At 38.4% G+C, this 115,805-nt stretch overlaps 3 protein-coding genes across 10 annotated transcripts; 2 read left to right on the top strand and 1 right to left on the bottom strand.

Moving 5' to 3' along the window:
* Positions 1 to 31,846: 31,846 nt before the first annotated feature.
* RPL29 (ribosomal protein L29) lies at positions 31,847 to 36,133 on the top strand. Its single transcript, XM_070735792.1, has 4 exons — positions 31,847 to 31,928; positions 34,067 to 34,111; positions 35,058 to 35,122; positions 35,916 to 36,133. Exons 1-4 carry the CDS (start codon positions 31,862 to 31,864, stop codon positions 36,012 to 36,014), a joined length of 276 nt encoding a protein of 91 aa, XP_070591893.1. The 5' UTR covers positions 31,847 to 31,861; the 3' UTR covers positions 36,015 to 36,133.
* A 14,808-nt stretch (positions 36,134 to 50,941) lies between these two features.
* On the bottom strand, positions 50,942 to 70,361 carry TNNC1 (troponin C1, slow skeletal and cardiac type). Its single transcript, XM_070735791.1, has 6 exons — positions 70,140 to 70,361; positions 58,770 to 58,800; positions 57,218 to 57,364; positions 56,971 to 57,085; positions 53,218 to 53,354; positions 50,942 to 51,425 (listed from the first exon to the last, which is right to left on the bottom strand). Exons 1-6 carry the CDS (start codon positions 70,161 to 70,163, stop codon positions 51,394 to 51,396), a joined length of 486 nt encoding a protein of 161 aa, XP_070591892.1. The 5' UTR covers positions 70,164 to 70,361; the 3' UTR covers positions 50,942 to 51,393.
* A 3,267-nt stretch (positions 70,362 to 73,628) lies between these two features.
* Positions 73,629 to 114,740, top strand: NISCH (nischarin). Of its 8 annotated transcripts, none has more exons than XM_070738629.1 (21): positions 73,629 to 73,946; positions 81,505 to 81,588; positions 82,305 to 82,487; positions 83,367 to 83,415; positions 83,567 to 83,730; positions 86,714 to 86,809; positions 88,955 to 89,050; positions 89,331 to 89,480; positions 89,823 to 89,891; positions 92,151 to 92,336; positions 92,853 to 92,981; positions 94,154 to 94,267; positions 95,732 to 95,840; positions 99,226 to 99,344; positions 100,175 to 100,224; positions 100,578 to 101,891; positions 102,606 to 102,780; positions 104,678 to 104,831; positions 105,417 to 105,545; positions 107,955 to 108,116; positions 113,301 to 114,740. In XM_070738629.1, the coding sequence occupies exons 1-21, from the start codon at positions 73,860 to 73,862 to the stop codon at positions 113,927 to 113,929; spliced, it is 4,248 nt and encodes a 1,415-aa protein (XP_070594730.1). In that variant the 5' UTR covers positions 73,629 to 73,859; the 3' UTR covers positions 113,930 to 114,740. The 8 variants fall into 8 exon arrangements, 4 of the variants coding, with proteins under 4 accessions (XP_070594730.1, XP_070594729.1, XP_070594732.1 ...); XR_011557967.1 differs by having other exon boundaries at positions 73,655 to 73,946; positions 95,732 to 95,848; XR_011557965.1 differs by having other exon boundaries at positions 73,655 to 73,946; positions 104,733 to 104,831; positions 113,301 to 114,470.
* The last annotated feature ends 1,065 nt before the right edge of the window (positions 114,741 to 115,805 follow it).

Raw genomic sequence — 115,805 nt, 5'->3', positions numbered from 1 at the left:
TATTATTATTATTATTTTATTATTATTATTATTATTATTTATTAGATTTGTATGTTGAAGACACACACACTCTCTCTCTCTCTCTCACACACACACACACACACACACACAAACAAATATCCCTAAGCAAATAAGGAATTTCATCTTTATGACAGTTTATCACAATCGAGGTCTCACTTCTGCCGCAGCTTATTTATGTGCCTTTTTCTCTCACAGAGAGGAGCTTTTAGGTCATTAATAAAAAGCATACCTTGGTCCTATGATTTATAGACAGACAATCAAACAAATCAAAAGGTACGATAAACTATGCTGCTGTTTTTGCTAAAAAGGTATACTTGGCCGTGCAGCTTATTTTTCTTTTCATATTTTCTGGCAACCCTTTATCACCAGAAACAGACACGTAAAGGCAGAAGGAGAGGGTTAATTATTATTATTTTGCTTCCATCAAACCTTTTTTCTTTAAAATCCCCCTTCTACCTCTCTGCAATCTCACTAGCATGGGGTGGGAGCTCATATTAGTGCTAATACTGTAGCATCCAGGGGTGGGTTACTACCAGTGCGGTAGGTGACTGCGCACCAGTAGCAGCCGCCAGATTGCACAATTTGTGCGCGACAACTCCAATGCCAGTCCATTGGGCGCCACCATCTTTTTTCTATAATTTTTTGCAAGAAACAAAAAAATCACCGAAATCTCGCATGCGTGTGCTTCCCCTCATGAGATTTCGGCACGTTTTTGCTTCCTGCGCATGCACAGATGAAAAATCACACTGGGGATATGCGCATGCGCACGCAGCACACTGGTAGCAGGAGGTAGGAGCAATCCATCTCTGGTAGCATAAAAATATCCAGGTGACAATTTCTTTTCAGGATCTTGGGAAAGAGTCACTCATCCATCCCTACATGAAGAAGAACCTGAAAATTATTACAGGAAGGGAAGTGGAAGAACTTAGTTCCTTAAGACTTATCGGTCCTTGTATGTCTTCAGCCCTTGGTCTTCATCTCTAAGCATATAAATTGTTCCTTATTGTCTGACTTTGTTTTTCCTGATCTGCTGTTTATTGACGGCTACAGTAATGCAAATTTCTCTTCTCCCTCCCTCCCCTGCAAAACACTAAGTAGATAGTCCAAATCTTTTTCCAGCTGGTCAGTTGCTGCTTCATAAAAATATTCTCACAGTGAGAAGAAACCAACGAGGATGAAGGATACTAAATTTCTTCCTGATTCACCAGGCATTTGGGGTTAATCTATTAGCTGTAATGAGAGCCTGTTTTTTGCAGTGGTTAAGGCTTGGCATTTATTTATTTATTTATTTATTTATTTATTTATTTATTTATTTATGTTTGATTTTATAATAAGGGTTTTTTAGTTGTTTTAGTATTGGATTGTTACATGCTGTTTTTATTATTGTTGTTAGCCGCCCCGAGTCTGCGGAGAGGGGCGGCATACAAATCCAATAAATAAATAAATAAATAAATAAATAAATGAATGAATGAATGAATAAATAAATAAATAAATAAATTTACTTACTTATTTATTTATTTGCTTAATTGTTTACTTAATTAATTATTTAATTAATTAATTAATTAATTAATTTGACTTCTATGCCTCCCAATCCCAAAGGACTCAGGGCAGCTTACAGCAGTATAAAAATAACCATTAACAACAATAATAAAAAGAAGTCAAGGAAAAAAACTATTTTTTTAAATCATCATTAAAACTAAGACAATTTAATAGCATATGTACTAATCATTCAAACCAATTCAAACACGTGGACAAGCTAGTGGTTGTTTTAGGGGGCCCATGCCTGCTGGCATAGCCAAGTCTTCGTGGCCTTATGGAAAGCCAGTAGGGTGGGGGCCATACAGACCTCAGGGTAGAGTTGGTTCCATAAAGTTGGGGCAGCAACAGGGAAGGCCCTCCCCCGCGGCCCCACCAGCCTATATTGTTTATCAGGCTAGAAACCAGGAGACCTTGCGTTCCAGTCCTAACTTAGGCACAAACCAGATGGGTGACTTTGGGCCAATCACTTTCTTTCAGCCCGACAAATCTCAAACAATTTCTGGGGGGGGGGGGGAAAGGGACTCATCAAGGCAGCTTCCAGTTTTCAGACATGACTGAACAATTTTTTTGAAAAAATAGCTATAATGGTGGAGATGTATTTGGGCATAAGGAACACAGACAGTTAACAATGCATCATTTGCTTAATAGTTCTTGCTCAATGTACTAAGGATGTTTATGGCTTCATAAAGATGCTTCAAGAATTATAGAAAGTAGTTTAGAAATCCATAACACAAATAAAGAAGGAAAGCACTACTTTAAAAATGTTGTTGCTCCTTATTTCCAAATACTCAGAGGAAAGCAACCATCTGCCCATACAAATGAAAGTCGTCAAGAGCTGGTTAGCAAACACTGGGAAGTAACATGCATGTCAGATTCCTTTCCTCTTGCAACACAATTGGATGCAAATGCCAGCAGCTGCAAATCTAAAATAGCTGCTACTGTTCTTTAACCTGACTGATTTATCTTGTGGCTTTTCTAAGACCTTTAATCTTCAGTAAATAATTTCTCACTTCCTTGTGGTCATCCTAATTCTATGCTTTCAGATAGAACTTCCTGTAAACATCACTGGTGGATCAGAAGCACAATGTACCCTACACTAAATGAAGACCTTCCATTTTATGGGAGACATATTTTAGAAGATTTGTGCAAGCTAGATTATGGTGACTAAAAAACAAGAGTAAATAATGAAAATAAAGACAAACTTTTTTCTTTGTGTTGCCTCACAAGTCAGAAGGATTTTACATATTGCATGAAAATTAAGTGAATGAAAATAAAATGTGGGATTATTAATTTGGTAAGTGTGCCTAGAAAAAAATAAAATTGGGAAGTGCATTATAACTTAATGCTGGGTAGGAGGCATGGAGACCAGAGTTTTGCTCTTCAGAGGATTATTAAAAAATTATGTCACCACAAAACACAAAAATAATCAATTTGTTGACTTATAATAGAATAGAATAGAATTTTTATTGGCCAAGTGTGATTGGACACACAAGGAATTTGTCTTGGTGCATATGCTCTCAACGTACATAAAATAAAATAAAACATGTATAACCAAAATAAACAGGTATAAAATGTTTTATACAATAGAATCCTCAGTGCAGGTAAGAGTCATCATTTGTCAGCACCGGGCCAAAAGAAGATGGGCGTGTATGGACCCAGTGCCACAAGATTAGTGGTCCATGTGACAAAATTGTGGTTGTGGGACAGGAGAATGAACTGTAACCTGGAAATAGAAATCCTGGGGAAATCAAATCCCCATAGATGATTCTAAAGAATAAATTGGAACTTTGAAGAAGTCTTTGCCTTAGACTCTGATTTAAACTTAGATGTTAATTGGAATGCTGACAATAACTTTTTAACTTTATTTTCACAAATCCAATTTGTACCAATCTATAATATAATTATATTTTACTAAAAATATTACTCCATTATATAATTAATTACTTTTAAATACATATGTTAAATTTGATTCTTAGATAAGATTAATCAATATCAATGTCCATGTTAATTCTCATCATCAACTATTAGTCATTCAAAATCCCAAATTTCCCAAGGTTAAGTGATTTCATCTATTTCTGATTGTGATTCTTTCCCTCTCAGAATACCAATATATATTTAACAATTTTAAATTTAATCCATCAAATCAAAAGTATTAATTATAAACATCCAATATATTCATAGGAGGCATCCTTCCTGGCCGGCCGAAACGGGGACTCCAGGAAGGACGTCTCTGTGACATCAAAGCTCCACCCCTGGAATCCCCTATTGGGATTCCCCACCTCCTTTTGCGCCTATCGACCGTCCAACAGCTCCCCGGCTCTTCTGGGAAGGTGACAGCTGGGCAGCAGCGCTTCTCAGCATTCTCCCGAACCCAAACCCGAACCTGAATTTTTGCTGAACTTTTGGAAAAGTTCAGGCTCGGGTTTGGCATACCGAACTTCGCAAAGTATGAACCCGAATTTTGCTAGTTCAGTTCGCCCAACACTAGTCTTAATAGCAGCTGAACAAGGGCTGCTATAAAGAATCAGGTTTCTTCTCTTCTGTTTCATATTACAACTCTCCTCTCCTCATACTTCTCAGCTATTATCTGGAGTTTGGTATTTTTTTAATGCATGTAGAGTTCTTCTGGAACAGTGCTATACCCATGTCCAAAAAAGAATCCTGACTATCAGATAGATTAATACTTTTCCAAAGTGATATTGTTAGCTGGTATCCTATTATCTATAAATAAGGACATCTGCATTTCTCAGCATAGTGCCTGTGGCAAGGTAGGATCTAGTGGTGAAATCCAATTTTTTTTTACTACCGGTTCTGTGGATGTGGCTTGGAAGATGTGGTGTGGCTTGGTGGGAATGGCAGAGGAAAGATACTGCAAAATCTCCATTCCCACCCCACTCCTGGGGGAAGGATATTGCAAAATTTCCATCCCCACCCCACTCTGGGACCAGCCAGACGTGGTATTTGCTGGTTCTCTGAACTACTCAAAATTTCGGTTACCAGTTCTCCGAACTACTCAAGATTTCCGCTACCAATTCTCCAGAACCTGTCAGAATCTGCTGTATTTCACTCCTGATAGGAGCACAGCAGAAACTGTAATATTTATATGTGCATATTTTTTTGCTAGCTCATAGACTGGGGAATAGCAGTTGAATTCAGCAATAAGAAAAAGGCCAATTCTTATCAGCTCTTTTGCACTGGATTTCTGACACTGAAAACTTGTCTTGAGTAACTGCTGAGTTTTTAAAGACAGAAGGAAAATTTGATGCAAGGATGCTGATCTAATAGTAATAGTTCACTAGTATATTGTTGGAGCCGATAAATATTTTGTGAAAAGCCCTTCATTCAGATGCATTTGGGCTTTCAGCTAATGTACTGTCATCTAGAAAAAGAATAATGTAGCAATAGTAAAATAATATGAAATAATCTGTCACCTTTTTAATTTCCATTCTGTCTGCTGAATTTCTAGAGATTCAAAATGAGGACGATAGGGGGGGTTTTTGGTGACAACATTGGGCAACCTTGTTTTTTGTATACACTGGCACCCAGTGGAAGACTAGACTGGGGAGAAATCCAATGAAAATGCTAATTTGACTCAGCCTTCCATCCTTCCGAGGTGGGTAAAATGAGGACCCAGATTGTGGGGGCAATATACTGGCTCTGTTAAAAAGTGCTATTGCTAACATGTTGTAAGCCGCCCTGAGTCTAAGGAGACAGGCGGCATAAAAATTGAATATATATATATATATATATATATATATATATATATATATATATATATGAATGAATGAATGAATGAATGAATGAATGAATGAATGAATGAATGAATAATCTTTTGTTAATATAATACATTCTTAATTTAAGCATAGTGAAGGAAAGGATGTCTGTTAAAGCTGACTATTAAATTCAACTTACTTTTTCAGTTGCAAATCACATCCACATATAACATATTTTTTCCAAAACAGTACAGCTATGATTGATTTAAAATTAATTTAACTGACTTTTTAAATATAAACAAGATAGAGAAGAATAGTGCTGAGCTTCTTCAAAAATTTCTAATTGTGTGAAATGAAATGAACAAGGCTATAACTTTCCTTCTGCACTCTGACTATGAAGTCATATACACAGAAGTTGAGAATATTCTCAGTGATAATGCATGGAGAACATTTTAATTGCTGTATCTTAAAACGGAAAGGGATCGTCTGAATCACATGTGCACTGTAGACTAACAGCTGTATTTTAGACTCAGATCAGGGGTGGTGAGCTATTGCTGTCAATTCTGAACTTAGAAATAACAAAACTCTTCCATGGAGTTTTAGAAGAAATACGTACTCATGAATTTTAACTATTCTAAGTCTTTTAACTTTTCAAGTTCAGATTATTCCTTGCACTTTTTAAAAATAGCTAGCTAGAAACTATCATTGCATCTTGTGGGAATACATGCTAAAATGAATAAATGCTAAACGGAGATGTGTTAATTAGCTATCTCAATTAGGTTGACTTGACCTGGTCCAACTAACTGGCAGTTCCTGTGTCATAATGAGAAGGGTCAGTAAAAGTTTCAAAGCTGTGGCAATCTATTAGGCAATACATCCTATGTTTAGGAAATCCTTCTTCTCTAAATCCCAAACGTATTCTCTCAGTGTCATCAAATTGAGCCCACACAGCTATTGCTGTGGCAACGTTTAAGAGGAGAGTCACGAATAGCTGAAAATAGACAATTTCCCTCTCCCTCCACCCTCATTCCTCTCTTACTTTGTTCCCCTCAGTCAGACGTTTGAGGCAAGCGAAATCAGGAGCACAGAAGTTTCAGAGATGCTCTTTATTATGGTAAGACCTGTCAGATCTTATACCAAATAAAGTCAGGGCGTGATTATTTTGAGTTTTTTCATCACACTTTCTTCTTTCCCAGGACTAAGCAATATTTTCTGAGACATTCTTCTCCCTTAGCAATGCATTCCTCTTTTCCCCATTTCCAGGACCATGTTTAATTCCTTCACATTTACCTCCTGCACACATCAGCTTTCACCACAGTAACTCGTAGATGATACAATCTTCACACATCTATGTTGGACCTTAGAATTCTTGACTTATGTCAGTTCATTACATTGACTTTAATCAGGACACACCACAAAGACCACAAAGCTCTTCCCAGACTTCCAGCACCTGTTGCAAAAAATGTACTGAAAACAGAATTTAAAAGGGGGTCTTTGCTCTCTAAGGCCAGTGCCTGAAATGTGAGAAAGTCTAACTATTGTTAGATCAGCTCTAGTTGGAGCAGAAGGAAGGAAAACAATATTCTAGACATTCACTGCCTCATAATAACCAGCACTGAACCAAAAGCTCTTCTACTTCACTGGGCTATTTGTGGGGCAGTACCATCAGTCATAGTTCCCAAGGTTTGTTCTGTCTGGGTCACTCCGGAAGCTAAAACTAACCCAAAAAGATAAGCCAGACACACCGGTAAAAGGCAAAGGCAGTTTATAGAATTCAAAGAAAACACAGGTAACAGAAAATGTCCTTACAAACAGGAAAACGCTGGAACTGCAAAGATATACAGGATTCTTGCTGCCAAGACGAAGCTGTAGATAGCAAACATACGCCTCCCACCAGTCTTCCAAACTGCTAGGCCACAAGCCAAGATCCGAGACGCCGAGAATCAAAGCAGGTCACCGCAACTCCAATTGATAACACTCCACATGGCTTCAAGGGCTTGCCTGCCTTTAAAACCCTGCTGATGAGAACCACATCCAAACCCAGCTGTTTCTAATTCAATGGTGATAATATTTCTTTAACTGCTCCTTTTGTTGCTCTGAACGTCTCTATCTCATGTCAATGACAGCTTGTGCGTCATCACCTAATGACTCCAAGCTACTGGCTGGGGAGAGCCCCCCCCCCCCCCCCCGGGGCTCTCATGCTGTTCTCCTTCATCCCATTACTGACTCTCCTCTCCCCCGTCTGACTGTTCAGCCCCCTCCTCTGCGCTGTCATCCTCCTCCGGGCATGGAGCCAGCAGAGACGCAGCCGGTCCCTGAGCAGCCTCAGGCTGAACCACAACAAGGTTGAACAGGTTATTGTGACCTTTCAAACTGAAATTCCCACAAGTGAGTAGAGTAGAGTAGAATAGAATAGAATAGAATAGAATAGAATTGAATAGAATTGAATTGAATTGAATGAATAATTTATTGGTCGTGTGAATGGACACACAAGGAATTTGTCTTTGGTGCATATCATCTCTTCATTCAAAACAGAATGCAACAATAAATAGAATCAATAACCATTTGTATATTTTAGTGAGGCAGACAGTTATTGGAGAAGGCAGAGGTGCATTCCATTTAACTGTAGTCTCAGTTCACCTTAGTAAAAGTAAAAAGTAGCCAATTCTCCCTTTCATACCTTACGACTATGCTGCTAGAGCTAGGAGCTGCAGCTTGGCAGAACCCTATCACTTCAGGCAAAAGGTTATCAACCTAATTGCATCTGTTATCAACCTAATTCAGGCCTCCTATTATTATTTTTTTAAATACTCTGTGCATGAGGACAGGTATATTTTAAAAAATAGGTATTGTCATAAATCATTTTTTTAATCCCTTGAATCTCTACTGGGGATGGATGATACCCACCTCCAAATGCCCACCTCCAAAATAACATTTTTGAAGGTCCCTGGTTGGGGAGTAAGGAAGACCATATGTATGAACTGCTGGCCAGCTGCTTCTAAAGCATCTTTAGAATATATTCCTTGGGAGTTGAGGTCCACACATATTAAAGTTGCCAAATTTGAAAAACCTGGCTCTAAAGTAAAATCCTGTTAAGTAATAGAAAAACCACTCAGATATCTTTGAAATAATTATTGTAGAATATAATAATTTTTTAAAAAGTGCAGAAGTTCACATCTTCAGAAATGGCAATCAGACTTTCGGTTTCTCCTTTGGAGGCATCGGAAGCTGGACCACGAGCTCTCTGGCCGGCTCTGAACACTCCCATGCCCGAGGGTCCCAGATTGGGACCTAAGCCCCCCACCCAGAGAGGGACAAAGCGAATGGGAATGCCAGGAAGGAAGAGGGGAGCTGCATCTCCCCCTCCTGAACTGAAAAGCCCCTAGCCAACTACGTGGTGCAATCTGGGATTGTTGCCTTTTAAAAGAAAAAAAGTGACCCAATAAATAAGATGGGGAAAAATTTGGAAGCTAAATGTTAACAGCAAGACAGACATACTAAAATCTTGAAGCAAACATTTTGAGAACTCAAGAGGAAAAAAAGTTTGGTTGGTAGTTTTAAAGAAGATGTGGTTTTGGAAAGATACTTTGTTTTAAAGAAAAACAAATTGACATTTGAACTGGAAGTTGCCTTTACTTTATTAAAACCAAATTGATTATTAAATACTTACCTACATATTGGACTTAATAGAGTTGAAAGTGCAGAATAATAAATAATATTGATGTGAAGCACAAACACCATCTTAAAGAAAGAAAGAAAGAAAGAAAGAAAGAAAGAAAGAAAGAAAGAAAGATAGAAAGAAAGAAAGAAAGAAAGAAAGAAAGAAAGAAAGAAGGGTGCAGCACTTGGAATTTTTGTTCTTGCTGATTTTTTAAAAAGTGGAATAAACCAAAGGAAAGAAGAGAGGTGGTTGAACCCCCAACTTTTTCCTTTGAATTTTCATTGGATTGTAAAAATGATAGCAATGGGAAATAGAGACATGGAATGGATACATCAGGATATTAAAGACATTATAAATGAACAGCATATGGGAATGAAAGGAATACTTAAAAGTATGGATCGCATTGAACTAAAACTGGAAAATATAATACAAAGAATAACAAGTGCAGAACAGATATTTATTTATTTGAGGACACTGGAATAATGAAAAAAACAGAGGAACTGGGGGGGAAACAACAAGAAAGAAAATACAATAAAGGGATGATGGAAACACCAAGGGTGCAAAAGGAATTGCAACAGAAGGAGAAGATCATAAATTGTAGGGAAAAGAAAAGGGAGAGAAGAGATGAAAGCAAAATAAAACAACAAAGGGGGAAAAGAGAGGAGAGAAAGATAGAGTTCAGCCAAAAAATAAATGGAATTAAGAATAGAAATGAAAGAGTTGGAAGAATCCTGAGGGAGCCAACTCAAAAAGAGGGGGGGAGGATTAAAAATATGGAACAGGGTGAAAGATAAGGGATAAAAAAGAATAAGAAAGTATATGTTGAATTAATATAATAGAACTAAATAATTTTGAATAAACTGTTTTTGTGGTGATAAGAATAAAAAATAACATTTTTGAATATAGGATATGAATAGAGAAGAGACACGATATGGAAAAATAACCTGTGTTAAACACATGTATGAACTATTATGTAGAAATGAAACTATAAAATAACATTAGAAAATATAAAAATTGAAAATTGATAATTTTGAAGTGTGATTTATATAGGACATAAAAGATCAGAATTAATTTTGAACTGATAAAGTGATAGGTAATAAAGTGATAGAATTAATTGTTAAGAAGATAGAATTAGTTTGGGTTAAAGAGTAAGAATGATATGTAGAAGTGAAGTAAAATACAGTGATACCTCGTGATACGAACCCCTCGTGATACGAACCCGGGGTTCGGAAATCTTTTGCCTCTTCTTACGAACTTTTTTCGGCTTACGCAAAATGGAGCTCTGTTAGGCGCCGCTGCCTGGCTGTCACCTTTTAAAACAGCCGGGGGGCTTCTCGGCGTTCTCCCGAACCCGAACCCGAACTTTTCGGGTTCGGGAGGCTGCTGAGAAGCGCCGCCGCCCGGCTGTCACCTTCTGAAACAGCCGGGGGGCTTCTCAGCGTTCTCCCAAATGCCGAACCCGAAGGTTCGGGTTTGGGTTCCGGAGGCTGCTGAAGCGCCCAGCTGTTTCAGAAGGTTACAGCCGGGCAGCAGCGCCCGGCACAGTGCCGTTTTTACAATCGGCGGCAGCGTTTTTGACCGATCTGGAGGCTGGAAAGGAGGTGGAGAATCCCAATAGGGAATTCCATGGGCGGAGCTTTTACGTCACGAAGACGTCCTTCCTGGAAGACGAAACGTGGAACCAATTAAGTTTGTAAGATGAGGTATTACTGTATTTTATAGTTAGAAATGTATGTATGTACATTAGAAATTTACAAAACGGGAAAAGGCCACATCTTTGATTGTTAAAAAGGAAGAAGGGGAAAGAAATGAGAATTAAAATACAAATAAAATAAGAGGGGGAAAATTCTAAAGACAGATATTAAGACGAAAAGAAACATTAGAGATGTGTCAAAAATGAAATGATAATGAATTGTAACTATTTTTAAAAATTGTATATTGTTAAGTCTATTGCATGGATTTATGAAACTCATAAAGCAAATGACATGATATATTGAAAGACGAAAAATAAATAAAACATATTTGAAAAAAAGAGAGATGGCAATCAATGGGGCAGGATTTTTGAGATAAGGAGACAGATGGGCAACAAACTGTTGGGTTGCCCATGACAATATACTGCAAAAAAAAAAGTATGTGAACCAGCTGTCTGAGTCGTGCTACACAACTTGTTGAATTATAGAATTCTAGCAGCAAAGCGGAATGATTCGTGATCAGTCCCCTTCAGTACACCCATTTTGCAGAAATATTTCTTTTAGTTGTGATTGATTTCCATATTAATAAAATATGTTTGTCCCCATCTGGTTGGAAGAAACCACAGTTAATATCTCCACTGTAAACATTTTGAGACAGGTATGTCAACAGGTCCTGTGTTGCCATGACAGTAAGTTCCTGATCATCTCCAAGGTTACCTAACACAAGCCTGAGACTAATTTCATTCTTCCTGCACGATGAATAATGTTGTTTTGTATCTTTCCTTTCTGAGGTGTGCTTGTCATTTCAATGTTTTCGCCTTTTCCTTCCTCTCTCTTTGTGTTGATGCAGCTATTTCTGTAATTAGTTAACTCCCACAAATAACTGGTCTATTCACACTGGCAACATTACAGCAAAAAAACCCTAAAGTCATCCAAGGTTTCTTCTGACCATCAATAAACAGCAAAACTGAATGGAACAACAATTCTGGGTGAATTTGGTCTGCTGGCAAAACATCATTCAGGAATAAATCTATGTGCCCCAGCTGTGTGATTCATTGCATTATATACTCACAAAAATTAAATATATGGTCAGATATAAATAAAGCAAGCTGCCCTAATAATCACTATGGTAAGATCCCCAGTAATGCATTTTAGCATCTTCCAGCTTTAGCTACCCATCCCTGAGGCAACATAAAGCCTGACTTCATTATTGCTATTTGGCACAATGATAAATGGGTCATTTTTCAAAAGATACCATGAATCACTAGTGCAGTTCCTGCCTAAATCAGCTATATGCATTTAGACTACAGTGCTGTGGATGGAATCAAGTGCAGTAAAACGATGTGGTATTAAGGAGCAAGGAACCATTGTTTGAGCTGTATACTGTCACATCATATTCATTCATATCCTTGTGGGTATCCACAATGGAAGGATAGCTATGATAGTTATGAAACCCCAAGAAAATTTCCTTACATTTTAGACTTGAGCAGGATTGAATAGAGAAGGATGTAGAGGTGGGGACCTGGACTAAAGGGAATGTGGGAGATTTTATTTTGGATTGGACCAGGCAAAGACTTGGTTTGGGTTGACAGTTCTATATGAGAGTGGCAGCTCCAGTAGATTGGTCCACAAGCATACTTTAAGGAAATGTGAGTAAGACCTTCATTCATTAATTCGTTAATTCGTTAATTCGTTAATTCGTTAATTCGTTAATTCGTTAATTCGTTAATTCGTTAATTCGTTAATTCGTTAATTCGTTAATTCATTAATTCATTAATTCATTAATTCATTAATTCATTAATTCATTAATTCATTAATTCATTCATTATTACGATTTCTAGGCCGGCCCTTCTTTGGAGACTCAGAGCAGCTTACAACATAAGAATAAATACATAGACATAGCATATTAGAAATCGAAGTTAAAACTAGACCAATTCAAAACCTAAAACCCATTGAAATACTAAAATCCAATTTAAAAAGCTCTAAAAACCCATATTTTAAGTCACATTCATCCATATCTCAGTCATGTAGTGTAGGATGGAGCAGAATATCTATGTTCGACCTTAGGAGAGATGCTGCTTAAGGAACAATTATCTAAGAATGGGCATAGCCTACAGCTGGATAATGGACTAGGCAAGTTGTCTCAGAATGGGCCCTCCTTAATTTCTCAGACTGTAAAGGAGATAGGGGGTGGGGGGAGAGATTTGTAGTTTCAGACGTACCAGGTTGATCAGATGAAAATAGAATAGGATAGAATAGAATTTTATTGGCCAAGTGTGATTGGACACACAAGGAATTTGTCTTGGTGCATATGGTCTCAGCGTACATAGAAGAAAAAGATACATTTGTCAAGAATTATGTGGTACAACACTTAATTATTGTCATAGGGGTCAAATAAGCAATGAAGAAACAATCAATATTAATAAAAATCTTAGGATGCAAGCAACAAGTTACAGTCATACAGTCCTAAATGGGAGGAAAAGGATGATAGGAATGAGGAGAAAAACTAGTAGAATAGAAGTGCAGATTTAGTAAAAAGTCTGACAGTGTTGAGGGGATTATTTGTTTAGTAGAGTGATGGCGTTCGGGGAAAAACTGTTCTTGTGTCTAGTTGTCTTAATGTGCAGTGCTCTGTAGTGACGTTTTGAGGGTAGGAGTTGAAACAGTTTGTGTCCAGGATACAATGGGTCAGTAAATATTTTCCCCTCTTTTTGACTCGTGCAGTATACAGGTCCTCAATGGAAGGCAGGTTGGCAGCAATTGTTTTATCTGCAGTTCTGATTACCCTCTGAAGTCTGTGTCAGTCCTGTTGGGTTGCAGAACCAAACCGGACAGTTATAGAGGTGCAGATAACATACTCAATGATTCCTCTGTAGAACTGTATCAGCAGCTCCTTGGGCAGTTTGAACTTCCTGAGCTGGCGCAGAAAGAACATTCTTTGTTGTGCTTTTTTGATGATGTTTTTGATGTTAGGTGACCATTTTAGGTCTTGAGATATGATAGAACCTAGAAATTTGAAGGTCTCTACTGTTGATACTGTGTTGTCTAGTATAGTGAGAGGTGGAAGGGTTTCTCCTAAAGTCTACCACCATTTCTACGGTTTTGAGTGTGTTCAGTTCTAGATTGTTCTGGTCACACCATGAGGATAGTTGTTCAACCTCCCGTCTGTATGCGGTTTCATCATTGTCTCGAATGAGTCCGATCACTGTTGTATCATCTGCAAACTTCAGTAGTTTAACAGATGGATCGTTTGAGATGCAGTGATTAGTGTATAGAGAGAAGTGGTGAGAGTACACAGCCTTGGGGGGGCACCTGTGGTAATTGTACATGTATCTGACGTGATTTTTCCTAGCTTTACCTGCTGCTTCCTGTCTGTTAGGAAGCTTGTGATCCACTTACAAGTGTGTTCAGGTCCCGCTAGCAGATTTAGTTTGGTTAAGAGAATGTCCGGTATGATGGTATTGAATGCTAAACTGAAGTCTACAAAGAAGAGCGTAGGTCATTGGAGATTCAAGATGTTGAAGAATGTAGTGTAGCGCCATATTAACAGCATCATCTGTTGATCTATTTGCTTGATATGCAAATTGCAGGTGGTCTAACAGTGGATCCATGATGGTTTTCAAGTGGAACATCACTAGCCTTTCAAATGTTTTCACAACTACAGATGTTAGAGCAACTGGTCTGTAGTCATTCAGTTCCTTGATGGAGGGCTTATTCGGCACTGGGATGCTAGTAGAGCATTTGAAGCAGAAAGGAACATAGCACAACTCTAGTGATTTGTTGAAGATTTGGATGACGTTGGGGGCCAATTGGTCAGCACAGACTTTTAAGCAAGAAAGAGTTATCTTGTCTGGGCCTGGTGCTTTTCCAGGCTTCTGTCTGTGAAATAGATCTTGCACTTCCTTTTCTGTGACCACCAGGGATTGTAAACCCAATGGGATGGGTTCAGTTGTAGAAGATTTGTCTCTTGTTGGTGTGTCTGGGATGGAGGTTGTGGAGATAAGTGGTTGTGGTTTCTTTTCAAACCTGCAGTAGAACACATTCAGGTCATCTGCCAATTACTGATCTCCTTCAGCTTGGGATCATCCTACTCTCATGAATGAAGGCAAATCTACTTTATTGTAAGGCTATATTAACAGAATCTTCCAAGTCTAAAAATATAAATATCCTTCCCATCTCCTTTGCAGCCCAAGAAACTAGGGAGGGCCCTAGTCTTGCCCCCCCCCCCCCCATCAAGTTGCAGGCTATTCCTGACTTATTGGTTTGTTTTTTAGACAGCATCACTTTTCTCCATCTCCCAAAGTATTTCCCACATACTATTACACCTAAGAACCTGAAGTGAGGAGAGTTTGCCTAATAGAATGTCAGGCACAAGTGACCAGATCTGCATGTGTAGAATTCAAACTAACTACTTTATTTTATTCTGCCCATACTGCAGGAATCTCCTCAGACCACTTGCCTTCCTTTAGGAACAAATATACAACATTCTATTGAGTGAGTGTGTGTGTGTGTGTGTGTGTGTGTGCGTGTGTTTGGATCTCTTATGGCTGTGCAACAGTTCAAACCTACCTACTTGATCCATCGTCCCTGCCTGGCTGGGTGTTTCCCAATATGGAATGGAGAATAACAAAATCTGGAGGCAGAGATGGAAGGGGTAGTTAAAAATATGGAATGGCTACATGGTGACTTTGTTAAAGCAGCCATGAATAGATCAAATGAAAGCAATGCATAAAGGGAGAACACAAGATTGAGGTATTACTCTCATCCCCTATCTCAGTGATGGCGAACTTTTTTTTCCTCAGGTGTCAAGAGTGCGTACACAAGCACTATTGTGCATGCACAAGGGCCCATATCCATAATTCAATGCCTGGGGAAAGCAAAAATGCCTCCCCCACCCCCGAGGCCCTCAGGAGGCCAGAAATGGTCTATTACCCAACTTCCTGTGAGCCCTGTAGAAGTGTTTTTTGCCCTTTCCAAGCTCCAGAGGCTTCTCTGGATCCTGGGGAGGGCAAAAACACCCTTCCCCATCCCCCAGAGGCTCTCTGGAAGCTGAAAATGCCCTCCCAGAGCCGCTGCGCAAGCCAAAAATCAGTTGGCCTATGCGTACATGCCTGCTGGAGCTGATTTAGGGCAACAACTTGTGTGCCACCAGATATGACTCTGCGTGTCACCTGTGGCATGTGTGCCATATATTCACCATCACTGCATTATTTGGATGTATTATCTCCAAGTCATTGGGAAATGAAAATATAGGGAGTGTAGCCTTGGAGAAGAATGTGTGTTATTGAAGCAAGAATTAGCAGAGAAAGATAGGGTGAAATATGGAAGGCAGACCATCATCAAAAAAGAAAGATAAAAAAAATTATTATTAATTCCCTTTTTTAGCCTCTGGAGCCCCTGATCTGCTTCAGCTGGACTCCAGTTAGTGTTGCTAAATGCCAGCTTTTTCTGTACTAAAAGACACCCCTTCTTTAATTGATCCTGGATAAAGGGGCAAGTACTGACAAATATTCCTGAAACCTGAATGGACAAAAGTGAAGTGCCTTTCAGGTTTTACTCAGCTGTAATTCCAGCACAGAGGGGGAAGAGTTGCTGATGATCATCCAAGAGACTATTGTACATCTCAAGACCCATGTAACTGACAAACCGTTGAAGCAAGAACAATACAGGTTTCTGGGAGGTATATTTAACCTGTCTGAAATATAGACAGAATGTTGAAAATTGTGTGAGAATAAATTCCCAGCTTCAGCTATACTCAATTAATTACAGTGGAGTCTTTATGAAACATTTTCCTCCCACGTCTCTCACATCTGGACTGTGTTGCTTCTTCTCACGTAAACCAAATTCCTTGGCCCCCATTTTCTTCCCACAGTCTCTTTCATGGCCAAAGGCAATGTTCCACAGATACTAAGGGAGAGACCATACATCCACTTGGAGCTGTGATAAATATAGTCCTGAATTAGCCTATTGGGATGGAGCGAACGGGGAGGGAAAATAGCATGTAGCATGCTTGTTGAAGGACAAGACAAGACCTTCAAAGTATTAAGATGCAGATGTGTCATGCTACCAATCTAACTGTCAATGCCCCAAATAACTTATCCACATATCTTTTACATGGGCTTGACAACATTTTCACAAATTTATATTGGCACTAACACCATAATCAGCTCTGTAAACATTTCATTATTTTCTGATACAATTTACATACCTTATGTTCTGCCGGGCTCTCTGGTAGGAGCCTCCCGAAAATTCAAGGGTACAAATTGCAGGCACACACACGTTTGAAAATTCAAAACAATGTTCTTTATTACAAAATTCGAAAAAACTAAGCACTCTTTTTGTATTGCAAAGAGCACTCGTCCCAAAACAATTGGGTAGTCTGCACAATTTCCCTTAAGCAGTTATTAAGTACTTAGCTAGCAGCTGTGAAGAAACTTCACATCCCTTCTTCTTCCAACGAAGTGAGACACACACACACACGTTGCTCTGCTTTGGTTTCAAAGGCATGAAAAAATCAACAAAGTCCAGAAAACAGCAACACACGATTCCTGAAGAACTGCGATCAGATACTCTTTCACAACAGCCAAACCCACACGCTGCTATTTATAGCAGCAACCCTAATTATTAGAGCCCCACCCAATCACAGGTGGCCTCATTTTCTCTTGTAATAATCCTTCAGTTGTTTTCTCCTATGCATCACTCTACACATGCATGGATGTGTCATTAATTCTTGCTCAGAATCCAAAGATGATACAGATGATTGATCTCCTCCTGGGCTGTCTGCCAAAGTCCCCTCTTCCCTGTCACTCATGCTGCCTTGGTCAGAGGAGGTTTCATCAGCAGATTCCATTGGGAGCAAAACAGGCCTGTGGCATGTGGATGTCTCCCCCACATCCACCTGCACATTCCTTGGGGCAGGAGCTGGGCCAGAGCTAACCACAACACCTTAAAATTGGGATTAAGGTTTCTTTTATTAAATTAACTTGAATTAAATTAGGATTTCTTGCCACCTTTTGTTACAGGACAGTTCACCCTTGTTCTTCAGGCTTCTTGGCCAACTCTCCATCCCAATAGGCTAATTTGGACACATGCTTAATTTTCCTTTCCTTTGTCATGAGGTTTCTCAGCATGTAATGAAGCTAGTTCTACTTCCTCATGCTTATTTGGTTTCTGCACATAAAGAAGAGACAACTGTCAATTTGAAAAGAAATAAATACACTTTGAAGAGTTTATCTGCTTCATTTCTTACAGAGTGTGAATTAACTTTATTCGATGCAATGCCCTCCAAATCTGTCAGTCCGTATCGCACATGATCTCTAGCCAGCACATCCAATCTTAAGTTTTATTTATTTATTTATTATTTGGATTTGTATTATTTGGAGTTGATTTTGAATGATGGGAATTGCAGTCCAAGCTACCTGTACAGCATGGAGTTTTTTTTTGGGGGGAAGAGGGAATGCAGACCTACTGCTTAACACGCCTCTCTTAGTTGGTGTATTGATAGCAATGGACTTTTCATTTAGGCATCCTTAAGTGGGTTCTCTTCACTTTTGACCAACAAGAAAGAAATTGGCTTGAATATCACTCATTCCTCATTTATATGGCTAATCTTACTTCTGTCCACATTCTTTTTTCCCTTGGATTTAGAAAGTTTAGTGAAAGAGGCTGAATCATACCCCATTGCTTTCCAGGGTTTACACAATGAGTCCAGTGTTGAGTGCTTGTTTTTTCTTTTGCAAAAACTTTTCTAGAAGGTCCAATTTGTTATCAAGAGCCCTAATGCAATTGCGTGTTTATTTGCATCATAAATACTGTCATATTGATTATAAATTAAGACTGGTCTACTTGGAAGCACGCTTAATGTGCTTAATGTTCTATATTAAGGATAAATATTTTAAAAGCTGAACTATTGTTATCTTTTTGCTATCAGCCCATACAAAATCCTGGTACACACCATGCATGTGCTTAAAATTTTTGAAACAATTATATTATCAGGGCAACATCAGAATGGTATGTGCCAGCAAATGATTTCTGCTTGATAATAGCAAACTATCAGTTTGCCAGCTGTTTTTGATCCAACGTTTTCATTGCTTCCATATTAAAAGGCACAAGTGCCATATTGATCCATATTTTCCAGAAAGTAAGCCATACTTAGACTGCTTTCTCTCAAATCCAGATGCCTTATCCTGCCCTACTAAATTCACATTTCATATCTACCATGACAACGAAGTCAAATGAATGATATTGCTTCTTAAGTCTGCCAGGTTTGTTTTAATATAACCATTACTCATTGCTTTTCTGTTGTGGTACGATATCAAACCTCATATATCACAGGATTGTTTACACTACTACTTTTTTATAAGATGGAAAGATTTTGATGTCTGAGGCAAAGGAGAAAACACAGAGCCACCTTCCCACTTTGAGATTGCCTCTTGATTCTAACATTCTGCCAACATTCAGAGTCAATCCAAGAGGGTAAAGGCCAGTTTAAAGGGAGGGAGGGGGAAGAAGAGGGAGAGAGGGAGGGAGGGAGGGAGAATCTTCAATTTTTATTGTCAGAAAGATAGATTATTATTAGAGTTGAAAGGGAGCTTGTAGGTCATCTAGTCCAACCCCCGCTCAAGCGGGAGTCCCAAATGACATCCCAATCTCCCTTTGAAAGTATCGAGCGTTGGAGTGCTCACAATCTCCGCAGGCAAGCTGTTCCACTGGTTGATAAACTCTCACCATCAGAAAGTTCCTCCTTATTTCTCTCCTTGGTCAGTTTTCATCCATTATTCCTTGTCTGATCATCTGGTGCCTTGGAAAACAACCTGGCCCCCTCCTCCCTGTGACAACCCCTCAAGTATTTATTTATTTATTTATTTATTTATTTATTTATTTACTTACTTACTTACTTACTTACTTACTTACTTACTTACTTACTTACTTACTTAATTTATTTTATTGATTGAGTGATTGATTTTGTCCAATACACAATGAGGGTTTTAGTGGGTATACACATAGTAAAATATATAATGAAGGTTATAGAATGAATGCCTTAAGTATGATTGCTGAATGTTTGGTTAATAAGTTAATTTTTTAGGTTACTTTTCTCTTTCTAATTGTTTTTAATATTGTAGTACTAATTGGATTATATTACTGTTCTTTTTTTATATATGCTGTGAGCCGCCCGGAGTCCTCGGAGACGGGCGGAATACAAATCCAATTAAATAAATAAAATACTCCTAATAAAATATATCTAAGAAAGAAGAGAAGAGAAGCTATAGGAATAAAACATATCAATGAAAGAATAGAAGAAGAGATATAGGAATAGAAGAAAGGTATAGGAGATGTAGAAGAGCAATAGGACAGGGGACAGGAGGCACTCTAGTGCACTTGTATTCGCCCCTTACTGACCTCTTAGGAATCTGGATAGGTCAACCGTGGATAATCTAAGGGTAAAGTGTTGGGGGTTTTGGGATGATATTATGGAGTCCGGTAATGAGTTCCACGCTTCGACAACTCGGTTACTGAAGTCATATTTTTTTACAGTCAAGTTTGGAGCCATTAATATTAAGTTTAAATCTGTTGTGTGCTCTTGTGTTGTTGTGGTTGAAGCTTAAGTTGTTATCATGTCACCCCTGGTCCTTCTCTTCACCAGACTGGCCATGCCTAGTTCCTGCAACCGCTCTTGGTATGTTTAAGTTTAGAACTACCCACAGGCAGGAGCTTGATCCTCATCGGCTCAAGGTTGATTCAGTGGTCCATCCTTCTGAGTCTGGTAAAACGAGGACCCATATTGTTGGGAGCAAAATGCTGACACTTGCAAACTGCTCAGAAAGTGATCTAAAGCGCTGTGGTTTAATTCCAGACACAGAACTGCAGAGAACCTTTTTGTAAGCTTGGACACTACGTGAGGTTTATCCTTGAAAACCTGTACCGCAGAGCTTCAATCTGCATTTGGCACCCGCCCAAAAGAGATAATATGAATAACTAGAGTTTAACACATTGTGAACGGCAGCACAAGCTCTCAGATCCCATCAGCAAAGAACTGAAGCACTCAGGCATCCAAAGACACAGAAACTCAGATCCATCCAGGCGTTCAAGGTGAAACTGAAAGCTGCCTAAGCATCGCTGGATGCTGTAAATTGAACTGTTAAAATCTGTCCCTCTGTTAACAGAACATGCTGCTGTCTCAGATTTAGACACCACAGAGAAGTAAGATCCAGATGCAAATGCTTAGGAGAAGGTTTCCGTGACTATATTTGGGCTGCCAAATTTCTGCGGTTAGTTACAGGCTTGCTTGGCCAAGTGCGTGAAAATTATAACATCCTGGAACATCTCCGAAATTCTGACACATCTGAAAGGGGCCCAGAACCAATTTATGAGGAGGAAATGGCTGTCGCAACAGAAATCAGAAGAATTCTCCCTGGTATAGCCATGTCTTGTTGACACACCCATTTCTCCCCTTTCCGCCACACATACAGTGGCCCACATGATTCTCTCCCCAAAATGTTCCAGAAGTAAAGATGGTCGCTGCTCATTTTTTAAGGACATCTAAACTTTATACATACATCCTTTGAGTGTAAACAATGGACAAAGGTGCTGTGCTCAATAACATCCCAGCGACCGATTAGGTCCCACAGAGTTGGCCTTCTCCGGGTCCCGTCGACTAAACAATGTCGTTTGGCGGGACCCAGGAGAAGAGCCTTCTCTGTGGCGGCCCCGACCCTCTGGAACCAGCTCCCCCCGGAGATTAGAACTGCCCCCACCCTCCTTGCCTTTTGTATAGTTCTTAAGACCCATCTCTGCCATCAGGAATGGGGGAACTGAGACATCTCCCCCAGGCCTATACAGTTTATGCATGGTATGTTTGTGTGTATGTTTGCTTTTAATAATGGTTTTTTTAGTGTTTTTTAAATTATTAGATTTGTTCTTACATTGTCTTTGTTATTGTTGTGAGCCGCCCCGAATCTACGGAGAGCGGCAGCATACAAATCTAATTAATAATAATTATTATTATTATATATATATATATATATATATATATATATATATATATATATATATATATATATATTTACATTGCATCCTCATCATGATGAGAGGAGTTCAGATACGTTTGCCCATAAAGATAATTTCCACATAATTGTATGGGTAAAATTGGAATCCTTGTGCTTTAAGCTGAGTTTTCTCTTTTGGTCTGATTTTTGGACATGGACAAGGATTCAGTTGTATGAGAACCCAAGTGATACAACCCAAATCCCCTAACCCCCAACATTTTACCATTAGACTATCCACGGTTGACCTCTCCAGATTCCTAAAAGGTCAGCAAGGGGCGTACATAAGCGCACTAGAGTGCCTTCAGTCCCCTGTCCTATAGTCTCTCCTATATCTCGTATTTCTTCTCTACTATATCCTCTATAACCTTCATTGTGTATTATTGTGTATTGGACAAAATAAATAAATAAAAAAAATAAAAAAAATAAAATTGTGCCTACACTGCAACCTTTAATGTTCTTTTAATTAAGGACTAGCCTCTAATTTCACATTTTTCAAAACATAATGATGATGATGATGATGATGATGATGATGATAATAATAATAGCAATAGCCGCCCATAGATATTCTTGGAAAATAATTGTCAAATATGCCCACCCATCTAGACAAAGACAACTAGAAGGAGAGGCAATTAAGTATTCTTGGGAGTCAAAAATGATGAATAGTATGATTGGCCTTCTCAATTGAAATCAATATATAGGAGAATCAACCAATATGTTTGATATATTCTCTTACTGCCAAAAATATCCTTGTGAAGGAGGAGGAATAAATGTTATCTACAGGCCATGTATACAGACCATATGCATAAGTGCACTAGAGTGCCTTCCGACCCCTGTCCTATTGTCTCTCCTATATCCCATATATCTTCTCTTCTATCCCTATATCTTTCTTCCATTATCTCATTGATTATTTTATCCTATACTACTATTTTTTTCTCTAATTCTATTCCCTTGAAAGTGTCCTCTATTACTTTAATTGTGTATTATTGTGTATTGGACAAAATAAATAAATAAATAAATATACATGTAATATAGCTACTAGGTCAAAGTGCATTTACCCAGAAGTAACTGCTACTAAAATGCAGTAATATGTCTTAAGCTTACAATGCTAGTGGCTCTTCCAGAATCACATGAGTACAACAAGGCTATAAAGGCATGACCCTTTGTCTCCCAAGACTCTGCTCTCATCAACAAAGCTGTTTTTCCTGCCGTTTTAATCACCAAATGCTCCCTGATTGAAGGCCCTTCTTTGAGGCCCCAGACAAATTGTGGTGTGTTGACCTCAGTGAAATCTGGAAGAAATTCATTGCGAAAGAATGTAGTGGCATTAAAGGGGATTCAGCCTTGCAGACTGGAATCTTTGTTTGCCAAGACTTCTAAGAACAATTATTTAATTAGTTTCCTTCCAGCCCTTTATTGACCCCACAAGCAGCTGCAGTGGGGATCCCAAAGGAAAACCTTAGACCACAGAGGAAATGTCCAGAAAAGACTCAATAGAAAAATCCTAGATTACTAGGCTTAGCTACCACCCACAGACCTCAGTTCATGATTCACTATTATATATGCCCCAGAACTGAATTCCTTGAGGAGGAAAGAAAGTAGAAAAGCACAAGGACAGAAAGAACCCACTTAAGCTTATTAGTGGGGTCTCTCTCTCTGTCTCCCTTTCTCTTTCTCTCTCTCTTTCTCTCTCTCTCTCTCTCTCCTCAAAGCATGATAATATAGGAACTGGTGTAGTGTTGTGCTCAAGCATTGGAGCCAATTTGAATTAAGAGAGGTCTAAAGTTGAAAGGTTGCTTCATCCATAGAATAAGTCAGTTTGAAAAATGTCACACTAAGCCTGGAGTTTTTTAATCATGATTAGATGAATGCATTCACTGGATGGTACTAACCCACAATGGCTTCATACATCATTCTAAGTTGCAAACAAATCAAATTATAGGTCAAGTCAGCTCAATGTGTGAACCTGCTGATTTTTTATATCGCAATCTCCCTGTGTTCGTAAAGGAGAATTCAGCCAGTGGTGGGGAAAAGAATTGAGAGGCTGTATTGTAGAGGAAAGTATCAATAACCACTTAAAGCGAAGGTTTAAAAGTGCAACTCTTGGGTTTGATTGTATTTTTATATTTCCTGAATAAGGAAAGAGCAGTTCACATTAAAATGTAAACCAATCTAGCTTCCTCTATTACTTAATCCTAATATAGGTCCATGTATCTGTGGCTCCCTTCAGCTTGCTTTCAATGAAAACTGCACACAGACAATATTCCTCACTATTCACCAATATGAGAACAAGAATAGAGATAGTATTCTTCCAACAATCTGATGATTTCCTGCTTGTCTGGCAAAATCAAAAAAGTATGATTGATATGTAAAGGAATATAGTATGCTCATAATGGAACACCTTTTCCAGCTGCATATCCTTCTGGTTCCATCAGTAATCGAAATTAAAATCCAGGAGGCAGGTACCCAGGATGGAGGACAAGAGTTCTGCAAGCAACAGTACTTTATTTTGATAATATAATAAATTTAAAAACAGAAGATCTTCTCAAAATTCTCCCAAGAATCTGGGGAGTCCACAAAAACAGGTGAAGCTTCTAGAGCCCTTGAAAAATATTACTTGCTTCAAAGTTTCCACATGCAAGAGTAAAATAGTAAATAAAGGGAAAATGACACTATTTGAATTCATGACGTTTTTTTATTCCTTAACTCACCTACAGATGCCTGAAAATCAAATAATGGATGACACTGAACAGAGTTCTTAAAACTGAGGGGTGTTGATCTTAACCACCCAAACAATCATATTTGAATCTCTTTTGCATTCTGGAATATTCAGACACATATATATGCACATAAACACATAAAAACGCACACACTTTATATTCCTCCTATGTATATAGTGGTTCAAAAGTAAGGGAAATGTTCAAAATAAGAATTAACTTGTAACTGGAGTCTTTGCCATTGCAAAGGAAGGCAATAGAATATATAAATTTACATTGCGTTATATCAGGCATTTTCAAAATAGTGAATTCATGATAGGCTCTCTATATCATCTGTAATAATAACAAATGTTTCAAAGAAATCTATAAAAATAGATTAATAGGAGAAAGAGCTATACTGATAGGAGAGATTCTACCCAGCTTCTCTTCTCCTTTTTGAAATTAAAAGAATAGTCCAGCAGCTATACTTTTCATTCACTGTGCTGGAGCTCCTTCTAGTGGTAACATTTCCATCTGCTTCAACTGATTAGCTTCCATTTTTTTGCAAATTTCTCAGCATCTCGACTTGAATTTAATTTTCAAATATTTCACTCTAAGGCTATAGGGTAATCTATTCTTCAGTGATGGACTTCACTTAGACTATTCTTCCCTAATTTAATATCCTTCAGATTTCTCAGTTTATGAAGAGAGTTAAGCAAGGTTGTTATCAGACATTATAAGGTGGAAGTTAATCTCTTCCAACTGTTTAGCTTCACAGCTTTCTGCAGGGGAAATATGACTTGAAATGACAGAGATGGTATTCAAGAACAAGGGGTAGAAACACATACAGCTTAATCATATTATTTTTCTTTTTTCTTTTCTTTCCTTTCCTTTTCCCTTTTCCCTTTTGCTATATATGGAATCTGTCCAATTCCTACAAAATATAAGTACTGGAACAAACTAACTAGCAGATTATTCAGTAGCTTTGAGAAACAAATGATTGCAGATTCAATGTTGGTAACAGTGCAGAGAGATGAATATTTGTATCACTAATCTAACTCAATCTAATCTTTGAACCACTTGTAACACATTAATATAGAATCATGTTCATCATGCTTCCCAAAGCCATTGTGGCTGGTATTAAGGATCAGTTGGAAACAAAGTTCTTTCAGATTATTTCTCACAACTAGCCTTTTATATTTCCCCACCACTCAAAAAGCCCTAGAGAGGTGGGTGCTTTCATGCATCTGTTATACTATTTTCAAACAAGAGCCTACTCCAGGAACTACCAAGGGAAAAAAGAACACCAACACTGTCAAACTACTGTATATAAACAGATCAAACTCCACTCCCTTCTACCAGGAAGATAACACATCACTTCCTCTGTAAGCATAGTTAATTTCTTTATGAGACTAGGTAACATCTTCATGCTAGAAAAGAGTGGAATTTGGTACCGTGTTTCCCCGATAGTAAGACACCCCCGATTGTAAGACGTATTGGGGGTTTCAGGCTGGTCGGCTAATATAAGCTGTACCCCGAAAGTAAGACATATGTCTTACTTTCGGGGAAACACGGGGGTAAGCTTCGGCTCGTTAGAGGGAGCTGTCGGCCGGAGACAGCGGGGCTTGCTGCAGCGAGCGACCTGCTCCTGCCTTCGCTTTCGCCTCCTCGAGAGCCAGTGAAATTTGCCGGCGGAGCCGAGTTAGCCGCAGGGAAAGCACCCGAGTTAGCCGCTTCCACGGGGCTTTTGAGGGAAATAACAGTTCCTCCTGGGGGAAGCGCTTCCTTCCCATTGGCGCTCTCTTCAGATCCTCCTCCCCTCGCTCTGGGTGAGCAGCGCGGCGTGGCGGCGGTGATGGAGGAGGAGGAAGAGGAGGAGAACAAGGGCTAAAAAAGAGAAGTGCCAGAAGCTCAAACGTGGCCGGGGGGGCTCGGAGCCCCCCTTTTCTTCAGAAATGGGAGTCTCTCGTCCACCCCCCACCCACCTCCCTCCAATATTTTCGGGCTCACGGCAGCGGGAGAAGCTCGGACCGAGGAGAAGCCCCCGGTTCCCGTGCCCCGTTTGGCCATGCCGAACTGTAAAAATAATAATAATAATGGAGCGGGGAGCAAAATCCCGGCCAGAGCGTTGCAGCAGCTTCCTTTCATTCAGCGACGGTCTCGGCTGCAGCTTCGGCGCCTCTGCAAAGATCCTGCACCTGCCGGGGGGGGGGCAGGTGGGGAAAAAAAGTGCCGCAGCGATAGCGCTTGGGGGGGGAGACGCTTCGAAGCAGGGGGTTGGTGTCGGTCTGGGGAGGCGACTGGCGGCGAATGGGAGAAGCCGGCGCTGCTGCTGCTTCGGAGCCGCTCGCAGGCAAAGAGCGAACGAGAAACTTTCCCCGGATCTTTTTTCCCAGCGACGCGATCCGGAGGAGGAGAGATCCTGCACCCGCCGGGTGGGGGGGGAGGTGGGTCTGCGGAGAGGGGCGGCATACAAATCTAAATAAATAAAATATGTATGAATGTTAGGATGTATTAAAAAGATTTTATAAACTGGGCTTCAACTCCATTGAATCCTAAAATAATATGCAAAAAACATACAAAGCACAGAATGATAGGCAGTGTTTCCATGTTTCTAATATACTGCTCAAAAAAATAAAGGAACACTCAAATATACATCCTAGATCTGAATGAATGAATACAGTGGTACCTCTACTTAAGAACGCCTCTACTTAAGAACTTTTCTAAATAAGAATCGGGTGTTTAAGATTTTTTTGCCTCTTCCCAAGAACCATTTCCTACTTAAGAACCTGAGCCTGGAAAAATTTCCAAGGCCCGGCCAGTTTCCTGCCATTCCCCCTTTAATCCTGGCCATCTCGGGCTTTTCTGGGCTGCCAGAGGAGCCTTTTGGTGGCACTTAAGGAGGCGAACAAAGCATTTTCCTTTTTCTGGGCACTTGGAGAGGGAATAAAACTTTCCCGGCGCCCAGAGAATAGAAACACTCTCTTCGCTCTGGGCAGCGACTGTCCTCCTCCTTTTCTTCCTCCTCCTCCTCCCGCTTTCCTAATGGGTTTGCATGCATTTGCTTTTACATTGATTCCTATGGGAAAAATTGCTTCTACTTACAATTTTTTCTACTTAAGAACCTGGTCACAGAACAAATTCAGTTCTTAAGTAGAGATACCACTGTATTCTCATTGAATACTTTGTTCCGTACAAAGTTGAATGTGCACAAAAGCATGTGAAATTGATTGTCAATCAGTGTTGCTTCCTAAGTGGACAGTTTGATTTCATAGAAGTTTTATTTACTTGGAGTTATATTATGCTGTTTAAGTGTTCTCCTTATATTTTTTTTGAGCAGTGTAGTAAAGTGTGAGAGGAATAAACTAGGAGTAAATTATGTTGCATGAAAACAATCCTTAAAAGCCACTGATACTTCTTCAGTTATTTTCTCTCTTCAGTTCAGTTCAATTTTATTTTCAGATGATTGCTGTAAGATAAAATTATACAAAGTTGGCAGGCGTTCTTTTTTCACTTCTGTTTTAATGGCAGACTATGAAGCATCCATCATAATTAAACTTCAAACATTTTATCTTTAAAATATGTTAGAATGATAGATAGGATTAGTCAATCTGGAGATGGGGGGAAAGGGGGGGAGGGAGGTAGAAGAGAGAGATGATGTATAGTTATATTAAGTTTGTGATCAGATAACACCATTTTGTAGATGGCACTCAGTTCTATATCTTGACTTCAGGCTGACCAAATATTGTCAAAGTAGTATCCTCATCCTGGAAGATATCAGTGTCTGAATAGGCAAGAACAGTCCCAGGATCAACTCTAGCAGGACTGAGTAGCTGTTGCTATAGGGCCACATGGGTCAGAGGAATTTTTACCCTCAGTTATGAATTAGTTCTGGAATGGGGCTGGTATGCAACTTGATGTTCCTGTTTGGTGAGCAGGCAGTAACTGTAGCCAAAAAGACCTTTGCATATACACATTTAGAATAGAATATAATTCTTTATTTGCCAAGACACAAGGAATTTGTCTTTGGTGCATATGCTCTCAGTGTACATAAAAGAAGATGTACATACATTTGTCAAGAATCATGAGATACAACACTTAATGATTATCATAAGATACAAATAAGTAGTAAGGAAGCAATCAATATTAATATAAATCTTAAGGATACAAGCAACAAGTTACAGTCATAAGTGGTTTTATGTTTGTTCTTGTTCTGGAAGGCTCTCCGCAGAGTCATTCATTCTTTTATCAATCTGTATGTGGGAATTGCAAGGTATTCTAGATGTATTGAAGACTACTTAAAGCTGCAGCTGATCCAAAATGAGGTGGCATAAGTAGTGATGAACACACAAGCGGCATTCATTGCCAGTAAGACTCCAGAGATAATTCAAGGTGGTTATTATTATTTATAAAGACCTACCTGGCCTGAGGAGGACTGAAGAACTGTCTGTCTCCCATGTTTTGTGCCCATTCCACCTCTTCAGGCAAAGTTGACATGCTCTGTATCCCATCCATTAAATAATGTTATTTAAAGGGATCCTGGTAACATGGCTTCTCTGTTGCACACCTGCCCTTAGGAACAATATTCACCCAAAAATTGAAACAGCCCTTTTCCTACTTTCTTCAAGCAATCCTTGAAGATCTGGCTCCTCACCCAGGCCTTGGGCTAGGATAAGTATGAGGGAGTGATTGTGGGTTGTTCCCTGCAAGTCAACTATTGTTGTTTTTATTGCTTTTATATTTATTTATGTTGTTGTTCACCAACCTGAATTGTCAGGATTTGGATAGCCTATATGATAAATAAAAATAAGGATTAAACAATCTAAATTTAAAAGAATTGCTTTTCAATGTTAAAATGAAAAACAAAAAATACCTAAATGAAAATGAAAAAAAAACCATTATAAAAAAGGTAAAAATATCCCAGAATGATAAGCCTAAACCAGACGTATTAATTCTCTCTTTCTCCTAAGCCGACATTTAATTACTTTGAAGTAAAATTTCCCCACCACCTCCAATAATTCTAATTAATAATTGATTATAAAGAAAATACTGATTATTTTTTGTTTGGATTAAGTTGCTCCAACAACAGTATCAACACCATACCTTATTTTGAGATAGTTTACAGCAGTTTCGTGTTTATAAAAGTTACTCATTCCACTATCTTTGGATAGGCTAACATTTGCAGGATAAAATAAGAAAGTATTCCTTGTTGTCTCTAAACATTATGAACTTTTTTTTCTATTTCACCTTTATTCACTTTTTCATATTTTTCCTGCTTTTTCTTTTATGTTTCTATGTTTCTGTTAAATCTATCTAAAATCTTCTTTTAATAAAATTTTTCAAAAAGGTATTGTGAATGTAATTGAATGCTTTATGCTTTTAAGGAGTTTATAACATGAGAGATCATTAATGTCGTGCCACATATCCCAAAGTATTTGCTTGCTATAAAATATTGTGTTCAGATCTTTGAAAACCCTCCACTTTAACTAGATTTTGGACTGTGATAGCTTGGTTTGAAGTTATGGTAAAATGCAGCTTCCAAAAATTCTTCCTGAGCTAAATTAAATTAATCTATAAACATTTCTCCACTATAACCACTAGAGCTTGCTCAAGTTCAATATAAAGAATTTAAGAGACTAAGATATTTATGTTTGATCTGACCCTGAACCTAAGCCAGTTCAAAAGGCCTATTGTCAACTCTTTTTTCCAGTATTGTCTGAAATTCCCAATCCGTGATTTTTTTTCAATGAGATTCTAACATTATTTTTTAAAGTTATTTTTAATGTTTCTGCATTGCCTCAATATTTCATTCAGGCATTTCAAATTTTATCACATATCTTAAAAGTCTCCTACTACTTAATGAAGCATAATTAATTCAAAATTTATAACTTCATTTGTCTTAATTACAAGAGTCAAAACTGCTGTCTGGAAATTTCCCAGGTGATAATGGATTGGGTTGCACACTATTACCTTGTGGAGCTGCTTTTTTCTTGCAATTGCACCCATTTCAACAAACTAGTTTTTCTTTTCTTTTTTCAGTAATTGCAGTTGGCGGACTTTTTCAAGAATCTTTCTCTCTTCCCCCACTAGGAATATAGAGCTTCGGCGCCCTCTTCTTGACACCTACTTTTCCGTTACTTAAAACGTATCTCCCCCAAAAAATGTACTTGGGGAAAAAAGGCGCTTTTATATTTATCTGGTGAAGTATACCGTTCTAATGGTAAAATAGTTTTTCAGTACTCCATTTCTACAAAAAGAGAAGGAAAACAGAGAGAGAAGAGAAGCAAAGCGAAGCAGGTAAGATAAATTTTTGAAACACAAGCATATAATGTTGTGGTTAGCTCTGGCCCAGCTCCTGCCCCAAGGACTGTGGATGTGGGGGAGACATCCACATGCTGCAGGCCTGTTTTGCCCCTGGTGGAATCTGATGAGGAAGGCTCCTCTGACCAAGAAGACATGAGTGACAGGGAGGAGGAGAGTGTGGCAGACAGCTCAGGAGATCAATTATCTAGCTCCTCCTTGGATTCAGAACAAGAGTTAATGATACAGCCACACATGCGGAGAGCCATGCATAGGCAACAACAACAACTGAGAGATTATTATCAAAGAAAATGAGGCCACCTGTGGTTGGGTGGGGCTGTGGTAATTAGTGAGGCTGCTATAAATAGCAGCCTGTGGGTTTGGCCATTGTGGAGGATTATGTGATCGTTGTTTCATGACTGCTTTACTGACTTTGACCTTTTGTGTGCTGACACCCCCCCCCCTTTGAAACTAAACCAGAGCAAAGTGTGTTTCACTTTGTGAAAGGACTGTGAATTGCCTCACAGCTGCAAGCTAAGTATCACAGAACTGATAAGGGACTTGTACAAATTACCAGTTTGTTTGGAGATCAGTGCTCTTTGCTATACCAAAAGAGGGCTTAGTTTAAGTGAATTTTCATTATAAAGAACATTGTTTTGAATTTTCAAACGTGTGTGTGTCTGAAATTTGTACCTGTGAATTTTTGGGAGGAGTGTACCAGAGAGCCCGACAGAACAATATAATATATTTTATTTATTTTATTTGGATTTATATGCCGCCCTACTCTCAGAGGACTCCTCTTATATAATCACCTTATCCAGAGGGTTTATAATTGAGAAATTCACTGTTAGTTTTCTCACTAAAGAGAAATATCCACTTTTTACACTTTTTCCTTCAATGCGATACCAGGGTGCAAACGATACATCTCACGATGTGCCATGCAGCGACCTGTTTAAGAAACTAAAGAGACAAAACCTGTAGAGCCTCCAACGTTTTGAAAAGAGCAGAATACGCTCATCTCTAGAACTTTTCTTTCATTATCTGACTGCGCTTTAAGTAAGATTTTGTTTTTTAAAGTAGGAAAAGTCATGTTCGGGTCCGGAACGTTTTTCACTGCGACTCCTGTTTCCAGCCGGATACATTACATTACCGTCCTTTTGCCTGTCCGTTCAGCTGTATTTTTACCGGTCTCGATGGCATGATATCCCGGAATGCTTTGCGACCATTACTCCTTTTCCGGTTTTGGCTTGAACTTCGGCGGACGGGTAAGTTGACTTGGACCTCCCGGAATCCTCGATCATCGGCCTCGAGGAAAACTATAGTGCGGCGAACTCCCGGGAAGGAAAAAGATGGTTGTCTTACTAAACAGTTTTAATTTTTTTTCCCTCCTGCGAGATGGGTGGTGATGGAATGGAAGGGAATAGATGAGCTTGGGGAAGGATGTTTCACCGGAATGGAGTAGGATGAAAGAAAAGAGGCGGGCAGGGTCGGGACACAGGATTAAGTCCCGAGAATCAGGTAGTGCACAGTGGACTCTTCTATGACATGTGGACTTCAACTCCCAGAATTCCTGAACTAGCATGATTGGCTTAGGAATTCTGGGAGTTGAAGTCCACAAGTCATAGAAGAGCCAACCTTGTCTATCCCTCAGCTGGTGTAAAAGGGAATGAAATGAGGCTTTCTGGAGGTTACTTAATAACGTCTTTGTCTCTTGGAAGGCTGTCCTGTTTGGTGGGCATTAGACATTTTTCTGGAACGGGAAATTCAGCCTGTTGTGTATCTACTACACACAGGGTAGTCAGTTATATGGTCAGTTATTGAATTGAGGTTTGCTTTTTTAAAAAATTAGTTGGAGATTGACTTTGATATCTGTTACCTTGCGATATAGTTGCTTGGATAGGCAGTGTCAAATTGAATACAATACAATGTACAGTATTCTTTAATGGCCAAGTGTGATAGGGCACACAGGGAATTTGTCTCCAGGGCATAAGCTCTCAATTTACGTACAAAGAAGTAACATAATCATAATATATGATAACAGTATTCCAATGTCTCAGGGAGTAGAGCTATTCTCCAAAGCACCTGAGGGGAGAACAAGAAGCAATGGATGGAAACTAATCAAGGAGAGAAGCAACTTAGAACTAAGGAGAACTAAGTACTCCATGGGCTTAAACAGACAATGATAGAAATACTGTATTTGAACCAGAGTACATGGGATAGTGGTGGTTGTTCAGACAGTAATATAAGCCAATATATAGTAAAGGTATCATTTAGAGGATATACAATATCTCCATAATACAGTAATTATAATACAGTCCATAATACATCTCTTCTTCACACATAGCAAGTAGTAGTATTACATATATTCTCTCATTCACATACAGCAGATATCATATACCATTTATTCTCTTATTCACACAGCTTATTCTCTTATTAATACAGCAAATGCATTTACATTAGTTGCACACAGCTCTCTTCACAGTATATTGCACACAGCTCAGATATTAATACTAACCAGCACATATACACCAGTAACCAACATTACAACATAAAGCAGCAAAACAGACACAATGCAACAACAGAATGTAACCACAGAGTGCAACAGAGCAGCACATCTGTCTCCCTTATATAGCTAAATTGCAGCCTATCTCATAATTACTACCTAGCTCTTAAAGTGATATCACTATTTTCTCCTAACATACATTGCTGGTTTATTTCCATATATTGAAAACCCAACCAATACAGTATGTGGTACTCACAAACAGCTTTTGCCTCCAGAAGTTCTGAATGCTCCAACACTGGAAGTTTTTAAGAAAATGTTGGATAATCATTTGCCTGAAGTGGTATAGGGTTTCCTACGTAAGCAGGGGGTTGGACTAGAAGACCTCCACGGTCCCTTCCAACTCTCTTGTTGTAATAATAAGATAGCGAAAGTGGAAGTTAATAGGAAAGATGAGAAGGATAATAATAATAATAGTAATAGTAATAATAATTTATTAGATTTGTATGCCGCCCCATATGTATGCCGCCCCTATAATAATAATTGAACCCTACTACATGGGTATAAATATCCTTATACATAAGTCAGTTCTGTGGGAATTAGGTGTTCAGCTGAGTGATGGGGAGAACTGTCATTGTGTATAGTTTTGGTACGCAAGTCCTGCAGTGGAGTCCTGAGGTGAGTTTTTGTCTTGGATGTGAGGGTTTTTTTAAAGCCCTCATCTTTTTGGCTTGTGCAGTATATAGGCCGTACGTGGAAGGCTGGCTTAAGCCATGAGTCCTGTTCTGAATCAGCAAGTGAACTTTAGTTCATATGTGAGTTTAAAGAATGTAAAATACTGGAGGGTTTGTGTCCTTTTCTATGTTTAAGTTTAATGCTTCCTGTCTTTGCTTCTTTCAACAGATTTAGCCATGGCCAAGTCCAAGAACCATACTACACACAATCAATGTAGGTTTTAATGGGAATTGTGGAATGAAAATAGCTGTGATGTTACTATTTGCCTCTATTTGAAAGGACTAATATTGGCATAATAGCTTAAATCAATATTCACTAACTTTTAATTAAAATTTCCTGTATAGCTTACATGTCTTGAACAGTGCTTGTTTCGTTAGAGGGGATTGCCTTACTAGATTACTAGAGAGGGCAAAAAATATTACTCAGTTTCTTCCCACTTAATCAAATTTTAGTAAAAGTATATTGGAATAAAGTTGCATGAAAATGAAAATGGATAACAATTGTATGTTTGGCAAATTGGTTTGAGACATTATAATACATTTATAATACATGAATTTAAGATTGATGGAACAACATCACTTATGATTGGAGAAAAGTTATATTGAATTGTGTATAGTCAACAGAGCAAGATTGAAATTTTATTGGAACTAATGATAGCTTTGTACTGCCTACTTAATGTAAAGAAAAAGATACCCTAAGAAAGCGATTATATGATTTTTATGAGGAGAGAAATTATGAGTGTTTTTTGTTACTTCCACTTATCAAAAGAGAAAAGAAGCAGAGAATCATCAGCTTTGTAATCAAAACAGTATCATCTGTTTCATTTATCAATTGTCTTCCCATTTTCACTGGCTTTGATTGCCCAAGAATGTGATTGCTGCAGAGGAACAGTTTCTTATCTATGATGTTACAATGAATGTTGGTTGGACCAGATGGCCTACAACTCTGTTACTCTGTATTAAAGTTTATCCGAAGCATAATCCAAAATTGGGGATGATCCTTATGTTAGATTCTAGGTTCTTAGCCACATTACTTTATAGAATTTTCAAACCTATAAAATGCAACTTAAAATAGATATTTTGCATATAAAACACAGAGGAACATAAATGTAGAATATTAATTTTGTTATCTTAAATTACTGAATATTTTCTCTGAACAGCTCGCAAATGGCACAGAAACGGCATTAAGAAACCCAGGTCACAAAGATATGAATCTTTGAAGGGGGTGAGTGCATTGTCAACGCATTTGCAGCTGCTGACATTGACAGGTGGCTCATTGTGTGTAGGGGCCTGACAACAGTGAATGGTAGTGCATGGTCACAGACCATGACATAAAGAAGTTCAGTATCGCACATCAATATTATAAACCCCTAATGTGAAAGAAGCCTAACAACAATAACATTTAGATATATTTTATATATCTAAAATGTTGATTTTATTTTGTATGTGCTCAATATTGCATACAACTACCATTCTCTGAGTGCCCTGTTTCCTTATGGACCTATTTCATTTAAACACAATTATCTGGGACACCTTGAATTTACAAGGATTTATTTTTGGAAATTATCCTTGGAATGGCAAGGTTCATATGAGTTGCCATGATTTGGAGGGGAAATTGAATATTCCAGAGTTCTGCAAGCTATTTATGTTCACAAATATGTGCATTTTGTACATCTCTAACATTGATTGTATGTTCAGACAGTGTTCCATGATTATTATTTTATTTCTAGCCCACCTTTATTTTTAATTTTTTAAATAATTCAAGGCAGTTAACATATCCCTCATACAAGGCCATTTGAAAGAACAAGAAAAGGCAGAAGAGTGGATAGGGGGCCACTTTGAGTGGATTTATGAAGGACTGTCACATGACTCAGGGTGGCTTACAATTGGATGAAATATAACAGATTAAAACAATATAACAATAAATACATTAAATTGTCTACTTCACTGTTTTGAGCTCCAGTGGACTTCTATATCAAAAAGCAAATTATATTTCTTGTGTCTTCTCAACTTTCTAGGTGGATCCCAAATTCCTGAGGAATATGCGCTTTGCGAAGAAGCACAACAAAAAAGGATTGAAAAAAATGCGAGCTAATAATGCTAAAAATGCTAAATAATCAGCCTGACTTTCTATAGTGAAGGGAACCACCTTCATTAGTAATTGGGTGACAATTTTTCCATGTACCATCTTTCACCCAAAAGCATTTTATATTAATAAAAATGAATAATATGTGTATGCATTGTCTCCTTTTCATTGTGTCTACATTAGTTAACACTCTCTGAACATGTTTTTTACAACATACAGCTCAAGTAGACCATACATAAATTATAATATTTGACGGGTATATTAATTTCCCCATGCCTGGTGACATAGATGAGTTTTCAGAAGTTTACAAAAGGCAAGGAGGGTGGGGGTGGTCCTAATATCTGGGGTGAGTTGGTTCCAGAGGGCCGGGGCCGTCACAGAGAAGGCTCTTCCCCTGGGCCCTGCCAGATGACATTGTTTAGTCAACAGGACCCGGAGAAGGCCAATTCTGTGGGACCTAATCGATCGCTGGGATTTGTGCGGCAGAAGGTAGTTCCGGATGTATTCTGGTCCAATGCCATGTAGGGCTTTATAGATCATAACCAACACTTTGAATTGAGACCGGAAACTGATCGGCAGCCAGTGCAATCCGCTGAGTGTTGACAAGACATGGGCATATCTGGGAAATCCCATGATTGTTCCTGCGGCTGCATTCTTCACGATCTGAAGTTTCCGAACACTTCAAAAGTAGCCCCGTGTAGAGACCGTTGCAGTAGTCGAACCTCGAGGTCATGAGGGCATGAGTGACTGAGCAGTAACTCCCTATCCAAATAGGGCTGCAACTGGTACACCAGGCGAACCTGGGCAAGATAGTGTTCTAATGTTAGCTGTGGATCAAGGAGGATGCCCAAGCTGCAGACCCTCTCTGAGGGGGTCAATAATCCCCTCCCCAGGGTAATGGGTGTACAGATGGAATTGTCTTTGGGAGGCAAAACCCACAGCCACTCCGTCTTGTCTGGATTGAGTTTGAACCTGTTGACACCCATATCAGAGTATGAGATAGCCTAACTGGACTATTGCAATTCACTCTACATGGGGCTGCCCTTGAAAAGAATCTGGAAGCCTCGGTGCAAGGTGGGACTGCGTGAAGTACAGTATATTTGGTATCCAAAGAAGGGCACATATAATACCCCTGCTCAGAAACCACGCTGAGTGCTATTTTGCTTCTGGATCCAATTCAAGGTGTTGGTTATTATCTGCTTGTTTTTTCACCTGCTTTGTAAATAATAAAACAAGGAAAGAGTTGATGTCTGCTACCTTGCCCTTTTCAGTGTAAAAAACGTTCCTGCAAAAAAATTAAAATAATCTTCAAAAATAATAATCATGAGTTCCTCTCTCCTTTTTTTCCAGCATTCTCTTTCTATGAGCTGTGCAGTAATCAGCAATATGGCCACTTATCCAGAAGGTGGCAGGTTCTGCATACTTAACAATATTATTCAACTGATAATAGGCACCTGAGAATATCTGATGAAAATGCCTTTGAACTATCTTAAGACTACAATTAAGTTGCATGCTAACCTAAAAAAATACCAGTCATTGGTTGCCCATAAGAAAATTGTTCATGAAACAGCCAAAGAAAATCGCATCCAATATTTTGTTTCCAAGATTTCCAAGTCAAATATTTGGCAAGCTGATGAACAAGTCACGACAACAGATATATCATTTTATTGATAGAAATCTCGTCTTCTGGATTACACTGAAGCCGAATAGATGTTATTTGTATAATGGCCTTTAATAAGCTTCTACTAATTCATTTGATTTAATGTTGCATTTTTGTCTTAGGGTAAATGTTAATTTTTTTGAATCTATCATATGTCAGGGTGATGTTGAGTCAAGATAGGAATCAAATATTCTACATGTTTATTCCATGGTATCTATACCCAATAATCTGATCTACTAACAGTCAAGACAAACTGCCATCAGATAGTAATAGTTTAGTAAAATATTACTAAAACTAGTAATAGTTTGTTAATCCTGTATGCTGCCTAACTCTCAATTATACTTTTGTTATTCCAAAAAACACCAATATGGATGTATCCCCAAGATTAACTTTTTGATTACTCTTAAAGAAGTGTGGTGCTGTCTTATGATCTAATTTGCCATATGTAACCAGCTGTATTGTTTTTCCTTGTATTTTAAGTTAAAATTCCAAAATATTCCACCCTTCTGTTCGAAGGAGACTTCCACAACTGATTAATTTAGTTTGCTGGTTCTACATGTTTCCTTCCATTGCAACTAGCTGATTTTTAATAGCTAGAACTACATAATTGCCAAGGTGAAAACTGCAGAAAAACTTTATTCACATAGAAATGACTAAACAGCAATAGATGGGTTTGCATATCCTGCTAAGCTGTCTTATCACCTAGAGATACATGTGAATTAGGTTGTTATAACAACTTGTTGTTTAAAGGTGTTTCGAAGTTAGTGGAGCAAAAGCAGTGTTAGTCATTTTTCTCCCTAATCTCTAGTCGGGAGAATAGACTACTTATGTGGTTTTGTGTCTGAAAGTTATAATTACATGTAATTTGTTTAAAGATAGACAGACAGCCTTAAGTCAGGTATGAATCAAGTATGTTGTGCCTTTCAAAATTCCCAATTAATATCATCAGCATATGACCTAGAGCAGCGATGGGTCACTCCCAATTCAGCACAGTTCTGTGAATCAGTAGCAGTGGGAAATTCCTTCCACTGACCCGGAACGATTCTGTGCATGCAACTATGCAAAGTGAGCACGCAAAGTAGTAGCAGCAGGTTTTAAAACCCACGACTCTCCTAGAGGGTACCAGATTGCAGAAGGCTGGTTTAGACAATAACTTCATAAATAGAACAGACCTTTTCTTTCTTCTTCCCCTGTGCTCTCCTAAAACTCCATCTGAGCACAGAAATTAAGTAGAATCGGGACAATTTCTTACTTTAATAGGAATACCAGAGCTATAGGTTAGATGAGGAAGTTAAAAAAGAACCCAGATTGCAACAACTGCAAGTCATTTCCATGTCGTTTGCCAAACAGACATCCATGCAGTCAACAAGATTTTGTCTCAATTCCAATTTTTACCTTAATTATCTAATATTTGGATTGGGAGTACCGTAGGAATGTGTTGGGTGCAAAGTGCTGATGGAGACATAAGTTTGCAGAAATTAATTCCTCCTGTGAGACAGGAACAATATGTAATTATGTTTGCAATTTCACCCTTAATCATTCCACTGCATTATTGTGTTGTAATCATTGTCACTAGAATTGCCAGCAGCGGTGGGCTACTAGCCGGAAAGCTTAATTGCACTCACCACGGCGGCTCATAAGTGCTTCCTCATCTAACCTAACTTCCTCATCTAACCTATAGCTCTGGTATTCCTATTAAAGTAAGAAATTGTCCCCGATTCTACTTAATTTCTGAGCTCAGATGGAATTTTAGGAGAGCGCAGGGGAAGAGGAAAGAAAAAGTCTATTCTATTTATGAAGTTATTGTCTAAACCAGCCTTCTGCAATCTGGTACCCTCTAGGGGAGTCCAGTGCGATTTTGCTTCTGCACCTGTGGAGGTAGCAAAATCGTGCACGGAGCCGCAGGTGCGCCTGTGTTTCAGAATGCGCAGAAGCAAAAAAACCTCACCAAAACACAGGCTCACCTGCAGCTCCATGCACAATTTTGCTACCTCCACAGGTGCAGAAGTAAAATTGTGCTGGCCCCACAAGCACTTATGAGCCATGGCAGCGAGTGCAATTTAGCGTTCTGGCTAGTAGCCCACTGCTGATTACCAGTCACCATATTGACTGAGGTCAATATACTTGCCTATATATCCTTCTTTGGAGTACCGCCAATTAAGATTCTGCATTTTTAAAAACTCTCCAATTAGAACTGGAATAAATAGATGCAAATGCTACAGCCTGATTATTCGAAATCAAGCTTGTTGATATTTAATGCAGATGTGGAGCCTTAATTAAGTATTCTTTGTGCTTCTCAGTTCCTTTCTCCTTTATCATCAAAGGGAGGGGGGAAATCATAGAGACAAAATGTAGCTAAGAACTCCTGGTTCTTCATATAAAGCTGCTGCATTCTGTTTTATAAGGATGGGAAGGGCCATTGGCCTCTCACCGGGCCGGCGGTGTTTGCGGCATGGGCGGGGAAGGAGGCCGCCATCTTGGGGCGGAGCCTGCGGGCCCGCGTCATCACCAGGGACCGTAGTGTCGCCATCGCGGTGCATGGGGCACCGATTGGCTGAGGAGCGGCCAGGGAGGTGCCCTATATAAGGGGCCTGCTCGTAGTGCCGCTCCTCTTTGTCTTCCTGTCTCCAGGTTGGAGACAGCAACGATGGGAAAACCTGTCACTGATCAAGAGCCCCTAAATCTGTTACCATTAGTTGTGCATTAACTGATCCTGTTGGAATGAGTAGCATGTCATGTTATTTTTCTATCTTCATTAAGTTCTTCACACAGCAATTTCTTAGGCCCCACAAATGTGTGTGATACAAAAATATCTGGCTGGTCAAGATTCCAATTAAGTTGTTGAGTTAGACATATGCAATATGCATGAGTTCAAGTCTCCTTTCCCCCTTCAGTCAGCAAATCTAGTTTTAGTTAAACCAGAACAAGCTCTTTTCCTGGGAGATAAATTCCTAAACCATGAGCAGCAACACTGAATAGCTTTTGCCTGCTACTTTCCATTTGCAGTTGCGAAATTCTAGCTTTGTTGGAAGCCTTTGTCATCCCTGACCTTCTGCTCTGTCGTCCTACACAAGAGTTTCCCAAATATGGTCTGAACAGTGCCCAGACCAAAATAGCCACATGCGACACAATGCAAGATGGAATAATTGGAATCGTGCAACCTAAGGCCAGAACTTCATTGTGAGAAGAGTCAGGGGCTTGTTTGCTTTGGCAGTGCAAAGATATCAGATCTCCCTCTGCACTGGGAGATGGCCTTCGTGTAGGCGTAAAGTCTTAACCCCTCAAAGTCAATGGTGTCCTTTTTACACTGGGACTCATATGCAACATTTGGTGTAAGCCAACACCAGGTTGTTTTTTGCTGCATCAGTATTAAAATCCATGTTTCTCATCATGATTGACATTTCTAATTACAGATCCAGTCATTCCACATTCTCTCAAATAGGTGTGATACAATTATACTTTGAATGCAGGTGTTGACCATTTTAATATCTGCATACTCTTTGTATAATCTTGTTAGTCACTTGTTCCTTTGGTAAGACTCAATTCTACATTCTCTAAAACAGGAGTGTCAAACTCATGTCATCACAGCGGCATCGCATGACATATCGGGACTTTTTTCCCTTTTCCTAGCCATGGGCTGGGAGTTTGACAGCCTGCTCTAAAAGGTCTCAGATATTTCTTTTTTTTTAAAAAAATTATTATAATACAAAGATTAAAAAGAGTAGGCATATAGTGTTGTACATATTGTATCATTTCACAGTATAATTATTATTTGTGTAGTTGTTGTACTTAACTTCTAAAATACCTTATACAGAGCTGCCCCTAATTCCCCCTCCCTCCCCGTTGAACTATTAGCCTCACAGTTCTTTTTTCTTTTGATATCAATATACAGCTTATGGCATCAGCGGTTGTCAAACATTTGTTCTATCATACAATTAATCTAAAGTCATATTGATTTGATCTTAATTTTGTGTCTCGGATTGATTTTAAGAACGTCTAGTTTATTTACTACCATTATTTTTCTTTTCTTGTCTCGACCCAGTCATAATTTTTTTTCCAAATTTCATAATATTTTGATTCTTCTTTATTTTTAAGGTTTTGGGTTAATCTGTTCATTTCTGCACAGTCATTTTTTTTTTTTTATCATTTCTCTTTCTGATAGTGTTTCTTCTTTTTTTCCAATTTTGCGCTATTGTAATTCTAATTGAAGTAATCATGTGTTGTATTAAATAATAATAGTCTTTTTAAAGTTTTTGATTTATTATGTCTAGAAGAAAGGTCTCTGGTTTTAATATCAGTTTAATTGTGGTAATTTCGAAGATCCATCTTTGGAGTTTTTCCCATGTCTTTTTTATTTGGGGACATGTCCACCATAAATTAAAGAAGGTCCCATTTTTATTTTTACACCTCCAACAATTTCTACCTGCAGCCCAGCAGTGGGTTGCTCCTGGTTCAGCCCGGTTCTGCGAACTGGTAGCAGTGGTGGGAGGCTCCGCCCACCCACCTGCAGCGCTTCTGCAAACCAATAGCAACAAGGTTTAGAAACCACTACTGGTGCTGCCCAGCAAGGGGCTGACTGCCGTCAGTGCTACCAGTCCACTCCTGCCAGCAGGCATGGGCATGTGTGCATGTGTCTGGCACAACATTTGGTTTCTACGCATCCATGCAGAAGCAAAATATCACACAATGACGCTTGCACGCACAAGATTTCAGTGATTTTTGCTTATTTCTTGTTGCTTCCGCATGCGCAGAAGCAACAAAAGAGCTAGGGTGGCGCAGTGGGTAGAGTGCAGTACTGCAGGCCACTAAAGCTGACTGACTGTAGATCTGTAGGTCAGCGGTTCAAATCTCATCACCGGCTCAAGGTTGACTCAACCTTCCATCCTTCCGAGGTGGGTAAAATGAGGAGCCAGATTGTGGGGGCAATATAATAATAATAATAATAATAATAATAATAATTATTATTATTATTATTATTATTATTATTATTATTATTATTATCATTATTATTATTATTATTTACTAGATTTGTATGCCCCCCTCTCCGAAGACTCAGGGCGGCTCACAATATAGTAATAGTACAATACATTACAAATCTAATATTAAAATTTAAAAAGTTAATTTAAAAACATTAGTATAACAATCAGTATCATATAATCATCAATTACGCAATCATACACACTCAATCCAATTTATCGTACTACAGAGGTCAGAAAAACAACAAGGGGGGGTAATCATCTCCACGCCTGGTGACAGAGGTGAGTCTTCAACATTTTACAGAAGGCGAGGAGGGTGGGGGCTGTTCGAATCTCTGAAGGGAGTTGATTCCAGAGGGCTGGGGCCGCCACAGAGAAGTCTCTTCCCATGGGTCCCAACAACCGACATTGTTTAGTCAATGGGACCCACAGAAGGCCCGTCTCTGTGGGAGCTAATCGGTCGCTGGGATTCGTGCGGCAGAAGGCGGTCTGGGAGATATTATGTGGGGCTTTATAGGTCATAACCAACACTTTGAATTGTGACCGGAAACTGATTGGCAGCCAGTGCAGGCCGCGGAGTGTTGGCAAAACATGGGCAGATCTTGGAAGCCCCACAATGGCTCTTGCAGCCATGTTCTGCATGATATGAATTTGGGAATCTTGGAAAGGGTGCAGAGAAGAGCAACAAACATGATAAATGGTCTGGAGGCTAAGTGACAAACAATTGATGGAGTTAGATATATCTAGCCTATCAAAGAGAAGAATGGGGGAGGGGGGCATGATAACTGAATTCCAATTCTTAAGGGGCTGTCACAAACTGAGGGTTGTCTAAGGCACTGGTGTGCCACGAGACACGGTCAGGTGTGCCGCGAAGAAAAAAGCTCAGCTTCTTGTCTCACAACTTTTTGCGAAGATCAAAAAGTTGTGAGACCGGAACCTGAGCTTCATTATTTGTGCCTTCCAAGTTTTCCGGCAGCTGCAGCGCCCCGCCCGGCTGGAGCTTTCCTGGCAACAGCAGCAGGTGAGCTTTGGGGCCTGGTGGGAGGGCGGCGCGCAGTGGGAGAGTGATGGCAGCGGCAGCGGGCAGTAGCCGTGGGGTGGCTCCAGGGTGGTCAGCTGTGAGGCAGAGCTCCGGAACAGAGGCACCGATGGCGGCGGCTGGACATGCTGGAATTGCGTGGCTGGCACTTGCCTGCTGGCTGGGCTGGGATGGAGGCTCCAGCCCCACGTCCATGCCCAGCACAACGCCAGCATGTACGGCGTCTAGCAACATGTCTAGCCACCGCTGTCAGTGCCTCGGTTCCGGAGCTCCGCCTCACAGCTGATCACCCTGCTACTGCTGCTGAGAGAAAAAGAGAGGGAAAGGGGGGGGGAGAGAAAGAGATAGCAAGAGAGGGAGAGAGAAAGAGAGAGGGAGAGAGGGGGTTAGCAAGAGAGGGACAGAGAGAAAGAGAGGGGGGGCTAGCAACAGAGGGAGAGAGAGAAAGAGAGGGAGGAGAGAAAGAGAGAAAGAGATAGCAACAGAGGGAGAGAGAGAACGAGAGAGGGAGAGGGGGAGAGAAAGAGAGAGAAAGAGATAGCAAGAGAGGGAGAGAAAGAGAGAGGGAGAGAGGGGGGAGAGATAGAGATAGCAAGAGAGGGAGAGAGAGAAAGAGAGAGGGAGAGGGGGGGAGAAAGAGAAAGAGATAGCAAGAGAGGGAGAGAAAGAGAGAGGGAGAGAGGGGAGACAGAAAGAGAGAGAAAGAGATAGTAAGAGATAGTAAGAGAAGGAGAGAGAGGGAGAGAGGGGGGAGAGAAAGAGAGAAAGCAAAAAAAGAGAAAGAGAGATAGCGAGAGAAAGAGAGAGGGGGGAGAGAGAAAGAGAGAAAGACAGCAAGAGAGAGAGAGAAAGCAAGAGAGAGAGAGAAAGAGGGGGAAGGAGGGTGAGGGAAAGACATTGAGGGAGGGAAGGAGGGAGAGAGAAGGAGGGCAAAAAAGAGAGGAAGAAAGGGAGAAACAAAGAGAGATGGAGAGAGAGGGGGAAAGAAAGAGAAAGGAAGGGAGAGAGAGAAGAGGGAGAGAGAGAAGAGGGAGAGAGAGAAATAGAGCGAAAGGGAGGAAGAGAGATATTTTTTGTCCAAACTTTTTTTTGCCCCCCCACCACCAATCAGTGTTCCCCAGGATTTTGTAAATGTGAATAATGTGCCGCTGCTCAAAAAAGGTTGGGAGACACTGGTCTAAGGCACCAGAAGGCAAGACAAGAAGTATTGGGTGGAATAGAGATCCCACCTAGAGATTTTTCAGACAATGAGAACAATTAATCAATGGAAGAGTTTGCCTCCTGGGATTGTGGATGCTCCATCACTAAAGGTTTTTAAAAATAGATTGGAAATCATTTCACTGGGATGGTGTAAGAGCAAGGGATTGGACTAGAAGACCTCTGAGGTTCCTTCTAGTCTTATGTGATCCTACAAGTTCAGATTTATCTATCCAGTAAAAGGTCTCTGTTTCACAGCTTAGACAGCATACTATCTGAAAACTCATGAATATAAATGACTCAATGCCAACCTAAGATTTCAAGAATATTTCTCCATTAACTGAAAGGTGAGAACTTTTAAAATTAATTTCTGAGTGACATATTTATTAGAAACAAGTGCAGTATAGAAACTACTACTAAATACTACTAGAAGTTTATGTACTAAAAATCTAGTATTCAGCAAGCAAAAACTACAGAACAGGAAACAGGGAAAATATTCAGCCTAAATATCAGTCTTAGGAACAACAATGTAATTGAATTTATTTGACATATATTGATGCAAATCGGACCCAGGGAGGATTTTAGACCATTCTGATAATGTCATTTAAAAGAGCAGTGGTTTTAAATGGTGGTGCAGTGGCTATAATGTAATATTGCAGGCTATCTCTGGTCACAGCCAGGTGTTTGATTCTTTATTATTTTTATTATTATTTTTCATTTATTTGTCATACATTGTAGTATGTTTAACATAATATAAGGATAAAGTAGAGATAGAAAAGATAAAAACACATTAGGACAGGAACGGTAGGCACAAGGTGCACTTATGGACGCCCCTTACAGACCTCTTAGAAAAGGGGAGAGGTCTATTGTAGATAATGTAAGGTTGAAGATTTTGGTATTGGGGGAAGAAACAACAGAGTCTGGTAGTGAATTCCAAGGGCTTGAGGTTGATTCAGTCCTCCATCCTTCTGAGGTCAGTAAAATAAGGACCCAGATGGTTGGGGGCAATGTGATAATATGTAAACTGCTAAGAGAGGGCTGTAAAGCACTATGGAATGCATTAAAGTGTTATTACTATACACATAAGATGTTATAACTTTACCTGTTGATGCCAAACATTTGTGCACACACATAAGTGCATGTATACACATGGGAGAGAGAGAGAAAGAGAGAGAGAGAGAGAGAAAGAGAAAGAGAGAAAGAGATTTCATATATTTTTGGAAACAATCCTATTCTTGAAAATAAGTTTTTCTTATCATAATGTGTACCTTAGCAGTAATAATTCTCTGAGATTCAATCATTCAGCCTCACAACTATGTAAGAAATGTACAAAGGCAAGTAATAACAATTGGGAAATTATGCAGATGCCTCAGAACCACATCGAATCTCAGTCTGTTTTTTTCTAGGATGACCTTGGACAATTCCTTCCTTCCTTCCTTCCTTCCTTCCTTCCAATTCTAACAGAGTGAATATTCTTTGCCTTTGTTATGACAATATTCTATAATTTTAAGCACAAGTCTAGAGGAGGGACTTTAAAGAAGACTTTAAAGATCATAGGATAGTAGTTTGTGACAGCTGCTTGCACAATGCGTCCACTCCAAAAATGTCTACCTTCCCCTGTAATAATGTGCCTATAAATAGCTACTCATTGTTACAGGGTTGAGTACAAACTTGATTCAGTTGGTTAATTAACCCAACAGTTGTTACAAGATGCCTGCTAAGCACATACCATTTCTTTTTATTTTTTTCTTTCCTTAAACCAGATATCTAGAAAAATCATGAACTGTTGCTTATCATTTTCCAATGCCACCCTAATCCAAATTATCAATTAGAACAAATACTGAATACTGTGAGTTTTAAGGCTTCTGCTTTTAAACTATAGTCTTGCAAATGCTTGGCAATTGTTGTCATTCAGCCTGAGGTTCCTCAGGGACCGGCTGAATCTCTGCCGGATCCATGCCCAGAGAAGGAGGACAGTGAACAGGAGGGGGAGGACCAGGCAGACGGGGGAGAGGAACGTCAGGAAGAGGAGGAGGGAGAGCAGCCTGAGACCCCCCGGGGGGGGCTCTCCCCAGCTAGTAGCCTGGATTCATTGGATGAAGACGCACAGGCTATACTAGATATCAGGCAGCGACGAGCAGCTCAAAGATGGGGCCAATTAGAAAGGTATTTCCATCCCTGAATTGGCAACAGCTGGGTTTGGGTGTGGTTCTCCTCAGCAGGGTTGAAAAGGCAGGCCCACCCTTACAGTCTTGTGGAGAGTTATCAACTGGGAGTCCTGTGACCTTGCTTCGATTCTCGGCGTCTCTGATCTTGGCTTGTGGCCTAGAAGTCTGGAAGACTTGGGGGAGGCGTGGGTTTTATTATCTCCAGCGTTGTTTTTGCCAGCAATAATCCTGTTTTATTGTCTGGCCTTTGTGAAACCTCTGTCAAGCTTCATAGTGTTCCTGTCTGTAAGAACAGTTTTTGTTACCTGTGTTTGCTTTGAATTATATAAACTGCCTTTGCTTTTTACCAGTGTGTCTGGATACTCTTTTTGGTTGGTGTTGGCTTCTGGGGGGACCCAGACAGAACAGCAATTGAGCCAGGTTTCATAGAGATTTCAATGTAACATTGCATGTTATTGTACTTTTAAGAAAGTTAAGTGACCATCTACCTATTTAAAGTTTCAACCAAATGATTTTTGTATGCCGCCCCGAGTCTTTGGAGAGGGGCGGCATACAAATCTAATAAATAATCATAAATAAATAAAACCTAGACAATACACAAATTTTCATCAATTATAGCATGAAATGTAGTTAGATAAAGACAGAGGCTCAGAGTGGTTTTATGAACAGAAGGCCTTTGTAAACATTTCATCTTTATAGTTTTCCATTTTCACCCACCAACAATGACTGTGAGATAGGGCCACAAGGAGATTGAACCTTGAATATAAATGAGTAAGAAATGAGCAAGATCATCATGTAATCAATCACAGCAGCACCTGCCATGATTATGCTTTCTTTGATGTTGCCAATGGAGATAGGACTATGGCTGAGAAATAGTGATTTCTGTGAAGCCACCTGGTAAAAGGGACCAAATGAATGAGCAGCGTGAGCTGGTACAATTTTAAGTGAAAGGTGAAAGATGATTGACTTGATGAAGCCAATTTCATGAATGAAACCAGCTAGCCTGGCATAAGAGGTGAGGACCAGTTTCTGGAGAGGTGTATTCATTTATTTACTTCCTACCTAAAGATCTAACTATTTTAGGCTCAGAAGAAGCTTACCTTTGAGATACCTTACTCAGGATTGGGGTTTTCCATTCAGCAATGAAACTCACTCCTTTTTTACTTAACAAGATAACACTATAGGTTTAAACCAGTCTCAGACCCAACAAAAAATATCGTGGAGATAGTTGATTTTGTAACATTTCACTTTTCAACATCATTTCGTAGCCATAGCTTAGAATTATTTGTAATAATGAAAAACAGATCATATAGCTTACAAATAAACAAGAATGATGGCTATAGACTTCAGCTCTTATCTTTGTGGTTATGTTTTAACACAAGCGTGGCTACTCATTCCAAAATAGCTGATGCTTTGATACAAAATTTCCTGGCAATATATAAACATGGGAATCAAATATCAATTTCCAGACATGACACCTTGCTTAATATCTAATGATGTGCTGTTAAAGTACTGTGTTTCTACATTTATTTGAAAGGAAGCCGAGTTTATTTCCCAAATAATTTGCTCTTAAAAATGTGGAAAGAATTTAGATTCACTGAGAATATGATAATTGATATAAATGATGGTTTTTTTCTAACTTTCCTTTTTTGGAAGTTTTTTCTCACTTTCGGGATTTCCTTCATATAGGCAAATGTGGTACTTTTCTATTTGCATTAAACCTATATATTTTTTAAAAAAATTGTGAATTCCTCAATGATAAAACTGAAATGTGAACACTCAAGATATTTAGGAAAAAATATTTTAAAATAGAAAATAAAGAAATTATTTTAGTCTGGCTGAATGCCTTGATTTTTTCCCTATCACTGGGTACAGTCCGGGGTTAAATAAATTTTTGTTCATACATATAATACAAAAGTGTTGCATATAATATAAAGTGCATATAAACATGTCTCAACCATGATTTAGAGACTAACCTCCAAATAGTTGAGTTCATAGATGTTTTGCTATAAATTAGAATAGCTTGATTTGGCCACAATGATTAATATATTGTAGTGAATTGAGCTATTGATGGCATAATCATACATGAAATGGAATTTCTATTAGCAATGATAAATACTTTGGTAGATACCAAGAATGAGCACTCAATGAGCACTGAACTTAAGTTTAATCTAAACGTGTATTTCTTTTCAAAGGCATGATGCAACAGGTAATAAAATCCAATGTAACATTAGGTCCGAAGAATTTTGCTTGGAAATAAAAATTAGAGTAATAGACCATTCCCCCCTTTTCCCCAATATCTGTTGAAAGAGGAAATTATCTCTCATAATTTTATTGTATCTCGGAGAAGGTACTACTTGCTTCAATGATACTACAGAGACTTCACTTTCATGGATACCCTGTTTTCATTTTTGGCGTAGAGGAATGTAGCACTTTGAAAGCCCTTCAGGTAATGATTGGACACACTTGCTGTTACTATAGAAATATTACTTATCCCTTCTTACAGAGTAGCAGCAATGGAGACTAATTTTCTTTTCTGGTACTGTTGAATAAATGTTCTTCTTGGTGAAGGCTTAATATTCGTAAAATGAGGCTATGCAGACAACTAAAAGATTTGGACACAGGAGCTGGTAAGACAGGGAATAAGTAGCCTCAGTCCAGGCAAGTTTATTATATAAAAACAGTGCTGATGCCATCAGCAGCTCAGTATGAGGAATGAGCTGCAAGCAATCTGTTTTGATGAAAGGATGAAAGAATGAAGCTGAAGAATTAAACTTTGTAATGAGCAGGTGCACAATTCAAAGGGAAGAGAAAGAGAGGGAGAGGGAGAAGAGAGAGGGAGAGAGAAATGATTAGATTCTGTGGAAGCTGATTTTTATAATCAGTAAGGGTACTTAAGTGTCCTCAATCAAAGCAACTTATCTTCTAAACCTATGTCCTTAACTGAAGAGAGTAGGTTCTTCAGTTAAGTTCTTCATTCTTTTAAGTCCTGGAAAACAAGATAATATTGCTGGCAGCATCCCTTGTAAGATTCTATTATTATAGCTGCTCTCAATAAAAATAGTTCTGGTCTTCCTGTGGAATTGAATCCCTGGTCTGGTCTGCCTAGCTGGGTTGACATGCCTCTTCCTAGACCAGGAGGCACTATTTATGGTCACTCCTGTTTTGGTCACTTCCTGAATGGATTACATTACAGTACTGCAATGGGTTTTACAAGATGCTGTCTTTGAAATATATCTGGAAGCTGCATTTGTCCAGGTCAAATGTGTCATCAAACTCAAGTCCTTTCGAATCCACAAGAGATCTAAACCCAGCCCATCTTGAATCCCACTGACTCTTATCTACCACCAATTTGGTTTGGCCATTAGTAGTTCAGATTTTTCTACAGAGCACGGAGGCCGTGAGCAATTGACACTTCTTTAGTTCCGGCCACAGTAAGATTGCATGATATGATAATGACTGTATTAATGGGATTTTTAAATATTTTTTTACACTATTTTTATTGTTGTAAGCCATTCAGAGTCCTCTGGGAGCGGGCGGCATACAAATTGAATGAATGAATGAATGAATGAATGAATGAATGAATGAATGAATGAATGAATGAATGAATGAATGATGGTCAGAGGCTAATGGACATTTTGAGAACTGTTGCATTTGCTAGTTCAAATTTCTCCAACCTGATACTCTTCAGGTGAGATGACCAATTATGAACCTTATATCCAATATATTTCAAGGCACCAAGCTAAGGGAAAGTTACAGAAAGTATCACACTTTGGAGACTTTAGAATGTCTGCTATATTGAATATGACAGTCTCTGATATAAACCTAAACCTTAATTACAACTTCTTTTTTCTCTGATAGGCATGCAAGATAGCATTCCACACCCAGGAACTTCTGCAAAAAAAAAAAACCCCACTCTCATTTGCAATTGTTTTATTAGCATTTTGGAAATAAAACTTTTTTGTACATACCATGTTTTTTACATACTTGATCTTGGCAAACAAAGAAGTACAGAAAGGAAGAACCACATCCTGATGTTAAATGAAAATGTTTGATAACTTAAATGTCTCGATAGTTACTAAAGTGATATTTTTCACTGTAACCAGCAGAACCCAGTCATCAATTAAGGAACATTTTTAGGTTTGATGAAGCCATGGCATATGGCATTATTGTACTGCATAATAATCTGGCTCAGTCAATGTCCATTGACCTTTTGAGGCATTTAAAAAGAGTTGGGTCATGTTTTCCTGATTTTTCACAATGTTCAACATAACTTCATGAAAGTAATAAGAGAAGCAGATCTGATGAAATGTCAAAAGACAACACTGAAGATGTTCAAGTAAAGATACTGCCTTCAAAATTTCTCATGTTTACTCAACGCCTTTCATAAACTCCAGGAATTCTGCAAAAGGAGACAAACCAAAGATCAAATGCATAAAATTGGACACTGTTCCTGACCTTTGTTCCTTTCAGCCCTTTCTTTCTTTGTGCTATTTCCTGCACAGTGAGAAATATAGTACTTTGTTCACCAATTTTTCTGCATAACTCTTGGGCTCAAAGACTGAACTCAACCCAAGTCATTCAGTGACCTTTCATGCCTGAATGTGGACCTGGGTCTCTTTCACCAATGATCAGTGGATTTGTTTATGCCGAAGCTCATTCCATTCATACAGTAGGGATGGTACTTTTGTTCAGATTTACATTTTTTTTTTCTAGGCAAAAAATGTGTTTATTATTTTTCAAGCGAAATTTTCAAAGAAAAAAAATATTTAAGGTGTATGGCCATGGATTCCAATGATATGGCAAAAGATAAACTCTTTGTGTTGGGGTTTTTTTTTTTTGCATGATGAATACAAGACATATATATATGTGAATGTGCTTATTTATATGCTATCCATCTCACAAAATTTTCCTCTAGGAGGCATACAATAAAATAATAAAAACAGTAATTATAAAAACCTCTCTACAATTTAAACATTAATATTACATTATAAGAGACCAAAAGGCTAGAGCACTAGATGTTACATGATTAAATTCCCATTTCCATGAGACCCCCAAGTCCGTTGACAGATCCAAGTTGGGTTCTTTCTGAAATAATCATCAAAAAACCAATTCTATATATTGAAAAATTTACCTGTAAACTAAACATAGACCATTGGGGCATGACAAAATTGATATTAAGGATATATGGAGAAGATTGAAGCACTGCGGCCTAAATGATTAGATGTGACTAGAAAAGAAGCAGTCTAAAAACTGTATTAGCTAATAGTTGTTTAAACACATATAAGAAATTTGAGTAATTATTCCTGTCCAGATGTCATATGTAAAGGAAGCAGCATTGGATGGATCATGAATACCAAATTTTAAAAAAATTATTATTGTGATGTATTTCAAGATTGATGGTATGTCATTTTGCATATGTGATTGGAGAGAAAAAATAAAAAATTCTTTGCTAAACATAGACCAGGAGAAAGCAGGACATAAATATAAGGGGGGGGGGGGGTTGGGGGGGGCAGGTGGCAGCACTTTTGAGAATTTTATTATTCATTTAACAAGCAGGTATTCGGGGAGCCGGGGTGGCGCAGCAGGTAGAGTGCTGTACTGCAGGCCACTGAAGCTGATTGTAGATATGTAGGTCAGTGGTTCAAATCTCATCACCGGCTCAAGGTTGACTCAGCCTTCCATCCTTACGAGGTGGGTAAAATGAGGACCCAGATTGTGAGGGCAATAGGCTGGCTCTGTTAAACAGTGCTATTGCTAACATGTTGTGAGCCGCCCTGAGTCTGAGGAGAAGGGTGGCATAATAAGTAAGTAAGTAAATAAGTAAGTAAGTAAGTAAGTAAGTAAGTAAGTAAGTAAGTAAGTAAGTAAGTAAGTAAGTAAGTAAGTAAATAAGAATAAAATAAATAAAATAAAATAAAATAAAATAAAATAAATAAAATAAAATAAAATAAAATAAAATAAATAAAATAAAATAAAATAAAATAAAATAAAATAAAATAAAATAAATAAAATAAAATAAAATAAAATAAATAAAATAAAATAAAATAAAATATAAAATATGATATAAAATAAAATAAATAATCTTTTACTGATTAAGATGTGGCTCCAAATTTTGAAATGATTTCTGTCCTCTCTTTTTATACTACTGCATTTCTGTCCATACTATTATGCAGTGTGAAAGCACAACTCACCATCATAGTCAATCTTGCCATCATTATTTTTATCACCATCCTTCATTAGCTCCTCAATGTCATCTTCAGTGATGGTTTCTCCTGTAGCCTGTAACATGAGCTTTAGTTCGTCGAGATCTATGTATCCATCTGAGTTTCTGTGAAAGAAAGGACAAGCTAAACAAAGGGCGAACATTTTGCAAATGTTATTTTTCACATTTTTTTAAAGAAACGAGGTGTCTGAGTTCCTTTACACATCTTGCATACTTAACAAAGACCCAGTCACCATTTCTCTTTTCATTTCAAGAGAGATGATCACCTGGGGATTTGTGTGAGTTCTGAGCTTTACAAAGAAAAGAATGGCAAAAACCCCAAGTGACCAATTTACTGGAGCTATTAAAATGTGTATTTCATAGACACATCACTGCATTCTTGAAACAGTTTTTCCAGGTCTCCTGATATAATGGAGCTGCAATCTGCAGAATATTGATCCCAGATGTCATGGCTGAAAGGAATTCAAGTTCTACCACATTTAATATTTGTGCTAATTCTTCCCATTCAAATACTGCAAGGTCACTGTAACAGTCTTCATTTTTTTTGTATGATAATACAGTGTTCCCTTGATTTTCGTGAGTTCAAACTTCGCGAATAGCCTATACCACAGTTTTTCAAAAAATATTAATTTAAAAATACTTCGCGGGTTTTTTCTATACTTATTCTATAATTATTATGTTTGTAAATATCAGGATCACTAAGTGTCTTATTCAATGGTAAGTACCAGTAATAATGGTGAGTAAATGGTTGTTAAGGGAATGGGAAATGGTAATTTAGGGGGTTAAAGTGTTATGGGATGGCTTGTGATACTGTCCATAGCCAAAAATGGTGTATTTATTTCCGCATCTCTACTTCACGGAAATTCGACTTTCGCGGGCGGTCTCGGAACGCATGCCCCGTGGAAATCAAGGGAACACTGTATATGGAATTATATTTTGGGAAATAAAACCTTTTTGACAATGGCATCTGAATTGTCATTTGCGTACTGAAATACTGAGATGGAAAACAAAACTGACTTCTCACCATTAAAATTTGCACCAAGGAAGCCAGCCTGAAAGAATTATATTTACAAAAATCTTATAGTAGATGTCTCACAAATTTCAAAGGAGTGTAAGGTTATGTGGAAATGACCTTGGGAGACAGAGGAAAGAGATGCAGTCGAGGAAGCTTAACTTGCATAAGGCATGTGAGTGCGGTAAATGTTTTAGAAAGAACTCTCACTAGTTTCTTGGATTGTAACGGTGAGGGGGGAAGAAATATATTTTCAGACTGGCAATATTCTGCCGCAGGGTCTAGCATCAACCAGTTCTATAAAGATAAAGGCAATTTGTCAGATAACCTGCCCCAAATTGTTCAGTGTCTTAGATGTTAAAAAAAATGAAACTACAAGGTTAAGTGATGCCTGGCAGCTAATTGAGCAGAGGTGGAATATATGCTTGACTTAGCAACCTGGCAACTATAATTCTGAACTAGTTGGACTTCCTAGACTGACCACAGAGGAGATTGTAGTAACTCAATTATGCAGTTACCAATACATAAATAGCTATATACATAAACAATTAGGAAAGAACAAAGTTGGTGCAGTATATCAAGTAAACTGCCAGTCCTGGCCAGAGAGGTTACTTGAGTCTTCAAAAGCAGTTGTGGTTTCAGGGGAACTTACAAACAAAGTCTTTCTAAGGAAAATATTTAGCCCCATTTAGTTTGGGAAGATTCTCTGATTTCTATTTCCAGGAAATAGATCTCCTTCTGCCTCTTCCCAATAACACAGTCACAGTTTATTGACTGTGATGGTGAACCTTTTTTAATTCAGGTGCCAAAAGCACATGTGTGTATGCTATCGCACATGCACGAGTGCCCATACCCATAATTCAATGCCAGGCGACAGTGAAAATGGCCTCCTCTGTCCCCCCTCCCCCAGAGGCCCTCTGGAGGCTTAAACAGCCCATTTCCCAATTTCTGGTAGGCCCTTTAGGCCCATTTTTCGCCCTCCCCAGGCTCCAGAGGCAACAATACCCTCCCCCATCCCCCTGGAGACTCTCTGAAAGCTGAAAATGCCATCCCAGAGCTTTGGCTGAGCCGAAAATCAGTTGACTGGTACACACATGCACATTGGAGCTGAGCCAGGGTAACGGCTCATGTGCCAACAGATATGGCTCCGTGTGCCACCTGTGGCATCCGTGCCATAGGTTCGCCATCACTGGCTTAAACACTCCATGGCTGGTTTCGCAACATGTCTTTTCTCCTCTGAGTCAGATATGGAAAAATTTGATTCATATAGTGATGGTACTTTATTTCCAATCTGCTAATGCTCATTCCAAAGCAGATCTTACATTAAATGGCTCCAGAGGCAAAAAGGGGCTTTATGACATTCTACAGCACAGCGGTCTCACAGCACAGCTGTCAGAGGTAGACACTCAATTTGCTCTCTGAGACGATCCTTGTAAAACAGCAGTGGAATTAATGTAACTACGGGAGAATATCAGGATTGATGGTATTGAAAGCCGTTGGACGATCAAGCAAAATCGACACAAACATGCCCATCCTTCTTTCTGTCACTGGTGGAACATTTAGTAGGCCAAAGGATGATTCTATCTCAAGAACTGGTCTGAACCCAAATTAAAGAAGTTTATATTCATATATGAAAAGAATCACATTCTAATGAAATGTTTTCCTTTTTCGTGGCTTGGTAGGAATTAGGCACTTCTGCCTATGAATTGTTCATCCATGCTTCATTGAAACAGATTTCAAGAAGGCAAAGAAAACTGCAAATTGTGTTGCCCTCCGGTCAGGTGGGTTTTCTGGTATCAGGCCTCCTGCCTGGTTGTTGTGTGGAACACTGTGTATCATAAGACACAATTCTGGAAGAACTATTCTAGAAAGAAAGCGGGCAGGGGGAAAAGCGGGGAGGAGACAGAATGGTTTTACCCACTTCTGAAACAAATTCTGTCCATAGTGCATTTCCATCCTTATTTCCATCATTGGCATTTATTTATTTAATTTATTTATTAGATTTGTATGCCGCTCCTCTCCGAAGACTCGGGGCGGCTAACAACAATAAAAAAGACAATGTAAACAAATCTAATATTAAAAATAATCTTAAAAAACCCAATTTAAAGAACCAATTATACATACAAGCATACCATGTATTTAGCCTTCAGGAATAAATTTTATTGTTTTATTGCTAACATTATTAAAATGGTTATCCATCCTGGAATAATTATAAATTGGAGAAAAATGGAACAATGAAGATGAGAAGTATTATATTCTATGTAAAGCTCATGCTGGTTTCATGATTACTAATACCCATCTCTGTTAAAACAGCTTTAGTTTTATATCAGAAATTAAATACAATAGCCTTCACTTAGCAAACTGCCTTATCCAGCAACTGTTCAGTGATGATGGTTATGAAAGGGTACCGTAATTTTATTATGACCAATCCTTGTATTTCAAACTTCAGTAGGTCTGTGAAACAAGGAAAACTGAAGTTATACCATAAACACAATCATGGTTTCAAGTAGTGGCAGCTTCACTTAATCACTAAATTTGCAGTCCCAACTCTGATTGCTAAACAAGTACGTATATATCTATATATGGAATTCAGTCATGACAGTAAAGTTTTCAACCTTATTTGTGTATCTATCAATATAAAACTCATGAAGACTCAACTTGATTGTTGTATTCTCTTGGACTCTGGCTTATGCCAATAGAGCCACTTACTTATCAAACATTCTGAAGAGATCTGAAAGTTCATCTTCTGATTTTCCTTTGCTGTCATCTTTCATACACCGGACCATCATAACTAAGAATTCATCAAAATCCACTGTACCGCTGCCTGTCAAGGAAAAAAGGGCACCAAGTTAACTTCCTCTCTGTTTGAACTATTTCCCATATTGGGTTAGATTTCAACACACAAATCTAAATTTACAGCCTCATACTGTATAAACAGCCAGCAGAAATTGCTCACCATCTTCATCTACTTCATCAATCATCTCCTGTAACTCCTCAGGGGTCGGATTCTGTCCCAACATGCGCATTACCTTCCCCAACTCCTTTGTGCTGATACATCCATCCTCTGCACCCAGGACAAATATATCAAAAGCAGCTTTAAATTCTGGAGAAAGAGAAGCAAAATGAATTAAGAGTGTGATACTTCACAACCAAATCATGAGCATTGTTGATTCCTATTGTGCCTTGAATGCATCTGTTCTGACTCTAATAAATTGTGGCATGCAAGTACATCTCCTCTCGGAGAGGAACGGCATACAAATCTAATAAATAAATAATAATAATAATAATAATAATAATTATTATTATTATTATTATTATTATTATTATTATTATTATTATTATTATTATTATGTCAGTACAACACAGCAAACAAGATCACTATGCTGGATTTCGTATTTCATCACCAGTCGGGCGCTTCCCAAGCACCTAGGACTGCGTGATGTAGCGATAAATTATATTTGCCGATCCCAGTAAAGTGGTCTTTTGCAATTGACAGATGGAGATTTTGTCAATTCCAATGGTTTTCAAATGTCCGCTGAGATCCTTTGGCACTGTGCCCAGCGTGCCACATACCACTGGGACCACTTTCACTGATTTATGCCAGAGTCGTTGCAGCTCGATTTTTAGATCTTCATATTTCACTAATTTCTCTAGCTGCTTCTCCTCAATTCTGCTGTCCCCTGGGATTGCGGTGTCGATGATCCATACTTTCTTTTTCTCCACAATCAGGATGTCTGGTGTGTTATGCTTCAGAATTCGGTCAGTCTAAAGTCGGAAGTCCCACAGTAGTTTTGCTTGCTCATTTTCAACCACTTTTTTGGGCTTATGATCCCACCAGTTCTTTGCCACTGGTAAATGATAGTTCCGGTACAAGTTCCAGTGGATATTATTATTATTATTATTATTATTATTATTATTATTATTATTATTATTATTATTATGCTAAGCAAAGCAACTGTTTGATTTTTCTGTCCTTGTTTAATTTACAAATGTCACCAGTCAACGGGAAAACATCCAGACATCATGACACAGATGCAAAAAAAGGAGAGAGAACTAGTAATTGTGAGCTTCAGTGCTCTTTTTAAATTTAAAACTGGAGAAATCAATGGGAAGAAGAAGAAGTGAAATCACTCTCTCCCACGCCTATAAATCCACACATTTACATTGACATAACCTTTTTTTTTTTTTTTGTAAAGACTAATTTCCTTCAGTTCGGAGGCTGGAAACATTGTGCAACTGGGCAGTCTTAGAAATCAGATAAACAAATGCAGCAAAGCAAGAGAGTGCATCCCTGAACATAAGAACATAAGAAGAGCCATGCTGAATCAGGCCAAAGCCCATCGAGTCCAGCATTCCCTGTCACACAGTGGCCCACCAATTGTACAGAATAAGCACATTCATTCTGAAAGTTGATTTTCATTGGTGATGGCTTTCTTTTAATGATTTGTGTTCCAATTAAAGGTAAATCCTTTGTGAGGTAATTGGAATAATAAAGTTTGTATACTTACCGTTTTTTTGTTCATCTGTCAACTGCTCAACCTATTAAAATGAAGATACCATTGATGAATGTTTGTTTACATATTTAGCAATTTTCATACGGATGAGGTGTACTCTAATCATTTAATATCTATACCTCAAAACAATAAAACAGACACAAAAATGCACTACATTGTAGCAATACATATTAGTTTGCAATCATATATCAAATTCTAAATATAGATTTGATGAATATCCTTCATGAAATTGAATTATGTATCATAGAATATATTTATTAAACATTGAATTCAGTAGGGTGAATGTTTTTTGGTAGAATTTGGAACTCTGAACTCAGTTAGTATTGAAAGTAGGGAAACTAGTGCTCATCAAATTGTAAATCCAATTGAATATACCCAAAAACATTGATAAAGTGATTATGTAATAAAAATTGCAAACAATCATCTTCTAGATGGCACAAAGGCTTATTTTTAGAGTGAATTACAGCTAAAATTGAATTTCAAGTGGTAGTTTCTATCTATAAGCTCTATCAGACGTAGCTGTGCTCATTTAAAAAAAATTGAAGTAAATCTGGGCTTTAGAAGGCTGCATTTTATTATTTTAATTTTTTGTAACTCATTTATACAGTTATTTCAATTGATAATTTTCTTATCTTTAGAGCAAAGTAAAAATTACTCATGACCACTCATTTACCTGCCCTTATAATATTAGTCTGCGGAGAGGGGCAGCATACAAATCCAATAAATAATAATAATAATAATAATAATAATAATAATAATAATAATATATAATTATTAAATATAATTATTATATAAAATTATATAAAAAATGGCAAATATATTATTTGCCATTTTTAAGCGCTTGAGTTTTATTGTTGTAACTCAAAGCAAATCTTGAACAGTGTCAGAATATGTATGATAGAGCAAAATTGCAGCTACTTGACAAATCTTAGTTGGAATTCTGTGGCCTAATTTAGATAATACCCCTACTTAGTTTCCCCAGCTGCTTCCAGAGACCAAGCTCCTAACACTGCCTATTAAAAGGCATGGGAAGGCTTTTATCTCTTCCTTCTCCAAGTGAAATTCTTTGGTAAGGAAAACAAAGTGGGAGGGAGGAAAAGATGGGATAGTGTTCAAGAGTTCCAAATGGCAAACAATGTCTCATGGACACTCCATAATATTTTGTAAATGAGGTCCCATCTGAATTAAACATAGTTATCCTTAAACACATATATAAAATTAAAAGGGTGTGAAAATGTACAGATCTCAGTACCATCATTCAATTATTCTAAAACAACAAATTAGACTGCAAATATAAAACTGTTATGCACATCCCTTCTCTCTGCAATCAAGTTTAGTTGTCCAGCTTTATTATGTCACGTGTCAGAGGATAAATTATGCATCAACACAGTAAATGAGATGCTTCCAGTGCAGTGTTATATATATGCAGTGATGGGCTCCTATGGGAATGGTCAGGAACGCAGTTCTGGTAGCAAAATTTGCAGCTCCACCCCAGAGCACCCAATTTGAACTGACAGACGTTGAAACAAAAGGCATAAGCCACACCCACAGTGTGGTAGTAAAAATTTTGGTAGCCCATCACTGTATATATGTCTTTGAATTTAGTGGAATTTAATCCAAGTAGGAAGGTATATAGGCCTGCGCGGCCCTAATGATCAAGGAGAGAAAAACTCTGTTTAGCATACCAACTCACTGCTTTGCCAATGTGTGCTTTATGTCTCTTCAACTGCCTTGAACCAATATCATATAGATACGCACACAAACATTTTAACAGATAAGTTAGTCTTCAAAGTTTTGGTGTTGAAGGGCAACAGCGCTGAAGGAGATACAACAGTTCAGAATCTACCCAGGTCTGATAATACAAGTTTATTTTTAACTAGTTAACGATAATAGGAGAGGTGTGTTCCTAAGAAATAATATTACATGAAATTATATGAACAAATACAAAACATCTGTTTTCCACTACTTGTATCAGCCAGTTAAAATAGGCAAGGATTTCCTTCTAAATCACAGTATAGGTCCCATAAGATACTCTATACTATATTATAGATGGTCTGTCCAAGGAAGCAAAAGTTGATTGAAATTCAAGGTACAGTGATACCTCATCTTACAAACCCCTCGTCATACAAATTTTTCGAGATACAAACTCGGGGTTTAAGATTTTTTCGCCTCTTCTTTCAAACTATTTTCACCTTACAAACCCAAGCCACCACCACTGGAATGTCCCGCCTCCGAACTTCTGTTGCCAGCGAAGTGCCCGTTTTTGCGCTGCTGGGATTCCCCTGAGGCTCCCCTCCATGGGAAACACCACCTCCAGACTTCCATGTTTTTGTGATGCTGCAGGGGAATTCCCAGCAGGGGAAACCCAGCAGCGCAAAAATGGGCACTTCGTGGCAACGGAAGTTCAGAAGTGGGGTTTCCCAGTGTGGGGAGCCTCAGCAAAATCGCAGCATCACAAAAACGCAGAAGTCCAGAGGTGGGGTTTCGAGGACTTCCGTGTTTTTGCGATGCTGCAATTTCGTTGAGGCTCCCCTTGATTTCCATTGATTCCTATGGGAAACATTGTTTCATCTTACAAACTTTTCACCCTACAAACCTCATCCTGGAACCAATTAAGTTCGTAAGATGAGGTATCATTGTATTATTCTACCGTGTTAGCAGGGCAACAATTTAGAAAGATTCCATCCAACCTGGTTAGTTATCTCCAGCTCAATATTAGGTATTAATAAATGGATAACTATTTTATCTCTTCAGTAAAATGCTGAAGCACTCAGTTCTGAAAAAAATTGTCTATAAAATTGACAGAGCTACAAATCAAATATCCAGCATATTATCTGGCAGGATGAATCAAATATTGGAAGGTGGGAGGAAGGAATAGTAAAAGATCTAGGTTTCAGGAAAGATCTAGGTTTCAGCTTCCTCCAAAAGCTGTGTGTACTCGATAAAAATGGTGGAGGCGGAATGGTGTCCCCACCCAACCCTCGCTATGCCTACTGCTCCACGGCCAACCAAGCTGACTCAGGGAAGGAGTAGCAAGTGGGGTAGGTGGCTGCCCAGCCAGTAATGCTGCCCCGTATGCCTGAGTTGGCTCCCAGTGTTCCTCCTGTGCTGTCGCACCACCCCAGATAAGCAGGAGCAGCTGCAGATGGAAGGGCAAGAGCTATTGTCCCACCAGGTGGACTTCTCCCTCTTCCTGGGCTTCCCTCCCGTGCCCCATCTCCTTCTTATCCACCTTCACCGCTGCTACTGCTTCCATGAGTGCACCCAACTGACTCATTTCAAAATACAGACAAAACACAGGGGGGCAAGGGCAGCGAAGCCAAAACCTAGGGCAGGTGAAAACCTGGGGCGGGTGAGTGGGGAGGCCAACTGGGGTGGTCTTCTCACATTAGTGGCCATAATGGGCTTTGGCGGCATGTCTCCCCACCTTGGGAGGGAGCCTGAGTAGTCACTCAGCTTTTAGGCTCCCTCCTACTCGGCAGAGACGGAGTTGGGGGGAGGAGGATGGTGGCACCGGCAGTGCAGATCTCTCTGCACACAGGAAGAGCGGAGGAAGCCAAGGAGCCCTGCCTGACTGCTGCCTAACTGATTGGCTGGCTGGAGATCAAGCAAGGCCAGGTGTAATGCACTTGCACCAGCTGCTCACCAGAGCTTTCCGGATCTTGCTCTCTTCTCCCCATACTGCAGGAAAGAAGCAGCAGCTCACTCGGCTGTGTGCCTGCCCTATGGTTGCAACAGGGGGAGCCAGATCCGAAAGGCAGGCGGGCCTGGCCATAGCCCTCTGTTCCTCCTCCATCTGCACGGAACCCTAACCCTCCGAATGGATCTCGCTTCCACACTGAACTATGCCAGTGATCGCCCACCCAAAAGGATCTCTTCTGAGCACCTGCTCTTTCCTGCACAAATGAGTTGGGGGCGCAAAAAGCACTTCCCCTCTACCTGCTTGCTGTTACTGGCTCTGCACACACACCCAGCACTCACAAGATGCCACTACCAGTGATGGGCTCCCACATGTATGGTCAGACACACAGAAGCAGTAGTAAAATTTTGGTCAGATATGCAGAACCGATAGAAAAACTTTGATTTTTTTTCTTTTTTTTCCTTCTGGGCTCTGGGTATGTTTTTTCCTATCACAGTAAATGAGGTTGAATGTCTATAATTTTGGAAGAGCTGTGTGTGAGTTTGTGTGTATATACAGTTTATATAATAGATAATGTATATTTTTGTCTGCCTGTGTGTAAGGTGTGGCATATATACATAGAATTAAATAGTATATTTTGGATGTTCTGTAATAGTAAATAGATAGGGAAATTGCATCTCTTTGAGGTGAGGCCAGGCACTGCAACCCTAACCCAAACCCTTGATGTGAGTGCGCCAAGTTGGCCACCTTTAAGCCAGTCACATGATCTTTAAGCCATCCCCAGTCACATGATGGTCAAGCCACTCCCACCTGGTCACACGGCCGACAAGCCACACCACAAAATAAGCCACACCCACCATGTGGTAGTAAATTTTTTTGCAGCCCTTCACTGGCCGCTACCCAGGACCACTGGTTACTACTTGGATGCAGAGGGGATGAAGAGCTGGTGACAACATACAGGTAGAGGGGAGGAGCTTTTCGCGCCCCTGGCTCATTCGCTACAGAAAGAGCAGGTGCTTGAAAGAGCTCAGAGGGTGGGCTCCTTTTGGGTGGACGGTCAATGTTGGGTTGCATAATTCAGCGGGAAGGCTACGTAGGGAGACCCATTCAGAAGGACCTGGGTGGGGCAAGTCCTGCCTGTAGTATTTTTTTCCTTTCCAAACCAGCTCCAAGGAGGTGGTGCAGGCAATGGCACAAGAGCTGCTGAAGTTTGTGTACCGCTTGCTTGGAGATGGTCTGGAAAGGAAAAAAGCTTCTGGTGGGGAGGGAGAAAAACCCCAGCCTGCTGTTGCTGCTGCCCTCACCCCTTCGCACCAGGCACTGGCACTGCTTTCCCGGTGGCTGCGGTAAGCGATAAGAGGAGCTCTGGCTAGGAATACAGTGGTCCCCCGATTATTGCGAGGGTTCCATTCCAGGACCCCTCGCAATGATCGGTTTTTCGCGAAGTAGCGCTGCGGAAGTAAAAACACCATCTGCGCATGCGCAGATGGTGTTTTTACTTCCGTCGCAGCAGCGAGGAGCCGAAGATTGGGGTTTCCCCGCCGCCCACGCAAACTCCTCGCTGCTGCCGCGCCCGCCGCTTGTCCGCCGCCTGCCTGCCCGCGCGCCCGCCCTTCGCCCGGCCACCCGCCGTTCGCTCGCTGCTCGCCCGGCCACCCGGGTTCGTTTGGCTTCGGGACATGCCGGCGGCGACGTTTTAAAACAGCCGCGCGGCTTCCCAACTGAGTCCCGAAGTCAAAGGCGAACTTCCGCGTTTGGCTTCGGGACTCAGTTGGGAAGCCGCGCGGCTGTTTTAAAACGTCGCCGCCGGCATGTCCCGAAGCCAAACGAACCCGGGTGGCTGGGCGAGCAGCGAGCGAACGGTGGGTGGCCGGGCGAAGGGCGGGCGAGCGGCGAACGGCGGGCGAGCAGCGAGCGAACGGCGGGTGGCCGGGCGAAGGGCGGGCGAGCAGCAAGCGAACGGAGGGTGGCCGGGCGAAGGGCGGGCGAGCAGCGAGCGAACGGCGGGTGGCCGGGCGAAGGGCGGGCGAGCAGCGAGCGAACGGCGGGTGGCCAGGCGAAGGGCGGGCGAGCGGCGAAGGGCGGGCGAGCAGCGAGCGAACGGTGGGTGGCCGGGCGAAGGGCGGGCGAGCGGCGAACGGCGGGCGAGCAGCGAGCGAACGGCGGGTGGCCGGGCGAAGGGCGGGCGAGCAGCAAGCGAACGGAGGGTGGCCGGGCGAAGGGCGGGCGAGCAGCGAGCGAACGGCGGGTGGCCGGGCGAAGGGCGGGCGAGCAGCGAGCGAACGGCGGGTGGCCGGGCGAAGGGCGGGCGAGCAGCGAGCGAACGGCGGGTGGCCGGGCGAAGGGCGGACGAGCAGCGGACGGCGGGCGAGCCGGGCGAACGGCGGGCGAGCGGGTGCTGGGGGGGCTTCTCGCCCTCCCGCCAGCAAGAGGAGACCCAGGGAAGCCGCCCAGCAGCTGATCTGCCCGGCGCCATCTATGCATGCGTGCCCATAGAAAAAAGGGCGCGCATGCGCAGATGGTGTTTGTACTTCCGGGTTGAAAAATCGCCATATAGCTGTTTCGCAATGATCGGGATCGCAATACCCGGGGGATCACTGTACTCCCTTAGAAGAAATCTATTTTTTTAAATAAATTTTATTTACATATATAAATACATAATGACAATACAGAAACGATACAAACACATAGAATTAAAAACATAATAGAAGCGGGCAAGTGTGCAACAGGTCTGTACAGTGGTATGAACTATATACATTCTCTATAGCCCATTATTGATAACTTAATAATCTGAATTGCTTATTAATTAACAAAAAATACAAGAGAAAAGAAAAGGGGGAAAAGGAAAAAAAGAAAAAAACAAGTAATAGTCTTAATTGTTACACATAACTTTAGAAGAAATCTAATGCACCAACATTTGCTGGTGCGAATGGCCCTGCTGGACGCAGACCAGATGGTGAGGTCCTGCAAAATGGGCCAGGGAGGGACATGTGTGAGGAAACACACATGCATCGGGGGGGGGGGTGTTATGCATGCATGCACAGGTGGGATGTGCATTGCATTTTGGGTGGCAGTATGCATGCACAATATCATGGGTACACACACACTTTCAGCACGCAACCAGAAAAAGGTTCGTCATCACTGTTATACGGGGTGAAATATCTCCCACTTTCTTACTAACCAAATTTGGTCAAGATATTGTGGACATGGATGATTATGCCAAGTTTGCCAAGATTCAATTCAATTCAATTCAATTTATTAGATTTGTATGCCGCCCCTCTCCGAAGACTCGGGGCGGCTCACAACAATAAAAACAATATTATAATGGCACAAATCTAATATTAAAAATAACTAAAAACCCTATCATAATTAAAAAACCAAACAGCACATACATACCAAACATAAATTATAAGGAGCCTGGGGGAAAGATGTCTCAAATCCCCCATGCCTGGGGGTATAGGTGGATCTTGAGTAGTTTACGGAAGACAAGGAGGGTGGGAGCAGTTCTAATCTCTGGGGGGAATTGATTCCAGAGGGCTGGGGTTGCCACAGAGAAGGATCTTTCCCTGGGGCCCGCCAGATGACATTGTATCGATTTTCTAAACCTAGTTTGGTCTCACTTGATCACTGGGCTAGAATGGGTTTGATTTCCTATTTGCGAAGTATTATTGTTGATACTATAGTATTATAACAATAACATTTAGGCTTATATACTGTTTCACTGTGCTTTACATCTCTCTCTAAGTGGTTTACAGAGAGTATATTTTCCCCAACAATCTGGGTCCTCATTTTAACGACCTTGGAACGATGGAAGGCTGAGTCCACCTTGAGCCTACTGAGATTTGATCTGCCAAACGGTTGGCATCCGGTGATAAGCAGAAGTAGCTTGCAGTACTGCACTCTAACCACTGCCCCAGCCCCAGGCTCTTACCTCTTACTGTTGCCTTCAATAAGATTCTTACTAATAAGTATAAATTACAAAGTCTTTTTCAGCTGAGCATTACAAACATTATTTTGTAAAGTCTGCAGTCCTCCTGGAAATACATTTTTTTTTTTAAAAAAAAAAAGAAGATTCTGAGGCTTTTATTTAATCTCATTAGTTTTGGTATCTAGGACTTGTCTGGTTATTATCCTGTTCCCAATAGTTTTAACCAGGCACTTCACGCTTTGAAGATGATTTGGGAGAAGTGCTTCAGATCTTGACAAAATGTGAAAATAGATTCTGATCCTGTTTCACTGAGTTAAATCATTAAAGTGTGTCTTTAATGTGACTCTTACAGAAGTTATTCCTTTTGCTTGGTCTCTATAGAAGCCTATAAAAATAAAAATTGTATATGGTTTAATGAACAGTTAGCAGCTACCCTGATCATGTTGGCACAAGAATCGAAGAATTTCCAAATAAATTTCAAAATGTGAGTGGGCAGCCTTTGTTTTTAGGAGCTACCTCAAATGAATTGTAGAAATTGTCCAAAGTTTGAATTCAGATACCTAATTATATTGTTCTCTCTACAAAAACCTGGACAAAGTGAGAGGGGCCATATCAGTGCTTGAAGTTAAAAATAGACTGTACAAAACAAAAGATTATATGATTCATAGCATTTTGGCTGGTATGTGAAGGAGCTGATTTCCTCCAAAGCTTCAACCTGATATCAACCCAGCCCTAGTTTGACAGATCATAGCTGTTATTAGAGATTCAATTCTCCAGTTAAGGATGCTGCTCATTTAGAAATCTTTTTTAAAAAAATTAATTTAAATATTGGATTTGTCTTACATTGTATTGCTATTGCTGTGAGCCGCCCCGAGTCTGCGGAGAGGGGCGGCATACAAATCTGATTAAACTTCAAACTTCAAACTATAAAAATATGTGCCTTGATCATTTCCTTTGATTACTATAATGCTACAGGAGGTCTGAGAGGCTTACTTAGAAATGTCCATTAATTCATGACATTACACCACAGATTTGATGGGAATAAAGTTCCAAGCTTTTGATATCATCTGTACTAGATACTGATTCCTCAATACAAATCAATATGTTAATTTTAAACTACAAAGACCTAGATATATGAAAAATGGAGTAGTCAACCATTTTTCTCATAAATGATTAGAGAAATGTTCCAGAGGTGTTTAAAATACTGATAGAACATTCTGGCCATGAAACTGATTTCTTCCTTTTATGTAGCTCCCTCTCTCCTTCTTTAAGTCTCTCAGGAGGAACAAGTTCTCTTAGATTATTTTCACTGATGCACCAATCCGTTGCCACCTGCTTTTACCTGAAACACCTAATTGGTTTAAATGGGAAATCGGACAAAACGAATGATGGGAAGAGGAGTGGCAGACTATAACCTACACTGCTGAGATAACAAAAGCAAAAAGATGCCTCTTCAAAATTTCATAGTGAAAACTGAACCCATTTATTTAAGCCGCTGTGATGGAACTGGAGCAGCTGCGATTGTTCCTTCATTGTAATGGCCAAACCCCTCCCTCCCCTCAATAGCCCAGGATAGCTGAAAAGTCTAAAGGCAGCAAATGCCTCTCTGTTGTGCAGCCCACATAGTTGGACTATTTTGGCAAGCTGGCTATTTTTATGCCTTAGTGGCTTAGGTGCTAAGAAGACAGATAACACTTCTGATTGTTCCCAGAAGCTGACTGACATTGGCATTTATCACAGGAGACGCTAATCTAGTAACACGTCTCTGGCAAAGTTGTATGGTTTAGAAGCATCTGGAAGCCATGCTAAACTTATCTCTGCATAAGAGATGAGTGAGAAAGTGATAAATCCATTGAATTTCAGAGGTCCATATGAGTGGTAGTTTTTTTTCCAAATAATCATTGAAAATACATTAAAGTCATCACCCAATTTGCAATAAATGCAGGAAGAACATCTTATTTTTTCATTTCTGGGTCATCCTTTCATATACAACACACTTCATGAGGCATCATGACAAGAGATTCAGTCAAAAGATACTGGGTTCACATTTGCACACATTTATAAGGCATGCCAGGTGGATTTTGACAAATCATATATCTCAACTTTGATTACTCTTCATAATTGTGAAAATCAAGTGGGATATCACTGATTTATAATAAATAATTCCAGGCAACTTCACTCTAGAGCCAAGTTAAGGAACGTTTTTGTTCCTCGGGAGTCCAAAATTGGGAAATTAAGAAGCTAGCTTTTGAAAACATGCTAAAAAGCAGGAAAATACTTTTATTTTATTATATAAGAATGCTAAAAATGTTAGAATAACAAAGTACTTTGTTATAGCAAACATTTAATAGCAATAGCATTTAGACTTATATACCGCTTCATAGTGCTTTTAGAGACCTCTCTAAGCCATTTACAGAATCAGCATATTGCTCCCAACGATCTGGATCCTTTTACCAACCTCAGAAGGCTGGAAGGCTGACTCAACCTTGAGTCGGTGGAAAGATTTAAACTGCTGAACTACAGCTAGCAGTTAGTTGAGATAGCCTGCAGTGCTGCGCTCTAACCACTGCACCATGGCAGCTCAATTTAAAAATTGCAATGGGTATTACTAATAATATATTTCCTCAAATTTTTGAGCTGATATGTGCTTGAAAGATGGACACAATAATTTAATAACTTCAAGCTAAATTCCAGCTCTTTTTTCACATTTTCAAGCATTCGGAATCAAGAAGATAGTGAGAGTTATGTATATCTAAAAAAAATAAGCTATAAGATAGTTTTGTAAATTTAAAAAAAACAAATAATAAAAGGAAATCTTTATTCTAAACTGAAATATACCCAATCCTGAACTATTCTTTTGCTGTAGAGAATTATTTACAGCACATAGCAGCCGTTTAAAGCTACTCCAGGGAGCTGAGCATTCATCAGGTTCAATTCAATTCAGTTCAATTTATTAGATTTGTATGCCGCCCCTCTCCGAAGACTCGAGGTTGAGCTCAAGGCAGGAATTTCCTTTCTCCCATCTGTCTTATTAGTGTTACCGGTACTCCACAGATATAGCAAGAACTGTCCTTCTATCCACACTTAAAGTGGAAATACTGGAGATGTTTCTATTATAGTCATTACATTCTCCAATCACTTCTTTTGCTTACAAGTATAAATGTTACTTAAACTCTTAAGTGATCTAAATATTCTGAAGAGTCAGGATTCTGGTGACCCATTTTTTCATTAAGCATGTTTATGCATGCATATACACAGCTAGAATTTGTAAAATGTATCTTCACATATAACTCATTTTTGAGTTTGTCAGACAGAAATCTGGAAAAATGCACAAAAATACAAAATGACAAGAAGCTATGCCATTTTCTGCAAACCCCTTTGGATATGAAAATAAAATGGATTTGCACTTATATTAACAGCCCAAAACTATGCAGCAAGTAACTATGTTAAAATCAGTCAAAGCCATGAGCTTTACATTACTGGTTAGAATTGGGCTTCAATAGATTTTTGAATTTCCACAGAAAATATAAGCAGTTAGGACTTCATCAAAACCATCTTGAGATACCTAAGGAACCTAGGATATATAATAATAATGCCCTTCACTAAATTTTAAAAAAATACATTCTAAATTATTGGTCTTACATTAATGAATATCATATTATGTACAACATTTCAAGGCATCTGATTGAATATCAGGACTTGCACTTTATTAAAACATTTTCCTTACAATCCTAAATATAATTATTCAGAATCTTCCTGAGATTTAATACAACAACAGTGTGAAAATTTTACTTACTGCTGCCTTGTAAATATCATCCATGGTTAGTTATTGTGGGTTAGGAACTAGGTGGAGATGGAAAATGGTACAGAGACAAATATCGACCTCTGCCAGCTTTTTGTCCTTTGTAGCACTCCTTTTATAGTAGGCTGTCAGCCCTAAATGTGTCAGTCAAGAACTACACAGCCCACTATAGAGACATCTGTGAATGGCCTTGCTATTCATTCCAAGCCTGACTCTTCACCGTCTTCAGGGAGGAATGCAAAGTTTGTTACAGCTGACATTTCTAAATTGTGATCCAATTCTGTTGAGGCCTTTCCTTGTTGTTAGGAATCAGATGGCTCCTATCTGTCTGTCTGTCTGTCTGTCTGTCTGTCTGTCTGTCTGTCTGTCTGTCTGTCTCTCTCTCTCTCTATCTATCTATTAGATTTGTATGCCGCCCCTCTCCGTAGACTCCTATAACACATATTGGGCCTTATGGTCCTCATTTGCTATGGGTTTTAGCTATTCTGACTCTATGTGGTTAATAGGGATTATGGCAAAAGTCAAAATGCTTCTGACATCTCCATCCCCCTGGCAGAAGAATAGTGACCCCCTAAAATAACTATCCTTTTAAAAGAACTCTTTCCAAAATAGTGTGTGTGTTATAGAGCAAAGGATAGGCTTCATAGGCATGCATTCTAGGCAAAGACAACAAATATCAAGTACTTCTTTTCACAGACATAATTGTAGCTCCAAAAAAACTACTTCAGGTTGTTTTGAGGGGATTGCATTTTTTTTTTTAAATGCACTCCATCAACATCCCTAATTCCTCAGACAGAATGCTTAAGAGCCTGGTGACCCTTTCTCACAAGGCTTCCTCAGTGGCATTATTGTGTCACCTGATGATCTGACTCGTTTGTACTGACTCTTTTATTTTGTTTGCTGCAAACATCTGTGCAAGCTGGGAAAATTCCTGCCTTTAAACAAAACAACTTACTCAGCCATTCATATAGATTGTTCAGTGAGAGGCACTGGTATGAGGAGAATTTATGAGCTATAAAAAAAATTTCCCTGTCCACTGATTGAGAGCTCCCCCCTCTGTCTAACTATATTGCACACATCTAAGTAAAGCTGACAAAAATCAATAAGCTCACCCATTATTATTGAATATATATGATCAATAATCAAAATTACTTAATATGAAGCTATTTCCTCTCATTTTATTAGCTTCCTTTTATACTGATATTCAGGTTATAGTGTTTGTAGAATTTGATTGCACAAGATTATTAAAAATGTAAGGCTATAACTAAGACACACAGTTTTTCTAGTTGTAGTTTTTGTTATTTTTTTAATTGTAATTTGGGGATGATACATCTTTCATCAAGATTACAAAACTCCGGTTTATTTTAATCCCGTCATGTAAATATATTCTTCATGTATAAGATCCATCTCATCCTGGACAACCTTTTTTTAAAAACTATTACCATCTGGCTGACAGTTCAGGAAAATAAAAACAAGGGAAAAAAGACTGACAGTTTCTATCCCAGGGCAGTAACTACGTTAATGTAGTCTGCATTGGTTGCCGATTGGTTTCTGGACTCAATTCAAAGTGTTGGTGATGACCTATAAAGCCCTACATGGCATCGGACCAGATTACTTTACGGGACCGCCTTCTGCCGCATGAATCCCAGCGACCGGTTAGGTCCCACAGAGTTGGCCTTCTCTGGGTCCTGTTGGCCAGAAAATGTCGTCTGGCGGGGCCCAGGGGAAGAGCCTTCTCTGTGGTGGCCCCAGCCCTCTGGAATCAGCTCCCTCCAGAGATTTACACTGCCCCCCCTTGCCTTTTGCAAAAGTCTCAAGACTCATTTATGTCGCCAGGCATGGGGCAATTAGATCAAGTCCCTTTCCATTGTTTGAGTTGTAATGTGTGGTTGTGAATGAATTGGCTGACTGATTTTAATATATATGGGATTTTAGTAGTAATTTTTAATTAATTAGATTTGTTGTCGTGGTTGTTTTTTGTATTCTGTGAGCTGTCCCGAGTCTTCGGAGAAGGGCGGCATACAAATCTAATAAATAACGACAACAACAACAATAATAATAATGCAATATTGGTTTATTGTATTATATAATACAATAATATATAATATATATTACATTATATAATATACAGTATATAATAATAATAATAATAATAATATAATAATATATATAATATGTTATATAATATAATATTTTATATGCTTGTTCCTCTTAAGTGGAAACAAAATGCTTAAAAAGAAAAAATAGAGAAAAAGAAAAAAATAGAGAGAAAATTAACAATGCAAAAAAGTGAATGAAGCCAAGTTAATAGGGCTGCTCTTAAGTCATTTGTCTTCAAGATATTACTTAGTTTTTCTCTTATTTTTCCCAAACCTGTCTGTTCTAATTCTTTTTAAATGTTTTGGGGCATGATTGCTGTAGTAAAATTTTAATTTGAATGAAAAAGTGCTCCAAATGTGACATGATTTCTATTGAATTTTTATAAACATCAATTTTTATTTTTTCCCTGCTCCTAGGCAAAGGCTTTGGAACAAAATAGGGGATTATGTACAGCAAAACAATCTCCTGCCAGCAAAATTTGAGGTCAATCTGAGGCACCAGGACTTAATGCTCAACTCCTTGCAAATAATTAACATCAGGAATGTAAACAGCTGTTTTTTCCATCTGCTTTTGGAGTCAACGTTTCTCATCTTTCTCAGTAAAAGATTTGTCTTGGTGCTATAACTTGTGTTATGTACAGTATGAAAAATATTTTTGTAATATACAATGTTTTTTTTAATGTACCACAATTCATGTGGAAACCTGCTTACATTTCCTAAATTCATGAGAAATTCCATTTCACTCTCTTAAGCCTTGCTCTTAAGAGAGCAGTGACTGGACTATAAGGCAATGCTGCAAAAGCACAAATATTAGTTATCATTAAGCAGGAATGATCAACACAAGCTTTATTCATGCTAAATAAATGAATTAAAAAATATGTCAGGATCCTGCCTTACACCTTGGAGACGCTATTCCCTCAGGCAGCTTTATTTCACTGTCCATGCTAGCTTAAAAGCAGAGATGGGAACAGTAGTCCACCACTTCCATTATAATTTTGTCTGCCCCATCCGTGTTACATCTGTCTATCTATCTATCAAACATGTACAAGATAGCACGTATTGGTATATAGATAAACATAAGCAAAGTAGGTACAGGTACATTAGAACAGGGACGGTAGGCACCATGGTGCGCTTATGGCTCGATATTTTCGTAGTTTCTCTACCACCTCTCTTACATTGTCGCTTTTACGCTAGGCAAAGGGGATCGAGCACCCTGCGAGGGTGCAGACATCAAGGCATCACTAGGCAGTAAACGATCTCTCCCCGCTTTACTGGCCGCCTCTCGGCCAATCGAAGCCTCCCAACCCAGATCTTAACGCCGGCCCTCGGTAAGCCCCGCCTCCTAGCCCAAGGACACGCCTCCTTTGTTTTCCCGAAGCCTTGAGTGACGTTATCGGGGTCTGTGCTCAGTCGCGCGGATAGGGGCAGGAGGCGGCGCGAGCGCAAATATGGCGGCCGTGACGACTATAGCTGCGCTGGTCATGGCCAGCGCGGAGGGAAGCGGCGCAGGAGCTGCCACGACACTCGCCGCCCCCGGAGTTCGCTTTCCTCGACGAGCGGCGGAGCGAGCGCAGTAGCCCGTCGGTCCCGAACTTCTGCACTGCGGACTCGGGACATGGAGGCGCTGAGGACCGGCGAAGAGGGCGAGGAGCCTCCCAAAAACATCCGCATTCTTGGGTCGGAGCTGGTGGAGACCTACACGGTGAGGCGGTGGTGCGAAGGGGTGTTGTGTGTGTGGTGAGGGGAAGTCTGGCGCGTCAGAGCCGTCGGCCTCCCCGGGGGTCCCATGAAAATAACGCCGTTGGGTCAAATCGTTGGTGCGAAGGGGCGAGAGAGGCTCCCTGTCCGGAGTATGTTCGGGCAACCCTTGGGCGCTTCGGGGAAACTTCCACGGAGGAGGAGAAGCTGGCTGGGGAATTCTGGGAGTTGAAGTCCAGATATCTTCAAGTTGCCAAGGTTGGGAAACACTGCTTTAGAGTTTCGCGGAGTTCTTCAGTTCCTGGGTGCAAAAACAAAAGAAAAAGAGCATCCCTAGAGGAAGGAAATTGATATCTCAGCAACAGCTCTGGTAGCTGAGGTGTTGTCTTATTCCGGGTGGCTGATGGCAAAGCCTCTGTTTTTCCAAAGTTGGCTCCTTCCAGATAGGTGGGACTCTAGTTTCCATCATTCCCTGCCCCTATAACCAAACCGCTGGCAACAAGGAATGGACTGGGTCTAACTTACCTTGAAAGGAGTTTGGTTGGGAAAGACAAAATTTGCTCTCTTCTGAATGCAGGCACGCAGCATCCCTTGGAGAAAGAATTAAAAGAGAATACACCTTGCTTTAAAGTAAAGTGTGGAAATAATGTTAGTCACTAGGCTTCAGATATTCTTGCATCTGAATTCAACTTATGAAACTGTTGATAGAAATTTTTATTAGTTAATACTTTTGGAAATCTCTGTGAAGAAAAGGAAAATGATTTGTGTAATGTTTTTCCAACAACATTATTGTTACATTTGTCCTTTTGTACAGAGTTATGTCTCTAATAAATATATATTGTTTTCTTACTCACTGTTTTAAGAGCTAACATTGCAAAAATATTTAATATATTTAATATATAATATGCTTTGGTTGTTTTGTTGTATAACCCAAAATGGTCTCATCTGCTAATTTTTCATCTAGTTAAATAATTTTTATGTATGGATTTTCTTTTTGTGGGCATACTGTTTTAGTGATCTTTTTAATGAACTGATAGTATGCTATGGCCTTATTTCATTGGAGTTTACATCCAAAATTTTATTGACATGCTTTGCAAAAATGTTCGTTTATATTTGGGGACATTTTTACTTAATCAGAAGAAAATGAACATTTGAAGAGACATTTGAGATGAGTTCAGTTTTCAGGAACTATACTGATACATTTATATACTGTACTGTAGCTTTCTTCTGTCGAAATACATAAGTATGTGCCAATGCCTTTTGAGGTGGTTTCTAAATCTGATATGTAGACTTGGGATTTCTTGGTTATTTTTTATGCATTCTAACCTTTCTAAATTGAATATCATCCTGGTTTTATTAAAAACAAAATAAAAGTTTAATGCCATTTGCTTATGTGCATAATTTCTAAAACATAACCCATGGACAAGCTAAAATTGATAAAAGAAATGTTTTTTTAGCAGAAGTGAGTAAAAGTATGTGGTTAAGTTTTTCATGTTGAAATTAATGTGCTGGATCTGTTTGTTTTGTTATTGAGCAGCAGCATTTTCAATTCCAGACTGCAGTAAAAAGAAATGGATAGAAAGCTTGTTGTACAGTGTCAAGAATAAAATAAATCAACCAACAGTATAGTTATGCATAAAATCTGATACATCTTGCTATTTAGAACATAGCAAGATGATGGAATAGTAACCTGCCATTTTTGTAGAGTGTCAGGTTAAAAGGCTTCCATTAACTCTGCTATGAAGTTTAGCCTGTTCTGACCTAATACCAGATAAAAGGGTTGAATCTGCAATCTCAAGAATTTCCAGTTAGTATGATTTGCTTTTTCCCATTTTGGTGAGAATTGTGAAAGAAAAAGACACAATGCACCAAATTAAAGAAGGGCCGTTTAGTGATTTGCTTCATTAGTCTCTACCAGAATCCTATACATCTTTATAAGTATTGTAGAAAGGATGTTGATCTTCCACCTGTTTGTTTTCTCTTCACTAACAAGTCTTCAAGATTTGGAAAAACTGAGCTACAAGGCATTTAAAAAAAAACATATTTTCAAATCCCGTAGTTTATCTGCTCCTGTTGATTCAAAGAATAAAAAGAAGGGCTGGATTCAGCAGCATCCTTAAACTAATAGCAATTTACAGTTTTCTGAAATTATGACTTATCATTGTAACGATTATGGATCACATCTTGTAGAACTCAGGTGTCAAACTTGATCATATCAGGCCGGATTTTGACGTATCCCGACATTTTTTGCCTTTGCGGAGCCAGGGGGAGGGGATGACCGCATGATGTATTCAGCCTGTGGACTGTCAGTCTGACAGGTCCATTCTAGAAGAACACTATGCTAATAATTTTATCCTATTTCATAAGGTCCAATGTGAAATCTTATGTATGCCTATGGATAAAGGGGATATTGTATTTATTCATCTGTTTTATATATTCACTACCCTTTTAGATTATTTCTCTGATGAAATCAGCAAGCACTAAATGCAGGGCTTCCTTATCTATTTGGATATTGTAATTATTTGTAAATATTTAAGCCTAGAGCTAAAAAAAAATGCCAACTTCCGAGCATATATAGTTTATCGCTTCAACTGTAAAACAAAATCCTTGTGTTTTCTATGTGTGTTCATTGATGTACAGATTGTTGTGTTGTCTAGCTGCATAATTTGGGAGAGAGTATGTGCTGGAAAAGCTGAAGATGCAAACTGATTTTTGTTTGATTTTTTTTGCTGCAGCATCTTGTATTTCTACAGTTCAGTTTGTGAAGCAGCTAGTTCTTTCAGCAGTCAGAGCTGCTGCAGTGAAAACTTCAAAGGAAACTCCAGTGGTGTGCAAGATCTTCCCTTAAATTCATGCATATGTAGCTTCAGTAGGTTGCATAACGGTGTATAACAAGGTTGCTGATGGTGTTTCAACTACATTATTTATTAGAAGTAGCATTCTAATGTTTTAATGAGTGATTGAAATGGAGAAATGGAAGTACTTAGAATAACAGAGTTTGAAGGAAACTTGGAGTTCTTGAAGTCCAACTCCCTGCTCAAACAGGAGACCCTTTACTATTCTGAACAAATAAATCTCCAATCGCCTCTTAAAAACTCACAACCTCTGGAGGAAAGCCATTGCATTGATCAATTTTTCTCATTAACAGGAATTTTCTCCTTAATTGTAGGCTGGATCTCTCTTTGTTAAGCTTGCACCTATTATTTCTTGTCTTGCTCAAAGGTGCTTTGGAGAATACGCTGATTCCCCTTCCTTTCTGTAAACTTTTGGCTCAGCTAACCGTCTCCCTATTAACCCAGTCAGTTAAAAAATACTCAGAACTCAGATTGTATATGATGGTGCTCATAACTTAGCTTTCTAAGTAGGGGACACACAGACATACACATACACACGCTTTTTGTCTTGAATTTGTAATCTTCCCAAGGGATTATCGTCTTGGTATAATAGAAAGGCTCGGTAGCTTCACTGATCCTGAAATTGAAGCCAGCAGAGCATAAGCTATCTTGCAGGAAAATTGGAATGGGAGGGAAGAGATGAAACTATGAATATACAAGTAGTTCTATTTAGCAACTGCTTTAGACAGTGATCATTGTCACTTATTACAATGAGGAAAAAGTGACTTTGCAACCAATGCATGCATTTAAGATCCTTGCATGTTTCTCTTATGTATTTACCATTATAGCCAGTGTCAGGCCTAAGCCCAGACATGATACAGCAAGATCCAAAGAGTTCTTTATTTTCTTATACTTAATAGATAGACTAAACTGATAACCTAACGGATACTCTCTGGGAGATTCTAGGATGTGGCTATTCTGGATCTTTTATCCCTCTCATCCAGTACAGGATTGCACAGTTTCTTGCCTTTGTCTCCTCTCTGGAATGACCTGCCATCTGCCTGGGAAGGCACAGTCCTACTTCTGACATTCTCCCCCTCCATTCCTTCAACTGCACATTCCATCACAGTTGTGTGTGCCTGGTCCATTTTGCCTCCACCCCCCGCTTTATTGAATGGAGAGATTGCTTAAACAGGCCATGTCTTCCTGAGTTATTTTTCTTTGCAGTACAGCCTTTCCCAAAAGATGCTTAACCACATGCTAACAAGGTTTGCTCTATCACCTTAATTAGTTGAACTTTTCAACAGGATAATCCTTATATACAATGGTACCTCATCTTATGAACTTAATTCATTCCGTGACAAGGTTCGTAAGTAGAAAAGTTCGTAAGATGAAACAGTGTTTCCCATAGGAATCAATGTAAAAATAAATAATGCGTGCAAACCCATTAGGAAAATCCAAACTTTAAGGCTTAAAAAAAATGGTGGGCGGACAAAGTGAAGGCTAACAGAGTGGAGACAGACAGCGAGGAGAAGTGAGGAATGGAGGTCCTAACGAAGGCGAACGCCACCCCAAATTGCTCCCAAAATCACCCAGACACTTCCTATGCCACCCCAAATCACCTCCAAAATCACCCCTTCAAATGCTTCCTATGCCATTCCAAATCGCCTCCAAAATCACCTTTCCAAAAGCTTCCTAAGCCTCCCCAAATCGCTCCTAAAATCACACCTCCAAAACCTTCCTACGCCACCCCAATCACTTAAAAAATCACACCTCCAAAACCTTCCTACGTTGCCCTAAATCACTCCAAAAATAAGCCCTCCAAAAGCTTCCATGTTGCCCCAAATCGCTCCCAAAATCACCTCTCTAAAACCTTCCTATGTTGCCCCAAATCGCTCCTAAAATCACCCCTCCAGCCCCTTCCTATGCCACCCAAATCGAGGTCCTAACAAAGGCAAATGGAGTGAAGAAAGGCAGCAAGGAGAAATGAGGCATTTTGAAAGGAGAGGTGATTTTGGAAGACTTTGGGAGCGATTTGGAGCAGTGTAGGAAGCTTTTGGAGCTCGGGAGGGCTGATTTGGGGAATGATTTGGGGCGGTGTAGGAAGGAAGCTTTTGGAGGGCTGATTTTGGGAGCAATTTGGAGCGGAAGCTTTTGGAGGGGTGATTTTGGAGGCGATTTGGGGCGGCGTAGGAAGCTTTTCGAGAGGTGATTTTGGAGGCGATTTGAGGTGGCATTTGAAGCTTTTAGAGGGGTGATTTTGGCAGCGAGGTGGGGCGGCTGCGGGGAGCAGAGGAAGTGGAGGGCTAGAGGGGAAAGTGGCAAGGAAATGGGGCAGCTCTGGCGTTCCCCGCCTAGGGACCGTAGGTGGATTCATATCCTTCTGGTGCTGTAAAACAGGAAAAGGGAAGTTAAATTATAAACATAATCATTCTCATGTGATGTTCAGTTAACAAAAATGTTGCTTAATTATTGAGTCAAGAGAATCAATTGCAGTCAATAAATGAGGACTATCTATAATCTATAATCAAGGCAGAGAGGGTAGATGGCATCTTCATGTATGAGGAAATCCATTTTCCTTAAATATAAATTTTCCAAAAATTAAATACAAAAAGTAAAGGGAAATCATTTCTGTATTATTGTCAAGAAAATCATGTAGATAGACCTGAAATATGTTTTCAGGCTAGATTATGCTCACTAGTTAGGATTAAAATGAAACTGCTAATTACTGGGAAGATAATCTGGAAGTAATAAACTTAAACGAGAACCATAAAAAAAATTGGTTGTTGAGAAAATTCAGTGACTAATTTCAAATTTGGAAGAAGAGCTCCAGTCGGAATGTGGAATGAGAGAACTATAAACTAAGGAGGACATAGAATTATCAAAATGGAAATGATGCAAATTGGATATTTTAGATCTAAGTCGATTTAGTTTACCAAAATTAGCCTTTTCAAATCAGATAAGTATATAATAAAGACTTCAAGTCATAAGATCATACAAAGGAATGAAATGTCATTAACACTCAAAAAAAACCCCTCTCAGCTGTAATTCAACAAATTATAAATTCCTATCTATTAGAATTACCCAATATCTAGTGAACATCAGTGTTACACAAATATGAGCATCTATTTCAAAATCAATAGAATAGAATAGAATTCTTTATTGGCCAAGTGTATCATAATTACTAAGATTCAGAGACATTGAAGAGCAAAACAGATATGGTAGATGGTCAGTATTCAGTAGAATGCTGATATATCTTTGGAAGCGTGACAATTGAGATGGCAAGAATTGTCCATATGACATTAGGACCAAATCATGGCATCTAGTTATATTTACAAGAAAATGTCTTCTACTTAAGGTAAAATGTATCCTGTCAGAATTCTTAGCCAATTAATAATGTGATTGCTACTCTATATCATATAACTTTGTAGAATTAGTGTTGAAACAGTATAATTTAAGAATATAATTTACACACTAATACTATTGAAAAAGAAAATGAGCTGTTGTGTGATACTTTCATTTTGGTTGAATAGGGACAAATTCAGTTTGCTTGTTCGCTTGCTGCTTCATTGAAGTTGATTTCCATTGTTTTAAAGAACAGGCACTCTAATTTTTATATGTTGTACATTTTAATGCATTGTATTCCCTGTTCTAATTTTTGTGTTTTCATTCTGTAAATGAATAGAAGTTACGCTAATGCTTTATGGGTATATCTAGTGATTGTTGTTGCATTATGAAAAGCCTTCCAGTTCTATACCAATGCTTACCATTGATTTATTCATTTTTAGCTAAGCTTTGTTAGTTAATTGCAAATATTGCTGAAGAAAAAACTGTAACTAACTTATTGTATGACAAAAATTTATGTGAGAGGAGCTTTGATAGCAGAATGAGCCCATGAATGTATCTATTGAGAAAAATACTGCCTATTTATTTAGGCACTGAAAATAGAGCATAGGTCACTGAAATCTGCTCCTCCCTCTACTTTCATCAATGGGATTCACATGGCTTAAATGGATTTTTTTCCAACTCTGAATGGAGCCACCTATAAAATAATTGCATCTCCAACCAAATACTATGGATTTTTGTGATGTTGGTTTAGAATAGCTACTTTGTTATTTGATTTATTTTGTGTCCAGATCAAACCTTACACTGTCAAAATGAGGCCACCTTTTTGGCTTTATCATTAAGCCAGAAACAAATGACTTTTAGTGCATTCTATTGGTAGTAATTGACAGACCAACAGATAGTATGTTGTTATCCATCAGCAATTCCCACTTGAGCACATTGGATCTACACTTAGGCACTCCCTCACCCCAGAGCCTATTCAATATTTTCCAAATGATTTTATTTGATTGTTGTATAGCACCCAGAGTCATGATGAGATGGGCAGCTATAAAAATTTGATAAACAAATAATCTTTAGATTTGTACACTCTGGGTAATATTTTCTTTTCCAGATAGTTGTTTTAGCATTTTCAAAATGGTATTCAGTTTACGTCAAACAATAATAAAATAATAACCTAGTATAAATAGAAACTGACTTCTGTTTTGTTGTAATTTTTTGGTTACAATATGTTTATATAATCACTTGAAATGAAGAGTTATATATGAAAGGTAGCTCAAAAATCTTTATAGGATTTTTAAAAAAAGTATTACTGCAAGGATTGTATATTTTTATGTGAATATGTATGACCATTTTTTTGTTAATTAAAGGCTGTTTTACTTTTAGGTGTATATCATTCAAGTGACTGTTGGAACCCATGAGTGGATAGTAAAACACCGATATAGTGACTTCTATGATCTTCATGAAAAAGTAATTATTCTGAAATTGTATCCCTAAAACAGTTGGTTTAATCTTTGACATCAGTCACTTAGAAAACTTTCTGTCATGCTCGTATGCTTTTTGAAAAGGAATACTGGCTTATTAAGTTGTAGTGGAGTATTGTCACAATAGCTTGATTTAGCTCCACTTAATGGGGGGAAAAGACTAAATAATGGAAGCTAAGTTCTTTTTCTAAAGATACCCTTCAGAAGTCAAAATTCACTTGCAAACAGCTATTGTTTAAGAGAGTGGCCCCCAACCTTTTGACTACCAGGAACCGGTTTCCATGAAGATAATTTTTTCCACAGACCAGAGGAGGGGTGGCTTTACATGCTGCTGGCATTTTGGGGATGGAGCTTTGCTTCTTTGAGTGGCCTGGTTTCTGGCATGCCGTGGTCTGGTGCCAGTCCAGGGACTGAGGGTTGGGAACCCCTGTTTTCAGAGAAAGAAAATTAAGTTATCTGTTTACCAAGTTAAGTTATAAAGTGGTAACCTTCCAAATTGACAGAGAATTTTGGGTTATATCTCAAGCAGCTGTGGTTAAAAATTAAGCCATTTAAAAAATATATAGAGAGAGATCAGATTTATTATCAATTATTATATGTATGGTGTTTTTATGAGAACTATGTTTTATTAGTATTATTTAATATTATAATCCGTAAATCACTGATTCATTCAGAAACTAACCTAATTTGTATCTTTTACAGCTTGTTTTAGAGAAGAAGATAGACAAGAATATATTGCCTCCCAAAAAGATTATTGGTAAAAATTCCAAAAGCTTGGTGGAAAAAAGACAAAAAGAGTTGGAAGTATACTTACAAACCCTTCTTGCTATATTTCCATTAGCAGCACCCAAAGTACTATCACAGTTCTTACATTTTCATTTATATGTAAGTTCTTTCCCGCCACATTTTAATAAACCTTTACACATGTTTATTGCATTTGCTTATTGCATTTTATTTGCATTTAAAACATAAGAGCATTGTTATTTACAGAATTATTCTATTAGTTGAGCATTCAGATGGCCTGTCACTATATTGGCTTTATTTAAAAATGCTTTTAAGTCACTTCAGTCAAATGCTTTTCGAAGCAGGTTCCCATAAGAAACAAAGCTTAATAGACAAAACAGAAGGATGGATAGATGCCTGGGATAAATGGATATTCCTAACACTTTGAATTGAACAAACTAGTAACTGTTGCAATTCTTGAAGTACTGGTGTTATGTGATGGTATCAAGGTGTTTCCATTAGTACATGGATAATTGTATTTTGTATCAGATGCAGTTTCCACCTCATTACCTGGGGCAGTTCTACCACAACATATTAAACTAGCCCATTTAGGAGTGACAAATGCCTCCTTGCAGTAAATGTTATAAATATATCCCACAGAAAGGGTAGATATAAATAAATAAGCGATAAATAAGCAACAAAAGTACAGGTAGGAAGTATGACCAGCACAAAGAGCAGTGGATGTTTCCATAATGAAATAGAATTAGCATCTAAGCATTCTGCTTCCTGCATAATTTTCAAAAAAGTAAATCATACTTCATGGGTTGCTAAGAATGTTTAATGTGCATTGATACCTAGAAATTTCAGCTTTCGTGTTCCATGTCTTTCCTTCCTCATTTTTATTAATTTATGGCCATATTTTATAACTACTGTACTTCCATTATTGCCTAAGATATAAAATCCTGTGCATAAATGTTGTATGAATGAATAGATTTAAATAATATTTTGATTTTATCTTTTTATTTCTTCTATTTTTTGCAGGAAATCATTGGAATCACAGCTGAATTGGCTGAAGAACTTTTTCATAAAGGTATGAACCATCAGAATTCTTAACATTTATTTATACTATGTTATACCTGAAATAGAATCATATACATTGCATCTATATTTTGTTTAAAAATCTTGTTTATTGCAGTATACAGAAAGGTATTATTTGTAAATATTTACATCTTGTTTTCTAGGAGAGCAATTACTTATGGCTGGTGAAGTCTTTAATATTAAACCTTTGCAGCTTTATGCGGTTACTCAACAGCTTCGTCAGGGGAAACCAACATGTGCAAATGGTGATGCCAGAACTGATCTTGGTCACATTCTGGATTTCACATGCAGACTCAAATATTTAAAGGTAACAGATTCTAATTTAAATATTTCAGTTGCTCATTTGTGTTGTCTATAGAGACTATGCTTTATAGGAAATGTTTTTTGCCTAGGTAGAAGAACTTGGAAGAAAGTACGGTAGCACTGTTTTCTGTTAAAATGATGGGTTTCAAACAAAAACAAATGCCTTCCATGACCTGCATAGTTAAATTAGCAATTCAAATGTTTCTTATTTTAATAAAGACTATTATATATTTTATTGTAATTTAAAAGTCACATGTTACTAATACTATAGGCATTGAAGAAAGAACAAGAATGCAAAAGAAATACATGATTGTCCAGATAATTGTCTGGACCACCATATAAAGAAAGAAATAATTCCATGAAAACAGAGATAATTGCCTGTAACATAGATTCTTAGAAAAGTACATTGAACTTTAAAAGTTGCATTAAGAGGTTTTATTTAAATTAGAACAGCAACATTAAAATACTTTTATATGTTTTTAGTAAGGTCTTTTTTATATATTGTTCCGCTAATTATTTCCCCATTCCTTTTTTTACTTCAGTTCTACTTGCATTAGTATCGTTTCTGCTTATACTGTATATAGAATTAAATCTCACTGTAATATTTTTTCATATCCTGTTTTTCCAAAGTTACATTTATTTTCTTTGAATAAGCCTATAGTGTTTTTGCTCTTATGTTTATCAGATGATAAGATATACAATAGTACTGTAATATGCATTTTGGGTTTATACATATAAATTTACTCAGTACTTCATTGAAGTTAAAAATTAAATTCAGATATTCCCCATTTAAATGTTAATCCTTTAGCAAGTAAATCGGTACTGTATATGCTTGAAATCTCTCACTATGCCATAGTTAATTTGAAGTGAACTTGTTCCTTGCAGCGTTAGCAGTATTTGAATCTTTAATTCCAGAAGTGATAAATAGTTCAATAAGGACTTCTTAATTGATATATTTTTTGCTAACCATAAGCCTCAGCATTTTCAGAATATTTTTAAACATTACTTACGGGACCATCTTCTGCCTCACGTATCCCAGCGGCCGGTCAGGTCCCACAGAGTTGGTCTTCTCCAAGTCCCATCAGCTCAGCAATGCTGGCTGGCGAACCCTAGGGGAAGGGCCTTCTCTATGGCTGCCCCACCCCTCTGGAATCAACTCCCTCCAGAGATCCCCCACCCTCCTGGCTTTTCACAAGGTTTTAAAAATTTATCTCTGTTGGCAGGCTTGGGGCTATTGAGCTTTACATCTTGCTCCGGTGATCATTGTAATTGTGTAATAATTGTTGAATAAATGCTTTTTATAATATTGAGGTTTTAAGTATTAGTTTTAGAATTAGGTTGGGTTTTACTCATTATATTGTATTGTATTGTATTTGTTGTAATGTGCCCTGAGTCTGCGGAGAAGGACCATACAGTGGTACCTCGAGATACGAGTTTAATTCGTTCCGGACCTGGGCTCTTAAGTCGAGCAGCTCTTATCTCGAACGACTTTTCCCCATAGGAATTAATGTAAATAATTTTAATTGGTTCCAGCCCTCAAAAAACTCACAAAGTTAGTCTAAATTATGCAGAAAGACATGTTTTTAATGAAGAAATGTACATGTACATATAAATGAATAATGAAGTTTCTTTCACTTAACTTGTAAACTTTCTTAAACTTTTAAATTTACATATGTTCAACTTCTCTGCCACCCAATCCTGTAGGACAGAGGTCCCCAACCCTTTTTGCACCAGGGACCGGCTTTAAGCGATCAAGAGAGGAATGGGTGAATGAATGGACGGAGGGTGGGAAGGAAGGAAGGAAAGAGGGAAGGGACAGGAACAGAGGAAGGAAGCAAGGAAACTTATGAAAGGGGAGAGTAAGAGAGGAATGAGTGAAGGGAGGGAGGGAGGGAAGAAGGTGGGAAGGAGAAAGAAAAGAAGAAATAGGAAGGGAAGGTAAAAGAGAGAAAGAAAAAGAGCAAGAAAGAAAGAAAGAAAGAAAGAAAGAAAGGGGGAAGGGACAGGAACAGAGGAAGGAAGCAAGGAAACTTATGAAAGGGGAGAGTAAGAGAGGAATGAGTGAAGGGAGGGAGGGAAGAAGGTGGGAAGGAGAAAGAAAAGAAGAAATAGAGGAAGGGAAGGTAAAAGAGAGAAAGAAAAAGAGCAAGAAAGAAAGAAAGAAAGAAAGAAAGAAAGGGGGAAGGGACAGGAACAGAGGAAGGAAGCAAGGAAACTTATGAAAGGGGAGAGTAAGAGAGGAATGAGTGAAGGGAGGGAGGGAGGGAAGAAGGTGGGAAGGAGAAAGAAAAGAAGAAATAGAAGGGAAGGTAAAAGAGAGAAAGAAAAAGAGCAAGAAAGAAAGCTGCAAGCACCCCCCCGAGCCCCCCAGGCCGGCTGCAACCTTTTAAAACACGCGCGCCGCTTCGCAGCTGTCTCCTGAAGCCGAACGCGGAAGTTAGCGTTTGGCTTCAGGAGACAGCTCCTTGGCGCTTGTATCTCGAATTTGGGCTTGTAAGTAGAACAAAAATATCTCTCCCCTCCCAGCTCTTATCTCGAGTTGCTCTTAAGTAGAGCAGCTCTTATGTCGGGGTTCCACTGTATAAATAAATAGGTAAGTAAGTAAGAGAAGATTTAAAAGAATTTTAAAAATATAAAATGAAAAATAGAAATAAAACAGATTAATACAATGGAAAGTATGTAAAAATCAGAATCCCCAAAAAGAATTTTAAATTCTTATATTCTGTTATTAGTTTGTAAGAAAGAACAAGATAGTGAACTTACCTTTTAATGTGTGCAGTGTCTGGACACTGAGTAATATGGCATGCTCAATATTTCACTAAATTTAATTATACAAATATTAAAAGTTTGCAGTACATATTTATAAAACCATGGAATATAATTTAACAAGATACTCAGTTTCCTAAACAAAAACATGTCTGTGCAATCTGTTTATTATTCTGTAAATCATGTTAATGTATGTATATGTATACATGTATTTTCCCCAGATAACTGGCTCAGGTGGACCTGTTGGAAGCAGTAATATTCAGGAACATCTTTTGCCTTTTGACTTATCAATATTTAAATCGCTTCATCAGATTCAGGTAAATTCTGAAAAAAAGCTTTCTTTGTGGAGTACTTACTAGAACTTACTCTTATGTATACTCTTAGGCCATGATGGCGAACCTGTGGCACATTGTTTAAAGAAAGTTGTAGGGCTCCCCAAATCAACCAAAACAACTAAGCAACTTACACAAAAATTAACAGAGCTTGACAAAAGAATACAAAACTAAGGTACATAAATCAATAAGCAATAATAAAATGACAATCCAAATAGAAATGACATCATCATGCAACTGGGGATTCAATAGTTCAGAAACCTGAAGGCCCATGTAAAAAATCCAGTTCTTGAAAGCTTAAAAGGCCACTGACTTTTAACATCCAACAATATTAAATCTAGGCAGCTCTTCATCTGAAAGAGATTAGAGACAGGGATTGGAATTTAGCCTATTCTGGATGGATTTGCACTTTCCTTGAAAGAGAAAGTATAAACCCTTAGAATGTACTATGATCTTTAACAGAGAAGACATTTGTAGCATTACTACTAACTGTGACTGTCAGGTTTGACAGTAGCAGTTCACATATCATTTTATGTTTCGAACATTGTAATACATCAGTGTGGCTCTGTTTGAGAAGAATCTGGAAATTCCAGTTGGGACAAAATGCAACAAAGCTTATTTGCCAAATAATAGTAGAATGTGAATTGGCAGTGAGATGTTTTCTTATCAGAATTTAAAGAGCTGGTGTTAAACATTTAAAGCCCTAAACAGCTTCATGGAGTTATGCAACCATTTGGAGGGGAACATTGTGAAACGTGCTGTTAGAAGCATTGAGATTTCTGCTCTTTCGAAGGCCAGCATAACTCCAAGCTCCGTTCCCTGTTATCTGAGCATGGTCATGCCTGCATTGAAGGCCTTTGAAGGGTTACCATCAAAGCAAACTGGCCTTGAGCAGGACTACTTTTCTCTTAATAAAACTGATCATTAACCTCTGAAGTGGAGGCCCTGCTATCAGAGGCATGTATATTCAGCATGAGGGTGAGCCTAAGCATATATCATCCCTTTGCATGACTTATTTAGCATTTGGCACCCCATTGTCTTTGTAAAAACATATATCTCTAGTCAACCCTTTGAATATTAATAGCTTGATTATTACCAATACGTTTTCAGTTACTTGGTTTTTTTAAAAACTTTTTGCATTTTTAGATTGACTTAAACTCTGAGAGTTCATTTTGAATGGAAAGATAATGTATAAATTAATTTTTTTAAAAACTGTTTATCTTAGTTTTGCTATTTTTAACCTAACATTGCTTATTGTGACTGAGAGCTGCTTTGGTGTTTCTCATCTCAATAGCCTAAGATTCTTGTAATTAGGGATGTCAGATGTGGAGTATTGTGTGCATATTCCGTGATTGTATTTTAGAACCTGTCGCATCAGAGGTGGGTTTCAGCAGGTTCTGACCAGTTCCAGAGAACTGGTCGTGGAAATTTTGAATAATTTGGAGAACTGGTAAATATAATCTCTGATTGGCCATGCCCCCATCTATTCTCTGCCTCTCGAGTCCCAGCTGATCAGGAGGAAATGGGGATTTTGTAGTAACCTTCCCTGGAATGAGGAAGGAATGGAGATTTTACATTATCCTTCCCCTGCCACGACCACCAATCCACAGAACCAGTAGCAAAAATGTTGAAACCCACCACTGTATCACATGGTTTCTAAGGTAGCATAACATAACCCATGCTGACTCCCAGTAGAAGTCTGTTTACAGCAGAGAGTCTGCAGAGGTCACTGCCTGTTTTTCTTTATTCTTGAATCCCTGCATAAAGCAACTCTTTGGGGATCCCAGCAAGCACTTCATAAAGGTTGTTTTATGTTTTTGTAAGAAGAAAGAGTTCTGTTTGTGGTTGTGCATGGCTGTTTTCAGATTGCTGTATTTATCATTCCCCCAGACACTGATGTAGTAGTAATATTTGATTTTCTTTTATTTGAATCAATGCTGGGAGCTATAATTGACTTTCTTGACATTTATTGTGTTTACAGTATTCCCCTGAGGGAGGCTTTTTAATAAAATATTGCAAAAACTTTATTAATTTTTTAATAAAAATAGTGCAATGTAAAATTTCATGTGAAAGTTTCATATTTTCATATACTGCTGTTTCATTTTCCTTACTATTACTTTTTCAAAATAGATAAATCACTGTGGTGCAAAACTTATTAATGGGCTGACATCTTCAAAACATACTCTAGCAACACTAAGTGTACAATTCTCAGCAACATCCATGATGGTAAGATTCAAATGTGTACTATTTGTAGTGTGCTGTATTATGATTATAATTTGTTAAAGTTGTATTAAAATCATAAAAACATTCTTTGTTCATTCAGCTCAGTTTTTGTGCAATTGATGTTTTATTGTATTTGCTTAGTATCTATGCTTGCAGAGCAATATCCAGCTTTTAAACTTGTTTAGAAGCTAACCGTTTTTATCAAATAATGACTTACTAATCAGAAATCTCTATTTTCTCCTGCTAACATGAAATATTCATTTTTTCAATGTGATTTGAACAGGAGATCCTAGTGCCCGAGGCCTATGAATTTGACCAATGGGAGCCCGAAGGTGCATCTTCAAATCCTGTAACAGCAGTTATTCCAACTTGGAGCACATTAACAACTTTAGACATGAGTCATAATAGCATAGCTCAAATTGACAATTCAGTGGTAAGAGTTCATAACCAAATACTTCTGAACAGTTTCAAAAAGGGCACAGAAGATATCCCTTCTGTTTATAGTGATATAATCAGTACTTTTAATACTTGCTATGGTTTGCAGAAGATTTGATAATTATATTGAATGTTACAGAATGGTGAGAGCTTTTAACTGTAAACAAGTCCACTCATGTACAAAATCCCTTGAAATTTCTTCTACTTGTAGCCTTTGGGCTATTGCTTGAAAAAGATAGTTCTAAAATTTTTAAGGCTTGACATTATCATGTATTAATTGTTTTGGATCAAGATTGATATCTTTTAATTGGACTGAAGCCTTACTATTCCCTTATTTTAGAAATTAATGCCGAAGATTGAATTTCTGGATTTAAGCCACAACGATGTACCACTAGTGGAGAATTTACAGGTTTGCTTAAAAATGTGTCTTAATGATGATGTGTTTGTATATGTTGTTTTCAATTCTGTTCCAAGCCTAGCTGGATACTCCTTGCTTTTATTTTTCATAATAATGCCCATTTGCTAGGACTTCCAGATTGTTGTAATCAGTATTAGTTGAACTAATTAATTGATTATAGCATAATATAATATAGTATGTACCTTTGTATTTTGTATACTTGTATATAGTGTATACCTTTGTAATATAATGTATATTTTTATCAGTGGTTTACCATTTCAGCTCTTTGAGATTGCTATTTTTATTGCATGCAATCCATTAAGCAATATTGGTGGGTAATCTGAGCCAGATTGCTTCTCCTCTGCTTTAATAATATAGTGGTACCCCAGTATTCATCATTAATTGGTTCCTGAAGTTGCGATGAGTATCAAAAATGATGAGTACCAAATTATTTATTCTCATAAGAAATAATATAATTAGTCACAAGGCAGCCAAAATTGACATGTTCTAGCTTATGCGTTGGGTACCAAATGATGAGTATCTGGACAAAATGTTCATGTCAAAATGCGTTGAGTACCAAATTTGATCAGTTTCAAAGCAATTGAATACCAAGTTATCACTGTATACTACACTTCAGATAACAACAGCACATAGACTTGTATACCACTACATAGTGCTTTATAGTACTTTCTGTGCAATTTGCAATGTCAGCAGATTGTCACCAACAATAACTGAAAAAGTTATTTGACTATGAAGTGCAGCCTGTCGCATATCTGTTGGCTGTTGGAAGTTTTCAGACTAATGCACATCTTAGTTCAGCATGGGAAGTCCTCGGCATCCTTTTTAAAGTATTGCTGATGATTCAGCAGACTTTTGACTATACTGTGTATAGTTCAGGGAAATGAATCATAAAAGAAACATTACAGTCACCATTCCTTGGAGTTTCTATTTGGTAATTAGTTTTTGTAAAAATATTTATTCTTCATATAAGATATATAATCTTTTAGCCAATCGTTTTCTCTCCATTCTTCTATTTTTACTCTCTTTGTTCCATTAATCTGTTCTGGAGATTTTTTTTTATACACCCTTGACCACATTAAATGATACTTTGGAGCTAGAACTAGAATTACATTTTCCAATGATAACTGGTCTGCTAGGGGAAGACCAAATTGGATATTGGATCTTGATTCCCTAAAGAATGGAAACCAATGTTTAAGAGAGGTTGAGGCCACAATTTGGATAAAGTGGATATCATGTGATGCTGTTATGTTATCAAAAGATAGTGCTACTTTTAGGGTGATTTTGGGTTAAAAAAAAGAGTGAGAAGCCCCTGGAAAGCAAAATATTAATTTCCCTACCCTGAACTTGCTTTCACAACTCTCCTAAAATAATAAAAGTAATTATTGGAATTCAGGACCAACATTTCATCTGAGTTCAATTTAAGATCTAGTACAGTGTTTGTAAAACTTGGCAATTTTAAGATCATTGGGAGTTGAAGTCCACACATTTTAAAGTCACCAAGATTGAGAACACTAATCTACAGTAGTAAGATGACATATTTTGTATTAGAAATGCTAAAGGGCTTAACTACCATGTAAAAAGCATGATCTTGCAAACCCTTAGCTAGCCAGTAAAATATGTGGAACAGTTATTAATATTGTTGGTTTCGAAGAAAAAGGTTGTAGTTATTAATATTAATGATTAAATTATTTTTATTAGGTGTGAAAAGATGAAAATGGAAAACCCATTCTAAACAAATAAATCTTACATAAATACCGTATAAATTTGTGTTATACAAATAGATTGTTAACATTTAAGTCACTTTAGGTCACAGTGGAAAACAAAAAGAAAATTAAACATGCAGTCTAATGTCAGCAACTCAGATATCTCAAGTCATTCACCTGGGGTTCCTATTGGTAGTATATTTGTTTAAACATATAAATGGGTAGTTCCTCAGGTTATTCTCTACTTGATGGAAAATAAGAATCCTTCAAATTTCATAGTTCCGGGTTTTTGCAATTGTGAAAGTCCACCATATACATTTTCAGTATTAACTTATAAACCAATGACACGTAACTGAAAAGCCCAAACTATCTAGAAGGGAGATGTTGTAAGACAGAATTACCTGAACCTTTGATAATTTTGCATGCCATATCTTTAAGCAATTAGCTGAGTTTATCCATTTCTTCTGAATAGGTACAACTGTTGTTGAATCAGTACTTCAAAATTTGTGCAATATTTAGCATAACCTGTTTATGTATTCACTTGTAGCACCTCTACAATCTTATTCACCTGGACCTCTCCTACAATAAACTTTCAACATTAGAAGGAATTCATACAAAAATTGGAAATATCAAAACGCTGAATTTAGCAGGGAATCAACTGGAAAGACTCTCTGGACTCAACAAACTCTATTCTTTAGTTAACCTGGATCTTAGTAACAATAAAGTGGACCAGGTACTGTGGGAATCATGTATTTGTTTACTCAGTACTAGTCATGCTATAATCAGTGTGTTTAGGATTCCAAGCTTCAGTCTCCTAAGGGACTAATTACACTTCAGCTAAGGATAATTGCACTTTCAATTAATATTCTTAGAAGTCTGTTTGAAATGTACATGTTAGAATTGACTTACATTACATCATTTTATCTGGTTTCCAATCTTTTAAAATATCATTTTGACATTTCTTTTTTAAAATGACATGTTTTAACTCCTTTTATGTAGCAGAAACAATATTTTTCATTAAACCTTTGCTTAAAAATCTCAACAGAATATTTGGTCTCCTTTTCAATCATTTATTAACTTCAGAAATGAGGGTTAACGTATACTTCTTAAAGCCATCACATTAAAAAATAAATGTATGAAATAAATATGTCAGAAAGAAATCAGATTAAATAATGTAGATTTCAGTTGTAATATCAAAATGTTTGACCATGTTTATGGATGCTTGAAATAGATGCCTCATTTTTTTCAGATCGATGAAATAAGGAATATAGGAAGCCTTCCATGCTTGGAAAAGCTTGTGTTATCCAACAATCCCTTGAGTATTATTCCTGATTATAGGACCAAAGTTCTAGCTCAGTTTGGTGACAGAGCCTCAGAGGTAAATCTTCAAAGACTTATTCATCTTCATCTTTTGACTTGAATATGATGTATAATGTGTAAACAGCATTGCCTAGGAGCAGTGATGTAATTTATAAAATGGGAGGGTTTACAGTGTTGAGAAATGTCTTAGGTTTGTGGCCACACACATAACTTTTCTTCTGAATTTGTGTAATGAAGCTTATAAATGCATACAGATGCTTTTAACAGTTTGAACTAGATTATGTAGTCACAGCTGACATCCACCTGGAAAGACCTTTATTTTTCGTCTTACAGCTGTCTAATAAATAATACAGTCTAATAAATAATTTGTTCATCTGTGCTAAGCAATATTTATATCAACTAACCATGTTTTATTTTAAATTATTATTCACAAATAATTCCTAATGAATCTTAAAGTAGCATCTGCATAAAATGACAACTTATGTTGAATCCCAGATACTTTTATACTTTGATTGTCTCTATTTTATCTGATAAATCAAGCCAGAGGTTTCTAGGGCAATTAGATGTAAAGGGACATACGTGGCAAGTTCCACATTGTTTCATCAATGAAGAATGAATTGTCAAAATCAATAGTCTTCATGACTGGTATATAATTTGAGAAAGATGCCTATGTCAATTCAAGTTGGATGTTTTAGACAAATTGATAATTTAATGATTAGATTAGAATAGAATAGAATAGAATTTTATTGGCCAAGTGTGATTGGACACACAAGGAATTTGTCTTGGTGCATATGCTCTCAGTGTACATAAAATAAAATATACATTTGTCAAGAATCATGTGGTACGACACATTTCTGTGTCCTGATCACATTCCTAGGTCTATTTTCTAAACTGATTCCCATTTGCATTTTAATTGAAGGCTAACTTTTGTAGACATTCAGTTGAATATTTGTGCGTATTTCTTTTTGCTGTTGGAAGATTAAAAATATACCACTGTGAAAAAACTGTTTGCAACTATAACATTTAATAAGTACAGGTAGTTCTTGACTTACAACAGTTCATTTAGTGACTATTCAAAGATAGAATGGCACTGAAAAAATTACTTATGACCTTTTTTCACACTTACGAACATTGCAACATCTCCATGGTCTCATGATGAAAATTAAGAAGTTTGGCAACTGACATGTATTAATGATGGTTTGCAATCACTTGTTTCTTGATATCCTTCAGGTTTGTTTGGATAATACCATAACCACTGAAAAAGAACTTGACACTGTTGAAGTATTGAAGGCTATACAAAAAGCAAAAGATGTAAAATACAAAATGAATAATTCTGATAAGAAGGTAAGACATATGAATAGATATACTGTACGACTATTTTAATTGTCATTTCTAAAATATAGCACTAAAACATATTTACTGTTTTTGAAGCGAGCTTCTTTCCCCCAAACCTTTATTAGTCTATTGTACTCACAAGGAAGAAATTAACAATACTGTACTTTAATATGTCATTTGAATAAACCCTTAACTGTTATTAAGATTAATCATAGTTTGTCCATGCCAGATTAGATCACTAAACTACAATACAGAAATGAAATAAAAATTTCTGAGTTCCTCCCAGTTACAGTGAAATAGGCAGATGAGATCTGAGGCAACCAAGTTTTATTCTCATTATGTCAAACAGTTATTTAATGTTATATTAATAATGTTTGTTTATTAAAATTATGTATCTCCCATCTCATGAGTTTAAAATATATATATAACACAATAGAAATAGACATTTGGGAGCAGCAAGTCCATTGTTGGGCAATGCAGTCATTAAGCAAGACATGTGAAACTAGTTCTCTGGCAGCGTTCCAAGTGATGTAAGGTTGGTGCTGATCAATATTCCTCTGAAAGACTGTTTGCCAAGCCTTGCGGACCGTGAATGAAAGGGATTCACAGTCATGTAAATAAAAGAGATTTTGCCGGGACTAAGACTTTGCTTCATGCTTTCTAGGGAATCCTAGGTCAGAACAACTGCCAGCTATTTTATTGACTATTTCTCATGCCCCTGTTGGATTCTGAATCTGCGGCGGAAGATGAGTCAGAACTGGAGCTCACCGAGATCAAGGGGGAGGTTTTGTTGGCTTCAGAGGAATATGGGGAGGAGCAGGCTGAGGCAGGCCAGTGCCTTTCAGGATTGGGACAGGTTGTAGGCAGGGAGGAAGGAGGGGGGGAGCAGGATGACTAAGAGATGCTAACCTCAGGCAATGTGCAAGGACCACCCCCTTCTGATCCTGGAGCACAGAGACTGGAGAGAAGGCTGGAACACTCGGGAGGAGAGTGCCCCACCCCTTTCCACAAAGCACACCTGGGGACTGAGACTTAAGGAGATGCTGTGGAGAGGGGCATTTGTTGGGAACACACACTGAATTCATGGAGAGTTGTGTGCCATTGCCAACGTTGGATGTTTCCTAAACTTCTTTTTTTCTCACTTCCTGGATTAATTTCCTTGCTCCTTTCCTTCCTGGACTAATTGATTTATTCCCTTGCCCTGCTGGATTTCTTGTTTTGTAGCTGTTGTGCTTACAGTTTTGTGCTGGACTAGCAGCCAGAGGTGTGTGAAGTCACTCCAAAATACCCTATCCGTGGCAATATCAATAGCACTTAGACTTATATAATGCCCCATAGTGCTTTACAGTACTATCTGGGTGGTTTGCAATGTCAGGATATTGCCACCAATAATATTATTTGCTTGTATGTCAGCCCTTGTTTTTACTTGGTAGGGCATCTTGTTCCTAGCCCTTCTGTTGTTGTTTTTCTTAGATCTCTGAAGATTCCAAGCTTTCTGCCACCAGTTCAAAATCAAACTGCTCTTCTCTTTCTGTTCATCCTTCATCTCCTTCTCTGTCACGTCACGTCAGCTCCAGTCAAGGTAATCATGTATGTATCATGCTGCTAGGCTGGACCTCTTGGTTCTGCCTTTGTAGGCTGCATTGATATACATGAATTTATCCATGTAGAAATGGGATTTGGCAGCCACAGTAGAAAAACCATTTCTGTGCCAATTATGTAGCTTTCAGTGCTAATAATATTAAAAGATATATAAACATGAACAGTTATTTTATTATGGAAGTTTTACTATGTTAATATAAACTGCTGATGCTAGCTGTATGAAATCTGAGCAGAGTATAGTGATATAGAAGTCAAATATGTTGCTGTGCTCATTTTTATAGATTTTTATCTGTGTGCATAAAATCAGGAAGAAACAGAACAGAGTGATGGGTGGGTGTGTTTCTGCTTCCTTTATTTTAGTATTTAGCTTTATAGCTACATTGCAATTCTACGAAGTGTATTGCCAGAATTATAAATTTATAAGTACTGTAAGGCAGTAATATAGCTTGAAATAGTAGCTACAGAAAAGAAGTTAAATGAGCTGAAAAATGTGTTAAACTATAATGCTGATACTTGCATAGCTGTTATGCCACCCCTATGCCAAATATTTAAGATAGGGCTACTGATTATGGGACATCTACAAATTAAATGTGGATTTCTGGATCAATAGTGCCACTAAAGGTAGAACTTATGGTCAAAGCTGATGGTCTGAGTGTGATAAACTTCAATGATTATTTAGTAGGAAGAAATAATGGAGGAAGTAACAAAGAAACCTAACATCAGCTACTGAACTAACATGGAACCAATCAAGACCCAGTGGGATTAATTTTGCTTGCTGAAGCATTCTTCATTATTCTTCTTATTTGAATTTTTTTTTATAACTAGGTAACATCTGTGGGGCACATACGTCTGAGTAATATATGTGACCAGCTTTATCTGCTTTCCCACTCCATAAAATACTTCTAAGTCTAGCTCACTGCAACGTTATTATGTATTACTCTATTTCAGGGGTCCTCAAACTTGGCAACTTTAAGACTTGTGGACTTCAATTCCCAGAATTCTCCAGCCAGCTAACTACTAAAATAAAGGAAGCAGAAACACCCCCCCCCCATCACTCTGTTCTGTTTCTTCCTGATTTTATGCACACAGATAAAAATCTATAAAAATGAGCACAGCAATATATTTGACTTCTATATCATTATAATCTGCTCAGATTTCATAAAGCTAGCAACAGCAGGTTAAATATTTGCAAATTGGAAATATCCAGAATCTTTATTGGCAAAGTACATAAGATTGCATTTTATCTACCAGATCACAAGTGTTTTCAATAATAACTTATTTCATGAAGGTTATATTGTTATGATAATACCCTACTATCCCAGAATATAAGGCTACTACTGTTCCTTGCTATTTCATAATTTCAGTCTTTGTTTTCTGTAAGCTATCAAAAAGATATCATATCTCCAAAGCTCAGATGATTTTCCAAGTGACAGAATGAGCAGAATTCAGTAGTATGTTGAACAGATGAATATATATTTGTAAGACTGTATATTCTTTGAGACGATGGGCTATGGTGCTATGAACCCACGCAGTGGATGTTTGGGTTCCTGATTTCTGATTTCTCAAAATTGGATTAGAATCTGCTGATTTGTTGGGATAAATTGTAAAAAGAACACTGAGATAGGGGTCATTCAGTTCAGTTTTATTTCATAAATGAATACAATAATATTTTTGACACCATCTGTTTCCACGAAGTATTAATCATGTTAGTAGATCCTGGGGGTTTTTTTAAATAAAGATGATCCAAGATTTAATTTTTTTAAAAATAGGAAACAGCAAATAGTACAAATAATACTTTAACTTCCTGTTATCTTACATTTTTGCAAAACTATTAATAGATTGTTTTTTTCTTTTTAACTAATATCTCAGAGCTTCAAATGTTCCTTGTAGAATAAATTATAATACATAAATAACACAGTATGTAATAAAATAATAAACCAATACATTTTCAACTTAAGACATTGTGTATTTTTGTTGTGTATTAATAAAGAGGCAGATGTACAAACCACACAAACTTCCTATTAATAGCTAATATATTCATACATACGTTCATTTCACACATACACATATACACACACACACATATCACGTATGTATATATGTATGAATGAATGAATATATTTATATATATTTTTCTGCAATCCTAAACATACTAGGAACATACTCTCCTAACCAAAGATACTAACTTCCTAATTAATAGCCACAGAATTATGCTGCTATTCTTGGGAGACCTCAGGTCATGGGTGGCAAGAATATTGCAAAGAAATACACTAAAAATAGAAATGCTACATTTTTATTATGTTGCATTTTACAGCACCTAGGAGGATCTCTCTATTGCTAGAAGATACATTAATTTATTTTATGCATTTATATTATATTATTATGTTGTGAGCCCCCATAAAATTCTATATAAGATGGTTGACTATATTGGTATTTTAATGAAATACATATTCTGCATATAGGCTGAATCTTCTCTGGATGCCAGCATCCTGTCTAGATGAAGCCTAAAATAGTGGGGACCAGCCTGTGATCCACAGGATCTTAAAGTCTCTTTTTTAAAAACATAATTTATCTAGGGGGGGAAATGCAAAGGCCCCCCCCCCATCAATCTCAGAGCTGGAATAATGAATTAATAATGAAATGCAATAAGCCTGTTTTTTAAAAATTGAGATACTGCCCCACCATCCTGGACAATCGTTATAGTTTTGAAAGTTACACTTTCTCTAGCACAATCTTCCCTCTTTTCTCATCATTTATGCAAGTTCTTGTAGGAGTATTTTGACAGTCTTTTATGCATGCTGCAAAGTGTACACGCTTCTGCCATGAACAGTTTCTACATTCCTTTTTCTCCAGTCAACTCAGTGATGGGAATGGGAAGTCAAGAGCAGAAAATTAGATGCTTCCCTCATTTGATAATGTATTACAGGACATTCTACAAATGACTGAGGATGGAGTAATATATGCTTCCACACTTCACTTATTCCAAATTAAATGAAAGACTTTCAAATATAAGTTGCTTATATTGTTTCTGAGGAAGGTGTAAATTTATATACACAGATTGATTATATGTATTGTTGTACAAATAAATAAAGCAGCTTGGGTAGAGAAAAGATGCCAAAAATTTGTTTAAATAGATTTATTACAGGGTAAATTAAGTTGGAATGTTAACTCTGCCATAAAGTGCATATTATCTGTTAGAATTTTCTGTAGTCTTTACCACTGGAACAACTTAAAATATAGGAAGAATCAAAAAGTACATTTATAAATAAAATATTCTTGTTCTGTGAAATAGAATATAGTTTGGTATGGTTTCTGTGTATGAATGTTTGTGTACTTGTTTAACATTAACTATTTCTGTTTTGTAGAAATAACACACAGGAAATCAGCCCTAGCCAGCAGTTTCTCATCAAGTAGTTTGACTCCTAAAAGCCATACAGTTACCCAAAGATGCCCTGAAACACCAGACCCATGTAGTGCAAGTCAGGTAATGGCATGCTCCTTTGAAAAATACTTTATACCTTTAAAGATGGGTTTAAGTTTCTTGAATTGATTTTCCTTGGTCTCGTCAAAAAAAAGCATGAATGAAAGCATTCTGTAATGTAACTTCTGGGTATAGGAGATAGCATAGATTTTCTATATATTGAATTTGTGACCATTTTGTATCATGGTTAAAAAATACAGTTAGTTTTCTGAGACCACAATTGGGATGGCAACTCAGCTGTGGCGCAACTATGCTCATAATAATTATTCATAAATGTATGTGCTGCCTGATTGCCATCAATTCAAAGAAACATAGAAACATAGAAGTCTGACGGCAGAAAAAGACCTCATGGTCCATCTAGTCTGCCCTTATACTATTTTCTGTATTTTATCTTAGGATGGATATATGTTTATCCCAGGCATGTTTAAATTCAGTTACTGTGGATTTATCTACCACATCTGCTGGAAGTTTGTTCCAAGGATCTACTACTCTTTCAGTAAAATAATATTTTCTCATGTTGCTTTTGATCTTTCCCCCAACTAACTTCAGATTGTGTCCCCTTGTTCTTGTGTTCACTTTCCTATTAAAAACACTTCCCTCCTGGACCTTATTTAACCCTTTAATATATTTAAATGTTTCGATCATGTCCCCCCTTTTCCTTCTGTCCTCCAGCATGGCTGATAATTATTAAAGCATTTAAAGTAAAGAACAGTAAAAGAAATATATACATAAAACACAAGACAGAAGAATAACGATGCCTAAAAAAATAAACCCAGAAGGGATCAGAAATATCAGTTATCTTCTCTTCCTCCCTCCCCTTCTTTTCTTTGAAGGTATCTGCTCCAGATTTGGACTTTTCTGATAAAAGCACACATCGCATGTGGTGAGAGTGCAGTTTCAGTTTGATATTCTCTTCTATCTGATGAACTCTGACATAATATAAAATGCCTTTCCCGCTTGATTCTTTGAAGAATTAAAAAAAAAACAATAGTCAAACTTCATGGAATAGCTGACTGAGGCATAGCTGTCCTCCTTGCTTTCCTCTTTTTTACATTAATATAGAAGCCTGGGCAAATCCATAAGGTTTCTGGGTGAATGAGCTTTATGCTTGCAGTTACGTTAGATCTCTGCCATGTGATTCAGTTATTGAGAAACAAAACTTGATTTTGAAACATTTTATTTAAATTAGGTTACTATAGTTTCCTCCTTTCTTTCTGTCTTTCTTTCTTTTTAAAGCTTGGGATATCCAGAAGAAGGACTCGATTCCTTGCCTGACTCCCTTAATACTGTTACTCTGCCTTTCACTTGTATGTCATACGCTACCACAAATCAGGACTTTGTGCAACATCTCTCTACCTTGATTGCAGAGGCTGTGGGAAATGTGCCCTTCTTTTCAGTGGAAACTGAGAACGTGGGAGATCTTTTGAGTGATTCTGGAGTTACAGAAACTGAAGATGGCTACTTTGAAATGGGACTTCATGAAGGCTATCAGATCTCTAAAGTGGTTCCCACCTCAAGTGGTGTGCAAACAACCCAAGCAAAACAGGATAATATAATCAAAATCCTCTGGAGTTTTTGCATTCAGGTTCATAAAGGACTCAGGCAGTTTGCTTCCTGTTTTGTTTTGGCCAATAATGTGATAGCTATATTTGAAATTGTTCAAGATTCCAAAGGAAATTGCCAACATATACTTTCTGCCTTGAAAGTTGTACTTTGCTTTCCATACTCTGACCTCAGTGAATTTGGTTTTTTAATACCAGAAATATGTTTGATGCTCAACATAAACAATGGAGATACCTGCTTGTTTGTTATGTCAGACACTCAGAATCTGCAAGATTTCTATTCCTGTTTACACCAGTTTCACGCTCAGCACCATAAGCCTGCTTTAACAGGTTCTGTACTGTATTGTGGCAAAGCTAGTTTGCAAGAGTTTGTCTACCAGCTGATGGGATTTTATCATATTTCATCTGAAAACACAGAGATAAAAGGATGTTTCCCAGTTTATCTCTTCTGTCATCATAAAGCTGATGGTCAAAAGGAACTATGTCTGCCAGAACTGGGCAATGATGGTAAAACCTGTTCTAAGCATTGTGGTTGCTCTCCATTTTACTCTGCAATTCATAAATCAGCTGGAGAGAGCCATTGTGTACTGCATCCTTGTTGGATATTTCTTACACCTCACCATCTTCACATAGTTAAAGTTGATTTCAATGTACTGCCAGGTAAATTCATGGACTCAGAGAATGCCAGGAACGTTTTCAAACTCAACAGAATTCCACTGGCTTCTGTTCTTTTGCATCCCATGTGTTATTCATTTCAGCAGGAAGGTTCATTTTCAGACGGATATGTCTTGGAATTGATTATTGGCTACAGATTTGTAACAGCAATATTTGTCCTACCTCATGAGAAATTCCATTTTCTAAGAATCTATAGTTTTCTGAGGACCCTTTTGCAAGACATCAAGACTATAATTATTTTCAAAGATGCCAATCATGTAAAATCAGTCAGAAATTCTTTGACGGACTGTTTAGGGCATGGTCCAACTACAAGGTAAGTATATGCATTTTTAAATTAACTTTTCAAAATCTGAAAGTGAGTCAGATGTAGTGGTTAAAGGTACGGGTTGGAAACCACAAAACTTTGCGAATTTTAATTCTGCCTTATTTTTCAAAGCCAATTGAGTGGCTTTGGGCCATTCATTTTTTTTTCAGCCCTAGGCAAAATACTTGCAAAAAATATCAAGAAAACTACAGGGACTTCTCCAGGCTTTTGCTAGGAGTTAAACCTGACTTGAAGGTATCAGTATTCAAAACATAAAGGAATAATGAGAGTTTTCAGTTATTTGAGTCAAAATAGTAGGTAGGATATATAACTTGGACATGATTCTTGTCACTTATATTAAGTTGTCAGATAGAGTGGTACTTCTGCTTAAGAACTTAATTCGTTCCGTGACCAGGTTATTAAGTCGAAACGTTCTTGAATAGAAGCAATTTTTCCCATAGGAATCAATGTAAAAGCAAATAATGTGTGCAAACACATTAGGAAAGAAATAAAAACTCAGAATTTGGGTGGGAGGAGGAGGACAGTTGCTGCTGAAGGAAGAAGGTGAGGTGAGGGGAATCAAAAAAATCAAAAACTTTAAGGCTTAAAAAAGGGGGGGGATTCTGATGGGGTGAGGAGGAGCACAAGTAATGAGATTGAATGTTTATAATGCACCTTGTTTTATTTTTCCCTCCTGATATTGTACACTAATCTGTTTTCCAGCTTTTGCAGGCCTCATTTGCCATTCTCATCTTTGTACCCATCTGAATTTCTGATGCAAAGAATTACTGATGAGAATCAGATACCTATGCACCTTTCAGTCTCTCCAGCTCTTCAATATGTTGCTGGGCTAAAAGAAAAATACATTGTGGAATTTTTCCATAACAGCATTGCTGAGGTATTAGTACACAAAAATAAGAGGTTCCAGGAGAGAAGAAGCTATGCTAGTCCTTTTTAATATCATTCAAAGAACAGCAAATTGGGCCTCCTGAAGAATTGCACATTTACTGAGGGGTTAATGGTTATAGGGGGAATGAGTTCAAGATATATACAGTGTTCCCTCGCTTTTCGCAGGGGATGCGTTCCGAGACCGCCCTCGAAAGTCGAGTTTCCGCGAAGTAGAAATGTGGAAGTAAATACACTATTTTTTAAACCCCTAAATTGCAATTTTCCATTCCCTTAGCAACCATTCAGATTATTACTCACCATGTTTATTTATTAAAGTTTATTTAAAAAAATATTTATTAAAGGCAGACGAAAGTTTGGCAATGACATATGACGTCATCGGGTGGGAAAAACCGTGGTATGGGGGGGGGGGAAACCCAAAGTATTTTTTAATTAATATTTTTGAAAAACCGTGGTATAGACTTTCCGCGATGTTCGAACCCGCGAAAATCGAGGGAACACTGTACTGTATTTTTCGCTCCATGAGACACACCTGACCATAAGATGCACCTAGTTTAAAGGAGGAAAACAAGACAAAAAAAAATCAGGATTATCCTGAGTTGGACCACATATATGTGTCCTCTCATGTGCCATCTCTGCCTATTGACTCCTGTACTGTGAAAGAGACAGGCGGGCAGTGACAAAGACAGAAGAGACAAAGTTCAGCACTATAAAAGGACCCCACTGCCGCAGCATAGACACATAGACATTTCCACCCACTTTTGGGGAGGAAAAGTGTGTCTTAGGGAGCAAAAAATACGGTATATATTTTTCTTTTCAACTCATCATAGCATTTGTTAGGATGGTACAGATGAGAATATAGCGTTCACATTGCTAATATTGCCACTTTAAAACTGCATGTTGAAGAATCACTACAAACATTTCACAAAACTCAGATATTATATAGATAACTTTAAGCAAGATAAAGGGGAAGGAAGACGAGATAACTATTTTCATAGTGGAATTTACACTTGCAAATACCCTGATATGCAAAGCAATAATTGATTTATGTATTGTATTTATATGCCACTCACTCCAAAACGGAGTGAATAAAAAGTGATAAAAATACAACAATAAAATCAACAATGCAATAAAAACAATAATATCATAAAAACCATACATACTAGTCAATCCTAATTCTAGGCCTGCTGGCAAAGCCAGGTCTTAATGGCTTTCCGGAAGACTGGGAGGGTGAAGATAGTGCAGATCTCTGGGGGCAGTTGATTCCACAGGGTTGGAGCCGCCACAGAAAAGGCTCTTTTCTGAGGTCCTGCCAACCGACATTGTTTGGCAGATGGGACCTAGATAAGGCCGACTCTGTGGGCCCTTACTGGCAGCAGCGAGGTATGAGAGAGGAGGCAGTCCCATAAATAGTCTGGCCCTGAGCCATTTAGGGCTTTAAAGGTAATAACCAACACCTTGAATTGCGTTCAGATACTGACTGGCAGCCAATGCAGTTCACGTAAAGTTGGGGTAATATGAGCATACCTTGATACACCTGTTATTGTCTGCGCCGCTGCATTTTATGATAGGGTTTTATTATGCTTCTTTTAATATTAGATTTGTTCCGCTGTAACATTGTTTTTTATTATTGTTGTGAGCCACCGTGAGTCTTCGGAGAGGGCGGCATACAAATCTAATAAATTATTATTATTATTATTATTATTATTATTATTATTATTATTATTATTATTTTGCACCAGCTGAAGTCTCCGAACGCTTTTCAAGGGTAGTCCCATGTAGAGCGCATTGTTCTATCCTAAGAAACGTATCCTTTTCTTAGTCAAGTCTAAGAAAATACATCAAAATTATACTTAAATAAAAGATTAACTGCGTTGTCAATATTATAGGTCGAAAATGAAGAACTAAGACATCTCATATGGTCATCTGTTCTGTTTTATAAAGCTCCGGATATGGAAGTTACAGCTTGTATACTACTGTCAACTAAAGCTATTTACTTCTTGTTGGATGATTCTGTGACGCATTCTAATGATCATCATTTAGGTATGGTAGAACAGGCTGATATCTGCTTTTCAAAACTACACCTGACATGCAGATTTCATGTAATTTCAAGCTCTTGCTTTGTTCTTATGGTATTCCATTATTTTTAAGGCAAAGGTTTGAGGAAGCCTCATAGGTGGTGCCCTGTTTACGAGTGACAGGCATCCCTTATATAGCTGTAACAGAACTGTGAGGAAGTGTTTTCAAGGAAAACTTATTAGAAGGGAAAAGTTTTTTTTAATTCTGATTATCCATTAAATTTTCTTTTAAAACTTTCCACAATATTTTTCTTTGGTAACCAAGAAAGTAGGGGGTGGTAACAGTGCTGTTACAAGGCAGAATTATATGGGTATGGAGCAGACTTATATTATCGGTGTCAGTGTACCCATCTGGTACTGGTTTGCGTTATCTTCATGATTCAGGTTTAAAAACGTATTTGTTAGAGTAATACATAGCTGCATCTTCAATAATGGCTTATTTCAGATAAAGATGCCAGATGCAATTATGAACATTAATTTTCCTGATATCTGAAACTAATTATTTTTAAGGCAGTTAGGTATTGACTACTATACATTTATCATCCGCTAGATTTTTGGGGCACTGAGGTCTTGGACTATGAATTCAGCTCTTTCCATCTCACTCCTTGCTTAGTTCTAAAATTAAATGATCTGCATTCAGTGAACATTGGACTTTTTGATCAGTATTTTCGACTCACTGGTAAGTTGCCTTGAGATACAGTATCTTTCCTTCTTCATTCCTGCATTTTGTTACCATGAAAACTGTTGATTAGAGGTGAATCCATTCATCATTCCTAGTGCAAGGCACAATTTATAGTGGTTCTTTGTGAGCATTTGAAATAATATGTCATTAGCAAAATTCCTTTCTATGAGTTGTATAAGGAATGCTTTACCTGATGTTCTTCTCCCTACCATGTTTCCCCAAAAATAATACATGTCCTGATATTAAGCCCAACAGGGCTTTTCAGGGCACACATTGAAATAAGCTCCCCTCCCTCAAAATAAGCTCCCTTCTCCAACTACGTTCACGCATCTCCTGCCCCATCTGCCACCTGGAAATTATGCCTGACCATTTTACCAGAGTCTGGCAACCCACCACTTCTCTTTCTCAGCTGGTCTTTGCAGAGAAACTCTTTGAAATGTAAAGAAAAAACGTCTTGCAGGTGCAAGCAATTAACAACTTATTATACTCGTGAGATGTTTTTCTTTACATTACAAAGAGTTTCCCTGTAAAGACTGGCCGAGAAAAAGAAGTGGTGAAGCTGCCAGATGCTGGTAAGAAGTTCGGGCCACGAAACACGCATCTTTCCAGCATCTGGCTTCTCTCCTCCACTACTGACTCTAGTCTTTGCAGGAAAAATCCAACGTAAAGAAAAACTTCTGAATGAGCTGTTGCCCCCCCATCCCCTGGGCAGAAAATAACAAGAATAATGAGCATTCTCACAGTGCCTCTTGTCTCTCTTCTTCTCCCGAGTGGCAGACATGTGTCCAGAGATCAACAGGCCAGATTCGGTGAGCCAGACAAACCGCTGTCACTCGGGAGAAGAAGAGAGACAAGAGGCACTGCGAGAGAGCCCATTATTCTTGTTATTTTCCTCGCTTGGGGTGGACGTGCAACAGCTTGTCCAAGTCTTCTATAGATAATGTGGCAAGTCATTAATTTATCATCAACTTCTGCACCAGCTTGACAGCAGGTGGCAAAAAGAAATAATTGCTAGTCCTGTATATAGACAATAATGCCAGTCACGATATTATTAAATTAAAATGAATTAAATTTATTAAACATAGAAAATCTTATCTTGAGGCTGAAATCCTTAGCTTTTCCAGCTTCTTATAGATTACAATAATTTATCAGAGGCTTAGGAAAAGTCTTAACTCTTGTACCCAACTTCTTGCTTCTCTCCTTCCTCCAAAGTACTCCCTGCAGTTTCCGACAGCTTTTCCTCTTCAATTTGATGAACTGAATTTGGTGAGATTTTCCTTTTGCTGCATATTAATCACCTTGTTGGCATAAAGATATAGATTTGGTCAAAGATGGGCCACACTTACCTTTTCCTACCAGATCAGTCCTGGAGGCTGACGTGTACAAGTGGATCAGAATGGCGATCCCAAGTGTACCAGGGGCTGCCCAATACTGGATTTAGTGAATTTGAGATGATGCACAATGAGAGTAACTGAACTCTTGTCAAGGGAATCCCATTCACGATAGGATAGGATAGGATAGGATTTTATTGGCCAAGTGTGTTTGGATACACAAGAAATTATTCTTGGTGCATATGCTCTCATATGTACATAAAAGAAAAGATGCATTCTTCAGGAATCATGAGTACAACACTTAATGACAGTCATAGGTTACAAATGAGCAATCAGTTCACATTAGGAAACAGTCAATATAAATCGTAAGGATACAATAATATATACTTGTAACAAGTGTACATAAACTAGACAAACTGGGACAAGCTAGGATAAGATCAAACTAAATTAAAAAATGCTAGAAAATTCTTGGAAGCTGGGCATTTGGACACATCAGCCATCAACATTGCAAGTCAATAACCAACTTTTACATACCTTTCAAAAGTAATATAACAGATCAGAATACCTCATTGTTAACAATCAACACCCAAGTAAATGGGGATTGACACCAGGATTAACACCAGACAAACAAGCAAGCAAGCAGTATAGAACAATCGACAGTAAACAATGGCCTCATCAAGGAATTAGCAAGGCGACAATAAAATCCCATCAACATTGACACAGTCAACTTACAGTGCCACTCCTTTCTAGCCCAAAGGTGTACCTATTCTGGTGATGAAACTCCAGCTCAGAGAGTGCCAAGGACTCTACGGTTGAACCCTGAACTCCGATTTTCTCTTCTATTGATAAATTATACAAACTGGACATTTCCAAAGCAATATTTTATTGAACAGTATGTGCCAAATTGAATGAAGAAATGATAATATCTGGAAATTGGTATAATTGTTTCACTTAATATTTTAAATTAAGTAGTATATGAAATTTATATTAAAGTTCCACAGTATGAATGTGTTTAAAAGCTACTCTAATTTTGTGATAGTATTAGGAAAAAATCATAATTTTGTGCGCTTTTCAGGGCACTCGGCAGAGCATATATTAACTTGCCTAACCAGAGACAGTTATAGTACTCACACCTTTATCCAACACCTCATGGCAGTGCTCTCACTCCTTGCAAGGACACCATCACCAGAACCAGTGGATAAGGACTTCTATTCTGAATTTGGGAAGAAAAATACAGGTAAAGTGATTTAGAAATATTTTAGTAGGCTAAATGTATATACTTCCTAGCAAATCATTTGATTTGCTAGGATTTTATCTTTTAGAAACATAGAAGTCTGACGGCAGAAAAAGACCTCCTGGTCCATCTAGTCTGCCCTTATACTATTTTCTGTATTTTATCTTAGGATGGATATATGTTTATCCCAGGCATCTTTAAATTCAGTTACTGTGGATTTATCTACCACGTCTGCTGGAAGTTTGTTCCAAGGATCTACTACTCTTTCAGTAAAATAATATTTTCTCATGTTGCTTTTGATCTTTCCCCCAACTAACTTCAGATTGTGTCCCCTTGTTCTTGTGTTCACTTTCCTATTAAAAACACTTCCCTCCTGGACCTTATTTAACCCTTTAATATATTTAAATGTTTCGATCATGTCCCCCCTTTTCCTTCTGTCCTCCAGACTATACAGATTGAGTTCATTAAGTCTTTTGATAGCAAATCATCAAGAATGGCATTTTGCATTTGGAATGATACATATTTTTTCTTCCTATCATTTTCCTGCAAGTTTGCTTTTTTAAAATCCCGATATGAATTGAGCGAGCAGCTTGTCACTTGAGCTGACGTTGTGCGCTGAGATGGAGTGACTGGGCCAAAGTCACCCAGTCAGCTTTATGCCTAAGGTGGAACTAGAATTCACATTATTCTGGTTTCTAACATGTTACCTCAACTACTAGACAAAACTGATTCTCATTTGCAGTTACATATATATTAGTATGTTTTGCTAAAACTAAAGTAGGCAAGTCCATTTGAAATAAGGATATAGCATCTTGAATGTGCAGCTTAGAGAATGACAATTGGGTTGCCTGAGTGAACAGAACAGAATAACGAGAAAAGAGGAAAAAAGGAAGAGAGAGGAAAGGAAGGAAATTAAGGATATACTAATTGTTCAATTTGTTACTGGATTGGTAGGTACTTGGTAGCCTGTTAATACAAGAAAAGAAGTTAATGTAAATGGGAGTCTCCTATTCTCTGGGGAAGACATTTATTATTCCACATACTTTTTCATGCTTGTCTATTGCTTTTTTCCAGGCACTGTGTTTGAAGGCAAAAAAACCAAAACAATTACTGGATAACTCCTCAGTAAAAATGAAAGGCCATAGAACTGATAAACTGGTTATCAAAATCTTTGTCACACCCACATACCAGCAGGGTGACAAAGAGTTTTCCATTTCCATGTAATTCATTTTCAATTTGTTCTTATTCATGCAAGCTTTGAGAACTTTAAAAATTAAACTGATGGATGTATTCCGACTTTGGAAATCCAGTATCAGTTATGAACACATTCAGGCCTTGAAAATATATTCATTGTTATCCACAGCAAGCTGAGCTACTTATTCTCATGGGATAATCTGCACACGTCTTCATAAATAATATGATCAAAAATCAGCTGTGATTCATATACATTGTAGAGTCAGTGAACCCCTCATGGCTCTCAGTGTAGAAGTGCACATGTTACTTGGACACTTTTCTTTTGCGTAGTTTTAAATTAGTAGTTAAAAACAGCAGTCAGAATGTTACATTACATTCTGAGAGAGCATTCCGTATGACCTGTGCACACCATGCATTTGGTGATTGAGGCACCCCTGAGATTTAAATTGGATTTAAGCAACATTTCTAGTTAGTCTTTAAAAGAATCAGATGTGCTGATCTTCTTAGGTCTGGTCTAAAGAGTTAAAATAGGAAAGGAGGATAGAATCATTTACTGTATATACTCGAGTATAAGCCGAGTTTTTCAGCCCCAAAAATGGGCTGAAAAACCCGACCTCGGCTTATACTCGGGTCACCACAAGAGGGCGCCGGATCACCACAAGAGGGCGCACCGCGGGAGCCTGTCAGACATTGCTGGCTTGGGCAGGTGTGGGAAAGGGCAAAGTGCGGCGGCAAAGGGCGCTCCAACCGAAGCGGCTGTGGCAAGAGTGGGGCAGTTGCCTCCTCCCCAGCTCTAGCAAAGATGCCAGCCCTTTGCCTTTGCTCTTAGAGCTGGAGCTTCTGTCTTCTTGCAGGTGCCTTCCCTTCCCTGGCTCCAGCAAAGGCGCCAGCCAACTGCTCCGATGGCGTGCGAGAGGGGGAAAAGGCGATGGTGAGGTCGGGGGGTGGATTCCTGCTTCACGAGTCGTCCCCCCACCTTGCCGGCTTCCCCTCTCCTTTTTCCCCTCGCACGCCATCGGGGCAGTCGTGGGGAAGAAGAGAGAGAGGGTGCCTGCATGCGCCCTTTCTCTCTCTCCCCCCCTCCTTGCCGGCTTCCCCTCGCCTTTTTCCCCTCGCACGCAGCTGCCCTACCCTTCCCACAGCCGCGTCACTTGGAGCCCCCTTTTACATCCCTCTTGGAGCTCCTGTCGGCATCTTGCAGCTGCCTTCCCTTCTCCGGGTCCAGCAAAGTTGCCAGCCAATGCTCCGACGGCGTGCGAGAGGGGAAAAGACGATGCGAAGCTGGTGAGGTCAGGGGGGGGACTCATGAAGCAGGAATCCCCCCCCCCGACTTCCCATCGTCTTTTCCCCTCTCGCACGCCGTCGGAGCAGTTGGCTGGCAACTTTGCTGGACCCGGGGAAGGGAAGGCAGCTGCAAGATGCCGACAGGAGCTCCAAGAGGGATGTAAAAGGGGACTCCGAGTGACGCGGCTGTGGGAAGGGTAGGGCAGCTGCCTTCCCCGGGTCCAGCAAAGTTGCCAGCCAACTGCTCCGACGGCGTGCGAGAGGGGAAAAGACAATGGGAAGTCGGGGGGGGGGATTCCTGCTTCATGAGTCCCCCCCCCTGACCTCACCAGCTTCGCATCGTCTGTTCCTCTCTCGCACGCCGTCGGAGCAGTTGGCTGGCAACTTTGCCCTACCCTTCCCACAGCCGCGTCACTCGGAGCCCCCTTTTACATCCCTCTTGGAGCTCCTGTCGGCATCTTGCAGCTGCCTTCCCTTCCCCGGGTCCAGCAAAGTTGCCAGCTTGTACAATTACTGCACTAATTCCCTGATTAGATTTTGAGGAAAGTTCTCTCTCTGCTTTTTTTCAAAGTCTCCTTTGTATAGAACTTTGATAAAGTTCCCCCCTCCCTCCCCCCTCTCTCTCAAGAGACACAGAGAGCGAGACAGAGAGAGAGAGAGAGAAGGAAGAAGGGTAGAAGAAAAAGAAAAAGGAATTGAGTACTTTTTAAGGGCTTTGTTGGATTCATTCTGTAGATTTGTTATGGTACAAGCAATATACAATCGTACTAATTTTAGCCTGCCAGTAGATTATAAAAATAAGATACATTATGCTGCTTTCTTCTACCCCATAGAGATTCATGAATACTTAAGATGTTTAGCATTTCTGTACTCACTTAGCATTAAGTTTTAGTGTTAAAATAATATTAATATTTACCTCTTGGATTTAAATCTATTGTTATTTCTGTGTGGATTTACCTCAGAATAAGTCTCAGTTTTTTGGGAACTTGCTGATAGATATGCTTAAAACTGCAGTCCATCTGTGCAGTTGCCTGTAAGTAAGTCCTATTGAAATCTGTAAGGCTTAACTCAGAATAAAGAGTTGATTTAATATGCAATCCTGTACATAAATTTACTCAGTAATTAACTTGGCTGCATGGCTTGGGGTAGTTTGGTAGAATGTTATGCAATTTTTATGTCTCTGAAAATCTTTTATTCTTAGATGGGAAAAAGAATTTTGTGAAATTATTGTGCAATTTGAATTTGAAAAAATATTGTTTTGTTCTTCTCTCTACTTTATCATTGGATTATAGAGAGAAAAATTAAGTCTCTAAAATCCTGTTTTGAGGGATTTTGACTCATAGGTTTTAGCTTGGTTGCTGATTGAACTACTTTTTTTACTTTTTAATTTATTTAATTTTATTTAATTTATTGTAAATATCAGATTGCTTTTATTTACCCACTTTGAAATAAATATTGTTTACCCTCTTTAAAATAAATATTCTAAAACATTTAATCTACTGATGTCTCATTTAATGTAATTTTATTGGTTTCCATTTTTATAAGTTACCAGTAACCACTGCATTTTCTAACCTTGGCTTATACTCGGGTCAATAAGTTTTCCCAGTTTTTGTGCCAAAAAATGGTGCCTCGGCTTATACTCGAGTATATACGGTAGTTATTGGATGCCCACGCTACTCCTCTCCCTCACGTTTTGAAAGGATACTTCCTTCACATGCAAAATTAACAAGATTGTAACATCTGTCCTAGCTCTTTAACACAATATTATTGTATTTTGTCATTTCTTCAGTATTTGTGCCATTCTTTTTAGTCCTAAACTGCATCTGAATGATTGTATTCCCATAATGTCTGTATTATATAATTCTTCAGAAAAGTAGACTAGCCCTAAGAAAAAGGTAAAATTGTAAATAGAAAGTATAGCATTTTGGAGCACCAGTCACAAATAAAATGGTGTGGACAAAGGCATATTATTAATGTGACCAATTAAAACAGTGATAGTAATCAAAAATATGGCAATTTAATTGCATTAAAGTTGAGCACAAATCAGTGTGGTATGGGTATTGGTAGGTCTGAAATGGTATGACTTTGCTTTGCGTGTCTACTCAGCTACAAAAGCTCACTGCATAGCTTTGTACCAATTGCTATCTCTCAGCCATAATGTATCTTACCCTTCAGTCCTTCCGAAAGACTGTGAAGACCTGGTTTTGCCGACAAGCCTGGGGTCTGTGAATATAACATCTTATCATATCTGATCTGCAATTGATTATGTATGTGGGTTTGATTGGATACTTCATTAGGATTTATTATGGGTTTTACTGTTCCTTTACTAATATTTGACTTTGTTTACTATATGTACTATTTACTGTAGTAAGCCGCCCTGAGTCCCATTGGGATTAGGTGGCATAGAAGTCAAATTAATTAAATTAAATTAAAATGATGCACATCTGTTATTGATGTCTTATGATATATAGAAGTCTGAAATGAAAAGGAAATAGTTCACCTCGTGGGTACATGTAGCACAGGTGAATTTTCTGATTCATAACTCAGTTTCTTTGGGTGTGATATGGTATCTGCCTTTTTCATACTTTATAGTGTATTTTTTATCATTTCAAATTTTAATTTGAGAACATTTTTTTCCAAGAAAAAAAGTGCTCTGAATTCGTTCTAAATCTAATTATTCAAAATATATTACATTCTTTATTGTTTCAGGAAAAATGGAAAACTATGAACTGATTCACTCAAGCAGAGTGAGATTCATATATCCCAATGAAGAAGAAATTGGGGACCTTGCTTTTTTGGTTGCTGAGAAGATGAACAGTGTCATGACATCCCCATCCCTGAATCTACTCCTGTATGTGTTGGCATTTCAGGTCAATATTACAGAGGGGAATGCTCAGGCCTACAGTTCCCTCCAGCCTAAAACATTGATCCTAACCAGCTCAGATTTGTTTCTTTTCAACGAGGACTACATCAGCTACCCACGGCCTGAGTTTGCAAAGGAACCGCCAAAGAGGGACAAGTATCAGCTTGCAGATGGAAGAAGAATCCGTGACTTGGACCGGGTGCTCATGGGCTACCAGGCCTATCCTCAGGCACTCACATTTGTTTTTGATGACATTCAGAATCATGATCTCATGCAGAACCTGACCTTGGATCACTTTGGCAATGTCTTCAGTTTCCCTAAAGAACAGGCTGGACAAGAGGGTAATGTCAGCCAAGAGGTGCTCTGGTGTGTCTTTATCCCAAGTCCTGATAGCCGTGAAAAACTGATCTCACTACTTGCTAGGCAGTGGGAGATACTGTGTGGAAGAGAGTTGCCTTTGGAGCTCACCGGATAATCTTGTTGGGTTTAAATATTTCAGCTCATCAGGTCTACCAGACATGAATTAAAGCACAGTACTGACTGAATTAACCCTGGATCAGCATTGTCTTTACTGCAACGTCACATTACATTGGAATCCCCCCCCCCCCGTGCTTTGCCATTGGTATTTCTTGTGCAGTGAGGGGGGGTGTTACTACACAACTCAAGCTGCTAAATTATTGTCCTGGGATTTTCTAAACTCTTGTTTTTATATAGCAAGTAATATGTTTCAGATTCCTATTAAGCATTCTAAGCAACTGTATGGAAAAAAAGGAGTCAGCTTTCATATTTCCATCTAGGGCTGTTAATGTTTCCACTGTGTTTTTTGTACAATGCTATTCTATACAAATATATATATATATATATACAGTATATATATTCGGGAAAACACTATATATAGTATATATTGATACCATTATATATATAATGGTATCAAATGTTATGTGTGCTACATTAAGGTGCAATCTTCTTTGTACAAGATGTACATTGCTTATACTGCTAATAATTATTTAATGATATTTCTTATTATTTTTACATTTTGTCTTTTTATGATGTATCAATTTTTTTAATTGTCGGCTAATTGTGAACATGATAGAATTCACCTAATTGAATGTTGATTTTACACGTGATTTAAATTTTGACGAGATCAAACAAAGTTACTGGCTTGATATCAACACTGCAGACAGAATGGTCAGGAATGGTAATAATTATTTGATGCCAACAAATACATGTTGCGAGGAGCACCTTGTTTCTGTTACCAAATAATAATAAACTGAATTTTGAGACAACTTGCCATGGTTCCAAATAACATCTAAGTTTAAATCAGAGTCCGAGGCAAAAGTTTCCTCCAAGTTCCAATTTATTCCTAGAGCCATGTTGGTTCATCTGTTGGAAGCCTGAATCTGATTTCCCAGGGTTTCTCCTTCCAGTTTAAAGTTCATTCCCCCATTCCACACCCGCAAGTTCTTCACCTGGGCCACTCATCTACTACCAGTGGGTCCATATACTCCCATCTCCTTCTGGGCAGGGGCTAGACAAAAATGACCTTGAAACTCTAAAAGGAATTTATTATGACTATCTCTATCTCCTCATCCAACCGTCCCCATCCCTCCCCTGCCCCCCCCAAATTCCCACAGCAATAAACATTCCAAAAGTATATAGCATAATGTGGCAGGTCAAAGTCTCCCAAGCAAATCTGGCTTCGGCTTGACACAACTATTGTTTACTCAAATTTTTAGGATATAATCAGATTCTTTGTAATTTGACTGCAGTGCAGGTCAGAAGGTGATGAAATAAATGAAAAGACAAAAAAGACTATGAAAGAATTGATACAAATCCTGTGCAAAATATTCCAGAATACATTTGTATAAAAGAACACTTGTCGTCTTCTCTTCCTTCTATCCCATTAACTTGCAAATAGCTTGGTTTTCATCCATTAGCTTTAATTCATACTTAGTGAACTACATCTCAAGAAAAAAGCTTTCTTGTAAAGTAGTACTTGCTGGAAAAGATGGGGCTATTACAATCGGGTTTTATTTCTAGGCTTTCAGTAGGTGGCTGTTGTCTCCCGTGGACCAGGTGAAGCCTCTGTTCTGAACTGAAATTGAGAGATTTCAGAATAAGAAGCGGAAAGGTAAGAGAAGGATATAAATGGCTTAGAATTGTAGTTGATTTAAATAGTTCAGTGCCCTCGGGATCAAAATTCGGAATATAAGTTGGAACCATTATTAAGAACAACTGCAAAAGAACTCTTTTAAACTTTGTTAGGCTGCAGCTACCTACCGGTAGACCTCGATTTACAACAGTTCATTTAGTGACTGTCCAGAGTTACAACAGCACTGAAAAAAGTGACT

Source organism: Erythrolamprus reginae, chromosome 2 (assembly GCF_031021105.1).
Source record: "Erythrolamprus reginae isolate rEryReg1 chromosome 2, rEryReg1.hap1, whole genome shotgun sequence".
Lineage (NCBI taxonomy): Eukaryota > Metazoa > Chordata > Lepidosauria > Squamata > Dipsadidae > Erythrolamprus > Erythrolamprus reginae.
The sequence above is the reverse complement of the archived record's forward strand: the minus strand, read 5'-3'. Positions and strand labels throughout refer to the sequence as shown.

Coding starts and splice junctions, on each gene's coding strand:
- TNNC1 (XM_070735791.1), bottom strand. CDS start 70,163: ATGGATGATATTTACAAGGCAGCA. Junction 53,355..56,970: donor CTCTTCAGAATGTTTGATAA/GTAAGTGGCTCT, acceptor TTTCTTTCACAG/AAACTCAGATGGATACATAG. Junction 51,426..53,217: donor TGGCAAGATTGACTATGATG/GTGAGTTGTGCT, acceptor CTCCTTTTGCAG/AATTCCTGGAGTTTATGAAA.
- RPL29 (XM_070735792.1), top strand. CDS start 31,862: ATGATATCCCGGAATGCTTTGCGACCATTACTCCTTTTCCGGTTTTGG. Junction 34,112..35,057: donor CCATACTACACACAATCAAT/GTAGGTTTTAAT, acceptor TTCTCTGAACAG/CTCGCAAATGGCACAGAAAC. Junction 35,123..35,915: donor GATATGAATCTTTGAAGGGG/GTGAGTGCATTG, acceptor TCAACTTTCTAG/GTGGATCCCAAATTCCTGAG.
- NISCH (XM_070738629.1), top strand. CDS start 73,860: ATGGAGGCGCTGAGGACCGGCGAAGAGGGCGAGGAGCCTCCCAAAAAC. Junction 83,731..86,713: donor GCAGACTCAAATATTTAAAG/GTAACAGATTCT, acceptor TATTTTCCCCAG/ATAACTGGCTCAGGTGGACC. Junction 99,345..100,174: donor ACCCATGTAGTGCAAGTCAG/GTAATGGCATGC, acceptor TTTTCTTTGAAG/GTATCTGCTCCAGATTTGGA.